The sequence below is a fragment of the Curcuma longa genome, chromosome 3 (genome assembly GCF_044706935.1).
Source record: "Curcuma longa cultivar G26 ecotype Majalengka, Jawa Barat chromosome 3, ITB_CL_G26_1.1, whole genome shotgun sequence".
NCBI classification, from domain to species: Eukaryota; Viridiplantae; Streptophyta; class Magnoliopsida; order Zingiberales; family Zingiberaceae; genus Curcuma; species Curcuma longa.
Genome location: NC_133863.1, coordinates 14,037,693 through 14,162,505, shown reverse-complemented (window position 1 = coordinate 14,162,505; position 124,813 = coordinate 14,037,693). Strand labels below are relative to the sequence as shown.

The 124,813-nt window shown below is 37.8% G+C and overlaps 16 protein-coding genes, 1 long non-coding RNA gene and 1 pseudogene across 20 annotated transcripts; 10 read left to right on the top strand and 8 right to left on the bottom strand.

Annotated features, from left to right (window-relative positions):
• Positions 1 to 10,504: 10,504 nt before the first annotated feature.
• Positions 10,505 to 12,343, bottom strand: LOC141822653 (protein XRI1-like). Its single transcript, XM_074709986.1, has 9 exons — positions 12,303 to 12,343; positions 11,988 to 12,049; positions 11,775 to 11,897; positions 11,577 to 11,698; positions 11,404 to 11,467; positions 11,239 to 11,320; positions 11,084 to 11,136; positions 10,897 to 10,977; positions 10,505 to 10,785 (listed from the first exon to the last, which is right to left on the bottom strand). Exons 1-9 carry the CDS (start codon positions 12,341 to 12,343, stop codon positions 10,505 to 10,507), a joined length of 909 nt encoding a protein of 302 aa, XP_074566087.1.
• Positions 12,344 to 16,700: 4,357 nt separating this feature from the next.
• Positions 16,701 to 29,756, top strand: LOC141824653 (ubiquitin carboxyl-terminal hydrolase 5). 2 transcript variants are annotated; one of them, XM_074711978.1, is made up of 13 exons: positions 16,701 to 16,926; positions 17,535 to 17,777; positions 18,756 to 18,900; positions 19,361 to 19,420; positions 19,488 to 19,583; positions 19,959 to 20,378; positions 23,024 to 23,164; positions 23,244 to 23,414; positions 25,683 to 25,940; positions 26,046 to 26,188; positions 26,569 to 27,117; positions 28,477 to 28,750; positions 29,466 to 29,756. In XM_074711978.1, the coding sequence occupies exons 1-13, from the start codon at positions 16,802 to 16,804 to the stop codon at positions 29,472 to 29,474; spliced, it is 2,634 nt and encodes an 877-aa protein (XP_074568079.1). In that variant the 5' UTR covers positions 16,701 to 16,801; the 3' UTR covers positions 29,475 to 29,756. The 2 variants fall into 2 exon arrangements, with proteins under 2 accessions (XP_074568079.1, XP_074568077.1); XM_074711976.1 differs by having other exon boundaries at positions 29,365 to 29,756.
• A 1,072-nt stretch (positions 29,757 to 30,828) lies between these two features.
• Positions 30,829 to 33,980, bottom strand: LOC141824986 (uncharacterized). Of its 2 annotated transcripts, none has more exons than XM_074712342.1 (6): positions 33,437 to 33,980; positions 32,477 to 32,669; positions 32,311 to 32,391; positions 31,755 to 31,862; positions 31,405 to 31,674; positions 30,829 to 31,181 (listed from the first exon to the last, which is right to left on the bottom strand). In XM_074712342.1, exons 1-6 carry the CDS (start codon positions 33,916 to 33,918, stop codon positions 31,062 to 31,064), a joined length of 1,254 nt encoding a protein of 417 aa, XP_074568443.1. In that variant the 5' UTR covers positions 33,919 to 33,980; the 3' UTR covers positions 30,829 to 31,061. The 2 variants fall into 2 exon arrangements, with proteins under 2 accessions (XP_074568443.1, XP_074568444.1); XM_074712343.1 differs by having other exon boundaries at positions 32,477 to 32,666.
• Positions 33,981 to 35,319: 1,339 nt separating this feature from the next.
• Positions 35,320 to 37,836, bottom strand: LOC141822912 (uncharacterized). Its single transcript, XM_074710214.1, has 6 exons — positions 37,358 to 37,836; positions 36,410 to 36,593; positions 36,244 to 36,324; positions 35,956 to 36,063; positions 35,602 to 35,871; positions 35,320 to 35,439 (listed from the first exon to the last, which is right to left on the bottom strand). Exons 1-6 carry the CDS (start codon positions 37,834 to 37,836, stop codon positions 35,320 to 35,322), a joined length of 1,242 nt encoding a protein of 413 aa, XP_074566315.1.
• A 1,320-nt stretch (positions 37,837 to 39,156) lies between these two features.
• On the top strand, positions 39,157 to 41,432 carry LOC141822712 (SWI/SNF complex component SNF12 homolog). The gene is made up of 3 exons (XM_074710047.1): positions 39,157 to 39,384; positions 39,500 to 41,023; positions 41,128 to 41,432. The coding sequence occupies exons 2-3, from the start codon at positions 39,540 to 39,542 to the stop codon at positions 41,198 to 41,200; spliced, it is 1,557 nt and encodes a 518-aa protein (XP_074566148.1). The 5' UTR covers positions 39,157 to 39,384; positions 39,500 to 39,539; the 3' UTR covers positions 41,201 to 41,432.
• A 2,035-nt stretch (positions 41,433 to 43,467) lies between these two features.
• On the top strand, positions 43,468 to 45,918 carry LOC141825015 (exocyst complex component EXO70B1-like). Its single transcript, XM_074712377.1, has one exon. The coding sequence runs from the start codon at positions 43,575 to 43,577 to the stop codon at positions 45,609 to 45,611; it is 2,037 nt and encodes a 678-aa protein (XP_074568478.1). The 5' UTR covers positions 43,468 to 43,574; the 3' UTR covers positions 45,612 to 45,918.
• Positions 45,919 to 50,543: 4,625 nt separating this feature from the next.
• Positions 50,544 to 51,865, top strand: LOC141825472 (senescence-specific cysteine protease SAG39-like). Its single transcript, XM_074712856.1, has 2 exons — positions 50,544 to 51,027; positions 51,100 to 51,865. The coding sequence occupies exons 1-2, from the start codon at positions 50,544 to 50,546 to the stop codon at positions 51,720 to 51,722; spliced, it is 1,107 nt and encodes a 368-aa protein (XP_074568957.1). The 3' UTR covers positions 51,723 to 51,865.
• LOC141823745 (gamma-secretase subunit APH1-like) lies at positions 51,768 to 55,949 on the bottom strand (annotated as a pseudogene).
• LOC141824546 (prefoldin subunit 2) lies at positions 54,463 to 57,240 on the top strand. The gene is made up of 2 exons (XM_074711857.1): positions 54,463 to 54,693; positions 56,572 to 57,240. Exon 2 carries the CDS (start codon positions 56,577 to 56,579, stop codon positions 57,015 to 57,017), a length of 441 nt encoding a protein of 146 aa, XP_074567958.1. The 5' UTR covers positions 54,463 to 54,693; positions 56,572 to 56,576; the 3' UTR covers positions 57,018 to 57,240.
• Positions 57,241 to 57,420: 180 nt separating this feature from the next.
• Positions 57,421 to 58,857, bottom strand: LOC141825698 (polygalacturonase-like). Its single transcript, XM_074713083.1, has 4 exons — positions 58,426 to 58,857; positions 58,061 to 58,350; positions 57,727 to 57,955; positions 57,421 to 57,642 (listed from the first exon to the last, which is right to left on the bottom strand). Exons 1-4 carry the CDS (start codon positions 58,855 to 58,857, stop codon positions 57,421 to 57,423), a joined length of 1,173 nt encoding a protein of 390 aa, XP_074569184.1.
• A 4,226-nt stretch (positions 58,858 to 63,083) lies between these two features.
• LOC141825420 (uncharacterized) lies at positions 63,084 to 65,256 on the top strand. Its single transcript, XR_012601508.1, has 5 exons — positions 63,084 to 63,387; positions 63,477 to 63,854; positions 63,970 to 64,011; positions 64,396 to 64,504; positions 64,954 to 65,256. It is a non-coding gene; the product is annotated as an uncharacterized LOC141825420 (long non-coding RNA).
• A 6,833-nt stretch (positions 65,257 to 72,089) lies between these two features.
• On the top strand, positions 72,090 to 79,580 carry LOC141823744 (protein SIEVE ELEMENT OCCLUSION B-like). The gene is made up of 8 exons (XM_074710993.1): positions 72,090 to 72,095; positions 76,814 to 76,927; positions 77,064 to 77,294; positions 77,372 to 77,476; positions 77,561 to 78,009; positions 78,096 to 78,205; positions 78,273 to 78,901; positions 78,963 to 79,580. Exons 1-8 carry the CDS (start codon positions 72,090 to 72,092, stop codon positions 79,578 to 79,580), a joined length of 2,262 nt encoding a protein of 753 aa, XP_074567094.1.
• A 171-nt stretch (positions 79,581 to 79,751) lies between these two features.
• Positions 79,752 to 83,368, bottom strand: LOC141823408 (cytochrome b5-like). Its single transcript, XM_074710688.1, has 3 exons — positions 83,222 to 83,368; positions 80,281 to 80,347; positions 79,752 to 80,191 (listed from the first exon to the last, which is right to left on the bottom strand). Exons 1-3 carry the CDS (start codon positions 83,306 to 83,308, stop codon positions 79,941 to 79,943), a joined length of 405 nt encoding a protein of 134 aa, XP_074566789.1. The 5' UTR covers positions 83,309 to 83,368; the 3' UTR covers positions 79,752 to 79,940.
• Positions 83,369 to 86,244: 2,876 nt separating this feature from the next.
• LOC141822675 (uncharacterized) lies at positions 86,245 to 87,617 on the top strand. Of its 2 annotated transcripts, none has more exons than XM_074710009.1 (2): positions 86,245 to 86,983; positions 87,289 to 87,617. In XM_074710009.1, the coding sequence occupies exons 1-2, from the start codon at positions 86,266 to 86,268 to the stop codon at positions 87,324 to 87,326; spliced, it is 756 nt and encodes a 251-aa protein (XP_074566110.1). In that variant the 5' UTR covers positions 86,245 to 86,265; the 3' UTR covers positions 87,327 to 87,617. The 2 variants fall into 2 exon arrangements, with proteins under 2 accessions (XP_074566110.1, XP_074566109.1); XM_074710008.1 differs by having other exon boundaries at positions 86,245 to 87,007.
• Positions 87,618 to 95,044: 7,427 nt separating this feature from the next.
• On the bottom strand, positions 95,045 to 96,277 carry LOC141822668 (senescence-specific cysteine protease SAG39-like). The gene is made up of 2 exons (XM_074710001.1): positions 95,848 to 96,277; positions 95,045 to 95,765 (listed from the first exon to the last, which is right to left on the bottom strand). The coding sequence occupies exons 1-2, from the start codon at positions 96,275 to 96,277 to the stop codon at positions 95,161 to 95,163; spliced, it is 1,035 nt and encodes a 344-aa protein (XP_074566102.1). The 3' UTR covers positions 95,045 to 95,160.
• An 8,353-nt stretch (positions 96,278 to 104,630) lies between these two features.
• On the bottom strand, positions 104,631 to 112,354 carry LOC141824275 (DNA-repair protein XRCC1). Its single transcript, XM_074711534.1, is given in 9 exon segments — positions 104,631 to 104,970; positions 105,099 to 105,405; positions 105,778 to 105,864; positions 106,181 to 106,285; positions 108,667 to 108,749; positions 110,449 to 110,560; positions 111,648 to 111,836; positions 111,928 to 112,167; positions 112,169 to 112,354. Coding segments are annotated over 9 exon segments (1,314 nt in total). The 3' UTR covers positions 104,631 to 104,965.
• Positions 112,355 to 118,367: 6,013 nt separating this feature from the next.
• On the top strand, positions 118,368 to 121,053 carry LOC141822920 (uncharacterized). The gene is made up of 3 exons (XM_074710220.1): positions 118,368 to 119,439; positions 119,767 to 119,855; positions 121,020 to 121,053. The coding sequence occupies exons 1-2, from the start codon at positions 118,472 to 118,474 to the stop codon at positions 119,789 to 119,791; spliced, it is 993 nt and encodes a 330-aa protein (XP_074566321.1). The 5' UTR covers positions 118,368 to 118,471; the 3' UTR covers positions 119,792 to 119,855; positions 121,020 to 121,053.
• Positions 121,054 to 121,163: 110 nt separating this feature from the next.
• On the top strand, positions 121,164 to 124,205 carry LOC141822918 (putative disease resistance protein At5g63020). The gene has a single exon (XM_074710217.1). The coding sequence runs from the start codon at positions 121,511 to 121,513 to the stop codon at positions 124,142 to 124,144; it is 2,634 nt and encodes an 877-aa protein (XP_074566318.1). The 5' UTR covers positions 121,164 to 121,510; the 3' UTR covers positions 124,145 to 124,205.
• The last annotated feature ends 608 nt before the right edge of the window (positions 124,206 to 124,813 follow it).

Genomic DNA, 124,813 nt, shown 5'->3' with positions numbered 1-124,813 from the left:
GGCAACCCTATCAGGAAATATTCAAACTTCCACAAGAAACATTCCGCCAATATAAGTTTATCGCCAATACAGGAGAACCTCGCCCAAAACATCGGCGCATATATCTTGACAAATTCATCAGGAAAACCACTCCTCAGCGGTTAGGGGAAGAGCGACGAGCCAGATCAGAAAACGGTCGAGACCCGATCCAACCAGTAGCTCAGGCCCAACGCCTATTCAACAAACGAGACCATATCCAGACAATTGTACCAAACCAGAAAGGCTAAGTAAAACTAAAACATCCACATCAAGCCATTCCCCCCAAAAACCAGTAGCACATAATACCCCAGTCCCATAACAATCCCGACAAAATAATCTTATAGGACAAATGCTAGAAGAAGCAGGCTAACGCCCGGGCTTGTCAGAATCAGGCAAGTCCTCCCAGACCTTATGAGGAGCAAGGAATTTCAAATCGGAGCCCTTAGGTATCACCCCGGACTGGAGGAACTGCTTGACGGCTCCGTTGAATCCATGCATTAGCATACCTCCTGCCTTAGTACCCAGCAGCGCAAGGAACTCCGGGGATTCCAAATAAACGGCCAACCTCTCCTGCCACTTGGATTCTTCGTCAGCCTTCAGCTGGGAGACCTCCTCACGCAGACCAGCAATCACTTGCTCTAGCTCCCGCACAGTCGATTGGAGGGTGTCCCTCTCCTGAACGCCATCCGAGAGCTCTTTGCGAAGCCCTTCTTGTTGAACCAGTTGAGCGGATAGACCCTCCTCCAATTTCTGCCTCCCCTCCTGCAGGTCCTGGACCTCTTGCCGTACCTGGGCTAGGTCCCCTTGACAGGTCCTCAAGGAAGTTTGCAGGGCTAACTTCTCCTGCTCTAGGTGATGGAAGCGGGAAGCGCGAAGCTCAGCCTCTTGATCAAATCTAGCTAGCTCCGAGGAAACCCGCAACAGGTCGGCCTGGGCTCGCTCAGCTTCCGCAGCAGCAGCCTCTGCCTGCGCCTTAGCACGGGCCAGCTCGGCCTCCAAGGGGGATTCCCGCAGCTGAGCTTGAAGGTCGGATACCTGGAGGTGAAGCTGATGGTTGGCTAACTCCAACCGAGGTACCCGACGATCCAGCTCTTGACAGCTCATTAGAGTCTGATAAAAATACAAAAGCTGGTCATCCTTATACCAAGAATGAAAGCAAACATATCAAACAAAACATACCCTAGCAGCAAAGTCTAGTATCTGCCGGCGCAGCACGTCATTGGACATACGTGCGAAGGTCAACCCATAGGGAGGATTCTCCCCTTCCGGGCAGAGAACTCCCTCCTCAGGACCCGAGGAAGTAGCAGGGGCGCCAGAGGGGCGAGAATCTCGGGACCTTTTTCTCCCCCTCAGAGCCTCTGAGGTCGGAGCAACCTCAGAGGAGAAAACTGGCGATTTCCCCCTGTCTTGGCGATGCTTGGTACGGAGCTCGGCAGTGGAGGGCTGCAGGGAAGAAACAGCCAAAGGCAACAACTGAGCGAGAGGTAACTGGTCTTCAGAAGAACCGGAGTCAGGAATGGGGACCAGTGAAACCTCCGGTTCTCCCACAGGGGCACACAGAGAAGCCTCTCCTCCATCACTCCCCGGAAGGAGAGCCACCACAACCTCTCTAAGGGGAGTGCCCGCGACCTCCGGCATTGCAGCAGAAGGCCCAGCCTCGACAGAAGAGTCCAAGACCACCGGCACAACTGCAGGTGCTCTCCCAACTGGCTCCACGAAGGTAGGAAAAGAAAGCAAAGCTCCCCCCACCTCAGTGCCGACAATGGGAGGAGCCGGTTGCTCCTCATAGCCGATAGCCAGTACCTCCTCTGACCCAACAGGGGCCGAACTGCCATCATTAGGAGTAGCCGTGGAGGACCCGGCAGCTTCATCCGGCACCCACCACTCATCCGTGGTGGTGAGATCCCATTTCAGCGCCTTCAACAGGGCGGCTTCCATCAAGATATCCCCTAAAAACCACAAGTAGGGAAAGGTTAGTGAGTATAGTAAAATCCCAGAAGCAAACGGCGAGAAACCTACTCAGAGGAGCCTCAAAGGAGATGTCGTTGGGGCTGAGGCCAGCTTTATATAACAGGGCCTCGTTGGATATAAGGGACTTCGCATTGAAACAGAGGCCGGTGAGGGTCTCTGAAGCCGACCGGTAAGCAGGGCTTTGCATATATTGGCCAAGGCTTGGTGAGGGAAGAGGAGCAGACCTCCAAAAGGTGGGCCAGGTGTAAGGAGTAGGCGGTTTAAGAAAAAAATACTTGTCCTTCCAATTCTTCCAAGAAGAAGGATACTTATCTAAAAGATGAAAGCCGGGTCGGGCAGCAAGATATATCTCTCCCCGATTCCCTTTCTTTACCCAGAAAAAGTAATGGAAAGTAGTGGGATCGACTGAAATCTGATAAATCTGAAAAATAATAGAAGCGCAGCAGGAGAGCATGAAGGAGTTGGGAGGAAGCTGAGAAAGGGAAAGTTGGAAGTACAAGGAGAGGGATTGCAGGAAGGGAGGAAGAGGAAAACGAAGACCCCCCTCCATTTGACCTCGGAAAAAAGTCACATAGCCAGGAGGAGGCTGATGAGGTCTCTGGACAGGGGTAGGAATTAGAATCTCATGGTCACTTGGGATACCGTATTGAGCTCTAATCAAAACCTCATCATCTGTAGTAAACCTAGTAGGTTTACACCGGGCAAACCAAGGAAGCAAGTCAGACATCAGAACAAACCCCCCAGAGGGAAAACACGAGACGAAACCTGGACCGAGGAGTAGAGTAGCAAGGGAAAAAGGAAGGAGAAAAGAAAAGACACAGAACTCGAGTTCGACGGAGGCCAGAGAAACGAGGGGGGCGAGAAGAAGTAGAAACCACCGCAGCAAGAAAGAGCACCCGCGCCCTAGAAATCGAGGAGAGCGAACAGAAGAAAAGAGCCACCAAAAACCAAGGAAGACCACCCGAAGAAGGGAACAGCAACTTACAAGGACGTGCAGAGGTAGTGGAAGGGGACGCAGCAAAGGGAACCACGAAGGCGAGAACGATGGAAGGAAACAGCGAAGACTGAGTAGTTAGGGTTCGGCGAAAGCGGGGGGAGGTTTAAGGCAAAACGGTCGGCAAATCGCGACCCTCGAAACGTCCACCAATCATAGAAGGCAGTTGAGTGATCACACCATCTAAGCATCGCTACCGTTAATCCTAGAAAGGTGAATCAGCGGGTCAGGGAAAGCCTGGCCCCACAAGAAAAGACGAGGGAAATAAAATAATAAACCCAAAAACAAAACCCCTCGCGGACACGTCAGTAAGGAAATGCAACCGGCGGGCAAGGTAAAATTCGAGCTCGCCGCAGGTCCCCCCGAAACACACGCAGGTCGGTACGCAGGTCGGATCTCACGAAACGAGACCTCGACCCAAGGAAAGACGCACAACAGATCCTACACCCGTAACATAGTGAGCCTAACACAAGCACATCTTACACACCAATCTGTGCCAACAATCAAAGACAATCAGAGGTTCAAAAGTAAAACGATCACCCAAAAGAACAAATAGCGCACCAAAGTTAACTTCCCATAAAGGAAGACCTCAAAACAGGTAGAGTATCTGTCATAACACCAAAAGAGAAACTGAGAAGTAAATTAAAGACTTGGCTTCGCAGAAGCAGGAAGCTCCCCCCAGACCTTCTCAGGATTCAGGAAGCCTAGATTAACATCCCTGGGTAACACACCCGACTGGATGAATTGTTTTACAGCACCCTGGAATCCGTGCAGAAGCATAGTACCAGTCTTCTTCCCCAGCATTGCCTGGAACTCAGGAGAGGTCAAAAAGGCTGCCTTCTGTTCTTCCCCTTGCTTTTGAAGATCGGACACTTGTTGCCGAAGAGCTTCCACCTCAGATAGGGCCTTATCCCTCTCATCAAGCGCCCGCTCCCTATGTCCTTTCTCTTCGTTCAGGTGGGACTCCAGCTCTTGTACCCGAGCGGTGGCCTGTTCCAGGTCCTGGTGGAGCGCCCCTTTTTGCTGATAAGCCAACGCAAGGTCGGCCTCCAGCCTTAATCTGGTCCTCCCCCAGAGGTCGAGGTCCTGCCGAGCTTTCCCTAACGCAAACTGGGCTTTGTGAGTGGCAGCTCTACTTTCTTCTAACTCCTGCTCCAACTCTTGAAGCCTGGAGGTCCTGAGCTCAGCGTCCAACTTTAAGCGATCAACCTCTTGTTGAAGCTCAGCTCCCGCACGAGATGCGGCCGACCCAGCCAACACCTCCAGCTGCTTTTGCAGCTCCGCCACCTGAGCCTCAAGACGTGACTTGTCCAAGCTAAGGAGAGGCACTCTACGATGGAGCTCCTCACACTGCCTTACCACCTGGACAAAAAAGGGAAAACTCAGATCAACCAGGCAGGAGAAAACAACAACCCTAAGTCAAAATTCCATACCTTGCCTAGATTACCATGCATATGGATAAAAATGGAGTCGTTGTCGAGAGTAGGCAACACCTCCCTAGCATACCTCTGGAAGTCCCCTTCAGAAGACTCCTCCACATGAATGGCCAAAGGAGAACGGGGAGGACGGATAACCTTAGACTTCTTATTCTTCTTCTGGGAAGCACCGGCCAGGGACGAGGATGCCTTTCTCTTCTCAGGACACGGCTGGGCAGAGGAAGAGGGGGACAAGAGTTTCGCAGGAACATCGGCCGTCGAAGGCTCCCCCTCAGGAAGGGAGACCTGCCCAGACACCTCAGGAATGTCAATCAGGATGGGCTCAGAAGCCCCAGGAGTGGCCAGACGCTTGCTCATTTCCTCCCGGATCCTCTTCCTAGCTCTGGTCTCCCGGACCACCACGGGAACCGACTCCTGGGGCACCGAAGCCTCGGACACCCGATCCGCCGGAGAAGGGGAAGCAAGCCCTTCCTCCTCGAGGCCAAAAGAGGCATAGAACTGTCCGGAACTCTCTGGAAAAGTGGAGGACGACGCCCCATCCCACCTAGCCACCATAACGGAACTCGTAGGCTCCCCAGCAACCACAGGACTCTGCGGCTCTACAAGCCCCGCTTCTAAGCCCACAGGCCCACCTGGCGCGAGGGGAACATCAGCACCAGGAGTAGCAGTCGAAGCCCCTTCCATCTCCGTAGAAACCCACCAGCCATCAGTATCGGATAGGTCCCACCGCAAAGCCTTCCGTACGGAAGCATCCACCAGAAGCTCGTCTGTAACCAAGAAACAAAGGAAGAGAATTAGTTAGCCTAAGAAAGAAGCTATAGCAAACACAGGCAACTTACATAAGGAGGAGGTCAAAGGAAGGCAAGTAGGGCTAAGGCCCGCGCGATATAGAAGGGCCTCATTAGATACCAGCTTGTTGGCATCAAGCAATAGGGGAGATAACGTCTCCCTAACCCGTGAAGTGGACGGATGAGAACCCAAAGGAGGAGGGGGAGGCAAAGCAGCTTCCCAGGCAGTAGACCAAATGTAAGGGGTTGGGGGCTTAACGTAGAAAAACTTATGACGCCACCCCTTCTGAGACTCAGAGCAACCAGACAAAAACTTAACTCCGGACCTGGCAGCGAAATACACCACACCGGGCTCACTCTTCTTGGGATGAATGAACTGGTACAGAAGGGGGGGAGTAACAGGTATCTTGTAGACGTGGAAGACAATAAGGGCACCGCACAGTAAGCGGTAGGAGTTGGGAGCAAGTTGGGACAAGGAAATGTTGAAGAAGCGGGCCAGGTCATGGAAAAAAGGAGGAATAGGGAAACGCAAGCCAGCCTCTAGCTGGCCCTGGAAGAAGGTCACATAGCCGGCAGGAGGCTCATGCGGGCGCTGAAGGGAAGTGGGTATCCTGATTAGATGATCGCGAGGAATGCCATGGCGATCCCGGAGCACCGCAGCGTCATCAGGGTGCAGCAAAGAAGTGACGGACTCACACCAAGGGATTGAGCTTCCCATTGAGAGTACAAGAAAGGCAGTAAACCAAACACAGAGAAACAAACAAAAAAAGGGAAGAACCGAAGGATTAACAAGGAAAGAAGGAAAGAAGAACGACGCCCCAGGACCCGGAACCAGAAAACAGCAAAGCAAAACCTAACTCAGAGGAGAGACTTACTAGGAGGAGCAGACATGACCGAAGGGGAAAAGAGCCGAGGAGCTAGAAGGACGCGAACAAGATCGGAGGAAAGGCAGGAACGCACGGGCGCTAGGGTTCGCGGAAGCCAGAGAGAAAGGTGACGGGGCGAGGGAAGTTAAGTCGAACGGTCGAACCATCTGGACCGTTAATAAATACAGGAAATCAAAACAATCCAAGCGGTCGAAAAAAAAAAAAAAAAAAAACCCAATAAATCAGACGACTGAAGGTCGCCGCAAACAAGACTTAAGTTCAGTCAGTCGCACTACGTCTCCTTCGACTAAACTAGGTCGGGAGGCTTGTGATCCGGATGGAACGACGTGGACAAAACAGGTAGGATAAGGGGGGCCCCCAGAAGACACGTGGCCCGAATCTCAGGCACACACTTATCCCAGAGAGCGGAATACGGACACCTTAGCCCCGCAGCCAGGAACAGCACCCCACACATGCCACACAACCAACCCCGCTAAAGTAACGAACATCTGCACCGAAGACATCTCACAGAACCAGGTAGGCATACTAGCCCCCAACCCACCTCCCAGTTAGGGCAAAGGCAGGACCAACACACCAGACCAATTCCTGCAGACCCACCTGATACCTCACAAGGAAGTAAAACCACAACCAAAGGACAACCTCCTAAGTAGGTCGCCGCAACATAAGCCGACCTCGTCACCAGGTCGCCGCACCATAAGCCGACCTCATCACCAGGTCGCCGCATCATAAGCCGACCTACACCGGAGGCCGACAGGTGCCAGGGGCCAGCGCCCAACTGTAGGCGCCCGGCCCTACCTAGAAGAGAGGTCTCCTATTGGTCTTCTCCACTACAACCCACATAAGAAGGCCAGAAGGGACCCGCCTACCTACACCGCTAGGAATACCAGCTAGGAGCGCCTCACAGCAGTACATTTCACCTCCGCAGGTTGGCCACACCCAACAAGGGGATAACACCAAAGCTGAGAGAACCAAGCTCCTTCGCAACATCTATCCACAAGAGGCACTCCAGCCAATCGCAACCCTTCAAAGAAGATAAGAGGTAGGGGAGGACCGCCGGATCTGAAGAACTTTTCACACAGCGGACCCTGTCAGTCCGCCATCTCCTCCAATCCCAAACAGCTAGATCCGAAGATATCGCCCCCTCCTCTTGCTCTATATAAACCGCACAGGTACGACATCAAACCCATCTTGAATCCGAGGGGTACATTTCTACTTTTCTGTTGATCTGACTTGAGCGTCGGAGTGGCCACGCCGGGATCCCCCGGCGCCCAGCTAATCCGTGTTTCCAGTGCCCCCCTGCAGGTCCTTTCTCCTCCGCGGTCTCGGGATTGGGCGACGCGGCCACCCCCTTGTCCGGTGATTCTGCTGTCGTCGGTAAAGAGCCGGAACAAAATATCTACACTTGCCCCTAACCAACATCGAGCACTTAAGTGGTATCTCAAGCTACTCCTAAAAGCAAAGATGATAATGCAATAGTGGTCCTTGAACAAAAATTTCCATGTCTTCCTACAATCTCCAAGGGAATGTCGAAAGAAAAAATAATAATAATAACATTAGCTCATCCTTCAAGGGGTTTTCTTGGAGTCGAACATTTACATATATTACATTTACTTTCTAAGTCATTTCACTATTTGTAAACTTTTATATTCTTGACTTTTTATGAACTTAGTCTCTTAGTTTTTCTTGCCAAAAACCAAGGTATTATTTTGATCTTCTTCATATCATCTAAAAAGTCAATTTGTAACACAGTTAGTTTCTATGTCTGAGGTGGATACTATTGAGTTCAGTAATACATTAGACTCAAACAGCCCGACCACCACCAAAGTAGCAAATAAAGTTTATTTTAGAAATTCTTGGATGGTTTTCAATATGATCTATATGGTGACAACAGAGATTACAAATTTCTTAGTGATGGAGTTTTCAGAAATTAGAAGGCCAAAAGATTTGCAGAGAAGGTAAAATTTTCTCTGTAGGGAGAGCTTTTTTTTAGGTTAAGAGAATGTTTGAAGTTAAATTTTCTATATCAATCTGAGGGGAATGAGATGTCCCTTCTACAACCATCTGGACGTTGAATTTTGAACATCATCTTCTAAAAGGACATGGAGGTATACTTTATATAAAACTATCATTTGTATCATTATTTCAGGTGCAGCATTGCTATGACTGATTGTTTGTATCATTATCTCTAAATTAATATATTTCACTCTCTTAGAGAGACTGACATAGGTACCCCTCCAATCTATACATGTTTTCTTAAATATAGAGATTAAGATTTCACTCTCTTAGCAAGCTTTTCATCTTAAAGTTTACTAATTTTATTCTATCTACCCACCAAAGTGTTATGGTATCCAAGTATAATTATACAAACACAGGCTAATTAACAAGAACAATAGGATTTAGTAACTTCATATGAGTTGAACCTCAAGTACATAAATCGTAGAAGCTTTGTTTCCAAGAAAAACAACCAAAACCTCATTCTAGCACTTGCAATTCATCTCAAGTTATAAAACTTATTCACAGTCGTAAAAAATGCATGGCATTTCATCGCATGATGTACTAACCTCACATGTAGTGCGTTTATACACCAGCTGCTTTTCTTTACTTTCTCCAATGTCCAAACATCATAAATCTGCAATGAAAGACACCTGGAAGGCGTGAACAGCTCTAGTGGATCATCTTCGTAGCCCCACTGCTATCCTGACAAATCCAAATGCAATAATATCAATTCAGCAGTCTTAGAAAGTTACATGTTCACTGCATTGAGCAATGGATATAGAATCATGAGATCAGAACACATTCAGAAATCAATGTCAAGCAATCAACTTCTTCCACTTATGCAATATCCAGAGAGCTTGTGCTTAAAAAATTTCAAATCACTATATCATCAACCTATGTTTATCCCAACTATTTGGGTTTGACATGAATTTTACCCTTACTGAACTCTATACAAAATTATAGTAATGGATATATTTAAATTAATTAAACTGTTGTTTATTGAGTAGTCTTTTGTTGTCTTTCTTTACACCTTATAGCTTCTTCTACTCTAATAGATTCAATTGTTTAACTATCAAATATAATAATCATCTTTAAACATGTCCATATCATCTCAAACTATTTTCTCTTCTTTTATCTTTGATCTAGAGATACAACTAATTTCTCTCAAATACTAATTATGTTTATTTCCTAACAACTCTACATATTCAACTTATCATTTTCATCCTTACCACATTAACATTTTATATACATGTCACTTCCTAAGCACAACATCTAACACTTTGATCCATTAAATATTAAAATATGGTTGATCATAGCATAGTTTCATAAATTTTGTCCTACAACCTAGGGGAACACAATAGCTACACAAGACTACAAATGCTTTTCACCATTTCGACTGCATGCTCTTTATTCTATTAATGGAATCTTCATCAATAGATCTAGTATATTCAATAAGTTTCATTGCTCCATGCAATTAATTTCAGAGATCAAGTTCGTAAGCAAATATCAACAATTTAATGTAGATAGGCCTACGGCATTGAATAATGAACAAGCTATATCGAATCTGCCAACATCAAACCTTAAGATGATGACATTACATTATATTTCATATTTTGGTTTGTGTATCCCTAATAGACTCAGTACTCTGAATGTGAAAAAACAGCCCAATCTAGTAAATAAAACTAACTACACTTGTGCACTTTACAAGTTTCATACTCCTGCATGAAAAATATGATTCATATCCTGCCAAACGTTTTGACAAATAGGGAAACAGAACTGCCTCTTTGAATCAAGAGATATTCTTCTTTACATGACAAGAAGATTAGATGAAGTTATGATGCAAAAGTACCAAGATTCAGAAACATAGTACCTGGAAACAGTATGTTTTCATTTATGATTATTGAAGGAATTCCAAATACTCCCCATTCAATGGGCATTTAGCCTAGCTTCAGTTCCTTGGGTGTGATGAACAAATAGCACACAGATAAGTTCTAAGTTAAAGCTCAAACATGAGCTTATCCAAGAAAATAACAAGCTCATCAAGAAACTGTAAGGGATAATGCTCCCAATCTAGCAATGAAAAGAGTATTACAAGCAAAGAAAATCAAGAGTAACAAAAAAAAGCCTATATCATTTGGCTAAACACACGCTCAAATTTCACAAGTGCATATTTTGATTGGAATGAAAAGGCAAGTTAGTGCCAATTAAACAGATCAGATTCAAAGAATGAACTCTATCTGAAGCTACAGAGTAGCCATATCAGTTAACCAGTAAATTAAAAGAAATAAAGAATCCAAAAGACTTCACAAGCACAAGATTTTTCAGTTTAAGTATGTACGACCAGCTTTTGATGTTTGATCATTTTTGGTGCCTCACTGAAATGAGCACCAATGTCAAGAAAGGGAAACTATCCTCTCAGCCTTTGGTTCTTAGAATAGTAATGCTTCCTTTGCCTCCTTCAGTGAGAATCTTGGTCTTCACAACAACAGGCTTCCCAGAAAAAGCTGAGGTTGGATAATTGACTACAGGATCATCAACCGTTTCATTTCTAGGTCTTGATGGTGGTGGAGCATGAATCCGCTGATTTAAATCCTTCAAAGTCAAGTGTCCTTGAACTTCAGATGGTTTGACGAGGGTAAAAGGATAAGCAACAGAGGTAGTTAACTTTGTCAGAGAATTGATATGAGATTTGCTGCCTGAAAAGGATAGTAAAGAAATGAGTATAGTCGTGAAGTGTTTTAAGCACTCAAAGACATTACTCTGTCTTAAATAAAAATAGGATCTTTAGCAGTACCACAAGATACTACCTTTGAATATTTTAAGAGTAGCAGATTTAGGGTGGTTGGGCAAGAGCTTAGTACTTTTATCAGGTTCTCCACCGAGGAAATCTATGAAAAACAAGGGAGAGGTTTGCTAAAATAATATTCTCAGCATTAAAATTCTAATATAAACAAGTCACTTTGTTTTAAACTTCTTTTTCACTTCTCTGCTAACCTGAAACATCAATTTGACTATTGAGTTTGACTTGATCATTCATACTGGAAGACCTACGGTGAAATTCAGCATCAGGTTATCAACAGAATATAGCAAATCAGTAAATTCCGACCATGAAGCTTGGAAGGGAAAGGATATCTTTAGAGTTGCAATACATCTCACTGTCATTGAAATAGTTGTCCAGCCACTCATCTGTGGACGGATCCAAGACTTCATTGCTGAAAAGAAACCTATCATCTACCATAAATTATTTGATTAGAACACCTAGAAATACACATCTACAACAGCAAAGTTTCTATCCAAGGTAAGAAAATAAAAACCTGAAGTGGGATTCGGCTGTAAATTTTCTGTCCAAACTTTTACTGACGCTGAGTTTTCCTGAACCTAAAGTAAAATCAAGGGAAGCAAATGGACGCTTTAACCGAATAATAATAGGTGCGGTGACGAGTCTACTTTATGCATTTGAAGAAATAGTCTAAGAACAAATTACTACTGCAGCGGTCAGATGCTCCTTGTTGGCTGTGGCACCATCGTCATCAGAAGTAAAATGTAGAACCCGGCGCCTTTTCAATCTTGGTGCTCCTTGCGCTTCGTCCACGCCCTTTTCACCTTCGTCTGCGACCATTTATCTCACTTAAAATTTAAGAGGACTTGAAACAATGTGAAGTGTAAGCAATGTTGAAAAACATACCTCCCAAATCCAATATGTCTAAGTCAAAATGACCAAAATCTCGAAGTGGAGTTTGATTTCCCATCGTATGCAACAGACTCTCGCTTTTTTCGTCGCTATCATCCCACAAACATTGAGGTAAGCCTGTGAATTCGAGAAATAAGCATTAAACGTTGACAAAGAAAATGAAAATGAAAAAGTTGCACAAAATTGAAGATGATTAAGAAAACAAACCAAGTTGGGAACCTCCGGACAGGCAATATTCTTCTTCTCGCTGCCAATGCCACATATCGCTGCTACAAATTCCACAGAACATTAGCATGAAATTCCAAATTTTACTTTTAAAATCGTCACACAACACGGTACTCTTCAATAAAAAACCGAAACGGAACTATACTCGCTTAACCAATATAGATGGTGAGAAAATCTGCAATAAAAACTTAGATTGAAAATCAAAGAAAGAAAAATAGGATTCCAAATCATTCGGATTCAGGAGAGATCATCTGAATCGGATCATTCATGGACCCAACAACCCGGAAAACATCTCACATGCCGTTGACATCGTCGCCATTGTTGCCATGGAAATCCATCTCACAGTGAAGGTACAAAGAAATCAAGCCAAGCGCGGAGATAGCCCAGTGAGAGATGCAGCGAAGTTTGACTCCTTTATCTGAAACCGTGACTGGCTTTCGATTTAGCGGCCGCCATTGATGCTGTCTGTCGTCTAAAGAGATGAAGAGCAAAAAGAACTGCGATCCCCACGGCACGTTTTCCTCTCTCTCTCTCTCTCTCTCTCTCTCCGTCCGAGGGGATCTGTGAAGGAAGTGAAAACTCGCGCCCGTACATCGATGAACCAACGGTCATGATTCAAGGAATAGCATAATTACGAGTAGTTGGAGCAATGGTATTTCATTAAAATTATACACCTGGCTAAAATGTCTTATAATTTGATAATTATTTTTATTTTGTTTCCTTCTTCGTCATTTTAAATTTATTTCGATTCGACTATTTTTCACATTTAAATGTCATTCTAAAAAATATATATAATGGCCATTTCAAAAGAATAAACAAGTATAATATATGAGAGAGCAGCAGTCCATTTTTAATTTTTTATTTAGATAATTTAGATTTTCAATTCTTCGTCTCCTTTTCTTCTGCAAAAAAAAAAAAATCAACCTCATTATCATTGTAAATCGTTCCAATATTAAAATGAGTACTATACTCGTAGAGATAAATTCGTCGACTTTTTCACCCATCAATATTTGGATTTCACAACCATCTAACTCTAGTTTTTCATCAAATTCAATGCTGACGTATGCCCCAGTAAAAGATTAAACTACGATCATCTTAAAACTCCATTATGCCTAACGGGTGAGCCATGTTCAAGGGCATAGTTGTCCCGTTTCAAGTTGAAGGACAGCATTGCTTTATTTCTAATTTAAGAAATATTTTTTTTAATGATATTTATGTAAGCTTGTTTTTTTTTCCAATTATGGAATAATTTTTTTCTATATTTATTTTATTGTCCATCATGGTTATCTTTATAGTACCAAAAAAATCATACAAGTGGTCTAAACTAAGTCAAAAGGGGCTGCAATACTAAACACAATAAATAATTGAGATACTATTGTCAATATAGTTGTCAATTTAAGTTGAACATGTTGAATTGATCCACCAATTAAATAATTTAGATGAATTAAATTAAAATTTTATTAATTTATTTTAAGATAGATTTAGATGAATTGATTAGCCTAGGCCACAATCCATGTGGATTGGTCCGCGACGGAGTTGAGTTGGTTCTTGGGTTAAGAAAGTTTATTAATTTATTTTAAAATTTAAAATTAAAATAAAAAATTTAATGAATTAGTGGACTTTATTAATCTAAATTACAATTCAAATTTAAAAATTTCAACTTAATCAATTTAAACTATACTCCAAATTTAAATTTTTAAAATATTTTTAATATTTTTTAACATGCTTATGGGTTGATCCGTCTAATCCGTAATCCGTCTTAGGTTGAGTTGGATTGAAAATTTTTTAATCCACTAAGTTAGTGGGTCGGTCCGTTCCGCCCCATATGATAGGTTTATAGTGGATTGACCTGCCTTGCTATAAATTGATCCGTTTTATAGCTCTAATTGTTAATATAATTTAGATGTGTTTTTAAAAGTAAGAAAGAAAAAAAAAGTTGATCTTGGTGTTTAAGTTAATATTTTTTTTAATAATCGATGCATTCTATTTCATCCCATTAATTCTAGAGATAGGCCATTGTCGTCCCCGGGGGCAATGGTGCAACGGTAGGACATCTGGATTGTGACCTAGGGACCCGCGGTTCGATCCTCAGCTATGACGTATTTACAAGAATTTTCTTCCAAATAGGGAACGCAATTAAAGGATACTGGGCATTCGGATTGGCCATCGTATGCGCTTCCCGATTTACCCTGGTGGTCGGTGGGAAACTTCCGTGGGATCGGGCTGATCACCCCAGTCCATGAGACTGACTGGGATTTATCATTTTTAGAGATAGGTCGTTGTCTTGACAAATATAAAATACAACTTCAAAAGTCAGACTTTTAAAGCCCTCGAATTCTAGTGTGATGGAAAATGATGAGATAGATTCTTATGCAATGAGAGCACTATTGTTGCTCGTGAGACATAGCTGAGTTGGTTACGACACAGTAGAGTTATAGAAGAGGGTAAGGATTCGAATCTTGGCGAAGCCAGACAATACCCTTCGCTAAGCATTACCCTCATGCGTCATGACCAACTACAGTTTCTCGATTTACCTCCTCACAAATGGTCGTGGAGCCGATCGTGTAGGGCCGCTAAGGTGGCGAATTCCACCTAATGTAGAAGAGAGCACTATTCTTGTCCCCCGAGGCATAGCTGAGTTGGTTACGACGCAGCAGACTTGCAGAAGAGGACAAGAGTTCGAAGTCAGGCAATACCCTCCTGCGTTGTGACCCTGTAATTTCTCGATTTACCTTCTCATAGATGGTCATAGGGTCGATCGTGTGGGGCCGGATTCCACCTTTAAGCGATCGGCAAAAATAAACTTCTAAAAAATATTCATTTTATTTAGAATTCAAATTTTATTTTTGTTATTATCGTTCTTTTAAATAATTTATCATTGAAAAAAATCTCATGGTATCTCTTGTACTTTCTTTGTGCTCGCCCCTCTCTTCCTTCCTTAAAACCCTACAAACTTAAGAAGATTCCCTTATATGCCAAACTCAAACACGGTTAAAGTTGGTTGATGCATTTTGTTTTTGATAATTTAGATATTTAAATTTCGTCTAATTAATCTGGAAAGTAATTCACGTTCGCTGTCCTCCTCGATTTTAAAGCTCAATTTAATTCAATTTGAAATTTGAAATTTTATTATTCACATCCGTGGGCCCTGCATCTCCTCCTCCTCGATTTTAAGGCTACGTTTGGTACGACGTAATGTAATCACGCTTGTAATGTAATCAAGTTTGTAATGTAATGTAATGTAATCAAGATTGCATTATTATGTTTGGTTGAAGGAATGCATGTAATCTTTGATTACAAGAATGATTACATTACAGTGTTTGGTGTACATTATTTTCGATAAGAAATCTAATTTTTATTATTATAAAATACCAATAATACCCTCCTAATTTTTAAAATAAAATAAAAATAAATGTAATAATAAAGATTATTTTTATTATCTTTAAAATAAATTATTTTATTAATAATTAATAATTAATAATTTTTATTATTAATAAAATTAATATTTTTTATTAATAAAATTAATAATTTTATTAATTATAAAAAATAAAAATTATTAAAATATTTATTAATTACTAATTAAAATTAATTAATAATTTTTAATAATTAATAATTTATTATTAACTATTAATTTTTAAAATTAATTATTAATAATTAATTAATTATTTTTATTTTTAAAATAATTAATTAGTTTAAATAATAATTAATTAAAATTATAAAATAAAAATTATTAAAATAATTAATAAATATTTTATTAATTAATAATAATAATAAATAATTTTTATTTAAATTATTAATAATTTTATTATTTTAATTATTTTATTAATTATAATTATTAATACTTATTTTAATAATTAATAATTATTATTTTATTATTAATAATTATTATTAATAATTTTATTATTTTATTAATTATAATTATTAATACTTATTTTAATAATTAATAATTATTATTTTATTAATACTTTTATTAATTATTTTAATTAATTTTATTAATAATTAATTATTAATTAAAATTATAAAATAAAAATTATTAAAATAATTAATAAATATTTTATTAATTAATAATAATAATTTTTATTTAAATTATTAATAATTATTATTAATAATTTTATTATTTTAATTATTTTATTAATTATAATTATTAATACTTATTTTAATAATTAATAATTATTATTTTATTAATACTTTTATTAATTAATTATAATTAATAAATTATTGATTTTATAAAATTATTAATTTTATTAATAAAGTGGAAGGGTATATTTGGTACGATAAAAATAGAATCTGTAATGTAATCGGATTACATACTATTTCCTTTGTAATCCAGATTACATATCTTGGCTCTCTTTTGTAATCCAATTACATTACATTACATCTCTAAAATGTTACCAAACAAAGTAAATCATCTTGTAATGTAATCCTGATTACATTACAAGCCTGATTACCCCTTACCAAACATGCCCTAAAGTTCAATTTAATTCAATTTGAAATTTGAAATTTTATTTTTTTCTAAAATATTTTATCAATAAATCACACCCGTGGGCCCTACATCTTCTTAGGATTGTGATTGGGTAGGGGGAGTTGCATTGAATGACTAGACCACCCTACCTGATCCGACCCAACCACTTGATCCCAAACCCAAATACCTGGCCCTGTCGGTGTCCCTTTCTCTCCCTCTCGCTGCCTGAACCAAATAGCAGCTCGTCGGGCCATGGAGGCGTAGATTTCAGTCCCGCCGGTGGTTGCCCGACGGAGGAGGGGGAAGGGAAGGGCTGGGCCTTGTAGTGGCGAAGATGGAGGCAGCGCGTTCGGCGACAGAGCTCAGTCCGGAGGAGGAGAGGGTCCTCATCAGGGATCTCACCATCGCGGCCGAAGCCCTCGCGAAGGAGGGCGACACGTTCTTCCTCATCACCCAGAGGTAAGAAAGATGCGATCTTGTTCTTCCTTTCTTCAGGTTCTCGTCCTCGAGATCTACTGATCTTGGGAACATCTTCTGTGAATCCTCGGGTGGAACAGCAGTTTCGGGTTTAGTCCGCGATTTTTCTTCTCCCTTGCTACCTTCCTGATTTTAGGAAACGAATGCCATTTTCCCGGTTATTTGGATTTCTATCTTTCACCGCGTAGTCGTGGCCAGATTTTGCACATTTCTGATCAATACGGCCTATTCACAGCAGCTTGGTGTCAACTACTAGGTTAATATATTTATCGGCCTTGTCGTTGCATTGTGTTCTTCCTAGGTTTCAGACTCATTACCTTAGCTCGTATGCCTGTGAAATTTGATTGGGCTCCTTCAATCCTAAAATATTAAGCCATTAGGAAAGAACCCTATTTACATAGTTAGGACTTAATAAAACAAAAGCACATTCTATCTTCTCGAGGTGCAGCTATCTCCAATGATCCTTGCTCGCTCGATGCTTACTTTTTTGCCCTTAATTTTACAGATGTTATTTTTACTGATAAATAGCTGTGACATTCTTTGAAATGTCAATTGTGTGATCTTTGAACCCATGGTTCTTTGGTTTGTAGGTGGTGGCAGTCTTGGCTTGATTATGTGAATCAAGATATGGCTAGCAACTCCGTCAATGGTTCTCATCATCTTGATTCAGGTTGTCTGAGCACAAAGAGACCTTTGGCTATTGACAATTCTGATCTAATATATGATGCTTCGTCAGAAGTGTCAAATGTGGAAACTGAACTCCATGATACTTTAGTAGAAGGACGAGATTACATATTGCTTCCTCAACAAGTTTGGGAAAAGTTGAATGGCTGGTAATTTTCGCTTAAAAATCAAACCGTACAATTGATTTCTTGTATCTTCCATGTTTTAATGTGAAATTATCTGGATTTTTGACCAGTATCCATTCCATCATACTATTCAACATAGCAATCTGTGTTCTTTTCTTCAGACAAATATATTCTTGAAAAAATGTCATTCTATCTTATTACAATAATTATCCTAGTGATATTGATCACTTTTTTTAAAATTTTTTTGAGAAATAAGTAGTTGAATGGTTATCCTTAACACTATACCACATAAATGGATCCTTATGCCAATGTGTGCCACCATCCCTTGCGAACTGTAGGTTAAGTAAAATACACAATGCTTATTGTTTCCCATGAAAAAATGATGTTATGGTACAATTTCTTTGTGTTTGTAAATGGAATTGAGGCTTGGAAGTGGCATTGGGGGAAAAAAATTCAAAAGATGAATGCAATCTTTATTCTAAGCTCACAGTGTTATTTAATTTGTTTATTAATTGGCCTAATTCAGTTAAATGTAAGTTGAATCTATTCATACTAATGCATAAACTTTAGAATACTACCAATATGTTGCCAAAATCTTTATAATCAGTTTTATACTACTCTTTTACTGTGGAAGGAATAGTGAACTTTGGCTTGGACCATTAGTCATGATTACTATTTACATGTCGTTTCAATTTAATGGAGAATTCATTTTGTTTATAAAATAAGCTATGCCTTAAAAGGTTTGACATGTGGAACACATATTAATTTTGCTATTTATAATTCCTGGAAAACAAGAAGCAAAATAATAATGAGACATTAGCCAGAAGTATTGTGAAAGACACAAGTTACGCAAAAAGAAATTTTCTAACTTCTAACAGAAAATTAAGGCTTATATTTACTTTCTTCAGACACTTGAATGCACAATATAATATCGCATAGGACAGTGCATAAACTATGAAGTCTCAGGATCATTTGTTTGTTAATTTGCTGGTTTCTTCTCAGGTATGGGGGTGGCCCAACATTGCCACGAAAAGCCATAAACACTGGTCTTTCTCAGAGTGATTTAGCCATAGAAGTCTATCCTCTGCGCCTTCAATTATATTTGGTGCCGAGGGGAGAAAGAGCAATTATTAGAATAAGCAAGAAGGTTTATACCACAAACTACTGTTACTATATTGTTATTATTTGCTTCAAAATCTTGACAAATTTTTGATATAGAATTCTGTAAAGCCTAAACTTTAAAATTTGTGCACTTGACCCCAGTTCATTCTGCATTTACATTCTTCTTGTTTCCGCTAAGTTTGTTCATTTAACAATTTATATTCCTAAATTTTTCAAAAAGTAAACAGAATTATCTTAAATTTTCTTACATCTACTGTATGCACTTCTTTTTTATTGCTCAGTTGGACACTTGTATCCGTTTTCACACTCATTGCTCATATGAATGCCGCTATGCATGGGTTTTGTGCTATGATGATGTCATGAAATGCAAATTTAAGTTATAAATTTTACATGAGGTGAAATGCTTATACCTGCTGGCTATAACTCAACGTAGATGTGTTTTTTTACACATCAATGGCTTTTGAGAGTTACCATAAATTTTGCAGGAGACAGTGGGAGAACTTCATAAAAAGGCTTCTGAGGTTTTTGATTTACCCCTAGACCAAGTAAGCAATTATTTGTCACATATTAATTCTAATTGTGTGGTTTAATATTCATTATCCACTGTTCCAGGTTTGTATCTGGGACTATTATGGTCAACAGAAGCACACGTTGATGGACAACATGGATAAGACTCTCGATGATGCAAACATACAGATGGACCAGGATGTAAGTATTTATTAAGTGTTTCAAATATTGCATATTTTACAAAATCTGAGTTGCCACCCAAACATTGAGATTGACTAGGATATGATTTTTTTTAAAAAAATTTATTTATTTCCAGTTTTATATGGCCTTGAAAATTTCTGTATATTGTATGGCATCTTAATTCATTTTGTCACAAGGGAAGTAAAATAAACTATGAACATTGATCTTTCTGTTCATGTTTTATAACATCATCTTTACCTCACACTAATACAAAATTTTTATCTGCTGTCTTTTTTGTGAATATTATCCTGCTTAACAGTTTCTTACAATTGAAGTAAAATCTATTTGAAATTTCATACATAGTATGATTCTTGCTACAATTTTATTTCTGCACAGATTCTGGTAGAGATTCTCACTGATGGCAATGGTACCATCGATGGTGGATGTGCAACTTCTCTACAGGAGAATGGGGGTATGGAGAAGGATTCAGTTTCTCTCATTTTGGATCCTTCTCATTCAAGCTTATCGGTTGCTGAAGGCTTGTCTACCAACAATTATGCTTCCAGAAGTTGCAGTTCTGAGTTCTCGCAAAGCCAGTACTTGGCTTCCCCTAGTAGTGACTTGGATAATTTGCATGGAACAAATACCATTACTACAAGATCAGCCCCTTTGGGTCTCATTGGACTGCTCAACCTTGGAAATACTTGCTTCATGAACAGTGCCATACAATGCCTTGTTCATACACCAGAGTTTGCAAGATATTTTCGTGAAGACTACAGGCAAGAAATAAATTGGCAGAACCCTTTAGGCATGGTTGTAAGTATCTGTATCAATATTTTAAGTGGTCTTTATTTTGTCAATGAACATATCCTTTTGAAACATTTTTAGCTTTTGTTGAAGCCAAACACACCATTAATGGAAAATTCTCAAATCTCCATAATTTGTCAATGTTATGCTTTTGGTTCTGATTATACCTACTTTTGAGAATTCCATTTTGAGTCATGAATTAAAATTCGTGTCATGTTGCTAGACTCTGCAAAAATGTATCGTCATAGGCAATGTATGACACACAATATAGGGTTAAACCATTGTGCCGCCTGTGCATGAGCAATACTGCCTGTGTCGTGTAGGACCAGGCAATATGGGTCGAGATGGACGAAAACCATAATCTGATTAGATTCAACCCATGTAACGAGGTGGAGGAACTTTGCCAGTTATAGGAAGAGGAGATTGAGACTATAAATAGTTCAAATTGAAGAGGAGTATGCAGACGAAGGTTAATCGAAGTGGCTTCAAGTGTCAACAAAAGCAAAATGCTGCTAAATTTGTTGTGGAATCTAGTGACTTCTGTGTTGATGGATTTAGGAAAGGTGTTGAGTGGGGTTAGAGGGGTCGTTAGCTCACTGACTTCTTGATTTGGCGACCACGAATCTTCCTATTTGTGAGTTATGGAGGGGTAACACTTACCCTTCCTATTTGTGAGTTTTTAAGAATCTGTCTACCATGAATTTGAAGGTCGTGACAATGATATTGCAGATGGCTCAGAATTTCTAGTTGCTCTTTGTGGATTCCAAGTTGAATATAGCCATGAGCAACAAATATGGCATGGTTTGTTACAATTGGTGCTAGGGAAGTGGTTCAACTGGTGTTAGTGGAAGTGGCTTAGTTGGTGCTAGTGGAAACGATTCAACTACTACACCAACATCAAGAAGAAGTGTGAGTGTTCATGTTCCCTTATTACAAGGTGACATTAGTTGTTTCTTACATTCCATAGGACGAAGGTGTGCGATATATATTGCTGGGATTGATTTGATGATCTTCCTAGACTAGGTTAGCAAGCATTCCAAAATTGATGATATAAAGGATAAAAAAAATTCGTTAGCCAAAGGTACTCATAAATGCACCACTAGAACCTTCTAGGATCATGGATAATTCCTTTAACATTATCCTTCCTATTCCTTCCTACTGTTGTCAGGAAAGGTACTTGAAAATACACTACCTTATAACCCTTTTCTCTATACATCTCTTATGTGTTCTTGATAGTATTTTGCTTTTCTTTCAACATTGGATTCTGATAGGCTATGATAGAGGACATGATGTCTCGCATTCTAATGCTGCTTTAGAACTTGCCTCTCTTCTTTCTGTAAAATATATTGTTGATTGTAAATGGATGTTTATTATCAAAACATTCTTGATGGCTCAAATGACAAACTTAAAGCTTGATTAGTGTGAAAGTATCACAGGAATATATAGAGTTGACTATATGGATATATGCCCTTTTGTAGTTAAGGCTGCTTCCTTTTGCTATATTCCAGTGGTTGCTACATTGATTGGATATAAAGAATGCTTTCCTCTATAGTAGTTTGGATGAGGATGGATGAGAGGGTATATATAAAACAACCTCCTGAGCTTGTTGCTCAAGGGAGTTTTTGCACAATTTAATAATTTCCATTTTGAAGTTGTTTATACTTATGCCTTTGATATCTTTGCATCTCTTATCTATTTGAGTCTTCTGAAACTTTTTTGATTGTATATTAGAGATATATTATCAAGTTTAAGAGGAAAATTGTCCTAAATTATGATAATTATAAACTACATGCTGATCTAAAGCAGTACGATATAACAGTTTATGACTTTATGTTGATGTTTCACTCTTATGTTGTCTCGGAAGACCTAATAATAGCTCAATCTACTCAACAGGCTTGGTTTCTTTGTTGGAGAGAATGATGCCCTCTAGATTACGTTACAATAAATTGATCCAATAAAATAAATCAATTTGAGTTCTAAATTCCATCTTTATTTTCTTTACATTTGGTTTAAAATATAATTTTATTTTAATTCTGGTTTAGTATTTTTAGAACATGGTCTATTTTTTCTGAGGTTTTTGAAAGCGTTCTATTGCTCCTATTCCTACAACCAACAATGCCTTTTTTGTCTCTAAAGATAGCTTTTTTTGCAAAAGATTTCTAAGCTGCACAACCCCATGAGATTATCCACTGAGGCACATAGACTATTATGCGCTGCATTACTAGCATTCATCACTTGCCTTAAGTTCATTTTCTTATTCCAAAAAAGGAAAAAAAATGATTGTTTCTGCATAAAGTTCCTTCTCAAATGTTTACTGTAAGCTGTCTCCTTATGAAGATCTTTTGGATTTTCAACAAGGGACTGCAACTTTTCCAAGTTTGGTATCATTTTGTTGGTCAAAGTTTGTTTTTAGCTTTTTTCTGTGTTCTTGATATTGTAAGTTTGCATAACTTGGTTACAACTAACTAGAACACATGATATGTCAATTTTTCTTTTGAGTCAGACTATCTGAACGGACATTATTATTTGATGCACAGTTCACAAAGGCCTAGTCTGCATGTACTTGTTTCTTCTAAAATTTTTGACTGTTTGGTTCTGAAATTACTTTGAATTTTTAATGTTGGATGTTCTAAATCTCAGTGGTAGTTCTGCAGGGTGAGCTTGCATTAGCTTTCGGGGAGTTATTGAGGAAACTCTGGGCTCCTGGGCGTACTCCTGTTTCTCCTAGACCATTTAAAACCAAACTTGCACGCTTTGCACCTCAATTTAGTGGAAATAATCAACATGACTCTCAGGTTTTACTGTTAGTTAAATTTCTTCAAATCAATTTGGTTCTTTGTATTACCATGATGCAAACTTCAATTGATCATTCAGGAGCTTTTAGCCTTCTTGTTGGATGGACTTCATGAGGACCTGAATCGTGTAAAGCATAAACCTTATATAAAATCAAAGGATACAGACGGACGACCTGATGAAGAAGTTGCTGATGAGTTTTGGGCAAACCACATTGCTCGAAATGATTCTATAATTGTTGATGTGTGCCAGGTACATAGGATTTTCAATGAAAGATTTATACACATTTTTATTATTGTTATGATTTATGTATATATATCTAACAAAGAAAGATTAATACAGTGTAAGGTGTAAGAGGTAAAGAGAGCTTGAAAAATATTAGTCAATGTCCTAAAAATTGATTTAATTAGTTTGAATTAATAGTGATATCGCCTTGCATACATTTGAATGGAGGGATAAACTTCACGGAGTTGTCGCTGACTCAAGTAGTTTGGATAAATAATTTGATAATGATAATAATGATCTTTATCATTGTCTGATGGCACCATGTAGCTTCTTAGTGTTCAAGATGACAATCTTTTCTCTTTATTTTCTTTCATACTTCCATGATTTTTAGTGTTAAACTTGCTATTTTAAACTATTGCTTCCTCAAGTTTGCAACTTACTATCACTGCCTCTGCATAAGCAGAATTCTAGTAGTCATAAAGTTTACAATCAGAATCTGAGAATTTGAAGCAAGTATTTAGGGGTAATAAATTAAAAGATAATAGCTTGAAGAGATGATAAAAAATGAGAATAAATAGTTTGAAATGGTTTGTATATGATCAAGGGCCGACCAATGGATAATATACTTAGATAAGTTGAAAATACTAGAGTTGAAAATCTATTTAGCTGAGGTAGCAAAGAAAACTAGTGATGTAGCCTCTGCTTCAAATAGTCAGAGCTTATATATGACTTGATGAATTCAATTGGGCATCAAATGGTTCAATTATTCAACTAGACATCAACAGGATGCCTGAATCATGTTCCTTCCTACTAACCTAGGTAAATAGGTTTAGCATCCAACATCAATCACTCTAACCTCTGGAATCCTGATTTTTCTCGTATTAGAAATTTAGTTTCTTTTAAATTTAGTATTGGTCATTAAGTTTGTTAAACTTTTCTTGAACATAATTTTACGACATAATGATAAATTTTTTTGTTCAGAATTAGTTGACTGTTCCCAATAGATAATATTCTTTGATCACCGGTGTTATGGGTGGTTATGAGTGTGGCCCGAGGGAGCGAGGGAGCGGCTTGACATCCGACCCGATTCCCGTGTCAGTCCATATCTATCGACTCCAAGGGTGGTCCGAATCAGTTCTCAACTCGTGGTCCCTTTCCTCGAGAGCCGAGTCTCTCCTCATCCAGACGTGGTTCGAATATGGAACACAGAGCCAACTCCTCGGTGTTCAAGGCACAGCCACGAGCCGAACCCCTATTTGAGTTGCCTCACAGGCCGATTCCTCCCATGAAGTCGATTCCTCGTGGAGCCAACTCCTCGGTGTCCAAGGCACAGCCCCGAGCCGAACCCCTATTCGAGTCGCCTCACAGGCTGACTCCTCCTACGAACTCGCAGCCTCCTAATCGGCTCGGCTACTTCACCCTCATTCGGATTCGGCTAAGGTTTACGCCGAATGGCCATCACGGTGCCCGACTCCGTCACTCCCATCATTTCTTCTGACAGTCCCATACTCCGTAATTATGATCGCCGCCCTAACACCCACGTGCAAAATGACCTTACGAGCGTATGTCAACGATGGGACTTTTATCCTGATCATGCCATATCTTTCTGACAAGATCATGTTCAGCGACAAGACGTTTCTTTAATTAAGATGGGATGTGATTAATTGAGATGTGATAGGACCTCTTCCTCTCCCTTATATAAGGATCACTCCCCGCTGTAAACAGGTACGCGTGCACACGCGAGCACACACCCACACTCTCGTCTCCCTCTGTTCTTTCTCCTTCTCCCTCTTCTTCTTCCTCTTCGCTCGCTGACTTAAGCATCGGAGTGGTCATGCCAGGGCACCCCTGGCCTTCCTGCTCACGGTTGCTCTGCTCGTAGGTCCCGGAGGTTTGGCGAGCCTGGCCCCTTCAATCCCGCTCCATTCTGGTGAAGAGATCGGGTCGGTGATACATCCCGGAGCTGTTTTCAACCGGAACAACCGGCATCAAATAATATGCCTTATTGAGCTTAAAAAACTTTTGCTCTTTTTTTAATTATACACATTGCAAGCAAATGGGCTTCAAGATGCATTTCACATGAGTTTGGCATAAAATTTGTCCGTACGATAGGGGAAATGTGAACTCGCTCAAGAGTGTTATTACAATAGTAGAAATTTTTTTGCCACAATGTATGAGAAAATTTTTTGGGACAAAAATATCATTTCACAATATTTTGAAATTCCTTTATGTTGTTAAGTCTCCATAGGTCCATTCAATCTTCATTGTATGCAGCTGATTACTATAACATGGCAGGGGCAATACAAATCTACTCTGGTATGTCCTGTTTGTGGGAAAATTTCAGTGACATTTGATCCATTTATGTATCTATCATTGCCTCTACAATCTGCTTCTGCTCGGACCATGACTGTTGTGGTTTTGACTGGTGATGGGAGTACACTTCCAACCACTTGTACTGTAAGTGTACCAAAGCAAGGTCGTTGCCGGGACTTGATTCAGGCTTTAAGCAATGCTTGCTCATTAAAAAATGAGGAGAAACTTTTACTTGCGGAGGTATGCGAATTTCATATTGGTAGAGATTCAGTGGACAGTGCCTCATTGCATTCATACTCAAAAGAATAGTTTATTTATTTATTTTTTGGTGAAAAATTTACACAGATACGCAGCCACAGTGTCCATCAACTTCTAGAAGATCCTTTAATGCTGCTATCAACCATTAAAGATGATGATCACCTTGTAGCTTATAAGATACCAAAATTGGGGAATACTGTATACCTTCAGTTTGTGCACCGTCGCCAAGTGTATGTACTCTCTGTATCAGTAACTATTATCTGCATAAATATTCCAACAGCTGTAGGGAAGATACACATTAGATGTCTGGCATATGTTCTTACTGATTTTACCACTTGAAATTGTTGTTCTACTCTCTTATTGACCATAACAAGTTAATTTATTTGTTTGCGGTTTCATGCTACAGGACACTCCTTGTCAATTCTTTCTACTTGTTTCCAGTATTGTTTTGGTTAAATTATTTTGGATCCAGTCCCTTTTAAAAAAGCTTTCTTTCTATTTCTAGTGCTACCAACATAAAGTATTCCCTTTTTTTGCTTTGGTTGTTCATTTTACTGTACATGGTTTTCCAATTTGCTTTACGGCTCATGTTAAATGTTAAATCTTGCAGAGGGTCTGGCAACATTAACAATTCAATGGTCTGGGAAACCTATGGCATACCTTTGCTTGCATCGGTTTCAAAAGATGAAATCACTGTGGGTCTTATACGAGAGACACTTCAGAGGATGCTCACCCCTATGCTAGGAAGCGATGGAACTTACTCTTCAAGGTCCTCAGATCCCTGTATAAGTGATGGTGATCAAGGTAAATCAAGTGAAGCATGTTTAGTATCTGGTGAGAATCAAAACAATCAACAACGCTGTAATACAGAATCAACCTGTAACATGCATCTTCAGTACATAGACGAAAATGATGCATGGGTTGATTTATCATTGGAAGACAAACTTTTCACACTGCCTAGGCCATCAACATCACTTATTCTTTTTATTAATTGGTCAAGAAATGATATGAAGAAATATGATACTTATCATTTTGAGAACCATCCAGAAGTGTTCAAGTATACTCCTGCACCAAAGAGGAGTCGTAATGAACCTCTCTCACTATATACATGTCTGGATGCCTTCTTGAGGGAAGAGCCACTAGTGCCTGAAGATATGTGGTTAGTATCATTTCTTCTTTCGTAGTTGACAATTACGTCGTGCAGTTAAGTTCCCTGTAATTGTTTCAGTTAAAATTTTGGAGGTATTGTTTCATTATCTGAGAAATTGCAATCTTTATAGGGAGGATGTATATGTTCTATGTTGTAGGCAAAATACAATACAATCAAAAGCCTCTTGAATTGTCCACTCGAGGCTGGGTTTGTTATTGGGATCTATACCAAAGGAAGCTAGATCAAGTTGGGGGAAGGGACTAACTACCATTGAGCTTGTTGTGAATTGGTCTTTGAGGTGATTTTGATGGTGTTAAGCTGCGACATGAATGATGAAGGATGTTTGTTTCCTCTTGGGTTGAGGCCCTCCTTTTTCTGCTCCATATAAAGGGGTATTCTGTATTTGTATGCTAATAGGGGGATGTGCAGGTGTAAGGTTTTACCACATCAATTATTTGGCTCGTGTTCCAACCTCTTAGTGACCTGCATTAGTGCTAGCAGTCTTTTGTGTGTTTGGCCTTCCATCTATCATAGTGGACCGCAATTGTTACTAGTGAGTCAGACCTTGCCTTTAGTTGGGATGGTCTTCGTGTTGTCAATCTTAGTTTGTTGATTCTGTACAAGTAATTGCTCCTCTAGATATCTTTTTCTTAAGGGCAATCGTATTTTCGTTGCGTTGCCTTAAGAAGGCTTTGTTGACATTTTTGCATTGGCAGAAATTTTACTTGCACGTGAAGTAGTTTATTTTAATTTTGTTGGTTAGTTTTCCCTACAATGTTAGATAAAAAACTCAATGATAGAACAAATGAAAACAATTTGTAGTTGCTACTAGGGGGGACCTTGACTTGTGTACAAGTATTTGACACTGGTGTGGATCCATGTGTTCACACATCTATTTGTAGTTGTTACATGTGATCAATAGAAATATTGAGTGTCCAAGTGTAGATACCCGATATCCGACACAAGTATAGAGTGGTGTGATGAGAAGTGAGTATCTGAGGTGGGGGATGACATTGAGGCCATGTGTTGCTCAAGCATAGATGGGTACGAGTGAAGTAATCAACACTCGTGTGACTTGTTTAGGAAAATGATCAGAGAGTTTGCCAAATATTTGGAGGGTATGAGCTGCAGCTGTCAGAAATTTCTTGATATTTTATTGCTGTTATATTTAGAAACGTGAATTCTGCTGATTGTATATCTAGCATCTTCCATGCTAAAGAGATGTTTGAATTATTTGTAATTCCCAGCCCTTGTTAATTTGTGATGCTTTCATGCAATGAAACAAACATTGCTTCATTTTCTTTAAAGATCTATTGGCTGCACTCATATTTAGTGCTTTCAACATCAATTCAAACTGTTACTGAATAGGTACTGCCCAAGTTGCAAGGAACAAAGACAAGCCAGCAAAAAGTTGGACCTGTGGAGGCTTCCTGAAGTTCTGGTTATTCACTTGAAAAGATTCTCCTTCAGTCGGTCAACAAAGCATAAACTGGAGACCTTTGTTAACTTTCCAATTCATGATCTTGATTTGACAAATTATGTGGCACACAAAAAAGGCTCCCAGCCCCAGATTTATGAGCTTTATGCCTTGAGTAATCACTACGGCAGTATGGCAAGCGGGCATTATACTGCTCATATCAAGGTAAATTTTCATCCACTAACATGAGATTCTGTTTTGTGAAAATTTTTCCATTTATTTCCATATGCAGCTCATCCTAGAAAGTTGTCATCATCAAGCTGTTTTAGTTCCCAACTTTTGGTAGTGGTCTACATCTATCTTATACTCCATCTAACAGAACTCTGATTATTTACCAACTTAGTTTTTCACAGAAATCCATCAAAAATTGATTTTCCATTTTGGTGTTGAGATTCGAGGTTTCCAGTAAATCATGGTCTCGGTCATGCAATATTTTGCTTTGTCATCTTGGAGAACACCAGAGTGCTGCATTCCAAAAGGCCAAGGGCTTCTGCTCTTTCTGCAAAACTTAGGAAGTTTGTGTCATCTGCATTTTAGGCATTGTCATTCCTCAGTTCGTACTGCTTTTGCATGAGAAATGCATAGATATAAACTTCTTTTTAGTTATCTGAATTCTGAACAAACAAAATTGACTGAAATGGGTAATTAATTGTAGAAGAGGGAATGGAACACAGAATGCGCATTGTTTACTGCTTCTGTAGCTTAGCTTTTATCTACTACTGGCTATTAAAAGATGAAAGATGATAAAAATATTCATTTATTTTTTCCCCCTTTTGTAGCTTTTAGATGAAAATAGATGGTACAATTTCGATGACAATCACATTTCACCTATCAACGAAGAGGATGTGAAATCTGCTGCGGCTTATGTGCTGTTTTACAGGCGAACTAGAGAAAATGCATCAGCAAGCATCGGTGTGGAGTCATCTGCAAATAAAAATCATACTTTTGGTAAAAGATGAGTTTTATCTAATCTTTTGTAGATTAGATACTAGGAAGCAAATATCATGTATGGTTATTTATTCTTGGAACTTTCCTTGAATATCTGGGAGTTTTTTAGGAGAATTATGCTTTATAATCTTCTGTATATGTTGTGTAATTCATAAAAATGAGGCAACATGTAACACTGTAACACAGAATTTTAATGGAAACAAATTTTAGAATCTTGCCATAAGTATATTGTTCTTTTTTTCATTTTAGTAGTTAAGTTTTGTAAACTTGGTTGCTGGTCTTTTTCTCTAAACAAATTTTATTTATGCTTCCACCATCGTATACCATCTCGTGGGCAAGCTGTAGCTGGGATTGGGATCAGGAGGGCAATTCGCTAATTTGTTGGGATTTTTTTTTGGATAATAAGCATATGGTGACATATCCTAGGAAGTTTGTGCTAACACTTATTTTTAATGGACTAAATAGTTTGGTGAGTCGATTCATGTTGTAATTCTTCTCTAATTTTTGCATTTGGTTGATTATTCCTTAACGAATTTTATTGAAGGAAAGCTCATTAACGTTTAATGCACGATGCTAGAAGTGAACTTTGTCAGTCCCTTGTACCACCAGCACATTTGCACCTGTTAATAGTTTTGGCTGATTCCTCGTCCAATCGTCTAATAAGGCTGCATGCCTCTTTCCATCAGTTAAGTTATTCCAATGGATTACAGAAGGAATGTGACAAGGGTGAACAAGGCATCCTGGCCCATATTGTTGAGTAAAAGCCTCAGTCGGAGAAAAGAAGGCTCAAATCAGAGAGAGATCATGAGTTGCAGAGGTTCAAAAAGAAAGCAAGCACCCTAAGGGGTGGCTGGAGATGGCTGAACCTCTCTCGGACATGGCTTGGAGATGGCTGTGCCTTGGGCATAGATTTGGCATGGTGGCGAGAATGCTGGAAACATTTCAGCAACGATTTTGCGGAGGGAGCATACTCAACAGAGCCCGTAACTTGGGTGTGTCATGTGTGATTTTACTTGATCTAGCAAATTCAAAATCGATGTCAATATGAAAGGGTAGTGCTAACCATCGAGAGGATATTTTTAAAAAGTACAAATGCATGTCTTTAGAAATTCAAGTACTCCCCATATAAGTTCATGATGTAAGTTCATGAAAGGCTTTCAATACCAAACGAAAGCCGGGAATTACCCTCCCACATGGGGATCAACTTCAACTTCCTGATTTATCTCTACAGACAGATTGTGGAACCAACTGTACAAGACACCTGGTGGAGTCAACGTATGACTTTTTACCACATGAAAGACTTTCAATACAATTTATCTTTATATATATAAATAAAAGAACAATTTACATCCGCTGAGAGAAACCAGTCAAGGAAGCAAAGAATTACAATAAACATAGAGATAAAGTTTTGCCCACACCTAGTACAAAAGCGAACAATTTACATCCACTAAGAGAAACCAGTCAAGGAAGCAAAGAATTACAATAAACATAGAGATAAAAGTTTTGCCCACACCTAGTACAAAAGCTCTTACTTTTCTTTGCACTTTTCTCCCTCAACACCAACGTTCTTGCCCAAAAAGTGGATCCAAATAAGTTTCACAGCGTCCTGGATGACGGCCAACACAGAACTAGGCTCGAAGTTCTCATCCTGCGGAACAAAAAACCAGAATTAGAAAAGGAATTCTTGAAAAAGTGAAGAAGCTATTCAACTAAATATGAAAAGGAAAAGCTACAAACAAATCTCTTATACAAAGTGCAATACAAATAAAGACTAGCAAAAGGAAACAGTACATAGAGAAAATTGGTTACTTGCACTTAAAGGTATTTAGTAAAGTGGAAGATAAGAGATTAGTAAAAGAATTAGGACTCACCCTCAACTGTTGAGACACTCCTGGAAACTTGAAAAACACTTCGTTAGAAACTTCTCCAAATGATGTTTTGTGATGAATCCGATCAGCATATCTAAAATTAATCCTCATGTTCTGGCTCTTAAAATTCTTGTACTTAACATGGCAAACCTCAATGATGCTGAAAGTGCCATCGACAGAGTCCTTCCCAAGCGACCATCGTAGTCCACCTTTCACATTTGGGTCTATAACCGCATTGGAAACCAACCTCTTTATGCCATCTTTTCCTACATCCTGAAAAAGTATCACACATATCAGCTGGAGAGTATCTAAAAGATAGTGTGGTATGAACTCGTAGAGAATGCAAGACTCACATCCAGAGTTTTTGAAACTTCAGTACTATACAGCATCAATCTCAGATCAAGATCCTTAGAGACGCATGATACGTCTACAACCAGATGACGTAGTCTGTTTTGTTCGATCTGCAGAGTGAATGACAGTAAATATTAGTTCCAATTCCAAAGATAGATGGCATTTTAAGTTTGTAGGAATGCCAAATACTTTCAAAGTACCAGCATAAATCAAATCATTTAGCTAATTATTAATTGTTAAGCTAGAAGCCTAGAACAGACATATGTAGTAGATGCATCATAACAAAATAATAATAATTAAAGCCCATTATAAGTAGTCTATATTTAGTATCTCATCAAAGAAAATGATAGGCAGCATAAAATCAATATGTAAAATAGGCAACAAAAAAAAGTTGTTAGTCTCTAAACGACTTGCTACTTGCCACCTTACTATGATATAAGTCACAAAATTTTTTCTGAGAATGATTTAATCGTGCCAGATGAAGAAATTTTGATGATCATAACAGGATGGGGGAAGAGTGATTAACGATCAACCATTAACTAATTGAAGAAATTTTACCTTATATATCTCAAGGCTGCCACCTTCAGCAACTTTGCATTTGCATGTAATCACTGAGCCAGCCAGAGTTTTGTTAAGCAACTAGATATGGTAAAGAATAGTTATGTTTATTTCCGAGGAATTTCATTTGTAGTACAGAATAGTTGGGAGCATGCATATAGTTTACCTTCACGATATAACGTTCTTTCTGGGAATCAAAATCAAAACCAAAACCAAGCTTTGCCATCTCCAACTGTTCAAATTCTTGAATGTGTTCATTTTGTAAACTAGTGTTGAAGAACTTGCTTACTTTCCCTCTAATATCGGATCCAGAATATGCAGCTCTCCTTACAGATTCAAGACAACTTGAAGGTTCTCTACTTCATCAAAAAAAGAATTATAGGCACAGTGGACTTCATTTGCCCAAATCTTCACATAGTGATGCATGATTTGATTGAATCATTAACAAGATTTATAAATAAGAATACATTACTCAATTATTATCAATAGTAAGATTGATGTTAGTTGAATTGGCTGTACCCCCAAAAATACAAGACCTAGAGACATATTCTCCATGAAACTGATCTCAAATGAGTTAAGATATTTTACCGACTAAATCAGCACAAGACTAATCAATTTTCTTTAAGAAGCATCAATCTAATAACGCTTTGGAGGAAATAAATTACATCAATAAATTCTAGAAACAAATGTCATTTTATTATCTACTTTTTCATCTTCCACTCATGATTTAGAATATAATACACTTGTAATTTGTAAAGCAAAAACAAATCATCCATCCTCTGTCATATTTGGCTATTTAGTTGTTTAATTTTACTACTCTTCAACCCTCTTCTTTTGAAACTATTTAAAGTCTCATCGCGATCACTTTTTAAACAAGCTCTAACCAAGAAGACTTCATTCCTCATATGTAGGTAGGTATATTTGAAAGAGTTCCTTTCCCTTATCATGTCTTGATAATCCAAGATGTTGGATAAACGAATGAAACCTCTAAACTATGGAGGCCAAACTGAAAAATTACATAAGATAGGGGGCACAATGAACTAATCTCTAAATTTTATACCGAAAAGTCGAATAAAATCAAAGAAAATAATAATAATAATAATAATAATAATAATAAGTTGCGTACCCGCGAAAGAAAACTTTGCCGATCCTGGCGACAAACGACATCTTGATCCGGGGCGCCAGTTCGCTCTTCGCGTTGATGAGGGAAGAAAGCAGATCGCGCTCGATCCCTTTGACAATCGCCGCCCACGGCGGCAGTTCCTCCTCCTCGGATTCCACCGAAGGCGGATCACCAGCGACAGAAAGCACCAGAGGCCTGTAGCCTTCCCGCAGCTCCACGGCGTCGCAAGGATAAGGCTCCAGCCGGAAATTATCGGGATGGGGACAGCCGCCGGCGATGCACCAGAGGGAGGTGGATTGAGCCGCGTAGGCGATGTCCATGATCCCGCAACGCTGGTGGGAGGGGGGCCTCCTTCCCCGAGGGTGGGAGGGACCATCGAGGGAGAGGGATTGGTTGAAGCGGCGGGAGAAGGAGGCCGGCGGCGAGGCGGGGGAGGGGCTGTTTCCGGTGGCGGAGTGGCGCTTGTGAGGAGGGATGTATGCCATGCCGATGATCTCACAAGAAGCCCTCAGTTCGCCGATCAAAAACGCAGTGGAATAGAAGGCGAAGGAGCGATCGATGTTTAAACCTAAGCTCACACTTTACTAAATTTATATACATAGTCATCGGTCAACCAACGAAAAAAAATACTCTGTTTGTGGGTTTGAAACATTAATATTTATTTAAGAAATATTTCAAAATATACATTTCTATTTTAATATACGCATTTCAATTGTTTTATATCTTTTAAAATATTTTTTTTATTTTTCAAAAAAAATTATCTTAAGATTTTTTCATCATAATGATGTACCAATTTTATGGATCCCGTCTTGAAGTGAATAACGAAAGATCTGAAATCGAGATGAGATCAGCCTAAGATCGAAGTTGGAATCCGAGATTGAGTTGAGGTCTGTGCATAAAGATTCAATAGACATCGAGATCGAGACTTGAGCTTAAGATAAGGTCGACACATGCGTCTAAATTGATGTCGAGAACGAGACCCGAGATTGAGATGAGATCGACATATGAATCGGAGCAGATGGAGAGGTTGGGACCGGAGACTAGGATAAGATCAGCAAATGAGTCCGAACAAATGCTAAAGTCGGGACCCGAGGTTGTAATGAGATCGATGTATGAAACCAAATAAACATCGAGGTCAGATCCCGATGCTGAAATGAGATTGACACATAAGACCGAATAGATATCAAAGTCGAAATTCGAGACTAAAATAAAATTGACCTATGAAACCAAGTAAAGGATGTGAGCGGAGATGTTATTAGATATTAAGAATTTAATTATAAAACTCTTTTTTTAGATATTAAAATTTTAATTATTAAGGAGCCATTTAATTATCCAAATTTTGTTTTTATTTTCACACTATATATGGAAGGCCATTTAATTAATTAAGCCTATATTACATATTTCCTCTTATATTTATCAAAAACTATATGCAAGAGATTAAAGAATAAAAAACATTTAAAAAACCAAACTTAAATAAATATTCAAATTTATTGCATTTAAGGTCAGTATTAGTTCGTACAAGAGTGCAATTTATGAATGTAGATACATAAACACTACTAATTAAGATCTTTGAATCTAAAGAAATGGGTTTACCGAAGATTAGATAACTTTCATGATTTAATTAGAAATTTAAAAATTGGATTAAGTTTGTAGGTGCAACTCACATAACTGAAAGGAGTGAACAAGGCATCGTTGCCCATATTGTTGAATAAAAGCCTCAGTCGGAGAAAAGAAGGCTCAAATCAGAGAGCGATCAACGAGGAGCACAAACACCCAAAGAAACAAAAGAACAATTTACTTCTGCTCAGAGAAACCAGTCATGGAGGCAAAACATTGCAACAAAACATAGAGATAAAAAGGTTTGCCCAGACCTTGTACAAAAGCTCTCACTTTTCCTTGCACTTCTCCCCCTCAACACCGACGTTCTTGTCCAAAAAGTGGTTCCAAATAAGTTTCACAGCGTCTCGGATGGCGGCCAACACAGAACTAGGCTCGAAGTCCTCATCCTACAGAATCAAAAACCAGAATTACAAAAGGAATTCTTGAAAAAGTGAAGAAGCTATTCAGCTAAATATGAAAAGGAAAAGCTACAAACAAATCTCTTATACAAAATGGTTACTTGCACTTAAAGTGCAAGATAAGAGATTAGTAAAAGAATTAGGACTCACCATCAACTGTTGAGATACTCCCGTCAACTTGAAATTCACTTCATTAGAAACTCTACCAAATGATGTTATGTGATGAATCCGATCAGCGTATCTAAAATTAATCCTCATGTTCTGGCTCTTAAAATTCTTGTACTTAACATGCCAAACTCCAACGATGCTGCAAGTGCCATTGACAGAGTCCTTCCCAAGCGACCATCGTAGTCCACCTTTCACATTTGGGTCTATAATTGCATCAGAAACTAACCTCTTTATGCTATCTTTTCCTATATCCTGAAAAAGTATCACACCTATCAGCTGGAGTGTATCTAATAGATAGTGATGGTGGTATGAACTCTTAGAGAATGAAAGACTCACATCCAGAGTTTTCGAAACTTCAACACTATACAGCATCAATCTCAGATCAAGATCCTTAGAGACGCATGATACATCTACAACCAGACGACGTAATCTGTTTTGTTCGATCTGAAGAGTGAATGACAGTAAATATTCATTCCACTCCAAAGATAGATGGCATTTTAACTTTGTCATTATGTCAATTACTTACAAAGTACCAGCCAAAATCAAATCATTTAACTAATTACTAATTGTTAAGTTAGTAGATGCATCATAACAAAAACCATTAACTAATTGAAGAAATTTTACCTTATATATCTCAAGGCCACCACCTTCAGCAACTTTACATTTGCATGTAATCACTGAGCCAGCCAGAGTCTTGTTAAACAACTAGATATGGTAAAAAATAGTTATGTTTATTTCTGAGGAATTTCATTAGTAGTACAGAATATTTGGAGGCATGGATATTGTTTACCTGGACGATATAACGTTCTTTCTGGGAATCAAAATCAAAACCAAGCTTTGCCATCTCCAACTGTTCAAATTCTTGAATGCGTTCATTTGGTAAACTAGTGTCGAAGAACTTGCTTACTTTCCCTCTAATATCGGATCCAGAGTATGCAGAACTCCTTACAGATTCGAGACATCTTGAAGGTTCTCTACTTCATCAAAAAAAAAATTATAGGTGCAGTGGAGTTCATTCACCCAAATTTTCACATAGTGATGCATGATTTGATTGAATCATTAACAAGATTGATAAATAAAAATACATTACTCAATAGTAAGATTGATGTTTGTTGAATTGGCTGTACATACCCTCAAAAATGCAAGACTTATAGACATATTCTCCATGAAACTGATTTCATATGAGTTAATATCTTTAACCAGGACTAAATCAGCACAAGATTAATCAAGTTTCTTTAACAAGCATTAATTTAACAATGCTTTGGAGGAAATAAATTACATCAACAAATTCTAAAAAAACAAGTCATTTTATTATCTACTTTTGCATCTTTCCACTCATAATTTAGAACATCATATACTGCAATTTGTAAAACAAAAACAAATCATCCCTCCTCTGTCACATTAGGCTATTTAATTGTTTAATTTTACTTCCTAAGTTTTTCTACTCTTCAATCTTCTCCTTTTGAAACAATTTAAAGTCTCATCGCGATCACTTTTTAAACAAGCTCGAACCAAGAAGACTTCATCTCTCATATGTAGGTAGGTATATTTGAAAGAGTTCCTTTCCCCATGTCTTGATAATGCAAGATGTTGGATAAAACGAATGAAATGTCTAAACTATGGGGGTCAAACTGAAAAAAGCATAAGATAGGTGGCAAAATGAACTATTCTATAAATTTTATATCGAAAAGTCGAATAAAATCAAAGAAAATAATAATAATAATAATAAGTTGCGTACCCGCGAAAGAAAACTTTGCCGATCCTGGCGACGAACGACATCTTGATCCGGGGCGCCAGTTCGCTCCTCGCGCTGATGAGGGAAGAAAGCAGATCACGCTCGATCCAGTTGACAATCGCCACCCACGGCGGAGGTTCCTCCTCTGATTCCACCGAAGGCGGATCACCAGCAATAGTAAGCACCAGAGGATGCATGTAGCCTTCCCGCTGCAGCTCCTCTGCGTCGCAAGTATACGGCTCCAGCCGGAAATCATCCGGATGGGGACAACCGCCGGCTATGCACCAGAGGGAAGTGGATTGATCCGCGTAGGCGATGTCGGTGATCTCGGAACGCTGGTGGGAGGGGGACTTCCTCCCCCGAGGGTGGGAGGGCCCGTCGAGGGCGAGGGATTGGTTGAAGCGGCGGGAGAAGGAGGCCGGCGGCGGGGCGGGGGTGCTTCTGGTGGCGGAGTGGCGCTTGTGAGGAGGGATGTATGCCATGCCGATGATCTCACAACAAGCCCTCAGTTCGCCGATCAAAAACGCAGTGGAATAGAAGTTGAAGGAGCGATCGACGTTTGCTTACTAAGCTCACACTTTACTAAATTTATATATAAAAGTCAATTTTATCGCGCTCAAACATCTGGATAAGCACAGATTCAATTTCCAGCTAAGAAGGCGGCGCTTCGGCTTAGGAGCAGAGCATGTTGGAACTCTAAATCGAATTGCTTTGGTTCCAGCAATACCGTCCCGGCGCTTCGACAGATTAAATTATCATGGTTGGTCTGCCGCCGCCTCCGAGGCCGTTTTCCGGAAGTTCCCCGACAGATTAAATTATCATGGTTGGCCAGCGCTCCGGTGCAGGGCGGTGGTGGTGCTCCGATGACAGGGGAGGTAGTGGACAGAGAGGACGAGAGCATGGATGGCGGTGGCGAGGCGGTGGAGGATGGGGGGAGGCGGAGGAGAATATGCAGATGCCGCCTCCGTGAAAATAGAGGATGATCGGGAGCTCGCCGCCGGCGGAGGCCGCAGGGGAAGATAGATGCGAGCGGAGACGTTATTAGATATTATGAATTTAATTATAAAACTCATTTTAGATATTAAGAATTTAATTATTAAGTCGCCATTTAATTATCCAAAAATCTGTTTCCACACTATATATACACGGCCTTTTAAGCAAGAGATTAAAGAATAAAAACAATTTAAAAAAAAGAAAACTTAAATAAATATTCAAATTTGTTGCATTTGAGGTCAGTATTAGTTCGTACATAAGTCCAATTTATGAATGTAGATACATAAACATTAATTAAATGTGTATAAGTGTTAATTCTAATAGATTTAATAGAATAATTGAATCGAAAGAAATGGGTTAACCAAAGATTAGATAACTTATATGATTTAATTAGAAATTTACATAATTGATTAAGTTTGTAGGTGCCACTCACATAATTGAGTAAGAGATGTCTTCAGAGCATAATTAAATTGATTAAGATAAAATAAAATTATAAAAGAGGATAAAGATTTTATTTTTAATGTTAATTCGAAACAGTACCCTCTTTTATCCCATCTATTATACTTAAACGACTATTACAATGATTGATACTTTTTTACTTAAACTACTTTTTTTAAGAGTATTTTCTTATAAAAGGAATAGGTACGAGAAATGGTATCTTTTGAGAATTTAGAAAGTATTGGGGGTGTGATTAGGAAATTTCACAAACATAGGGATATTGTTTAATTTTTTTATAAAAGGTGTTGTTTGAGAATATAAAAAGTAGGGGTGGTTTTATATCATTTGTTAAAGTTAGGCTTTTTTTTTTGTTAATCTTTCTGAAGGAGAAAATACGCCGAACGAAATGGTGAAAGGCATCGAACATAGCGAGGAGAGCAGCAGGCAGAGCATGCATCATCTCCGTCAACTAAACCCTAATTCTTGTTAGGGTTCTTCTTCCTCTTCAGCCAGTAAATCGACGGCCATCTTGTTCAAGGGGATCAGAAAGGGTCATCATCATTTCTTCTCAGATCTGCGTTCTGCCTCCTTCGAAACGGGTGAGATCTTTATCTGCAGTCGCGTGCAATCTCCCTTTCTCCATCCTTAAATCCGATGATTCCTTCGATCTTTTGTAGGAATGTTTTAATTTCGATTTTTTTTTGGAATGTACAGTTTAGGGTTTGGAGGTATCGAGCTGGTGATTTTTTGTTTGATGGCGTCCAACAGCAACAACCAACAGCGGACCATGGGTGGGCCGCCGTCCCTCGCCAACGCTGGAATGGGTTCGCCGGCGTCGGCTAACCAGCCTCCCCATCTCCGTCCCCCGCTTCCCCCGGGCTCGTCCCCCTTCCAGAGTCTTTTCCACTCGCAAACGCAGGCCCAAGTCCAGCCGCATGCCCACTCTCCCTTTCAGATCCAGATGGGTTCCCAGGCTCAGCTTGGTCATCTTGGCACCTCCTCCCCCTCCTTCTCCACCCCCGGTATGTCTGGAGGAGTCAAACGGCCATCCCTTCAGAAGCCCCCAGCCCCCATTCCTATGTCCGCTATCCCAGGCATCAAGGCCGCTGATATAACTGCTGCTGCCAGGAGGAAGAAGCAAAAGCTTCCGGAGAAGCATCTCCCTGATCGAGTTGCAGGTCTCTTGCCTGAGTCGGCCCTTTACACTCAATTGCTGGAATTTGAATCCCGAGTTGATGCAGCCCTTGCTAGGAAGAAGATCGACATCCAGGAAGCTCTAAAAAGCTCACCTTCCATGCAAAGGACCCTTAGGATTTACGTCTTTAATACCTTTGCAGACCAGACACGGTCCATCCCTGAGCCCAAGAATACAGAGCCTCCATCATGGTCACTGAAGATAGTTGGAAGGATCTTGGAAGATGGGGTTGACCCTGATCCAGTTGGTGGATTGCCTAAGCCCAACCCCATGCTTCCCAAATTCTCTTCATTCTTTAAGAGGGTAACAATTGCGCTTGACCCATCACTTTACCCAGAGAACCCAACAATTGTGTGGGAGCAGTCTCGCTCACCGGCAATGCTTGAGGGCTTCGAGATCAAGCGGAGGGGGGACAAGGAGTTCACTGCTAGTATTAGGCTTGAGATGAATTATAATCCTGAGAAGTTCAGATTGTCACCAATGCTTATGGAGGTGCTTGGAATTGAGGTTGATACACGAGCTAGAATTATAGCTGGGATATGGCAATATGTGAAAGCGAAGAAGTTGCAGAACCCTACTGATCCTTCCTATTTTGTTTGTGATCCACCTTTGAAGAAAGTGTTTGGAGAAGACAGGGTAAAATTTGCCACAGTTTCGCAGAAGATTTCACCACACTTGTCTCCCCCACAACCCATACACTTGGAACATAGGATCAGGCTTTCAGGAAATGGGGCAGTAGGCAATGCTTGCTATGATGTTCTTGTTGATGTTCCATTTCCATTGCAGAAGGAAATGTCATCCTTCCTTGCCAACACTGAGAAACACCGAGATATTGAGGCTTGTGACGAAGTGATATGTGCCTCAATTAAGAAGATTCACGAGCATCGAAGGAGAAGAGCTTTCTTTCTTGGATTCAGTCAGTCCCCTGTGGAGTTCATTAATGCTTTGATTGCTTCTCAAAGTAGGGATTTGAAACTAGTTGCTGGTGAATCAAGCCGCAACAGTGAGAGGGAACGACGTTCTGACTTCTATAACCAACCGTGGTATGCTTTTCTCTCAAGTTTTCATTTATGTCACTTTGCATCAGGTGGCTGTATTTTTCATGTTCCAACTATGGTTAACTATGTTTTTTTATATATGGTACCAGGGTGGAGGATGCTGTTATACGCTATTTAAACCATAAACCTGCACCTGGTAATGATAATCCAGGTAGCATATGAAAGAAGACTGACGATCAAAATATTCGCTGCAAATTCTAGATCTGAATTGGCCTGTAGTTTGTAGGATTTCTATATGTTGTTCTTTGGAAATACCAGATAAGCAAAAAATGCTTTTACTGTGATCATGCTAGTTTTTTAGTGTAGATCACTTGAATTATGCTTAGTTGATTGGCTATGTAGTTTAACATGTGTATGTTTGCTTGTGACATCAATATGGTTGCCATATCCCGCATAGCTTTTAGCTTTGATTGTATGTAGCTTTGTTTGATTTAGAATATCAGTAGCAATTATTATGATATATTTGGATGATAAACATGAAAGCTTTGGAGCCTTATGCTCTAATTTGATCTAGAACATTGTTAAGAGATCTATGCTTAGCTCTTTGTTGATTATGATTTAATTTAAATACTCCTATGCGATACTGGTATAGTTTTCCATTTTATTACTTAAAAGGAATATTAAAATTATTTTAGCTCATGAAATTTTATGATCTTTTTATCCTAGTCATCTAAATTTCATCTTGTACCAGGCGGAAAACAAATCTGTCTACATATATTTGCTCTCTTGAAACTGATTAGGTAGTCGAGTTTGGTGGTATTCGAGTTTTTTCCCTTCTTTGTTCATGTTCTATGTTTACTGTGGTTATCAATGAAAATCTATTTTAGCTAACAATTAATAGTTTATCAAAAGATATACTTATTCTTCAGCAAAATAAGGTTCTAGTTTGATTTACTTGTAGCTTGATGTTCTTCAGCAATGTGAGGCACCTTTTTAATATTGAAATTAGAACACCTTTTCCTGGAAACCCTACATTTTATTTAGCTTTGGATTCGTTATATATGATTTAGCTTGTAGTTTTTGTCTTGGACTGTTCTGATTTTATGGTGGAAGATCTTTGATCGACTACCGTTTTTGAGAGGCTCATTAATGTGTTCAATCTGGAAAATCAATACATACACTAGATGGGTTCAGGTGCCTTCACCGTCAGCTGGTTAGATCTTGTCCCAGATGACACAAGATTTGATAACATGACCTAAAACTAAAATTATCTAAGGTAATTTAAAAATGATATAATACGCATCTGAATAGTTAATAATAATTATAATTTAGTTTAAAAATATTAATAAATTTTATAACATATAATTCAATTCCTTATAGAATTTAATTAATTTTTTACATCTTATTATCTCTCTATTTTTAAATTGAAAAATTGGTCTACATAGAATGAGACATTGTTCTAGTTCCTTGTGAGATTCTTAAATCTTATGCGTATCTTTTCCTTATATTTGTTATTCTAAAGCCAAGATTATTTCTTCGTTTTAAGAGTTTTTGTATTTACAAGTTTAAAGAAATTTATTAATAAATATGATACATAAATTTGATAGGTAGACATACGATTTTGATATTATGTGCGACTCCCTCGTGCACGCCCATGAGCGCCACCTGATCCACCATTCATCATCATCACGTGGCAAATCTGATCATCCAAATGTGGGAATGTACAGTGTTCCGCCTTGACTCCACTGCTGTCGGCCGCCCTTGTCGTGCTGTCCGACCAACATCGATCGTCGGTCCAGTCACAATCGACGTGCCACTCGTCGGCACATCGATCGCGTCGAATTCCGATCGAAATCCGACGCAATTTGATCAGAAACGCGGCCGATCGCGATTTGGTCGGAAACGATGCGCGCCACTGCCGAACCGCATTTTCGGCCAAATCGCGGTCGGATTTCGGCTAAATTGCGGTCGGATTCCGACCACAATTCGGCCAGAATCCGATGCTGCCCAACGCGCTGGCGAGTGGCGCGTCGATCGTGTCCAGGCCAGCTGCTGGCAGTGGCCGGATGGCACGGCGATGGCGGCAGCAACGACGATGGATCGACTGTGTCGCTCACGGGATCGCGCAGCACAGGTCGCGCAGAATATCAAAACTCGGTAGGTATAAATATTATTCCTATTTTATAATCTGATCATTAATATAAATATTAATAAATTAGAATAAATATAATTTATTTAGGGTAGAAAATAGGGCTTGCGATATTTTTGAATCCTTTCATAGAATTCAAATATTCGACGAGTCAATTATTTGGACTTTTTTCCCAAATTATATTCAAAGTTGACAATTCAATTTATACAGCTGTACCATCATTGAGTTCACATGTTGAAGCCAACGTAACCCAATAGAAACCCTCGCTATCATTTAATATATTATTAAATATATATCCCATTCCCATCCACGTCGACGACTCTTTCCTTTCCCGGCTCCTCTTCGTCTCGAAACCCTATCCCTGACCCTGCTGCCCTCCTCGATCCTGACTCCGACCTACCCGAGTCCTCCACGCACCATCACCACCACCGGATATCCGGCCGAGTGATGGAGGCGGCCGCAGCGAGCGGCGACGGGCAGGAAAAGGTGATCGCAGTAGCGAAGCACATCGTCAGCAGCCTCGCCTCGTCCAAGAACGCCGCGGAGGATATGATCCGCATACTTTCCGGCTTCGACAACCGCCTCTCCGACCTCCTCGTCCCTTCTGCCGACGATGGCGGAAGTTGTCCCGACGGAGATGGCTTTGGTGCCTCGGAGGCTGAACTCCGGCTCGAGGCTGCCGAGAAGGTCATACTCCGCTGGGACGCCTCCGATTCCTTTGTGTGGGAGTCTTCGTCTCCTGAGGACGCAGAGGAGTACCTCGCTGCGGTTGGTGATCTTATCCGCTTAACAAGGTATAAAACCTCTCCGGGGGGCTGCAGTGGATCTGCTCACGACCTCGTTAATCGCGCGGAGATTGCACTCCAGATGGCAATGTCCCGGCTTGAGGAGGAATTTAGCAATTTGATGGTCCGCAACGCTGTCCCTCTGGACTCCAATGACTTGAGCTCCTCCATTCGTCGTCTCTCCCTCTCTTTTGCATCCGACATCGGAGAACCTATAGAATACTTCGAGAGCTCCGTTGAATATGAAAACCAACACCATCAGCAGCAGCAGTCGCCACCACAGCACCAAGAAGCGAGTCCTGAAGATAGATCTGGAAGAAGTCTGGTGGACGAGCGGAGCTTAGATCTGATTCATCCTGAAGTTGTCCCTGATCTCACCGCAATCGCAGAACTTATGATATGGGCCAACTATGACCGTGAGCTCCATCAGGTGTACTGCACTGTACGACGGGATATTCTCGAGGAGTGCCTCTCCATTCTTGGCATTGATAGGATGAGCATAGAGGAGGTACAGAGAATTGAATGGAAGATGCTTGATGACAAGATGAAGAAGTGGATTCAGGCCCTGAAGATCGTTGTTCGAGTTCTGCTCTGGGGAGAGAAAAGGCTCTGTGACCAGATTCTGGCTTCTTCAGAGGTGCTTAAGGAAGAGTGTTTCACAGAGACTGTTAAGGGATCAGTCATGCAGCTACTCAACTTTGGTGATGCCATTACTATATGCCAGCGGTCTGCTGAAAAACTCTTTCGTATCCTGGATATGTATGAGGTGCTTGCTGACGTTTTGCCAGATCTTCAGACCTTGTTTGTTGGAGACCCAGAGGACCTTGTATGTGTAGAGGCTGAAGGGGTTTTGCATAGATTAGGTGATGCAGCAAAAGGAACTCTCATGGAATTTGGGAGTGCGATCCAGAGGGAGTCATCTCGGAAGCCAACACAGTGGTGTGAGATCCATCCCATGACACGCTATGTCATGAACTATGTAAGATTACTTGCGGACTACATGAATACCATAAATTTGCTTTTAGATGATGGAACGACTAGTAGTGATCAGCGCAATTCTGAAGATCATGATAATAGGAACACTGATGGAGAGACTTTTGAGAGCACGACTCCATTAGGTCGCCATTTGGTTCTGACAATTTCATATTTGGAATCTAATTTGGATGAAAAATCCAAAACTTATGAAGATGGAGCAATGCAGTATATATTTCTTATGAACAATATACTCTATATTGTCAATAAAGTGAAGGATTCAGATCTTGGGAAGCTTTTGGGAGACCACTGGATAAGAAAGCGCCGCAGCCAAATTCGGCAGTATGCCACAACCTACCTTAGAACTTCCTGGACCAAAGTGTTGTCTTGTTTGAAGGATGAAGGAATGGGGAGTGGTAGCTCCAGCAGTGTCTCCAAGGTCACTCTTAAGGAGAAGTTTAAAAATTTCAACTTGGCATTTGAAGAAATTTATAGGGTTCAGACCACTTGGAAGGTTCCAGATCCTCAGCTCCGAGAAGAACTGCGAATTTCAATATCAGAGAGGGTCATCCCAGCATATCGTGCATTTATGGGAAGGTATGGCAGTCAATTAGATGGTGGAAAATATGCGACAAAATATATAAAGTATACACCAGAGGATTTGGAGAGCGAGCTTTCAGATCTGTTCGAAGGTTTATCTGGTCCCACTCCGAGAAAAAAGACTTAGTTTATGCAGTTACAGGTATGATCTAAGTCTCATCTTGTGCAAAGTTCAGATATTTCACTGCATGTAAATTTGACGATGATCCTTTCTAGCCCTGGTATTGCTTATGCACAGACAGTCTTTCATATATAGTTTTTTTGTTCATAATGACAATGCATTGTGATAAAAAAAAATGCATATGTAAATAATCTAGTGAGTTCTTGGAATGTTTTTAAGTTGAACTTTTGACAGAATTGTTACAGCTCATAAGCCATCAAACCAGCCATTCAGGAATGGTTTCAGACCAAGAGCTTATATATTTACTTTGTTATCTGCATGTCATCTCTAGTTTTGGTTGGATTTCTTTGTGCGCTTGGTTGCTCATATATTTATTTCTTCCATTTTGTTGATTTATCAATTATTAGTGTTTAGACGTTTTTCCATTAGGGTGTTTTTTTTCCCATCATGCAATAATTATCGTTAACAGAAAAAAATTCAATAACCAAACATAATTAGAACAAACACGATTTAATGACAATGATGATTGTAAGTCCATGGTTCATAGTCTTATGTCACATATGATGTCTACAGATTAATAGTTCTTTTAGATGATTTTAAATAGGATTTCAAAATCTCAGCTATATTGTAAACTATGTTGTACTCCTCGATAAAAGAAAACTCAACTCTAGACAAATTATTAGCACTTAATTTAGTCATTGTTTTTGTGCATAAGTGGTGATGGTCTTTCGAAGTCTTTGCTTATTGTTGTGTTTTTGGGTGACCTTTCCAATGAATGAGAAATTGGTGGATCATCTTTACTTTTGTTTCTTAGGAATTAATCTTTTGTTTTCAACTTCTTCAATAGAACTTTCTAATCAATTTTTAGTTTAATGATAAATATGTATATTTATTTAAATATAGATGATGATATAATAGAAGATAAAGTTTAATGGTGTAGAAGTATCTATATAGCCGACTTCATTTAGTGAAATAAGATTTGATTGTTGTTGCTAACTAACTTTAAACTCATAAGTTATTATAAATACTTGTAGATGTCTTACTAAAACTATTATAAATAATTTCATCAATTTGTATATTGTTTTTTGTTTGTTCTTTTAATTTAGTTAGTTCTTTTGAGTCCTTAAAACCATGTGACAATCGTAGGCTTGGATCATAGTCAATCACATGTGAACTACTACTTAAATGCAGTGAGTTGTGAGAGGGCTTTTGAGAAATATTCAAATAAAAGATGATTAGAGGCGCTTAGGCAAGGAATTCAATAGAAGATTCATGTGAAGGATCATCAAACAACTCTTTAGAAGGTTTATACAAAGGATCATCAGGACTCTTTAAAAAGCTCAAGTAAAGAATTGTTAGAGAGCTCTTGAGAAAGCTTGAGCAAAGGATCATCATCAGAACTTTAGGAGAGTAAAGGATTAGTAGTGGGCTCTTCAGAAGATTCGAGTAAAAAAGTGGTTCTTAAGGCAGTATAATTAAAGGATCATCAGTGTTTGGATAAGGGTTAACTAAATATAAAAATTCTAGTAGTTGTATGATTGAAGGTGCTCTTTACAATGTAAAATGTATTAGAGAGCTATTTTAGTGTTAAATATTAGAGATGTTTGATCACTCATCCATATAAAAGTTTTTGATATTGTGTTGATGATTTCTCAGTGTTTAGTTAAGGACCTCTCATTTTCAAAGAGGAAAAATTAACAAGATGTTCTTTTTCTACTGTCAGAGCATCAAAGCATCACCGGAATCCTTTAAAGTCAAATTACTAGAAATCTTTTAGGTTTAAGTTAATAAATATGTTTTTTCCTTCTAAAATTAAGTTGTCATAGGAGCCTTTAAATTTGGTTTTATCTTTGGTTTAAGCAATGATTTACTTTATATAGATTTCCTTTAAGTGCTTAAGGGAGTATTAGTCTGTCAAAGCATTATAAGTATATGAAAAATATATTACCTTTTCTTTTCATTTCTATCCTAAATCCTTGATGATGTGTCCATTAAGGCTTTAACTTATCAAAAATTCACGTGGCTGAGGCTGAAGCGGCTTCTTTCGAAGTAACAGAAAGAAAAGCAACGACCGGAGTAGGAGAGTCAAGTCAAAAAGAGGATTTCTCACTTCTTTCTTTCATTCAAAATCGTGTATGAGAGTTTCATCTTGCAAGGAGAACTACCTTCAATCTATGTAAAAGATTGAATCTATTAGAATTTCATATATAAATATCAAATTGATATTGTTATTCTTCCACGCTCAAGGATAATTGTTTAGATTTGTAAATTTATTATGGAATGCTATCTCTTAGGGATAAATGTCTTGGATTTGCAAATTAATCGATAAAATACAATGAAATGTATTTTTCTCTTTTCAGTCTTTTTTTGTCTCATTTTGGGCTAATTTTTAATAAATTCTCATCGATGTTGGTCCTCATCTTCATGGCCATATTTTAAATATGTTTTTACTCATTTAATAGAGACAACATTATCATAGTCAAAATAGTCTTCTAATTTGGACCTAGACATATCTTTCTTTAACTTTGCAACTTATTGTGAGTCAATTTTTAATAGATTTTTATTAATTCGAATATTTCTTAGCAAATTCAATACTTTAATTTAACAAATCATACTTATTCGATAAACCTTATCTAACCATAATCTATCGTTTTATTTTCCAAAAGTGTTCAATTTTTAATCCATAAAGTATGACAAATGACATCACAATCTAAAGATTTTCTTTTAACCAAATGAACACAAAACATTTTGGTCATTGGTTCTAATATCTACTAACAAATCTAATATGCCCATTTTATGACTATTTTGTTTTTTTTTCCTTTTCTTAATAATAAAACTAGGTTTATATATTTAATTTTTGTTTATATAGATTTTCTCCATATTTTAAACTTTGAATTTATTTAATTTGACTGTTATCGGTGAATATAAATAACATTTGCAAACAACATTTTCACTAAACAACTTGCAAGTAAAATAAAGGGCGATTGACTAGAGAAGGAAGGCGTTGACTCAAAGAAGAGGCATGTGCTCGACAAAAAATAAAAAAGCCTATCCGAAGAAGAGGCATTAACTCATAGAGGAAGGAAGAAGTGGAGAATCATACAATGTAAAATTACTCCAATTTAATTAGCTATTTATTTGGCCTTTCAACGATATTTTTTTTTTAAAAAACATTAAAAGGCTCTCTGAATTATATAAATCGTGAAAAGAATATTTTTTTAAAAAAATAATTAAAAGAGTACTCCATCAAATATTTTGTATTAAAAATACTTTTTATTACAATGTATGTAACAACTATAATATGACTATTTTATTTTAATCAAAATTATTATAATAATATTATATTAAAATATTTTTTAATCAATTTAATTATAATTATTTAAACTCTATTAAAATCATTTTAAATCGGTCAAAATCATTTTAAAATAATTATAAGTAACTACTACATAAGTTAAGTGTCCTAAAATAATTCTAAATCTCAAACGATGAATATAATTATATAAAAATATTTTTTTATTAATTTAGTTAAAATTATTTAAATTTCATAAAAATTATTTTAAATGGATCAAAATCATTTTAAAATAATTGTATAGCTATCTAAATAACTGTTACATAATTATAACAACCATGGGATCATGATTCAGATCGTAAGATCATACAATCAGAAAGTACCAAAATGATCCAAGAGCATTTGGAATTGTATTTTGTAGTGGAGTTGAAACAGGATCGATAGAATTGGTCAGGATCGATAGGATCGATACGATTCTATATTACAACGATTTTATACATTAAAGATCATAACTTTTAACTTAAATTGAATCACGAGATCCATAATATATCAATCTCGAAAGCTCATTCAGAAATCTATATTTATTATCGAGTGTAATCTTAGATTCAAAAAATATCATTTAAAGTGGTATTGAGTGGTTCCAAAGAATTTAAGTCTTAGGTTATTTTCATCTTTTGGATGGTTGGAGTTTTAAGAGGATTTTGAGATTATTTAAATAATTATTTAATTATTTTTAAGATATTTGAGTTAATATTATTCGGTTAAACTAAAAGAAGAATTCTCTATTTTTATGATTTTATGTATTTTTTTTAAAAAATTCTCGATTAACTAATTTATAAAATAATCATTATTTTATCAAGTATTAGATAATAATATCATCTGTGATATTGAATGTATGGTATTGAATATTGGCGGTATATATATGTATATATAAAATTATTAATCTATTTATATATAAATAATTTTTTATTATATTTTTTAAAATTTTTTAATTATTAATCATGTATCATAAAATTTTAAAGATTTTTGATAGGATTGTACGATTTTACGATTCCATCCTGACTGATTCGATCTTCCATAGGATCGTAATCCTACCAACTATGATAACAACTATTTTATATTAGCTATTATATTATATGCTGTATTAGTTTTTTAAATTAATTGTTACTGTTGTATTAGTTATAGAGTGACTGTTATATATTATAGTAGTTAATTTAATATACGATGAGACGTTAATTTAATAATTTTTATAAAAGAGATGCATTTGATCATTCGGTTAAATAAAGACATCCCTTTTGTTCTTTTTTCCCATCTTTCCAGCTTCTTTCTTCATCTGAGTGGAAGAGTCTAAGTCATCCTGAAGTCTGGGCCAAATCCTTGATTTGACTCCTGGGCAATTGGGAGACTCCAGTCAACCATTTTCACTAGTGTTGTTTCCACTCAATACCAGACCATAAACCTCCTCCGAAGCTCTCATGTAGCTTGCACCTTCAATGGCTCTCCTGTAGCCACAAAGTCTCTCTCTGTCTTTGCCACCATCGATTAGGCGTCTCACGCACGGTACGGCGTTGCGAATGTAGAACGACAAATATCGCTATAAATATGCCCACGCACTGGCCTTTGGCTGACTCACTCAGCCTAGCTAGAGCATGGCTTTTCACTGCACTCTCCACCAATTTCTTGGCGCAGCGCTCCTTGTTTCGCTCGTCGCTCGGCCCTCTAACTCCGCCGGGCGCAGCGAGGCGAACGAGGTGGCTACGAGTGCAGCGGATTGGCACCGGGAGTTCAACCCCAGGCACGAGACGTGGATGAGGAGATACAACCGCAGCTACCGCAACAAAACAGTGAAAGAAGCGCGCCTCAAGATCTTCGCGGAGAACGTCAAATTCATCGACAACTTCAACAAAGGAAAGCACAACTTCTCACTGAAAGCTAACAAGTTCGCCGATCTGACCGACAAGGAATTCCTGAAGCTGTACACCAACCCGGGGCTCTCGCGCCACGTTATTCCTTATCCGTGGTACCGGCGCCGTAGACCACCTCAACATAAGAACGCTACTACGCATCGGGTACCCATGCTTGACTGGAGGGACAAGGGCGCAGTCACCGGCGTCAAGAATCAAGGAAATTGCGGTGAGCACTCAGCCAATCATGTGTGTTTCCCTCCCATCTTCATGCGTTGCTCATTGTTTGCAAATGAACTAGGCTCTTGCTGGGCGTTCTCTGCCGTAGCAGCAATGGAGGGCATCATTCAGATTAAAACAGGCAAGTTAACATCCTTGTCAGAGCAGGAGCTCGTAGACTGTGTGCCATCGTACAAGGGGAGCTCGCCGTGCCTCAATGGCTACGTCAAGAGAGCTTTTGACTTTGTTATCCAGAACGGCAGTCTGACAACCGAAGACAACTACCCGTACAAGGGAGTTCCTGGAGCCTGCAATTTCACTCTGAATTCTGCTACTTTTCAGACTCGAGCCGGCGGCGTTACGATAAGCAGATACGAGTGGGCTGCCAATGAGACAGAACTCTTGGAAGCTGTGGCCAGGCAACCGGTCTCGGTCTCTGTCTCGATACCCGTTGACAATGCCAAATTCTTCCAATTCCATGGCGCTGGTGTCTTCACCGGCATTGGCTGTGGACCTGATGATGACATCAACCATAGCATGACGGCGGTGGGCTACGGCACTGATCAGAATGGCACCGACTATTGGATCTTGAAGAACTCTTATGGGTCGAAATGGGGAGACAACGGGTATATTAAAATGGCTCGAGGTGTGAATAGAGGAATTTGTGGGATCACCAAGCAAGCTATCTACCCTGTTATCGACTGACTGTGCAAAGAGATGGCTCCATGTACATCGATTAGAACAACTGTATCAAGAGACATGGATTTCAGAAGCATTCCTGTCTCTGGTTATATCTTGCTCAGTCAGTTTCCTCCAGACAATCTGCTAGCAATGGCATAGAGTTATAGCTACGATCCCCCAAAGAAGAGGTACGCCGATAATGCAACCGCCGGGTGCAAGGTTTATGAGTGTCTGCAGTAGCAATAGCAAGGAAATGTTGATAATAATGTCTTAGTCTATCCACAAAATATAGGAGAATATGTAAGTAATGTTCTATGGATTGCCATAATAGCAGATTGATACCAAAGCTTCTCAAATCTCAATGGTTGTAGAACCCATCTCTTAAATCCATGTTCCAAGAATTTCCTCATTTTCAATGGTAAAACTTTTTAGGATTATATTTCCACTAATTTTGGACTATAAATGAAAAATTGTTGGATATATAACTGTAAGACCAGACATGCTGTTATTGAAGAGACAATATGTTGCAAAAACTCAAATTTGTCAACACTTTGAAGGAAAAAACTGACGCCTAACACATGAGCAGTGATGAACTTCCGTGGTTTTGTGCTATGACGTTGTGATTAATTGAATACATGTAGCTCTTGAGAATCTTGCCATGTTCTTACAGAAAGATACAAAATCACATTGATAGATGCTATAGTTCATAGAGCTTTGAGATGACCAGGTCTCAAGGATATAATGTATCCTGTCTGCAAATAATAACTATCACCTACTTTTATTGCAATTCTAGTATAGGAGAGATGAGAAAAAGATGGATCACAAAACAATTATCAGTAGTCCCACTGTTCAGGGTTTCTTAATGGATTCTACAAGAATCAGTATCTGAGTCAGACAAGTTTTTAAATACTTACCAAGTCAGTAAAAGGAAACGTATCACTAACACAGGCACAAATAATGTATATGGATACTATACACGCCATCAAAGAAAAATGAATGAATAACCTGAAACAAGGAAAAATGGAATCCTTGAACACCTATCGGCAAAATAGGTTGCCGGTCAAAATGAAGGAGTCAAAAGACTTAACACAGAAGAAGACAGCATGAATCACACCATGCCCTAAACAACCAGCTGCATGAGAGATGCAATAACCTCAGTGAATATCCCTACCTACAGGTTCCTATAATCATTCACTTGAATTCATTTGGAATTTCTTAGAAGCTTACCCAAAGCAATCTGCATCTTATCATTCCAAGAAAGGCGAGTTCTGAATTTTTCTTCAGCAAAAGCATCCAAGATAATTTCCAACCTCCTGGCTAAGTTTGAATAAGTACATTCTAGAAATGTATGATCAAAAATTCAAAAATTGTCTTTGAACATTTAGTATGATTAGTGGAGAGTAGAGACAACTATGAAGTGCAAGTAGGATAGGATATTATACATGCATGCATAATTTCACATACTTGTAAAGCTTCCAAAACATAAGCCTTGCAGATTCTTGAAAGCCAACAGATGTGAAGATTAAAATGGCATATGACCACCAAGCTGCAGAATTCAGAGGAAGAATGACTCTCCATGCACCTGATAGGACTATCAAACTTACGAGCCAAAACAGCAAGTAGCAATAAAAAACAACCTTTTGAAAATCAGCATATTTTATAGGATACTTGAAACATGGAGTTGAATACAAATATTCTTTATACAGTCTCTGTGTATTTCATAATAATTTATAAAAATTTCCTTGAAGATTCTACTGCACCATAACCAATTTCACAATATAGAAAGCTAAGCATGAAAAGAGAACATATACATGTATGAAAATTGATCAAGTAGCTCTACTCTAAATCATGACACCTTCTACATTAATTAAAAACAATCATCAAGGAAAAAAAAGGCTCATGTGATTGAATCACTTCAAGAATTGACAAGAATTAAAAACAGGAAAACAAGCATGAAAACTGATTCTTGCAATAATTTGTAATTGAGATGCAGCTTATATCATTTTGTTTGCATACCAGATCCATTTCAAGAAACCTGATGTGATTCTATTTGTTGATTAGAATATAGAAGTGAAATTATTCTATTAACACCCAGAGGACCTACAGGTTACCAAAAGGATTGAGTCGGCACCAAATGAATATGAGATATGTTCCATATAGTTAGGTATGAGTGAATATTACAATTTGATAATAACTAATACAAGAGAGCTTGGTTAAAGACATCAAACATTGATCTTCATATTTATGAGGGCAAATATTACACATCTGCACTGGTCATTGCAGCCCTAAATATTTATTAAAAAGCATCGTCTACTTACTTCCACGTCTTTGTTTATGGTTAAAACCATCAAACAAGTATTGATTAATTAATTAATTATATGTAAATAATTAATGTGTATAATATATATTATTATACAGTAGCTGCTATAAAAAAAATATATAAATAGATAATCGTAGGCATCAAACTTGTAGCGCAAAGTATTATTTAGGTTCTACCAATCAATTATAATCAAGAGAAGTTATAACTTTTCTATAGACAATCATACTATAACTTTTTAATTATTTTTTTATAATAATCATAGAACTGATCGTGTGAAATTATTAAGATGGTATATTTCATTTTTTATTAAAAAATATTATTATATTTGTAATTGAGCTAAAAGATTAATTTTAATAAATAAAAATATTGATTTATTCAATATTCTGTTAATTTTGTCCGCGTATCGGGTTATTATTATTTTTTCGAAATAGGGTTAAAACGCCGTGCCCTGTCGTAACCCACACCACGCCCATGCGCACGACGAGGCCGCCGACTTCGCAGCGACGCTAGGGTTTTGCAGTTCGTTGATTCTTCTGATTGCCGGCCCCGGCTCGTTGCTCGCTTCCGCGGCGTCGGATCCTGCTGGATTTTCAGATCGGATAAGTTGATCGACTGCAGCTGCGCCGTATTATATCAGGAGATCGACGAGCGACGACTCCGATCTATATCCTCCAGGTACGCTCCCCTCCGACAACCTCTGTTTCCTTCTCGGGGTTTCTACTTGTCAGATCTAGATTCCCTCCTTTTTCCCTTTTAATTTGGGGTAGAATATGTTGGATCAACTGTTTCCTTCATCCTTTTGTCTGATCTCGACTGTGTCGACGTGGTGTGGCGGTAAGGAATGGTATCCCTAAAAACTGATGTCTCTTAAGGTAGACATCGATAAGTCGAATTTTGTAAATTGCGAACTTATCGTATCAAAGCACCTTCAACTACGTAGGTCAGACTTAATTAGTTTGTCAATTATGTAGCGCATGGAGATTTCCTTTTAATTCAATAAATGACCGAAGAAGGTTCCCTTGTTAAAATATGTCTCCTCCACATTAGGCGCTGAAAGTTTAATCGGTTGCTTATTTTGTCAGCCAAGAAAGGAAATCGAGTGATTATGCATCAGAACGTTCCTGTCCTTCATGTGTTGATCATAGTTTAAAATTTTGATTCATATTGGTTGGCACGAAGCGCTTCACCTGTGTACCGGAACTGAAATTAGTCAGCACACTAAAAATTACTTGTTTTGATTCATGCCTGACCGTTCAGCTGTAACCATATAATCTTTGTGCTTGCTGATTTCAATTCTGATATGCTAGTCCAAATTTCAGTTGTCTACCGAGATTTATTGATACCTTTGTAGATTAGTTATTCAAATATCAAATGTGATGAGTGCAAATATTTAATTTAGGCGATGGAAAATTATTGTGTCGATCTCACTAGGATGAGCAAGAACTGTTCTTTCATCTAATTGTGATGGTTTTACCAGAGATTCTCCTAATGGAACATTAGTAGAGATACTCTTACTAGTAAAATATGCTAGGAGATGTTGGTTATACATTTTGAGTTGTTTCTATGTAAGTTTTGATTCAATTTAGTATTTAGGTGTACTTGCTCTATCTCTCATCTACCAGTAGAGAGAAACTGCCAACGAGAGTACTTAAACATGTCTTTCTTTTGACCACTCTTAGTTGCATAATGAGTATAGTTGCTACTCTCTAGAGTTATAACATATATCTATTTCTACTGATGTTAACCTTTATTGATTTGAGTGAATTCCATTCCTTTTGAAATCCTCATCTACTTGTAAGTTTGTAACATCTAGTTCCTACACATTTGTCCATTACGTTCTCCTGCAAGACTATCAACAACAATGCTTCCACTTATACCTGTATCCATATCATTACATTCTCCTGCGAGACTATCAGCAACAGAATCTCCATCATTATGGACCTACAATAGACAACCATATGACTCCATTGCTTGACTAACACCACTCTCTATTCCTGCTTCAACCTCTTATTTTAATCTTCCTGTTACTCTCCAAATGGTACTTGCAGTCCTACTTCTCATCTCATTTCTCATTTCCTATCTGGTGTTACATTTTCACCTAGTTATTCATCCTTTATTTCTTCTTTGACTTCACATTATATTATTGAGATTATTTTAAATTATTAGAAGAATATGGTAAATAGTTTCAATGTGCTTCATATTCTGGTATAAATGTGAAACAAATCCCCACACTGACTGCAACCTGCCGAAGTCCATTGGTCTTAATTACTTAATTCATGACTTCAGGTTTTGCCCAATGCAGCCACTGTTGTGCATGCATAAACGAGTTCATGAACCATAGCTTAGCATGCCAACAAAAAGAAATAGGTAAGAGTCCTTCAAGGCTTTCCCTAAGCTTAGGACCAAAGCTGAGATGATATCCCTCATTTTCCAACAAATCCTTTGTCTATTTCTGCATGTCTACTCTTCCCTCTTCATCTTAGTTTCTTGTGAATATTGGCATGCCTAGCTTTATGTATTTGTCTCTCATATCGCCTGCAATGCATTACACAGGAGGAATGGCGAGCAGAACTAGCAGTGACAGTCGGGAGCAGCAGATGAATGAACAACTAATTTTAAACACATATGCCAACATGCGCACAGAGGTTAACCAAATTTACTCAAAGATCACTGAGCTAGAGATGGAAGTGAGTGAACACTCCCTTGTAATTGGAGCAATTCAACCACTTGATCCAACAAGACGCTGCTATCGAATGGTTGGCGGCGTGCTGGTCGAGAGAACAATCAAGGAAGTCCTCCCTGCTGTTCAGCGTAATAAGGAAGGTCTCGAAGAGGTCATCGCTCGCCTCAACGAGGCATTAGAGAAGAAGAAAAAGGAGATTTCAGAGTTCGAGTTGAAGTATAAGATTAAGATAAGAAAGGCCGATAGTGAGACCAAGGAGGATACTAGCCAGAAGGAAGGCTCCGCACAGGGGGTTCTTGTAGGTCCTGCAAGCTAGTAGAAGGAAGAGCTGGGAAATAAGTCAACGATCAGGTTATGCAGGTGCTGTGATAGTGGTGTTTAGTATTGCCATGCAGGTCCTAATGTTAATTTTGCTTCAAGAGTGGTTGTATGATTTCTCTGTTTTAGTTGTCTGATCAGTAAAGAACTAGAAACAAATGAGATTCTCAAGGCTATTATTCGATCTGATATATCCAAGTCAGAAGCATGTTTTATCTTTACTCTTTTCATTTTGTCAATTCTCAAAAATGCACCAACGTATTATGTTTTTTACCCAAAGTTACTAGTTTCGTTTGGTCGAAATAATTCAAACATATTTTAGAATCACTTTCTTACATTTCTACAGATGAAGCAGAGGCTCCAAAACAATCATTTAAGTGTACATAATTCACGAGGGTTCATCAAATGCAACTGGGAGGAGTCATCGTGCCGGCGGAGCTTCCCTGCGCATTCTTGCAGTAGGCCTCCGCCTGTTTGTTTCCCAAATAAGTCAGCTTTATATCGCGCAAATCCAGTCCCTTGCATGGGTTCGTCGGACTGCAGTCGAACTTCACCGCCACAGGCGTCGCCGACGACCCTTGGATGTCTACGTACGAGACCTGGCCGATCCTGATTCCAGAACTCTGCAATGCCAAACCAAAATTGTGTTTGATCCCTGGCTAGCTATCAAGCAGTACTGGAGATGAGATTTGAATGTCTATGCGGACCTGGCCGGGGCAGTCGACGTTGCCGGGGCAGTAGTTTTGGTCGATCACGATCGGGTTCTTCACGTTCTTCATGACGGCGTGGGAGAAGGTGACGTCCTCCACGAAGCCGGCGTTCGGCTTCCCCCATGTCTTGATCCTCACCCCATTCTGCGTCCCCGAAAAGGTCACCCCCGTCACCGTGATGTTCTGCACTCCGGTCTCCGACGGCATCGCCCCCAGGCTCCCAATGCTGCACCGTCAACGATTCAACGACCACTATATATGTTATTATCATCACACGTAAAAACAAATCAAACCATGCATGCATTGGATCATTGAAAGCTGAATCAATGACCTGATGCCGTGTCCCGGGCCGCAACGAATCTTCTCGATCCAGACGTTGCTGGTTCCTTCGCCCATGGAAATGCAATCGTCGCCGGTCTTTATAACCGTGCTGACGACGCTGACCTCTGTCGATTTCTGGATGTGGATGCCGTCGGTGTTTGGGCTGTCTCCCGGCGCGATGATCTTGGCGCGCTGCACTTTCACGCCGCTACTGGCGAAGATTGAGAGGTGGAACACCTCGCTGTTGTGGGAAGCCAATCCTCTGATGACCACGTTCGTCGACGCCGCTATCGCCAGCGACTGCACGCACCCAATCGATGCTTTAATTTCAAATTTCAATTGGAAAAAATGCACTCGAATTAATTGATTAGCTACCGTGGCGCCTTGTGGACAGCTCCGGCCGGCCTCCTTGCACGCCCAAAAGGCCTGGCCGCGGCCATCGATGGTGCCGCCGAGGACGGACACCCCGTTGACGTTCTTGAACAGCAACCAGTTGGCGGCGGCGGTGTATCCGGAGGGAGCGACGAGGGTGCCGGCGATGAAGAGCCTGATGGCGCTGTTGTTGCAGGGACCTTGGAAAGTGGCTTGGCTGACCAGGAACCGGCCGCCCGGCACGTAAATGCTGGCCGGCTTGTTGGCGCCGCAGGCTGCCGACCATGCGGCGAGGAAGGCCTCGGCTGAGTCGGTTTTGCCGTCGGCCGCCGCGCCGTAGTCCACTACGTTGTAGCTTGCTGCTGCATGAAGGGAAAGACGGAGAGCGATGAGGAGAAAGCACACTGCTCGTGCCATCATGGAAGAAGAATACATTTACAGAGAGATTCAAACTTAGCAAATTAACGTTTAATTTGAAAATTCGATCTGCTGTGCTGCCTCTGGGAACGAGGGGATCGATTTATAGAGACGATATCCGAGTGCTGGAGTAGAAGTGAAGGATCGAGCTCGGAATAAATAAACTGAAGGTCAAAGGTTGGTGGTGGAGTGCAAGCGTTGCCGTTGCCTCAGGACTGAAAGGCGTTTCAGCCGCCATTTTCTGCTTTCTGCTTGCACCATTAATGGCGACTTCGTGCATGGCTGAGCAAAAATTCGATTAAATGGATAATTCGATCAAATCCAGCTGAATTAAAAATTTAATTTAGTTATTTTAGAATTTTGATTATTTTTTTAAAAAAATTGATTAATTCGATTAATTTGGTTCGGTTTTGATTTTAAAATTCTTTATTCGGTTAAACCGAATTAATCAAATTAAAAAAATAATTTATAAATTTTAAGTAAATAAATTTATAAATCTCTAATTCATTAGTAAAATTTTCATAATATTTTAAAAAAAATTTAGTTAATTCGGTTAAAAATCGAATTAACCGATAAAATATCGATTCAGTTTGTTCGATTTTTATTGAAAAATTCGATTAGTTCGGTTGGTAAACAAAAAATCGATTTATTCGATTTTCGATTAATACAGTTCAATTTTAACCGAACACTCACCCCCAGTTCATCATATTATCATCTAATTAAGATGTCACTAATCAAATTAGGAATATGTAGTTTTAAATTCATAGTGTTCACCAAATAATTATTTCTAGTGTTCAAAGCTGATTGCTTGTAATTGGAGCCTAGCTCCAGTCCATGGTTTAGGATTCAATGGATATAATTATATTGCCAGTGAAGCATGCAAATACTAATTGAATGCATGCCAAGTGTGGTTTCTTCTCATTCAAGGTCAAGATAGCGTTAGCTTGACATGTCATATATATATATATGTAAATGGTTTAAATATTCTTCTCATTCATGCACCAAAGGAATTTTCCTTTCAACTTAATAATTAATTGTACAGAAAAGGTGGCTAATGATTGAGTACGTTACTTTTAATCTTGCTTAGAACATCACCGTGAGTTGTATACGCGCCTGAAGGTAAGGTGTACGACATTTTAAAGTACGATCAGATGTTCCTTGTTGTCTAATAATTAGATATGGATTATAAAACAAACCAACTTGGCATTTTCAAGTTAGACATCCTTTCAAGGTGACATTTATATACCTCTTTGTTTCATATAGGATTTGTATGAAAACTAAAAGTCATAAGGTCGCTTGAGTTTTTCATATAAAAAAGAAAATTGATTTATTTGATATATTGTATCATTTTCAAAAGTAAATTAAAAATTATTTTGGTCTTAAACTACTTTCTTTCCAGTCTGATTGAGAAAGTGAGTATCAAGGATTGAATCTCTTACCCCCACATCCCTGAGTAAAATGACTCTACGAAAAGAAAATGTACGTCGATATATAGTGGAAATTATTTTAGCTCTTCTTCATCATTCATCAATCCCTCGTAAATATTGAGATAACACTATTAGTGTTGTTGTTTACCTCATATATAAATTGATTTCCTACTCCATTGTTCCATCTAAAATTTCTTTTCGAAAAACTTTATAATCGGACTCCTACCTCCACTTTTCTTTAAATTTTTGATTACACATGTTATCCTTGGTTATGACCTTATTCTAAACAGAAACTAATTCTCAATCACAATAATGTATTTTCATCGATTATAGTAATTTGCATCATGGAAATCATTGTTTGAATATTCTGACCGTGCCCCCGGGGCACCCGGGGCATAGCTAAGTTGGTTACGACGTAGCAGAGTTGCAGAAGAGGGCAAGAGTTTGAATCCTGGCGAAGCCAGCCAAATACCCTCCTACGTCGTGACCAACTGCAGTTTCTCGATTTACCTCCTCACAGATGGTCGTGGGGCCAACCGTGTAGGGCCGCTAAGGTGGCAGATATTCCACCTTTTGCAGAAGATTATACTGACCGCGCCCCCGGGGCATAGCTGAGTTGGCTATGACGCAACAAAGTTGCAGAAGAGGGCAAGGGGACGTCGAATCCTGACGAAGCCAGGCAATACCCTCCTGAATCATGACCAACTGCAGTTTATCGATTTACCTCCTTACAAATGGTCGTGAGGCCAATCGTGTGGGGCCACTAAGATGGTGAATTTCACTTTTTTTTGCAAAAGAATTTTCTGACCGAATGGATATATATATATATATCACATGTTATTTTCGATGAGTTTCTATATATATATTTTTTTTGCAACAGCTATCTCAGCTCTCTCTCTTCATAGAATGGTGGCACTTTTCTGACACCACACAATATAATATCAGAATCTTCACAAATTGTTTCCCTTACAAAATGCACTAGAAGATTTAATAGGGGATGACATTTTAGGTCTCACTCCGATGACTTTTGAAACCTCACCTATGACATCGGAATCCCTTCAAGTATTTGCCCTAGCAAGAGCAAGACATATTGATACTATAAGAGGGGATGATATTCTAAAATATATTCCATGTCTAATAATCTCAGAAACCTCACCAACTAAAAATAATATGCTCCCAAGTTTTGGGTCCTCAAATAATGCAAGTCCATCATCCCCATCACCTTGTCAGCCTACTCACTTATCAACATTAATGAATGATTCAGATGGTGACACTCCTTGTCGTATGCTTACTTTCAATGACATCTATGTGCGATGCCCACCAATGGTCACTTGATACTCTCTTCCATGAGCTCTAGTAGACTCCTCAAAATTTGTTAACCAATTTGCTTTTCACAAGTGAATAAGGATTCAAATTGATATGTTGCAATTGCTACAAAATTTGATACTCTTCTTCACAATGGAACACAAGGTATAATTCCTTGCACTTTTCCCATGAATGTTGTGGGCTTCTAATAGATCTGTTGACTTAAATATCGAGCAAATGACTCTCTTGCTACAAAACTTGACTTGTAGCTAAAGGTTTCAATTAATGATCAAGTATTGATTTCAATGACACATTTAACCCAATTGTCAAAATTACATCGATATCTATCTGATTATTATCACTACAAGAAAATCGGTCTTTAACAACACTCAAAAGACATCGGTTTTATGACAAAACCGATGTCTTTTACTTTTTTACAACGATTTTAAGAAAAACCGATGTCTTTGAGAGGTTGATGGGAGACTACGACAACGATTTTTGGAGGATACAACAACGGTTTCAAAACTGTTGTCTATGTCCGCCTACAACAACGGTTTTTGAAGACTACAACAACAGTTTGAAAACCGTTGTCTATTTACGGTTTCAACAACGGTTTTGGAAGCTATAACAACAATTTAAAACCGATGTCTATTTGCGCTTTCAACAACGGTTTTGAAAGCTATAATAACAATTTAAAACCGTTGATTGGAGACTACGACAACGGTTTTTGGAGGAAACAACAACGGTTTTAAAACCGTTGTTTATGTCCGCTATTTTGGGACTATAACAACGATTTTTGAAGACTACGACAACGATTTGAAAACCGTTGTCTATGTGGGACGACAACAACGATTTTAGAAGCTACAACAACGGTTTTAAAACTGTTGTATATTTGTGTAAAAAAAAAAACCCACACACAGTACATAAAAATTTAGACAAATATAAATTAGTATTTATAAATTAATAAAAATTTAAAATCGTGGTTACTTACGTTTATAAAATCATTTTAATTATATGTATAAATTAATAAATGATTAAAAAATCTCTTTAGACAAATATAAATTAATATTTATAAATTAATAAAAATCTAAAATCATTATTACTTATGTTTACATAAACATTTTTATTATCTTTATAAATTAATAAATAAATAAAAATTCTCTTTATATAAATATAAATAAATATTTATAAATTAATAAAAATTCCATTTATGTTTATAAAAATTGTAAGATATCAAAAAATTTCAAAATAAATACGAAAAGATTCGTCTCGCGAAGACGAACCAAACGAAACTTGTTTGGACCAAATCGGAGGTCGTTTGACCCCTGAACCAAGTGAACCAAGTCAAATCCGGTTCGGATTGGCTGGTTTGGGCTGATTGTCCGGTTCAGTTGAGATAGGTTAAAAGGCTAACGGGTTATTGGATCATACTCGTTAACTAAAACCACCCTTTAAGAAACCTAGTCTCCCTTCTCCCGATCGCGGCCTCTCCCTTCTCCCGATCGCGTGCGACGCCGCCACTGGGATTTCACCGCTGCTCGAGAGCTCGCCGCTTTAGCCCGTAGCTGGAAGCCAAGGAGGGACTGCCGGACGACCTCGCCGCCTCCGATTTCCAGTCGCACCAGTGCCAGCGACCCTCCTTCGCCGAAGGCCGCCGCAAGAGGACGACGCCGCCACTTCGATTTGTTTTCGTACTGCTGATCTCGTGTCGGCGACACTGTTTCCACCTATTGGAGCTCGATCAGTGCTCGACGCTGCCTATTCCTCGCTGCCTCCTTCGCGTGAGCAAACGAATCAGAGGAGAGGAAGCCAAGAGGTAAGGGGAACCCTAGTTTTCGGTTTCTTGAGTTGGAAATTGGTTAGATGGTTTTGAAATCTCCTTAGATTTGGGTTTTTCCTCCACAGCTCGTTGAAGGGGTTGGATCCGATTGGAGATTCGTGAGTCTCGGCTGCAAGAGGAAGAAATCGGCTTGAATTTGGATTCGGCAGAGAAAAGGGGAGCTAATCTAGAGCACGGCTTAACCTTAAGCGTGTTGTTGTAAGAGAAACTAGTTTTGGATTCCGCTATTGGAGAGAAGGAAGCTTGGAATCAGTAGTGGCTTGATCAGGGGCTAAGCTTGGAGTCTAGGGCATGGGAACAGTTCCAAATAGGGTCTTTTCTTAATGATTCATGAATGACTGATAGTTCATTGATTGGTATAATGAAGAAGTGCAGATTTTTGCACTAAAGCAGGAGCACTAGCAGGAACAAGAGCAACACTAGCACTTGAAATGGTTGGCTAGGCAAGGCATTGATTTCAGTGATTTCCACACTAAAACTTTTCCAATGCTAAAATAAAGGTTGGCTAGGCAAGGCATGCTGAAATTGTATTGTTCATGATTCTCTTTAATGGTGCAGAACCAAGTCTTGCTTGATTCAATCTCTGAGCTCCAGAGGAAGGTAAAAGAATTTTTTTTTTGTTGCAATGTCCATCGATAGAGAGACCATTCACGTAGGAATTGCCAATGCTTCAACTTTTTGCATGACCATCTCTTTGTTATGTACAGGAAAAGTCACTACAAGAGCAAAACAAAAGTTTGGAGAAGCATGATTTGTTTGTTATATACTATGCAAGCCTATGCCACTAGAAATATTAATCTCTTAACTAGAGTATCTTTTATCTCTCACACTTCCAATTCTATCCAATTTAAGCATGATTTGCTAGTTTTATTTCATTTCTATTACTTTGACTACTCAGTGACATTCGACTATCTTTGGAGTAGATTTTTGTATATATAATATCCTCTTCTGTAACCTCTATTAACAATGCTTGAAATTTTCTAGGGCATGTTCCATCATCAAGGGAAGGATATGCAACAAGTGGAAAAGGATATGCAAAAGCTCCGGTCAAAACAGGCAGATTTGAATAACTCAAAATCCAAGTTACCATCAGGTCATTAATGCACTATGAAATGCCTTTCATTAAAACCTTGAAATAACATGTATGGTTTATTTTTCAGACACAGTAAGCTGTAGGTACTTGTAATTATTAGCTCATATTTTATATTGCAGTAGGTTAGTCATTATTCTCATTAATGTTTCTCTGTTCGTTATGTGGATTTACTGGCAAGATTTGTTGCTGGTCAAGAGGAAGTCTTAATATCAGTAGTTATTTTGTTTAGGTATTGATACATCATCATCAGAGTATGTTTTTCTCTATGAATGCAGGTTGCACCTCATTTCTTCTGTACTGCTGTAGTCATACTTGTCTGTGGTTGTATGAATACATGGATAGATCTGTGATAAAACTCAGCAAGCATAGTCCAAGTGAACATTTTAAGTATTTTTATTGATATTTTACATAATTTACTGACTTTCCTGTTCATTATTTCTTGGTTGTAGGCACACTTCAATGATATGGTACCAGTGAATAATCTTAGTTTCGTTTCTTTGAAGCTACTTCGAAAGAGCAAGAATGAAGTTGTGCCAGAGAACAAGGATGATGGTGATTCAGATGAGGACAAAGAGGATGATGATGAACAAGATGGCGAAGACCAGGAAGAGGACGATGGGGCTGAAGGTGATCCTTCTGGGGATGAAAACGCTGAGGGAATGTGTAATATATTGTAAGAAGAATATTTGTGTTAGTTACTTTTGGTTATTTGTAAATATTGAGGTGATTAAATATATCGGTGCTTTGCTATTTGTGATTTGTTGGGTGAATTTATAATATTATGATAATTTTGTACTCTTGCTCGATTATAATTTACAAACAACATAAAAAAAAGTGTTATTACAACAGTTTTAGATTCAATGACATCGGTTTGGAAGCGTTGTCATTAAGTGATATTACATCGGTGGAAAACCGTTGTTAAAATTGATGTTAAACATATATTACATCGGTTTTACACCGTTGCAAAATCGATGTCGTTGTGATATTACATCGGTCGAAAACCGTTGTTAAAATTGATGTTAAACATATATTACATCGGTTTTACACCGTTGCAAAACCGATGTCGTTGAGTGATATTACATCGGTTTTACATCGGTTACAAACCGATGTCGTTGAGTTGTATTACATCGGTTACAAACCGATGTCTAAAATGTCAGACCTTTTACAACGCCTTCATAGACATCAGTCGATTTTCTCATAGACATCGGTTTTCCACCGATGTCTATGACTGTTTTTGTTGTAGTGTCTAACAAATTACAATCAAATTCAACATCTAAAACCTAAGACCTCCTGTTAAAGTTGTCTAAGGGGTAATAAAGAATTATCAATACAATAATAATGTTCTTTAAGAGCATACATAAATGTTCTTATAGTATATTTTTGATGATACTTAAGTTTTAGGGACATCATCAAAAAAATATATGCCAGCGGTCCCACATGGTCGGCCCCACGATCATCTGTGAGAACGTAAATCGAGCAACTGCAGTTGATCACGACGGAGGAGGGTATTATCTCAACTTCGTCGAGATTTGAACCCTTGCGATCTTCTGTAACTTTGCTTTATCATAACCAACTCAGCTATGCCCCGAGGGCAACCATTCTCTCATTCCTGACATTTGATGATATTGTTATACAATATCAACACTAATTTGATAAGTGCCACAATATAGGAATATAACGTCAGTATACAGTGTCAAGAAAAATCATATTTGGGAGATGCAACAGGTTCTTGGGTAGCATTACAAGAATGGGCGACAGAAAACTAAGGTGTGTTACCTCGGCATCTCTAGCTTGATATACTATATATGGGAGGCACGAAATTGAAGACATTATCAAGGCATTATCCTAGATTTTGATTGAATTTTTTGTAAGGTGCAGGTCCATGTGTATCAGTTTGTAGATCTCAAGCCACGATAGCATCTAAGTTGTCGGTGACTCTATTCCTGAGATGAGATTGGTTTTGTGGTTTGTGATGCTTCTATGACCCATAGATGAGCATGCAAGTGTTGTGATGTATGGATATGTGGGGCTATGGTGTCTTGGTGTTGGTGGTGTCATGAGTTTGATGTAATTTCTTGTGTGATGGGTCACATGTAGGTGCTCAACGGCTAGTGATGTCTGAGCTGTGATGTTAGTCTTTTGATTGTACATTTGAGGGTCTAACCTAGGAGTGCAAACGAGTCGAATCAAATCGAATAATATAAAAATATTGATATTCGAATTCGAGCTCGAAACATGTATATGATATTTGATGTGTTAGGTCTGGGTTTTATGCAATTTTTAATCTATTCATTTTAAATTTTTACATGAAAATAAATTATGAAATGAATCGATTTGATCTTAATTGTCCTATATTGCATAATCTGAAGCTTGATTATAATTTTCATGATTTAATGGTAATTTTTGCATCAATTGGGTTTTAATTGATTTTAGAGCTCAAATTAGATCAAACTCGAGCTCAATCGCGATCAAATCAAGTCAAATCAAGCCAATTTTCTCAAATTGATCAAGCCAACATGGAGGACATGACCTAACTCAAGTCTGATCAAAATCCCTAAATTTTTCCAAATCCTAGATTGCTCTAAAACCTCAGATCAAGACTGTACCGTTGGATCAGAAATCAAGGACCCAGATTTGTTGATTAATCAGAGTATAAAAGTCGAAACTTAGGGAATGAACAGTGCTGGCTGTGGCACTGTTCATCGTCTTCTCGCGCGCGCATGCCCTGTTGAGGAGCGTAACTCCACAGTCAGCCGCTTCCTCCCAAACCAATTCCGTTGCAATCATTATTCCTTGAAGCGTCCAAAATCGGTCGATTGGGTGAAATTTAGCAGCTGGATGAGGCGCGGCGGTGAGAGTTTCTCCGGCGGCTTCCTCCCCTATTTTCTCGCGTTCCGGCCATCCACGGTTTAATCCGACGCCACGAGCTTTTGAGGGGTTCTCTGAGGTTCGTGGCTAGCTCCTATACCATCAGCAAATTGATCGGAGTCAAGAGAAGATAGGAAATCCGGTTTTGCAGCTTAGAATCCTCCGAGCAGACCACTGTTAGCGTCGTAGAGGGTTTCTTCGGCATTTTCACGGTTCAGGCAGCGAGGAAACCACACCAGGGATCATGTTGAAGACTCCAGAGGGATCATTGAAGCCACATTGTGGATTCATCAATTTGATTGACACCAAATTGAGGAGAAGAAATGGAAAAGGGAAGGGTCGAAGGAATTTGTCTGATTTTTTTGATTTCTGATTTGCTGTTTACTTCTGAATTTTGATTTCAAGCTTTGTTAATTAGTCCCACTTCTTCCTTCTGTTTCAAGCTGTTAAACTGAACGTGCCATTTCAGTACACTGTTCCGTGCCAAGTTCTTCCCAGAGTATCAGTAGGTTAGGGTTTTGTAGTTTAAGCTTTTATCCTTGATGTTGGTTAATTGAGTTTGAGTGGTTAGTTGTTTTAGAAGTGTTTGAGTTTTGGCTGCTTGAATTTGAAGTTACTGTTCCGTGCCATTAGTTCTTGATTAGGATAAACTAGTTCAAGCATTTTCATTGTATTCTAGGATTTAGATGGTTGGTTCAATAACTTGGAATCATTTTGTTGTATTGTTTTGCATTGCCAATTTTTGAATGATTCACTATTGCCATCAAATTGTTGGGCTCATTTAGCTTGCATTAGAGTTAGCTTGCTTAGGGTTTCATTCTTGATTAGTTAGTTACATTTTCTTATCTACTTGTTAATTTTGAATTGCATTTCATTTCAAAACACCAAAACCCCCCATTTTTATAGAAAACCCCAAAAGAACGACTCGAAAGCTCAAATTAAACAATTGTCTACTAGTCCTTGGAAAAATACAACTCGAGGCCCGTATACTTCATTTATTTGTATTTATCATGAGTTTTTGATAAATTTATAAATTCTAATTTGCAACCCTACTCGTGACACATATCAATTTAGGGTTGTCAATATTTGAATTCAATTCGAAGCTCAAAAATATCAATAATTTGAGCTCGAGTTTGATTCAAAATATGATTCGAGCTCGAGTTCGATTCGAATTATTCGTACCTTAATTCGAGCAGAATCAAACTTTAGTTCGAAATGTCTTAAATTATTCAAGTTCGATTCGAATTATTCGAACCTTAATTAGAACAGAATCAAACTTTAGTTCAAAATGTCTTAGTGGCTCGCGAATAATATTATAGATTCGAATTCGGCTCGAAAAATTATCGAACATGTTCGAGTTTGACTCGAATTCGATAATTTCGAATACGAATCAAATATTATTCGAACTAGCTCGAAAAGCTCGCGAACCGGTTCGATTTGTTTGCACCCTTAGTCTAACCTCTCTTATTTTATCTATATATGAACCAATTTTTTTTTAAAAAAAAAGAAAAATCATATTTTAAAGATATTTTAAAATGTGATCTAAATTAATTTATTTTAATATTTATAAATATCTGATTTTTTTATAAAAACATTAAAAAGTTAAGTAAAGATAACTTAAAAATTATTTTATAAATGACATTACAATAATTTATAAAAAATATTAAAAATTATAATTAATATTTGTTTAAAATATATAAAATTCAATATTTACCGATGATCACAATTCATCTACTATTTAAAATAGAAAAAATTATAAAATATAATTTAAAATACTAATAGATATTTTTATTCATCCAATAATAATTTGAGTTAAATTTACAAATGCAATACTAATGATAAATCATTTACATTCACAACAACCTATACACTACACTCAAAATATTAAATTTTAAAACAAACAAAGTCTTATAAAATAAAAATTCAACTGATGACATCTTCAAACATCATATTGATTCACAAAAATTCAAATCTCTGTTACCTACAAATACAATACATATATTTGTATAAGTGAAGTAAAACAAAATTAATAAAAATAATTCAAAAGATTGGATATTACATCAAACGAGAAAATTACAAATATCATTCTATATGCACCTATTAGTAGTCTTCACTTACTCTTAATTGCAAATACATTTTGTTTAAAATTATAATAACATGAAAATTTTAAAAAATTAATAATATTTCAATGAAAGATTAAAATCATACCAGATGAAAAGGTCAAACTATCATTCCTCCAAAGATTCCTAGTGGCTAAAACTAATGTACTAGAAATTACATTCACAGCAATCAAAAAGCATATTACAACTATAATAAAAATGAAAACAAGATCAATGTGTTTCAAGAGGCAGAATGACATCAATTATAGGGAAATATTATTGGTGAAAAAGGAAAATCATTTAGAATAAGGCATTCATGAATAAACTAACGAAGATTCCTCCAATAATACTACCAGAATCATCAGAAAATAATCCGAAAAATAGCCTCATAGTTAGATGAAAGACCTTCAAGGATAGTACAAAGAAAAACATGCGTGCGAGGGAAAGTAGACAAAATCTATATATATATAAAAACAGAGTTGTCTGTCCAAAAATTTCCCGCCTAAACATTAATTATAGACATATTTAACTATATAGAAACAAACTTACATCCATCGAGGACTGCAAAAATCTTTCATACAATTAATATTTATCTATACGGAAACAATTTAAGGAACCTAATTTTTGGGGACCTAATATAGCTACACTCAACTCTTTAGTTTCAATCAAATCTTTTATTATGAAAATAATAAATTATATATGCAGTGAACCTAATTTAAGAAAGATATCATGAATCTGTGTATTTTGCATACAATTAATATTTATCTATATGAAAATAATTAATCATATATGCAGTGAACCTAATTTAAGGAAGATGTCTTGAATCTCTGTATTTTGCATATTAATGATTTTTTACAACTCGAACGGACATACATTTTATTTTTAATTAAGTTATGAAAATATAGCCTTAATTAATGTATTTAAATAATTATGTATTACATATCAATTATTATTATTTTTTACCTGATATAGAAATATTTATCTTATGAATTATCATTATAATTGTTTTACACAAATAGTATGATTTTTTAATTCAATAAAGTATTTATTTTTAATTTTTGTCTGATTTAAATGATTTGAGTTATATCTAAAACTTATATATGGTAAAGATTACCATATTTGATTGTAAAATATCATTTAATGTTGCAAAGCTAATAAAATGTTATTAATAATTGAAATGACCTTAATTAAAGATTACCATATCTATATCTATATATATATAAAAACAGAGTTGTCTGTCCAAAAATTTCCCGCCTAAACATTAATTATAGACATATTTAACTATATAGAAACAAACTTACATCTATCGAGGACTGCAAAAATCTTTCATACAATTAATATTTATCTATACGGAAACAATTTAAGGAACCTAATTTTTGGGGACCTAATATAGCTACACTCAACTCTTTAGTTTCAATCAAATATTTTATTATGAAAATAATAAATTATATATGCAGTGAACCTAATTTAAGAAAGATATCATGAATCTGTGTATTTTGCATACAATTAATATTTATCTATATGAAAATAATTAATCATATATGCAGTGAACCTAATTTAAGGAAGATGTCTTGAATCTCTGTATTTTGCATATTAATGATTTTTTACAACTCGAACGGACATACATTTTATTTTTAATTAAGTTATGAAAATGTAGCCTTAGTTAATGTATTTAAATAATTATGTATTACATATCAATTATTATTATTTTTTACCTGATATAGAAATATTTATCTTATGAATTATCATTATAATTGTTTTACACAAATAGTATGATTTTTTAATTCAATAAAGTATTTATTTTTCATTTTTGTCTGATTTAAATGATTTGAGTTATATCTAAAACTTATATATGGTAAAGATGGGAGTTGATATACTGCGGGATTAATTTTACGTGATTGCTACGCGACGCTGAAATGGCACTGCTGACGTGGCTGATTTCTCACATCGCCTCTCCCCGTCACCTCTCCCTCTCGTCGCCCCCATTCGCAGACTCTCCCGCTTGTCGCCCCCGTTCACCGCCTCTCCCTCTTGTCGTCGCCTAGCGCTGTCGCCTCTTCTCGTCCCGCGCGAGAGAGCTCGTCGCCACTTCAGCCTCCCCATCCCGATCGCCTCAGCGTCGCCGCACCTCCAGTCGAGAGGCTCCGTCCAGCACGAGAAGAGACGGTGAGCCTCAACTGCAAGGTAGCAGGCGAGAGGCTCCGTTCAACTCAAAAAGGAGACGACTTTAATGGCAGAACTCCGCAACTCAAAAACGAGAAGGGACGAGCGGCAGATAAACGAAGGTCGCATTCAAAGCTCTATCCACCTTTGATTTGCTTCCAGCACCACTACCGCCGATTCTTTCTTCCTCCTGTACAGGCTTCTCTGCTCTCTTGCGGAAGTAATGACAACTCAATCTCAGCGTCTCTGCGATTTCTGGCTCATTGATAGGTGATTCCTTTGCGAGCAAGCTGCGATCTTGATTAGCATTTGGGGGATTTCCTGTGTTAAAGGTGGGATTTTGATGAGTTTTGGCCATTTGGGTTGGAGTTCGGTGGATGGACCGGTGGCATGAGAGAGGGAATTGCAGCCATCGGCGCCTGGTTTCTTTCACCCTTCGGTGGTGTTGATACCCAATGGAGGTGAGGAAGAGTTATTCCTTCTGGTTTTTGATTTGTGATTCTGTTCTTTGTATTGCGTCTACAATTTGAGATGGGTTACGTTCGAAAGCTGCGCCTAGAGGAGAGGGTGAAGTGATTTGAGCCTCTCTACGGGAGGCATGGCGACACTGAGGCGATCGGGACGGGGAGGATGAAGTGGCGACAAGCTCTCTCACGCAGGACGAGAAGAGGCGACGGCGCTAGGCGACATGAGAAGGAGAGGCAACGGGGGTGACGAGCGGGAGAGACAGCGAACGGGGGCGACGAGCGACGAGCGACGAGAGAGAGAGGCGATGTGAGAAATCAGCCACGTCAGCGGTGCCATTTCAGCGTCGCGTAGTAATCGCGTAAAATTAATCCCGCAGTATATCAACTCTATGGTAAAGATTACCATATTTGATTGTAAAATATCATTTAATGTTGCAAAGCTAATAAAATGTTATTAATAATTGAAATGACCTTAATTAAAGATTACCATATAAATTAAAAAATGAAGATTCATCGATATTATTCAATTTTGATATTTATGACATTGAAGAGATTTTGAAAATCGTGAAAAGATTAGTGTTCTCTTTGATTGTTGATACTTTCCATCTTTTACAATATTAATTAAAAATTCATCTTAGAATTTAAATGATATTGATATCGTTATACTTAATTTGTGCAACACTCCATGATTTAAGTTACACAAATTAAATATTACCACCTTTGAAATACCACATATTCCAAAGTTTCAAGGTCCTGCCTTAAATTATATTTAATGTCATCAATAAAATTACCATCTTTTTCGATTTAAACTTTTCAAATTCCTCTTCAATACACTCTATAAATTAAGACTGTAATATCTTTACTCACTCACTTTAGATTGAAATAAAAAAATGGCTCCTCTGTTTAATCTTATCCGAGAGGTTAACCGTTCGAAAATGCAGTGGGCGTTGAAACTCCGATTAGTTCGTTGTTACGATCTACCTGCATATGGAAACAATGGAGATTTTAGTTTGGAGTGTGTCTTTCGTGATAAAGAGGTTGTATATATATTTTTTACGTATATATTTGATTATTGTTCAAAAATATAAATATTTACTCTTTCTAAATATTTATAGGGTGAACGCATACATGGAACAATAAAACGTCTGATCATGGAGAAAGTGAAACTCATTCTATTAGAAGGTCATGTATTTGCCATAAAAAATATCATTGTTGCAGATAATCGAATGAAGTATAAGACAACAACAAACAAATACAAGATCAATTTTATTGCAAAAACTCATGTATGCGAAATTTTTGATAATACATTTCCATCGATGATGTATGAATTCAAGTCTTTTAGTGAACTGAAGGAGACAGATTCTGTTAATGAGAACATACTTTTTGGTAAGTTAATTTATTTTTTTATTTCATGATTAATTGATCGAACATTTTATCTTATAGCTTAAATTTTTTTTTTAGATGTCATTGACAAAATGGTTGCACGAGAATCGCCTCAAAGTAAAGAATTTGGTGGCCACCTTACAAAACTTCTTGATTTTATCTTAGAAGATTCGGAGTAAGTATTGTTTTATTATTCTTTTAATTTATGGAAAGACTTTGTCAATGACATTATGACATATTACATCTAATATTTTAATATTTTTTAATAATCAATTATTTTACTATTTTCAGGAACAATAAGATATCATATACTTTGTGAGGAGACTTTGTCAATGACATCATAACATACTTAGAAAAAATAGGCGAAGAACCGTTGTTATCGTTCTACAAATGTGTCGAGCAAAAAAAAAATTAATTAGTTGTTATCATTGTTATTTATATTTTAATTATTTATTCAAATGCTCATACTTACTAATTTTAATTATTAATTATATAAAAAAATATCCCGTGCATTGCACGGGTGAAATACTAGTTAAGTTCAAAGAATTAAACGTCGATGCTTTTAACTATATTAATTTAGTATATTTAATAATTTTTAAATAAATGAATGTATTTTTTATTTTTATTATAATAGAGTATGTCTTGTTTATTTAATAATAGCACCGGTCTTTTTTTAATAAAAAAATAGAATATGGAAGTCAATTGTAACAAATGCTTTATTTAGTTATAAAAAGTATTTTAATTTAGTTATAGTAAGTGATTTCACTTAGTTATATGAAGGTAGATGATAAAAAAAAATTAACCTGTATTTATTTTTTACTTAAAGTACACACATATATAGGTGTTTTCATTTAGTTATGTTAGATGTGATTGTTTTATTTATTTTTTTTAACAAATATTACTTTATAATTTATAAAATATTTATTTTAAATCTAATGTACAAATGATGCATACAATTATAATCATTTTTAAAATTAATTCAATATTATTTTTTTATTTTTATTTAAATCTATAAAATAATATATTTATGAATATTATTTTTGTTTTTTGTTTAAATTTAAAAATTAATAATTTTTTCCTTATTCAACCATACTGTGGCTCTAATTTTTATTTTTATTTTTATAATTCAAATATCTAAACATTGGACTCAATTAATCCTGAAAACAACGGACTATCTTTCTTTTAATTTATCTATTGGATAAATTCGGAAGTACAAGTAACTCTTCAGATAATAGTCAATGTATTAGATTTTTCATTCTATTGAAGAAAAATAACATCAAGTGTACCATAATTGAGATTGTGATTCTAATGGCTATGTGAAACATAGTAAAATAGCTATCGTAATTTAGATTCATGTAGTAATTTTCATTAAAATTATTATATGAACTTAGATTAGTTAAAATTGAAGAACATATACACAAAATAATTCAATGAAAGGCCTATGCTTGAAATTGAGTCAATTTAAATTTATGTATCAGTTTTAAAAGGTTATTACATGTCCTTATGACTCAAACAACAAAGCTATGGCTTTAGATGGTTTTTAAAACTTAGTTACTTCAGGCTCATATATCAATTTTGAATTAAATACAATGTAAAAAAATTCAAAAAAGAAAATAGAGTATTAATGAGAGTTAAGAGAGTCCAAAATTAAAGGAGAGCCAACAAACAAAAATATATAAAAATAAATTAGGAGGTGGATCAGGAATTTAGCATTTTAAATGAATTCAAAGGTGCAAATAAATTATGAATATATATATATATATATATATACAGAACGCTATGACAGGGCATCTTTTTAATAATAATTTTTTTTTAAAAAAAATATGTATAAATTATATTTCAATTTATACGATAAATAAATTAGAAAAAATAATCTGCCTCTCCAATATTAATAAAATTTAAACATCTAAATTTATGAAAAAATAAATTTATGAAAGAGTGTGCAGGTAACATTTCACTATATCTATATATATATATATAGACAAAAATCAAAAGGAGGTTCATCGCCAAAACATCATATGGGCGACCCTTTTTCAAAAAATGTCACATGGGTGCCCCATTTAAAATGAAATGTCCAAAATACCTTTAATGTAGATATTTAAAATTTATATGTTTCCTACAACTTATAGGAGCTGATTGTTAACTTATACAACGCTATCATTATCTTACGTTATTTTACTTATGAGAAAGTGGTAATTTGATTAAAATAATATTTCAATGAATAAAATAAATGAAGGGATTTCATGATACCCATTACATTTCAAATGAATATTATCTAGTATGTATTTACTATAATGTGTAGCAATTAGTTGTTAGCTTCTAGAAAGTGTCATTATATTATTTTATTTTGCTTATTGGAGAGCGATTGTTAGAACCGATGGAATCAAAATATCTCCACAATGGCATGATATTGTCCACTTTGGGCCTAAATCCTCATGGTTTTGTTCTTGGGCTCTCCCCAAAAGGTCTTATACTAATGGAGATACTTTCCATCCTTTTAACATCATGATCTTTTCCATGTGCTTTAGATGTGAGACTATGTTTGCACCCTTGCAACCCAACAGCAATAACATGATTAAAATAATATTTCAATCAGCAAAATAAAAGAAAAGAACTCCATAATATCCGCTATATTTTTAATGAGCATTATCTAATCATAATCGATCATGTAAAAGCTAGTAGGTAGCTACTATAACATGTAGTAATTGGTTGTCAGCTTCTATATATAATAGTGATATATTTTATATTGATTTTGTTTATTGAAAAGTGATAACATGGTTAAAATAATATTTCAATGAGTAAAACAAACAAAGAGAACTCCATGACACACATTATATTTCAAATGAATATCTTCTTATCACGATCGACCGTGTAGAAGCCAGTAAATAGTTGTTATAACATGTAGCATTGGTTGCTAACTTCTATAAAGTAAGGTAGCTGGATGTGGTCCTACATTAAGGATATTTTAGATGATTCATTTTAGTATTCATATGACATTTTGACAAATGATAGATGCCCTTTGATTTTTTTTTCATATATATATATATATATATATGAAAAAAGAATCTTGTAAAGGACTTTTTCACAGATGATGAGACCGTATAGGACTGTTGGGGTGGCGGATTCCACCTTTTATCCAAAAAGAATCTTGTAAAGTTTGGCTCGTACTTTGTCCTCTGCACAAGCAAGGAACTTATCTTCTACACTCATATTGTAAGTGTGAGGCATCTAAAATCTGAGGGACGGGGTGAAACGTGTAGTTCTTAGAATTGGCTTGGCCTTTTCGTTGATCGACAATTATTCTTCAATTCTGATGGCGGTCACTTTAGAGGAGTAAAGAGTTTGCTCGATGGCCCGCTTCGGCCTCTAATCTATTGGTACATGGCCCTTTTAGGAGCCTGAGCCTACTCATGGAGATTGAGAAGCCTCCACTGAGAAGCAAGGTAGTCGGTTCGCTTGAGCTTTATTCTTCCTGCTCCTTGCTTTGTTCAGTTCCATTCCTTCTTCTTTGATGCCGTTTCTGTGTGTATATATATCTCTTGAGAGCCTTTGGATAATTCGCACACTGGAAGCGGATAGGTTTTTGCTCTCTTGACTGCCACAGAAATGGCGACGACGACTGCGGCAGCGGCAGCGACGAAGTTGCAGTTGATAAAGAGTGACCGCCACCTCTTTTCGGCCTCGGACGACAGCGCCGTGATCAAGCAGATAGTCGCCACCCACTCCCCTGACGGCCGTGACGTCGACACGAGGCCGCTGATGCACATCATCGAGGACATTCTGCGAAGGGCCACTCCCACTGTTGTCGTGGTATGTATAGGAGGTTGTTTATGAGATCGAACCATTTTGTTGCTTGATTTAATGTCACTGAGCTTGAAACTCTGCAGACTCCGCAGGCTCAGCTGGAGCTTGTGGAAGAGAAACTGAATCGCGCTGAAGTGATCGGAATGCTCGAAGCATTGGCTTACACCATTCATAGAATTTCTTGCGAAGTATATATATATACATATATGATAAACTTTTGATGATTACTAGATTCTTCTATTCCTCTGTACGATGGATGTCGATTTCTGTAGATCACCTGCAAGTGCTCCGGCGGAGTCGACTCGCACACGACGACGTTTGCAGTGTTCAATTCGCTATCGCACTACACTTGGGACGCGAAGGTGGTGCTGGCGCTGGCGGCCTTCGCGGTGAGCTACGGCGAGTTCTGGCTCACCACGCAGTTGCACACCGTGAACCCTTTGGCCAAGTCGGTGGCGCTGCTCAAGCAGTCGCCGGACATCCTGGAGCATGCCGAGGCGCTCAAGCCACGCTTCGACGCCCTCAACAACCTCACCAAGGCGATGCTGGACGTCGCCAAGTGCATCATCCAATTCAAGGAGCTCCCCTCCGAGTACATTTCGCCGGACACCCCCGACATGGCGTCGGCCATGGCGCACATCCCCACGGCCGTCTACTGGACCATCCGAAGCGTCGTGGCTTGCTCTTCCCAGATCGTGGGTCTCATCGGCCTCGGCCATGAGTAAACACTGTCGTCTATCTCCATGTCTCATTCGTAGAACATTATTATTACTTAAAGCTCAACTCTTTTAACCCCCACGTTGCCAGGAACATCAGCTCGGCCACCGAAGTGTGGGAGCTCGCGAGTTTAGCACACAAAGTTGGCAACATTTATGGGCATCTTACCAAACAACTAGAATTGTGCTATCGACACATTGGTACATTCTCTTCTTCTTCTTCTGCAAGAAGCAAAGTATAGTAGTTGAACATTATTGTTTGTTTCAGGTGAGAAGAAGCACATCGAAACTTATCTGATGCTAGTGAAGCTGTTTGAGAGCGTGCATTTCGACAATTTGAAGATTCTCAGGGCATTGATCCATTCCAAGGACGACCTGCCGCTCGTCGAGGGATCCACGAAGAGAAGAGTCAGCGTGGACGTGCTGCGGAGGAAGATCGTGGTGCTGCTTATCTCCGACCTCGACATCATCCGCGAGGAGCTCCTCACCCTGATACAGATATACAAGGACACCAACAGGATGAAGGAGGAGGAGCGGCAGTACGAGATCGTGTGGCTGCCGATGACTGACAGGCACGTCCCCTGGTCGGCGGCCAAGGAGGAGATCTTCAACCGGCTGGCCTCCACCATGCCGTGGTACTCGCTTTACCACCCGTCGTTGATGGAGCCGGCGGTGGTCAAGTACATCCGCGAGGTGTGGCGGTTCGACAAGAAGCCGATTCTGGTGGTGTTGGACGGGCAGGGGAAGGTTGTCTGCCCCAACGCCCTCCACATGATGTGGATCTGGGGCAGACTCGCCTTCCCCTTCACCAGCAACAGGGAGGAGGCTCTCTGGAGGGATGAAACTTGGCGACTCGAGCTCCTCGTCGACGAAATCGATCCCGCCGTGCTTACATGGGTAATTTTACGACTTGTTTTCCTTTATCTAGAACATAATTTAATGGCCGCCGTGCTTACAGGCGAGTGAAGGGCGGCATGTGTGCTTGTATGGAGGCGAGAACATTGGGTGGATACGGCGGTTCACGGCGGCGATGAGGCGGGTTTCGCAGGAGGCGCGGGTGCCGGTGGAGATGGTGTACGTGGGGAAGAGCAACCCGCGGGACAGAGTGAAGAAGGCGACGGCGGTGATCGCGGAGGAGAAGCTGAGCGGGTACTGGAAGGACCCGGTGATGGTGTGGTTCTTCTGGGTGCGGCTGGAGAGCATGTGGCACTCCAAGATGCAGCTCGGGCGGACGATCGACAACGACCCCATCATGAAGGAGGTGGTGACGATGCTGAGCTTCGACGGGAACGACGAGGGGTGGGCGCTGCTCAGCCGAGGGTCACTGGAGATGGTGGAGGCGGACGGGGGGAAGATGGCGGACTGCCTGGGTCAGTTCGATAAGTGGAAGAGCGACGTGGAGGTGGAGGGGCTGGTGCCGGCGCTGAGAAGAGCTCTGGAACCGCTCCGCACGGTGGAGCACTGCACGCGCCTCATCCTGCCCAGCGACTCCGTCGAGATCAAGGAGCAGGTGGTGTGCGCCGAGTGCGGCCGCCCCATGGACAAGTTCGTGCTCTACCGCTGCTGCAACGACTGAGGGGAGAAGCTGCTGCCGCTCACTCTGCTCCCAGCACTGCTACTTTGTCTTGTGTCCTGCATTGTCAGTTTGTCAATTTTAGTGGGTTATTATGCATCTAGCTTGGTTATTGTAAACTGTATTGAACTCCTAATATTATCTAGTCTTTCTTTATACGTACCATGGAAGGTGTTGACCAAGAAAATAGAGTGTCTATCAGACATTTAGTTCAGTGTATAGTAATCAGAAGCAAACAGATATGAGTTCGCAAACACAAACATTCGACAGCCACGACATAGTATCTGAATTTGTAACAGCATTGGAGATGAGCCAGAAAACTTATTTCTACTCGACTAAATCTGTCACGTTGGTGAGAAGATTTTAAGCTGATTTTGTGTAGAATCTGATGCCCACAGCAAAACCCAAGATTAGGAGAGGAACCAAAAACTGGAGGATCTTGACAACGAACTCAGATGTCTTGTCCTGGTTATAGTGCGGCTGTTTGGGAGGAGTGTATGCTACTTTCTTTGGGATTGTGGTGGCATCAATTTCTCCAATATAATACTCATCCATCATCGCCCTTGCAGTGGTGCTATGGCCAATATCTTCAAAATCATCAGTTGCATCTTTCCCTGACAAAGTGAAAAGAAAAAAAAAAAGTACCTGATGGATTAACTATTCAAAAAGTATGGTAATCGGAAATCATTCGACATAGGTATACCGGTGGATGAGAGCAAAACGTCATCTCCTCCAGGGTGATCTTCTAAGAACTTAGTAACATCATAAACCTGGAAAATAGTGCATTAGGAAAAAACGGAAACCAACACTATGATCAACTTCTGGAATATATACAAATTGAGTAGGCCCGATCAAAATTAACTCATTTGTATTCCTTTTCTTTTCTGTAGTGTCTCACTATCTAATTCAGTTTTCGTATAAGCAAAAAATGAGTTTTCTTATGCAATTGATAGCATAGCATAATCAGATTTATTAAGTATGAGTGAAAACTGAAACAATTAAATACTTGGCGTTACTAGACCACAATTAATGTCCAAATATTCCCACACAGAAAGGTAAATTTCAACGAAGGTTGATCAATAACCAGTGCATATACTTGTGAAAAACTAGATAACCATAGTCAAAATTAGGGTTTGTGGTACATCACAAACCTTTAGCTGAAGGATTGAATTTTATCAAGTGAAATAGCGATAATTACACAAACACAGTTGTTAAATTGGATGGCAACCTGTACAGAATTTGGGCCATTAAAAAACTGTAAATTTATAGATTCAACATTCAGTTCACAATACAGTATGACTAAGTTTGGACTTTGTTGGGTGATTGACCACTTATCCTAATGGTTGGTTGTCAGGAAATAATAAGATTTATGTTTTTATGGGCTAGCAGCAACTTAAACTAGTTGTTGATGTCTGGAAAAAAAAAATACTATGCAGCAAAGAAAGAGCAAATAAGTTTTGTGAAACTTTATGAATCTATGACAGCATAGGTAAGCATCAAAGTTTTATAGAAAAGACTTATTGATAAGCCAAACAAACATGAGCTATAGAGGACAACTTTCCAAATAATAACACAATAAGCCAAAATAGAATCAATATCGTCTTGAAGTAGACTAATATATTTTATAACTAGAAAAGTTGAATTGATTAGAGTAGAAGCTGAAAGGGATAGAGGGAAACCAAAGAAGGCTAGTTAATATGTTAAAACAATGTTTAAATTTGTGGCATAGCCTTGCATATAGCTGAATGGAGGAATAAGGTCTATGCAGCCACCAATAGTAGGGAAAAATAGAGCTTGATGATGATGATGATGACAGACATTTTAAAGGAAAAAAAAAGTTGTTAAACCATAAAAAGGGTATTGCAAAGACTTCAATCATATAGTATGTTTTATGTTTTGATACATGCATAATATCCTTGAAAGAGGTAAAGGTGTGTGCATCCAAGTTAAATTAGATTATTGTGAATCGAGTGTAAATGTACAAGTTTATTAACCATATACAAATGACAATGGGTTTTTATTATAACATCTTATTAGAAAAGAAAGTTTGATTTCTATAATTTCAACATTTTAATAATTATGTTTGCCAATGTGCAATCATCATACTTCTTTTATCATCTTCTATATTCCAAATCTTAATCTTCACTGTTGCTGGGCATGCGAAAACAATTTAAGAATAACAGATCATGATCAAATTACTTGAATGACCTCAAGTGTTGCTTGGCGATCTGCTTGATTATCATTAAGAATTTCTCTTACGAATCACAGGGAAGAATCTTATTCCATCAAACTTAACAAACCAATATAAAAAAGTTAGCACAGTTTAACATGACAGGAACAAAAAGTGAAAAGACTTTTATCACCTAATTGTTTGGGTAGAAAACATAATAAAATCACAGATCATGCTTTCACTAGATGCTTCCCTTGATTTAGACTACACTCAATACCAATAGATGATAAAATGAAACATGTTTGGATGACATAGACATTTCAAAGTCAACCGATAAATTCTATAGTTGGATGAGTTTAATCAATTACATGGAAGATGAAAGGGTAGAGGGAGATCAAAATACACAATAGAAAATGTAACATAAAATAAATTAAATGATTTGAAAAAATTCTAGTGATAGAACCTTGCAAATTGCTAAACGGAGGGTAAGATTTATATAGCCGACCCTAAATAGTTGAGACAAATAACAATAACTATGCTCACCACTGTTCAAGTTGGTCTTCCTCGGTATTAGATTCCTTGAAAAAAAAATTACCATATGATAAGCACCATAATATCTAGATTTTTGAGCATGAGCTGTTGTCCACCAAAAACTATGCTTATTTCGTCACTATTTATTAGGGTCTTTCCAATTAAAGATGCCGGTAAGTTTTCTATCAACTGTATAATGTCCATTTATCCTTTCTTGAAATGTTCAAAGAGAAAGAACCTTGACAAAATGAATAGCCATAGACTAACCAGAGGAGACATCTTCAGTTTAGAAACATGGCAACATTCAATCAAGCTAACAAGGAAATAAAAAGTTCAGATGCTTCACCAAACGTAGACTTGTTCAGATGGCAGAAATTTAGGTGTAAAATTATGGCATGCATAGAAATTATTGCATCAGCTATAATTTTTTTTTTTGTCTCCCTATACCTATAGTACCTTCAACCTGAATCAATTGGACTCATCTAATTATATATCTTCATAAAATCTTAGGAAGACGTAGTCAATAGTTTGATTAATGTTAGAAACCTAGATTAAAACTGTTTTTTCCGCCATCTCATCTTACGAGGTCAAACAATCTACTTTGCCTTGAATTATTCAACCATCTAATTTCTCCGAGCAAAGCATGCGTATCGTAGTAATAAAATACGGTGCAGTTTAATAACCCAGAATATGCAGTCTAAAACGGCAACAAAAGTATCATGCTTGCAAGCCTCGAAAATAAATCCAACAAAACTTACACGGAAAGTTCACCGATTGACAAGATCCAAAATGTCGAAATCGTGGATGGTTTTGGCAAAATAGATCGGATCATGGACCGTAGAATCCGAGATAGAAAGGGCGTAGAAAAGTTAAAAGATCCCCGAAAAATAAAAGATGACCATACGGATCAGAGAAAACTAACAAAGGCGAAGCGAACACAGACCTTGCCGCCAATGATGAGCCAGCAGTCCTTGGAGGTGTTGTGCGTCGATACCTCGGCAAGGGTGTGGACCTTCGCGTCGCCGGCCATCTCCTCCGACCGCTCCCAAATCGATAGATCCAAAGCAAGCGAAGGGGAAGAGGGGGAAAGTGGTGGGTGAAAGAGTTGCCATCAGAGGGTAACCAATTTATAATGATAAATTTCCAGATCGAGAATAACTGGCAAAAAAATCAAAAGAGTACTAAAATAAACTTCCAATTTATTTTTCTTTTTTTTATAATAACTATCCAAAACAAGACAAAACTACGACCAACCGAAGATGTCTGCATAAACAGTACTTAAATCTAAAACCCACAGAAAATACCCACACGCTCTCCTGTCTCCACGTTGATTTGGGTCCCTGTTAATAACGTGACCCAGCTACACACCCAGTCCTGCAACGCTCTGTAACTATAAGGCACTATAAATATATGACTTTTTTAAAAATCATCAATAATTTTTTCATCGAAATTCATTACTAAATCTAAAAATAATAAAAATATAATATATATATATATATATATAAAGACAATTGCAAAACTCTTGTTAATATGGAATTTCGAATCAGGATGGAATCATATTAAATTTATTATATACAATTTTTTTCTATTTTCTGACTCAAATTCGCAGTTGTAAATTCAACAATAATTTTAAAGTTGCATCAAAACCCCTTCTAAAATTTTAATATATAAAAATAAATTTATCAATGATAAAAAAATAAAACAGTAGAAATTTGGTATAAATTTAAAACTTTTTGATTTGAAGCTGAATGAGCTGAAATGAAAAAAAAATGCATCTTTTAATAAAATACAAAATATGATGTGTAATTTAAAATTTTCAAAAATCTAAATTGCCGAAACGACTTTCAAATAATTGTCGATTAAAATGGGTTTTTACAAAAAAAAAAAAAGTCAAGTTGAATAGAAAGGCATTTTAGGAAATCATCAAAACTCGTGCATCTTTGATAAATTAAAAAATAAGAAAATATTTAAAAAACAGATTTTTTAAATATCTTTGTTTATTAACATTTTCAAATGAACGACAACAAAATAATTCATGAATTAGTAAAATGAACACACAACAATTTTCTGAACAAATTTGATATTTGGGTAGATAGAAATTACTAATGTCTTTTTTATTTAAAATTTTAAATTGATTTAAGTTTTTATTTTACTAAAGTATTTAATTTCTTTCCAAACTCATTTTACTTTTTAAAACATTTTAAATTATATACCTATCTTGCCTGTAATAAATCTTAAGAATCAAATCTTAACGAAATCGAAATAATACTCTTCTTTATCGTAATCAACTGCAAGACTACTACAATGACGGAGTCCAATTTTTACTGAAATATTAGTAATTCGAATATTACCAATCATATTAAATTTATTTATTTGATCAATTAGATTTATACCTACTTCTAATCTTGTTTGTTTTTCTATCATTAACAAAATTATTAGCGTTATATGCTATAATTAAAATTTATTTATGTAGGTTCAATATTATGAATATAAAATAAAAAGTTTAAAGAGTAAGTAAAGAGTAGCAAATTTAATAACTTTTTTAAAGCTCAATTTTCAAATATATTATTCTAAACTCAATTATAAATTTTTTACTTTTTATTCAAATACACAATACATACATATATACTTACATATTAATCATCTCTAGATCTATTAATTTTTTATATTTTAAAAATTCCATATATTTTATAATATGCAAAAAAAATATTTATTAAGTAATATTTTAATTAGATTGTAAGAATAATAATACTTCTAACTGAGCCCAATAAAAGCTCCATAAATTTTTAAATACAATGGCCTAAAGAATTCCTCAATGCAAAGTTCTCTCCTTTGCAAAGGGTGCAATTTTTTCACTGCTCAACATACAAAACCATACAAAGTGTTAGACTAAAGCAACAATGGAAATCTTTCTATTGTTTAAGTTCAAGTGAGGAGAAGAATATGATAAATGAACTTGTAGCTTGTGAGATAGATAGGGGTATTTTTGTCATTCGTCATGTTGTCTTTTAGTATATATATTTCCCTATGCTATGTATTATATTTGACGATTTACATCTTTAATAAAAACCCTAGCCGTTTCTTTTCTTTATCTATGATTTTCTGTTTATGTTAACATGGTATCAGAGCGCCAGGTTAGATTTTGGTGATTTCTCTAGCCACCGTGGAAGGTTCTTCTCAATTTGTTCCGTCTATCACCTATTTTGATCCGTCTTTTGTTGCCGACGTAGAGGTCTCATCTTCTTCCCTTTCCTCTGCCGCTGCCCGTTGCCAGCATAGCACCGCCCTAAATTCACATCTGTCGAAGATCGCCGCCTGTGTCGCCCGCAGTACACTTGGAAGAAGCTGACGCTGCAGAAGAGCGACTTCTTGATCCTCTTCCTCTGGATCCCGATTCTGTCTTGCCGCCCATACCGCCTAGCCACTGCCCCGTCGCCGGCTCTACCCTGCACGCCGCGCTCCGCCATCCTGCTTTGGGGAGAAGAACACCGCCGCCTGAGCTGTGCTCTGCTCGGTCGAATCGCTGTCTTGGCCGCTGCGCTGTCCCCAGCTTTTCCTTCGCAAAACAATCCCGCTGTGCTCCGCCTGGTCAACCGCGCCGCTTGCGAAAGAAGACTCGGCACAAGCAAACTTAGAAGCCTCCGAAGCACAGATTTCCCCGGTTCCTGGTTGATTTTTTCTTCCTTCTTGGTTGTTATATCCCTCTTTTAGCATAATCTGGTTGCTATATTCTATTATTGTTATTGCTTATCAAATATGGCTGGCGAAAAGGATGATTCACTTCAATCAATTAGTGCACAACTGAATGGACAGAATTATTCTTATTGGAGTTACGTTATGAAAAATTTTTTAAAAGGCAAAAGAATGTGGGGTTATATTGATGGAACTTCTGTTAAGCCCCAAGATGCGAAAGAGTTGGAAAATTGGGAAGTAAACAACTCAAAGATCATTACTTGGATCAACAATTCTGTTTCACAATCAATAGGAATGCAACTTGCAAAATATGAGAAGGCTAAGGATGTGTGGGATCATTTAAAAAGGTTGTATGTTCAATCTAATTTTGCAAAGCAGTATCAGTTAGAGAATGATATTCGGGCTCTTAAACAAAATCACATGAGCATTCAGGAATTCTATTCAGCTATGTCTAATTTGTGGGATCAACTAGCTCTTAATGAACCTGTAGATTTGCAGGCGCTCCAAACGTTTACTGACTATAGAGAGCAACAACGTTTGGTTCAGTTTTTAATGGCCCTACGAGATGATTTTGAAGGACTTCGTGGGACGATCTTACATCGTCATCCTCTTCCAAGTGTTGATGATGTGGTCAATGAGTTATTGGCAGAAGAGATTCGACTTAAGTCCACCTCTGGTTCTGATAAAGGAATTCTCCCTGCTCATCAATCAGTGTTTGCTGCTCCTTTTAACAAAAATAAGTCTCAAGGAAGGGTTGGTCATGATGAATGCAGTTATTGCAAGGAGAAAGGTCATTGGAAAGCACAATGTCCAAAATTATTGAAGTCACAGAAACATTTTAACCAGTTCAACCAAAAGAATTTTAAAGCTCCATCATCAAATATTGTTGCTGCTCCTGGTACTGGACACCCATCTACTCCTGAGACTACCTCCCAAGTAGTTGATCTTGCAGAACAGTTCCAAAAATTTCTTGCTACTCAGTCACATGCCATGTCTGCTTCCTCCCTTAAAGGTTTGCATTCCTCTAGCTCGTCAGGTATATCTTCTCCCATATGGATTCTTGATTCTGGAGCATCCCATCATATGTCATATGATTCAAAGTGTTTTGTGTCTCTGAATCCTGCCTCTTCTATATCTGTCATGACTGCTGATGGCACTCCAATGCCATTAGTAGGCACTGGATCTGTCTCCACATCAAATTTATCGTTTTCAGATGTTTACTATATTCCTAAGCTCACTTTGAATCTTGCCTCTGTTGGTCAGTTATGTGATTCTGGTTACTCAGTTTTGTTCTCTTCAACTACTTGTTCTGTGCAGGATCCACAATCCGGGAGGCTGATTGGGACAGGCCGTAGATTGGGGGGACTTTACATGTTGGATGAGCTGAAAGTTCCAGATGTTGTTGCTTCCACTGTTGACTTGTCATCTTTTCCTTTAAACTTAGCATCATCTCGTTTCTATTTATGGCATTCTCGTCTTGGACATGTTTCTTCTTCTAGATTAAGATATTTAGCTTCTAGTGGAGTTTTGGGAAAGTTGCAAGCCAGTGATATTTCTCATTGTTGTGGTTGCAAACTTGCTAAATTTTCTGCTTTACCTTTTAGTAAAAGTGTTTCGAGTTCTAGTGCCCCTTTTGATTTGGTTCATTCTGATGTGTGGGGTCCATCACCCGTTCCTACTAAAGGCGGTTCTCGATATTATGTATCTTTTATTGATGATCATACTCGTTATTGTTGGGTTTATCTTATGAAACATCGATCTGAATTTTTTGATATTTATCAGATGTTTCGTGCTTTAGTTAAAACTCAACATAATGCAGTTATTAAATGCTTTCGATGTGATTTGGGTGGGGAATACACTTCTAATAAATTTTCTCTGTTACTTGCTTCTGATGGTACTCTTCATCAGACTTCTTGTACTGACACTCCTCAACAAAATGGAATTGCTGAAAGAAAGCACCGTCATATTGTTGAAACTGCTCGTTCCCTTCTATTGTCTGCTTCAGTTCCACGTGAGTTCTGGGGTGAAGCTGTTCTTACTGCTGTCCATGCCATTAACAGAATTCCATCCTCTGTTATCTCAGGTCTTTGTCCCTTTCAAAAGTTGTATGGTTGTGTTCCTGATTATTCCTTCTTGAAGGTATTTGGTTCTACTTGCTTTGTTCTCCGTCCACAAGTAGAACGTAGTAAATTGTCTCCTCGTTCTGCAATATGTGTTTTTCTTGGTTATGGGGATGGTCAGAAAGGTTATCGTTGTTATGATCCTTCAAGTCAAAAACTTTATGTTTCTCGTCATGTTGTTTTTCTTGAACACATACCATTTTACTCACTCTCTTCTGATTCTCATCGTCCTACAAAGTCTGATCTTCTTTGTATTGATCCTTTTTCCATGGATGATGACAATTCCAATAACTCCGATGTTGAGAATTGCAGGGTTGACATTGAAGCTCCTACGGCCTCCCAAGAACCTCCTGTGGTTGTTGATCCTCCCCCTCCTCGTTACCCTGCACGTGTTCGTAAGTCCACTCAATTGCCAGATTTTGTTTACTCCACTTACTCCACTTCATTTGTTTCTTTTCTCACTTCCATACATAATTTGTCTGAGCCATCTTCCTATAAAGAGGCTATTCTTGATCCTCTTTGGCAGCAGGCCATGGCTGAGGAACTTTCTGCCTTGCACAAAACAGATACTTGGGACCTGGTACCTCTTCCACCAGGAAAACATGCTATTGGATCTCGGTGGGTATACAAAATTAAAACCAAGTCTGATGGGTCAGTTGAGCGTTATAAAGCTCGTCTTGTTGCTAAAGGATTCTCACAACAATATGGTATGGATTATGAAGAAACATTTGCTCCAGTTGCCAAGATGACTACCATTCGTACTCTTATTGCAGTTGCATCTGTTCGTCAGTGGGATATTTTTCAGATGGATGTCAAAAATGCGTTCTTAAATGGTGATCTTCATGAGGAGGTTTACATGGTACCTCCATCAGGTGTTTCTCATAATCCAGGGGAGGTGTGTAAGTTAAAGAGGTCTCTTTATGGTCTCAAACAAGCTCCACGGGCTTGGTTTGAGAAATTTTCCAATGTGATTACATCTCTTGGCTTCCATTCTAGTAATCACGACTCTGCTTTATTTCTAAAGGTTACTTCTCATGGTCGTATCATACTCTCTTTATATGTTGATGACATGATTATCACAGGAGATGATGTTGATGGGATTGCAGAGTTAAAATTACGGTTAGCACAACAGTTTGAGATGAAGGATTTAGGTCCTCTCCGCTATTTCTTGGGGATTGAAGTTGCTTATTCTCCTAGAGGTTATCTTCTTTCTCAATCTAAGTATATTGCCAACATTCTTGAGCAAGCTCGTCTCTCTGATACTCGAGCAGTTGACACCCCTCTTGAGGTTAATGCAAAATATGTCTCCTCCGATGGTGTTCCTTTATCTGATCCCACTCTATATCGTACGTTGGTTGGCAACTTGGTGTATCTCACCATTACTAGACCTGATATTGCTTATGCTGTACATATTGTCAGTCAATTTGTTGTCTCTCCTACTACAGTGCATTGGGCAGCTGTTCTTCGCATTCTTCGATATCTTCGAGGCACTCAATTTCAGGGTCTTCTCTTTCCCTCATCCTCTTCCTTGGAGCTGCATGCTTACTCTGATGCTGATTGGGCTGGTGACCCTACTGATCGTAAGTCTACCACAGGGTTTTGCATTTTCCTAGGAGACTCTCTTATCTCTTGGAAGAGCAAGAAGCAAGACATTGTCTCCCGTTCCTCTACAGAAGCTGAGTATCGTGCCATGGCTTCTTCCACTGCAGAGATAGTTTGGTTACGTTGGCTACTTTCTGATATGGGTGTTTCTCTCTCTGGACCCACTCCTATGTACTGTGATAACAAGAGTGCCATTCAAATTGCCCATAACTCAGTTTTCCATGAGCGCACAAAGCACATTGAGATTGATTGTCATCTCACACGCCATCATCTTCAACATGGCACCATTACTTTGCCCTTTGTTTCCTCCTCTATGCAGATTGCAGATTTGTTCACAAAATCACATTCAGTTAAACGCTTCCGTTTTCTAACTAACAAACTCTCGATGCTTCCTATTAATGCATCATGAGTTTGAGGGGGAATGTTGGATAATATTAGATAGATAGGGGTAGTTTTGTCATTCGTCATGTTGTCTTTCAGTATATATATTTCCCTATGCTATGTATTATATTTGATTGATTTACATCTTTAATAAAAACCCTAGACGTTTCTTTTATCGTTTCTTTTCTATTATCTATGATTTTCTGTTTATGTTAACAGCCATTCGGTAAATGTAAAAGAGAACTATTCAATAAAATTTAATTATTAGATTATATATTTTTTATAACATGTTACTTGATAGTTTCTTTAATTAATTTATCAATTGATCGAGCACTCTACTATTTCTATAAATTATATCCATCATGGACAAATCAAAAATTAAGAAATTTTATTTATTTGCATCTTTTCTTTTTTCTAATTCAGTTACCTTTCTTTCTAACATGGTATCAGAGTTATTCTTTATCTAGTTTTGTTTATCATCATTCTATAGTGTTTTTTCTTCTATCATCGTCGTTGTAAGTGTGTATATTATTTCTTCTCTTCCTTTATCGTCATCCCCCTTTATTATCTCTTTTCCTTTTTTTTCTTTTGCTTCAATTTTCAATGTCGAATACTTGACGTAGATGTCAAATTTGTCTCAGAGTTTGACATATTAATACTCAATGTCCTTAGACGATTTGACACAAATTTTGTTGATAGTCCTATAACTTTGAGACAATCGATCATTTCACATATTTATCCTAAAATGTTCTCGTCCGTGCTTACTTTTGGTAAACCACCTGAATTTTCGTCTACTGAATGGTATATTGACACCGAAGCAACTCATCATGTCATATCAAATTATAATATCCGTACAAAAGTAACACTATACTATGGCTCGGATACGGTGTAAGTAGATGATGACTCAGGTTTGCAAATTACTAATATTGGAAACACATATATTCATTTATCTAATCGTATTTTTCACATATGTAATATTTTTCACGTCCCATCTATTACTAAAAATTTGCTCTCCGTATGTTAATTTTGTCTTGATAATGATGTCATTTTTTAATTTCATCATAATTATTATTTTATAAAGGATAGAGGAACAAATATTATTTTATTTTATGGGGGAATTAAACATGACCTCTATTATCTTTAAAATTATTCAATCAAAGTTTTTATTGGTAAATATACAAATAAACTAGCTTAGCATGCCTGACCTGGTCATCATTCTCTTCATATTGTTCAACCGATCATCAATAGGTATGATTTACCTACCTTCTTTACCTTTTTTCCTCTCATTCATGGGTTTGCATGGAATCTAAAAGTCATAAGTTACCTTTCTCTTCATCTGATTTTATTTCTAATCTTCCACTTAAATTAATTTATTTGGATGTTTGGGGCCCTGTACCTATCTTGTCTAACTGAGATTTTCAATTATCGATCATTTTAGTAAATATACTTGGCTTTATCTTATGAGGAAAAAATCTGATTTATTGGACATATTCTGTTATTTTGAAAAATAAGTTGAACGATATTTTAATCACAAAATACTCTTTGTTCATTTTGATTGGGGAGGTGAATATCAAGCTCTCTATCGTCATCTTATCCCTTGTGGAATTGTTTATCGAATCTCTTGCCCTCATACTCCAAAGTAAAATGGCTCTACTAAAAGAAAATACATACATATTATTGAAACCACCTTAGCTCTTCTCCATTATGCATCAGTTTCGCATAAATTTTGGGATAAAGTTGTTTTACTGCAACAAATCTCATAAATCGACTTCCAACCCCATTACTCAATCATAAGTGTCCTTTGGAAAAACTTTATAATCAAACGTCTGACTATACTTTTCTTTGAATATTTGATTGCGCATGTTATTCATGTTTATGCCCCAACTCTAAATACAAACTTGATTTTCATTTACTACAATGTGTTTTCCTTGTTTATAGTAATTTACATTATGGGTATCGTTACTTGCATATATCAATAGGACGAATATATATGTCATGGCATGTTACTTTTGACGAGTCTTTATTCCCCTTTTCGACAGGTTCTTCAATCTCTCCTCCAGATACAAGTGACACCTTCTTGATGCCACTTAAGATTATAGGATGTGATAGCATCCTAGGTCCTACTCCGGGGCTCTATAATAACTCTCCTATATCATCGAAATCACCTCAAATTGCTGCTCTGATAAGAGCAAGACGTGCTAACAATATCAGAAGGGATAATATGTCAGACCCTGCTCTGTGTCTAATCTCATAAGCCTCACCAACCATAGATAATATGCTTTCTGGCTTTGAATCCTCAAATAATACAGGTCCATCATCAAAATCACCATGTCAGCCCACTTCCTCATCGTCATCAACAAGTAATTCAAATGATAGTGCTCCTCGTCATATGCTTCCCTAGCTTAAGTGACATCTATGCATGATGTCCACCAATGGTCAATCCAATATATCCCTTCCATGAGCTCTAGTAGACTCTTCAAAATTTATTGAACCAATCAATTTTTCACAAGTGAATAAGGATTCGAATTGATATGTGCAATTGTTACATAATTTGATACACTTCTTCACAATGGAATACTAGGTCTAATTCCTTGCACTTAGCTTCTTCCATGAATATTATGGGCTTGAAATGGATCTGTTGGCCTAAGTATCGAGCTGATGACTCTCTTGCGGTACAAAATTCAACTTGTAGCCAAAGGATTTAGTCAACAACCAAGTATTGACTTTCATGATACCTTTAACCCCGTTGTCAAAATTATTCTATCAGATTATTATTATTAAAGCTAGCTGAGTTCTAATTGGTTTGATATGACAATTATAATTTTTAATGCATTTTTCTTCATGGTCATCTTGAGGAAATCATATTTATGAAGCAACCACATAGGTTTATCCATCCACAATTTCTAACGCATGTTTACCAACTCAAAAAATCTATATATAGTCTTCGACAAGCTCCTCATGCATGATTTCATCATTATATAATTAATTATAAGCTTAAGGATCCTTTAATTTGGCTCAAAGACAAACTCTTCTATATTCTATAAATACAATGATGAATTTATGATATTTTTATTTATTTATGTGAATGATATTTTAATAATTGACAATGATAAAAAACACATAACTTTCCGCTAAGCCTTATCAATCAAGAATTTCATATTCGAGATTTAAATAATGCTCATTTTTTTCTTGGTGTTGAACTTCTCCCGCATGATTGAAGGTTATCTCCTCTCTCAAAGTAAATGCATTATTAGGCTTCTCCAATAAATTAAAATGAAAGGTGCACATTCTATCTCTATATTAATTGTTGTAAACAACTTTTCTGCAACTTCATCCTCTCTTGCTACGTCTGATCCTCAGATCTATCGAAGTATTATTGGAGCTTTAAAATATGTCACTATCACACGATCAGATATCATCTTTACTTTAAATCGTGCTTGTTAATTTATGCATGCCACTAAACAAAATTAGGAAAGTGTGAAAAGAATACTTCACATTTACTTTATATCGTGTTTGTCAGTTTATGCATGCTCCTACTAAACAAAATTAAAAAGATGTGAAAAGAATGTTTCATTATCTCAAAGGTGATATTTTATATGATCTTCTTCTATTTCATTAATCATCTCGAGAATTACATGTCTACGTAGATTGGAAAAAACTCTCTTAAAAAAATGCTCTACTAGCGGAAATGTAATTTTTTGACCAAATCATATTTCATGAAATTCGAAAATACAACCTATAATATCTTGCTAAGCATTGAAATTGAATATAAAAATATAATTAATGCAATGTTTAAAATTATTTGACTTTCATCTCTTCTTGTTAAACTATATCTAAACAATGCATCTAAAATTTGATATGATAATATTAAAGTAACATTTCTTAAATTTAATTTTTCATATTCATACAAAATATGTAAAAAAATGACTTTCACCTTATCTGAAAACATGCAATCAATAATTATAAATCTCTTGTATCAGCATTGATTAGTAAACCAACGATGATGGGCCTCCCTCTTGGCTATACCTAACTTCTAAATATACAAACAATCCTTACCATGATTTTAGGGCAACTAAAACATAAATATAGAATAAAAAGTTTTATGAGTGATGCAAACTTGACACGAAATAAAGCAAAAAAAAAAACTTTCGTTGAATCAAATAATTGAACAGAACACATCGATTGATTGAATGTAGACGAACGGATCAAAGAACGTGCGGATATCAGACGGGTTGTAGTATAGTGGTGAGTATTCCCGCCTGTCACGCGGGTGATCGAGTTCGTTCTCTAGCAATGGCTTTTTCATTTTTTTTTGCTTCCGGGACATAATTGAGTTGGTTACGACGCAGCAGAGTTGCAAAAGAGGGCAAGGGTTCAAATCCTGATGAAGCCTAGTAATATCCTCCTGCGTCGTGACCAACTGTAATTTTTTCGATTTACCTTCTCACGGATGGTCGTGGGACCATAATTTTTCGATTTACTTCTCATAAATAATCGTGGGACCGATCGTGTGCGACTGCTAAAGCGGCGGATTGTATCTTTTTACAGAAGTGTGGATATCAGACAGATTGAAGAAGACATTGCTGGACAGAACATCCAATCGAACGGTATCAATTTCAAACCTTTCGAACATAGCTGGACAGTGCGAGAGTTTCAGAAGGAGGTACCGATGTCGCCGCGTCGCGACATGCCGATGCTCGGCGATCGAGTCAGCGACGGAGCGGCTGAGAAGAGGGCGGAGGCACCTTGAAGCTACCCGGGCTATAGCCCGGGGGCCGACAACATCAAAGAAGAAATTTTTTTTGGATTTATGGGCTGCCTGGCGAAAGGAAAAATTGGCCGCTCGTCGCCTTGCGAAACGAAGAAGAAAATTTTTCTCCAGTTCATCTATCAAACATTATTATATGTATTATATATATTTCATGTGACTATCGAACCAAGCTAACTATGTAAGATAGTAACGACGTGTACAAGAAGAAGCAGAGGAAGAAGAAAAACAATTAAACTAGCTAGTACAATTCTGTTATTTCCTCTATTATTGAGTAACCGTCGATCATACATCGAGCGAGCAAATCTCTTTGCGCAGTCAGTCGATAACAGGGTAGTAAGCTTGCTTGGTGATTCCACAAATTCCTCCATTCACACCTCTAGCCATCTTTATATACCCATGTTCCCCCCAACCTGACCCATACGAGTTCTTCAAGAGCCAGTAGTCGGTGCCACTCTGATCAGTGCCGTAGCCCACCACCGTCATGCTATGATTGACTTCACCATCAGGTTCGCAACCAATGTCAGTGACGACACCAGCGTCAAGCAACTGGAAGAATTTGGATTTGCCATTGACGGGTATCGAAACAGAGACAGAGACCGGTTGCCTGGCCACAGCTTCCAAAAGTTCCTTCTCATCTTTAGCCCTCCCATATCCGCTTATTGTAACACCACTAGCTCGAGTCTGAAATTTGCAGGCTCCAAGAACTCCCTTGTACGGGTAGTTGTGTCGGGTTGTCAGACTAGCATTACGACTCACAAAGTCAAAAGCGCTTGCTACGAGGCCGCCGTCGCATGGCTTATACCCGTCGGGCGGTGGCACACAGTCTATCAGCTCTTGCTCTGACAACGATGTTAGCTTACCTGTTTTGATCTGAATTATGCCTTCTATTGCTGCTACGGCAGAGAACGCCCAACAAGCACCTGTTTATTTGCAAACAATGAGCATTGCGCATGAAGATTGAAGGATATATATATTTATATACATAGTTACGTTAATGCTCACCGCATCTTAGTCCTTGATCCTTGACGCCGGTGACTGCACCCTCATCCCTCCAGTCAACGCTACGTGGAGGTGGCTTACTGTGGTTTGCAGGCAAGGGCGGGTCCGTCCCATCATGAAAGTAGTGCGAGAGCCTCGTGTTGGCGTAAATCTCCGTGAATTCCTTGTGCGTTAAATCGGCGAACTTGTTAGCTTTCAGTGAGAACTTGTGTTTCCCGTTGTTGTTGGAGTTGATGAACTTGACGTTGTCTGCGAAGATCTTGAGACGCTCTTCTTTCTCTGTTTCACTACGATACGTACGGTTATATGTCCTCATCCACACCTCGTGCGTCCGGCGTAACGCCTGGTAAGAAATTCCAGCAGGATTAGCTGAGGTCCGAACGAGGAGCAAAACAAGGAGCCATACTCCCAAGAATTGGTAGTGGAAAGCCATCTCTCTCTCTTTCTCACTGGTTGAGGCTGAGTGAGTGCCAAAGACCAGCGAGTAGGCATAATTATAGTGAGATTTGCCGTCCTACTTTCTCGCCACCATGCCGTGCACTACACTCCTAGTAACTGGCGGTGGCAAAGACAAAACTCTTTCTGGTTCCAGAAGATGTGGAGATCATGAACCATTGAAGGTGCACCATGCAAGACAGTTAGGTAGGAGGTCTACGCCTCTACGGCGTTTAGTATGGGGTAGAAAGTGGAAACAACGCCAGTGAAGATGGTTGACTGAAGTCTTCCGATAGTCCAAAGACTTGAGGATGACTTGACCTGGTCCACTTAGAAAGGAAAAAAAAGAAGGGAGTAAATACTACTGCGGACCAAAAGAGGCTCCAGAGAGGATTAATTAATTGGGTTAGAACTTTAATTATATTTCCAGAGGGACAAATATTACGTGTGTCAAATCAATAGTTAGGGTATTTGAAGGTTTATGATAGTCCAAATCTCTAATTTTGAAGGCACAAGTTAAGTTTAAAATAGGGAACAAGTAGTTAATGAATCTACTTGAGATCAAATTATTCATAAAAATCAAATTTAATTTGTAGGCATAGAAAATTAAAACTTAATATCTTCTACTTAAAGCATAAATTATTTAAAATTTGATCATTGTTAAAATTTAGACATCTTAATTAGAACTTACTGAGCCCTCGTGTCTTTTAAAATGCTTATTTTGATTTTTAAAAAAAGAGACAAATTGCAAAATGATTTATAATAATTTTTAATGTGTGATATGATTTTGTTAAGGTTTTGTACCTTTAAAATCTAAAATTTTGACCGATCGGGCTTTTAATCATTATAAGTCTAACATTAATACTTTATTTTTTGTTAAAAAAGTTCATTCGGATCAAAAATTCAATCATAAGATATATGTTGATTTACAAATCAATTACGCTCCCAAATTAAAGATTTTGACTGAGCTTCTTCAAATGTTCCAAATAAAACATTTAATAATAACAAAAATGTTGCAAGATGTTTTATAAATCAGTTTGCGCCTAGGTTTTCTCAAGTACAATCTGTTTTGAGAATCAGCTTGTATCTTCAAAATAAAATCAGTTTGCGCCTAGGTCAGATCTCGTGGGCGATCACGTGATCAACGGCGGATTCGGCGTCGCGCACGGGCACGGATGGGGGTGTCGCGCAGCATAGCAAAATCATATATATATATATATATATATATATATATATATATATAGAAAATTGATCTGCCGCGCGACTAATTCCTGCGCACCCGTGCGCGAATCAATCCTGACCGTCCATTTTCGTGATGCACAGTATTTCTCCTCGGACGTTTGCCGCTGTTCACCGCCGTCCGGCCATCTCCGGCCACCGAACCGGCGGCGATGGATGCGCAACTCGCCGGCGCCGGGTCCGGTGGTCGTATTCCGGCCGTGATTCGGCCGGAATCCGACCGATTTCCGCTGAAATCGGACAAGGGTCGTTCTGTTGCGTTTCCGGCCGGATTCTGGCCACAATCCGGCCGGAATCCGGCCCCGGCCGGAGCGCCGGCAAGCTGGCTTTCCAATGCGTCCGGTCCGGCGGCCGTCGGTGATCGGACAGCGGCGCGACGGCGGTGGAAGCGGCGGTGGGTCGGAGCTGTCGCGTAGGTGTCGCGCGGGATGCGTCGTCCGCCAGTGTCTGGCGGCGATTTCGGCCGGAATCCGACCGGATTCCGGTCGAATCGGGGCCGGACTCCGGCCACCTCCGGACCGCCGTCGAGTTGCGGTTCCAACGGGCCCGGTCCGGCGGCCGGAGGTGGCCGGACGGCGGTGAACAGTGGCGGAGAAGCGGCGAAGGTCCGAGGAGAAACACTGTGCAATCGTGATTTTTGGACGGCTACTGTTGATCGCGATCGGGCGTGGACGGCATGGATCGATTGCGCACGGGGTCGCGTTTTTTTCGCCGCGCAGTATATCAAATCTATATATATATATATATATATATACATGGCTTCAATGTTCTCATTATACTCATGCACCAAAAGCATTTTTCCTTTCAACTTAAGTATTCAGAAAAGACTGCTAATGATTGAATCCATTAGTTTTTTTCTTGCTTAGAACATCAACGTAAGTAAGTTGTGTACAATCTCAGGTACGCTCTACTAAAAAAATAAGGGATTGTAACTTGAAGAAGATCATCGTCTGTTTCCTTGCTACGTTTCTGCTAGATATCAATTAATTAACTAGACAGAGAACTTAATTGGATTCGGTAAATCTAGCAAATGTGGGAGGGCCATTAAAGAGTTGTTTAAAGACCTTGATGGGCCTCCGAAAGTTAGATAAGGTGATGTAAAGGTATAGATGAGCTGAAAGCCCTGATATCATAATTACAGTACTATACTATTGTATGCAATTGACCAAAATGTTTTAGGTGTTTGATCCGATGAAATTCATATATATTTTTATAATGGTATAATATTATCCACTTTAAATCTAAGTTCTTATGATTTTATTTTTGGATTGTACTCAAAAGATCTTATACTAATAGAGATATCTTTCATATTATAACACTAGGATCTTTTTCATATATTTTCAATATGGGACGACTTTAATTGTATTCCAACAATTTACCCCTCAAATAAAGAACCATTGGGAGCTAGCTCCTCCCTGATGGTCTCAACGGATCCCTTACTGGTTCGGTCCCAACGAACCTCCTCTTAACGGTTCCAATAGATTTCTTACTAGAAGCCGCCTAATCATTCCTTTATTTTTTTCTAAGGATCCCCATATAATATCACATAAACTTGCTCTGACACCACTATTATGGTATGATAGAATCCACATATATCTCCATAATGGTATGATATCCACTTTGGGCATAAACTCTCATGATTTTATTTTAGATTTAATCCAAAAGGTCTTGTACCAATGAAGATATCTTTCATCTTATAATTTTAAAATTTTTCCCATATAATTTTAATATAGAACTTTAATTGTATTCCAATATTATCAAAGTGTTAAACATCTTAACTACTCTCTACATGAACGGATCCAGAAATTAGAATTTGGGTGAGCTTGAACTTAATATGATATATTATATATTATTATCAAAAAACATAATAAATTAAAATATATAATAAAAAAATTACATTAGATTATACTATTCAACAGAATAACTATAAGAATGAAATGAAAAAAAATAGAAGTCTTTCCTTCTTTTTCGACGGCCCACGATAAGAAAAAGATAAAACAAAAATGGCTCTGGTTGAAGAGGAAAGAAAAATAACTAAGTTACGATTAGAAAGAAAAAAATAAAGAGAAGGAAAGAGAAAGTCAATGCGTTGAGACTCGGGCGTGAGGCAGTGTAAGCCAAGAGCTATGTAGTGGAAGAGAATAAAAAGAAAAGGGGAGAGAAAATAATTTTTTTAAAATTCTTTAAATTATTTTAAATTGATTCATTTAATTCAATTAAACTTGGTTCAATCATAATTTGACCAAAATAGACCAAATCAATTCGGTTTGAATCAACATATTCCTTATATTTGCACCTACTCGATGAATTTTGTTTGATCTCAATCTGATTTTAAATTAACACATTCACTTTGTATTTGATGATTTGGTTTATTTATTTATTTATTTTATAAAAAAAATTAATACTTAATAAAATTTATATAGGTAATGATAATTTAGAAAATTGGGGTGGGCTATAGTCCAGGATTGACCTAATGTGGCTCCGTCCTTGACTCTCTATTATAGAATATTGGATGAGATAGTTAAGGACACATGACTTCCTGAGAGCCTTGGGTCACAATTGTGGGCCTTCTCTCAAAATATAACATGTGGGGTGTTATCAAGGTATTTTTGAAAAAAAAAAACACCTTAATAATCGTATAGTTGTTGGATAATGTTTTGAGGACATCGATTGGTTCCTGAGTCCTTAGATCCCAAATTTTGCATGAGAAACAACTTGGGGGCTCTTTATATGTTAGATGGGTGAACAAGGACACAACTAGGGTTTTGAAGAGGGGTGAACATGATTAGATTTATTATTTTAGTGGGAAAATCAAATTAGACTAAACTAAATCAAAATATGTTTCTCATTTTTGTTTGATCTATTTATGAATGAGGTCGATTCAAGTGATCTTGAGATTTCCAATGATTTTCAAAAATAATTCCAAAATTGATATCAAATAATGTGAGTTGTTAATTTGAAGTTAATTACTCTAATTCCTAAAATTAATATTAAAAATATCTCAAATATTCGCACATAACTTTATAGTTAATTTTTTTTATTTATATAATACATAAAAAAAATAAAATACATTTGGTTTTATATATAAAACACACTTGTAAGATATACAAATACAAGTTCAACTTTTGCCTTTAAAGCTCCAACATAATGAATTAAGAACTACCAAATTTAGATTATTATAACCAAAAAGTTATTAGGTTGCTCGTTTAGTGAACTGCATGATGAAAATTAATATATAAAAAAAATCCAAACTTGGTATATATATTTTAAGGTACATTCATGAATTTTTGCATGGCAAAATAACATGTGATTTCTTCATTTAATGCAAGACCATTATATCACAATTGCCATCAATGACATATTTATTTCATCAAAAACGTCAAGCATTTGACAGAAATTATATAGATAAATATATATATTTGTTAATCGAACACTCTTCTGCATAAGAGTTAATCGAACACTCAGATCTTAGAGAATCGGATGAGGCCAACGTGGATCTATTTCCAACAAAAGAAAAATTCTGACAGAAATTAAGATAAAATATATCCAATATTTCTGATTCATTCGTAAAATCTATATGCTCAAATCTTATCTACAAGTAAGACGATGCCATGCTCCGCACGTCCGTCGGCATGAAAGCTAAGACCAACAGCAATGCCAGCAGTCCCAAGGGAAGAAACAGCAGCATGGAGGGAGGCGGCGGCAACGGAGGCAGCACAAGTGGAAGCACCAGCAAGGACGCCGCGAGCAACAGCAGCAGCAGCACGAGCGATCTCGTGCTGAAATAGTGATCGGTCGAAGAAGCTCCGAGCTCAGCACGGCGCTGCCTTAATCCGCCTTCCATCTGCTAGCTTCCTTCAATGGAGGAGATCAGATATTCAATGCGAAGCTCTAACAGATCATGAAAATCATAAACAGGGAAGCAAAGCAGGGAGCAGCAGAGCAATATAGCTAGTCGCCATGCTTCGCCGAGGAAGCGAGGAGCGTGGGATTCTGCACCGTAGCTCGATGAATATCTGTGCAGATACACTGCACTGCGTGACTTGAACGTGGAGCTAATTCCATGCAAGTTGGAGTACTATTAAATGTTTTCTTGGGCATGGGCATGGTTTGACGATGAAGGTTCCTCTCCCCTGGCCATCCCATCTGCCCTTTCTCCCCCCTCCATCCTCTCGTGCATGTCTCTTTCCAGATCCCACCGCCACCGCTAGTCAAGGGGCAGCACTGCAGTGCAGCCTTCGCCTTGTCCTCGCGCTGTCATGGGCTGCATCCTCTACGTCCCCCACCCTTGCTGACACTTGGGGATGGGAGTTGCTGGCGTGATATGCTCGAATACTCTGACTCATTTTGCTTCGCTGTAGGTAGAAGAGTACGAAGATGGAAATCGAGGGAGGTGGAGGACGAAATGAGGTTTCCAGCTGTAAAGTGAAGGTTTAGATTCCTTCGCCTGTGGGATATGTCAGCGCACAGGACGTCCTTTGGAATTAAAAATGGGGATGGATAGCAGACATCAACTTCTCATCGGCTGTCAAGTTGAGTCGATTCTCGAGACAAGATTAAACTTGGACAAAATCAATCATAAAAAGGTAGTTTCGTTTGAAGATTATGAATTTGTGGGGAAGTGGTTTCTGGGACTGGAGTGGGACAACCAAGGGAAGACTGGGAAGACTGCTTGTCCCTTGATCTTTATTCCATGCATTGAACTTGAGGAAGGTCTTTCAAGGCACAGTGCTCGGTGGCTCAGTTTTCCCTGTCGAGTTGTACTACTTGATGGTTTTTAAAGCACTGCCAGTACTTGCTCTGGAAGCACGATCGAGATTTGTAAAGGACCAATTCATGTGACGAAACTCCATTAAGTCTCTCATAATCAAAAATAAATAAATAATAATAAATCATTTTAATAAAAAATAAAATTGGTCGTCTAACGGTCTCACGTGATCGGTACCATAATTATTTATAAAAAAATAAATCTAGAAACGGTAATATTGGATATTAGGTCTTAAGACTTAATACGATTTTGTGAAAAAATCGGGATGTCATCAATCGATGAAAGTCGAAATTGACTTCAAGATCGAAATCTACATTTTGCGTAGATAGATATAGACTATTAATTTGCTCAAAATCGATTAAAAATGAATAAAAAATTAATTATTCAGAGTCAGTCCAGAATAACATTAATTGTTATATAATGAAGTGCATGGAAAATAGTCCCACGTTGGAAAATTTTAATGAACTTCCCTTCCTTATTAATGTTGCTGTGTTAATAGAGTTAACATAAAAAATTAAACTCATGTGCTCTCTTCTCACGGGCGAACAGGTGCTCGCACCTACAAGCCCGCGGCGCTTTGTTGGTACACTTTGCACTTTATGTTTCAGAGGACATGACAGTGCTTGTGTGGCACTCGGGTGATGTGTCAAGCTTACATGTGATATGACAGTGTCTATGTAACATCTACGTGGACAGGAAGAGATGACTGGACTGCTAACTAGGCAACAGGGGTTTTCTTATTCGACGAATTTTGTCCCCGGAGCCGAAGAAGTATAAACGCCTATCGATAGTTTTTTTTTCTCAAAATATGATCCTTAGGTGTGGCTCAAACCGATACAAATAGGAATGAAGTAAGTCTTACTTAGTAATATGATTGACTCTCACTATTAAAAAAAATAGTGAGAGTCAATTCTGGGATTCATAACGATAAAAATCAGAGGTCAAAAGTATCCAGGGCGAATGGATGACAACCATTGATGCGATCACATATGATGCGATTTAGAGCGTTGGATCACGAAGAGTCACGATCTGACCGTTGGTGATGATGCTTGACCTGAAGCGTCAGATCGAATGGATTTTTGGATCCAGATTTGATGGTTGATGACAAAAGGGATATGAAGGATCACAACTCTCCAGATCTGATGGATAAGATTAAAGGTCGATCTGAAAGGTTACAATCCTCCAAATCGAACGACCCAGATTAATTCTACCCAAGAGTCATAACCACTCACCAAAAGGTATTCTACCTCTTCACTTTATATAAATAGATCCCTCCAGATGTTGAAAATTTCATCGAATCATCGATTCAACTTATTCTTTGAAGCATTCATCTCATCATGTGCATTCGGAGTCCAAAAAGCCTACGAAAAAATTCTCTAATCTCAGAATTTGAAGTGCTACTATTCCGAGATGTCGTTGTTGTATCTTGAAAAATGAATTGCTGCTATCCGTAAACACCTGTAGTGGAGCAATATCATTTTACAGAGATAATATTGAACATTAATCTCGACGATCTGATATTAGTTTGCATCCTCTCCGGCCGCCACCGACCAACATGTAATTGACCACAACGGAGGAAAATATTATCTCGACTTTATCAAAATTCGATCCTTGTCCACTTCAATAAGTTTGTACTGTCTTAACCACTCAATTATGCTCCCGAAGTAATAATAATAAATCATGAACTTTCAAACAAGTGCTTGAATGCTCACCGCCAGAATATTCCTGTGTGGATCAGCACTTTATATGTAACATTATTAGCATTCAATTATACCAATACAAGTGAAAATCAAGGGAAAATATCTACTATAGTCTTGGTGCTGATATATGAGCATCATTGTCCCCGAGACAATGGTGCAACGGTAGGACATCCGGATTGTAACTTAGGAACTTACGATTCGATCCCCAGCTACGACGTATTTGCAAGAATTTTCCTCCAAATGGAGAACGCAATCAAAGGATGCTGGGCATCTGGATTGACCGTCGTATGCGCTTCCCGATTTACCCTGCTAGTCGGTGGGAAACTTCCGTGGGACCGGACCGACCACCTCCAGAGATGTGGCTACTTGGATTATCATTTTTTTTTGATATATTAGCATCATTACAAATCGTTAATCACATTTCGAGCATTTGTGTACGACTTTAGATATTGATTACTTTTGAGCATGTTAAAATGGGACAGATGTAGGATAATATTTTGAAAGAATTAAAATATAATTCTACATTGTTTCAGTATCGAAAATTATATTAAAAAATCTCAATGGTAGCATCGACCAAATGTGCAAATGCTTACGTACAAAAATAAAATAATGAATACCTCTATAACATAGAAGTACATCACTGCTCTAGAAGAGGGGAGTTTTTAATTATTTTTTGGCAATGATAATACTATGTAACATAAACGAAGAACAGGCAAGTATTTCATGAAAATTGCTAATGCGTAGTGACTCACTCGTATAGGTATTTTTTACACACAGGTCATCGTTCTCCCAGAATCGTAGGACACAGTTTGTTGTTCAGTCATTTAGCAATCCAGAGACTCATCGCATTGTTGGCCCACACTATCCTCTAGCTTTGTCAGTGGATCTTCCAAAATCTCAAGGCTATGTTTCATACGACTCAATCCACGAGAAACTAATCTTAAATGCTAACTCCTCAAACTTGAATTCAGGTTTCAGTTCAATCTGCATTTCAGTCAAAATGTGAAGTCAGAGCATTTGAAGTTACGATGTAAATCTTGTACTACAGAAAAAAGAGTAGCCATTCAGTGTAGAAATGTGGAGAATAAGCTCATCGTTTCCTTACCACTCACATCTCTCAGAAAATTGTCTGCATGCAAGTTCAATTTCTTCTTCTGTCATTTCAATTGTCTCATCACTGTCCAACCCAGGATCATCCGCAGGTTCTTCCTCCACATCATGAAAAATCTTCTGTTGTTTTATTTTAGTGTTATCTACATGCAAAAGCACGCCTTCATAAATCTCCTTGCACTTTAAAGCTAACTCATGCAGCACTTTCTTTGAAGTAGGTGGTTTTTTACTGCTTTTCTCCTCAAGTTTCACCAGCTCTTTAACAACATGAGGAACGAACTTCCATTGCTCACTAGCATGCCGAACATCCTAAACAGTATAGATCAACATTTGCATGCCTAGCTTAAAAGTTACGATAAGGAATTGAAGGATTTGATACTTGAGAACTCAAAAGTGAAAAAAACAATGAAAAGAATTGACTCTAAAGGCCGACTTTTTCCAATGCATTCAGATTTGATCCATTTCCTAAGCCATAACACCGCAGAAGTATGGACTGGAGGTTAATTATAGAGTTTGACTTAACACCAGAGTTCCTAAACTATAAGTTCTGTAGTTATAACAAAGCCTAAGGTAATTCAACAAGAGATGACAACAACATGTATGTTCAACTATCTTTTGGTTGACTACTGCCACAAATTTTTCTCGGTATGAACATGAAGAGCATACAAGAAAAAAACTTACATGACCTTGACTGAGAGAATCAATTGCATCTTGCAGACAAGTAATAATTCCTTCTGCAGCTATACTTTTGATTTCACTCTCATCTGGCTGTCAAGATAGAAATCCAAGCAAGTTAAATTAGATAGTAGCTGTGACATTACCACAATCACAAACCAATAGAAAAATTTAGAGAAAAGTATTCTTTTTTTAATGCTCAAAAAAAGGTTCTTCAAAGTGAACCATATAGCCTCATAGAAACCTTAAAGATACAGAAATTGATAAATTAGTTTAAAAAATTGGATTCATGAGGATTAAAATAAATAAAACACTACCATCAGACAAAACATTATCTTGCCTTCAACTACAAAGACAAACTGTATCAACTCAATGAGTGATGTCTGTGATAGTATATAAGTGAACTCACTTTTTCATCTTGACTCTCCAACCATGACATTGTTTTAAGAAAATCATCTATAGCCCATTTTTTTATCTTGGAAGGAGGAAACTGACCATCAACATCAGTAGTTTCCTGCATTAAAGCCAACACTTAAACATAAGTTACAAAATTTTGAAAAGATTACACTTGCAGGATGCAGTCAAGATTACACTTAATCCACTACGGTAGACTTTCTACCCTAATAGTGGACATGGCTAACAACTTTGCAAATACAACACGATAGAATAATGTGATCAATTTGTCCATATTTAAATGCTTGATGCCCTCCTTGTGCAGGTTCAATATGCATCTGAGCTGAAAGATTTCCCAGCTCAATGTATGAAAGTACTCTCATCCGTGTCTGTCAGCTCATCATCACTTAAACCAATTGCACAATCAGGTCTTTGAGATCTGCTAGCATATTTAGATGTGTAAACCATAGATATATAGCTGGTTCTTTCCTAGTGGCTTAAGAGTTTGAGACGAGCTGTCACCCAGTTTAACAAAGTATGACACAGCACCAGTGATGAGTTTGAGTATCAGCTTGCCTGCTATACTCAAGAACAAAAAAAGACAGTATTTGTCCTTTCAATCTAATTGAAAAGAATGCACTTATATCCTTTGAAGAAAACAAATATCATATCTGCCAAATCTTTACAAATTATTATGGATAAAAGGAAGGCATGCCTACAAACTTCCAGTTTTAACCAAATATTTTCAGTGGGTGTTTTTTACTTACACTCAAATATGCATTATTGTTCAATTATTCTAAGAAAACTAGTGTGTAGGGATCTATATGCGTCATCAAAACAATTTTAATCACATATACGCAGCGGAAAACAGGATCCCTCCAGAAGATCCATGCGAAAAACATACTCGTTTGACGATTCTACCTACTAGAATCGAGGTTACCTTTGATGCGAGCCCTTCGCAATCCCGACAGCAACTCACTTTGCCTTCAAAGGTTCACGGATCTCAGCACGATCAGTGTGTTCGCGCCTCCACGGTATCCACACGAACACTGAGATGGAGAAGAACCAAACTGTGGTGCTAGCCACAAGATAGAGTTCGGCCAAGGTGGTAGAAGAGAAGAAGAAGAGGGAGAGCAAGAGCATCCAACAACCTCTTCATCAAGAGCCTCTCACCCCTTTTTATATCCCACCATGGGATATGAAAGATGAAGGGTTTTTTGGCTTTTAGTGATCTAAGGAATTAATATTTTATTAACTCCCATGCATCTTATGCATGAAGATCTTTCTCTTCTTTTAATGAAGATCATACATCTCATGCATGATAATCTTTCTCTTCTTTTAAGGAAGATCATGCATCTCATGCATGATAATCTTTTATATCAAATTAACACAAATGTTCCTCACGGGTGTTTAACTATTTAACCATGACTATCCATGCCATACCCTTTAAGAAAAGCAATTCGCTTCAAGGATGTCTATGTATGGATATGTATATATCCAAAGAAATTCCATTTAACAAAAACAAATAGGAGTGGCCTAATATATAATGTTCCCACAAAAGGGGTTGAACATGAGGCCATCCAAAAGGGGAGTGTTCGATGATTTTAACTTTATTGAATGTTGACTCATGCCCACGCTGGCCAACCATACAATTCATATTACCCCATAGCCAATTAAGCCTATGAACTTTAGATCTACAAATATCATCTATGGAAGAAACATGACCCAAAGAACTATTAGTTATAACCAAATTAGCTCTAATCAAGATTTAAAGTCTCGTTTCATGGTAGGATTCAGTGCCTGGCAGGCACAAGATGCTACAAGTGTCATGTTGGCAAGCTGACACATGGTGATGGCGGCACAAATTAGGAGAAACTGAGGAGAAGACACCGATTGCAACAGCATGGAGGGATGAACTGAGAACATGTCTCTCCATTCTCCATGTCGTCTAGTGTCTCAAGAAGATGAAGAAGAAAATCCAGTGCCAAAGCTGGAACCTTAATAGTGATCAAAGCTAGCGATGCAAGAAGAATAATGCTGCCATGTCTCCACATACAAGGAGGGAGCCTTAATATTGGTCAGAGATGGAATTGTTCCATATCTCATTCTGCGTGTTGGTCAACTGATGGAATTAAATGTTTCATACTGCTACAGACAGCATTACTATACAAGAACCAAAAATGTTTTCATTCACGTTAGGGAAAACTAAGATACACAAAATTGACAATTCCATATAGTTCTCCAACATTCACTTTTCTTCCCCCTTACATCTTATTTTAGAGCTTTAATTGATTACATTTTCCAAATAAACAAAGACACGGCAAAACTAATGTGCCTAGCAAGATGATAATGGTAACAAGATATTAAAGAAAAAACAAAAATCTCATTGTATTCACAAATTTTATGATATTAGCCAATTGATTCACTAATCAAGGAAATAAATTAAAAAAAAATGATTCATCGATAATCACATCTGAAACCAATAAAAAAATGAATACAAACCACACGTCTTTTGGATCCGCTAAACTTCATATCTGATTTCCGAGACTGTGGTAGAGATTCTTCATGTTGGGCCATGTTCTGATCTGCAAGTTAAGGTATGAAATATCAAGAGCATATTTGTACAATTAGCAGCGTATCCCGGTCAATGATAGTTCCCTTTTAAATGTTTGAGGTTTTGCACAACCTGATAGCAGGAGCCTTAGATTCTAGCATGCTATCAAGGAAAAGAATGTTTGTGGTTGATGCCTGAAACTGAGCAAAGATAAAGAGGCATATTTGTACAATTAGCAGCATATCCAGGTCAATGAGAGTTCCCTTATAAATGTTTGAGGTTTTGCACAGCCTGATAGCAGGAGCCTTAGATTCTAGCATGCTATCAAGGGAAAGAATGTTTGTGGTCAATGCCTAAAACTAAGTGAAAGCTAAGGTGTCTTATATGTACATAAAGAAAGAAGCATGTTGTGCTGTGGTAACCACCATCAACCTATCAAGGCAAGCATTTATCAGAATCAGTGTCTTCACTAATCTTGGGTATAGAAATGAAATTGGCACAAGTGCGAGCACACAATTTTCTCTTTTCTTAATGAAGTAACGCTGACATCAGGCATTGATATTTTGACATAAACAAATCCTTTTATCTTCCTCTACTTTTCTCTGTCTGATTGGATGAGCCCTAAAGGATCCTTACCTCAATTGAAGAGCAGAGCAGAAAATAAATTTTCAACAGTAAATCTTTGGTATCTATACTGAAATACAAGTAATTGTCTGATATCAGGTCAAAGCAAAGCTGATAAAATTTTGCCTAGTTATCTAACAAATTGGACCAAACACCTGGCTTAGTCAAAATACTGAATGTATGTGTTCAGGAGCCAAGACATCCAACAAACAACTGATGTATAAGCACGAAGTTGTACAGTTTGGTGCAGTCTAGGTTTAAATCATTGAGTGACTAACTCGGGATCAATTCACTTACTCTTTACTATGAACTATTACCATCATTATACCTGAAGAAATGCAGCATGCTACTGATAGCATTCGCCATATAGCAGAAAAAAGAGACGCTACATGGAAGTTTTCAACGTATAAGAAGAGAAGCAGTAAGACAAAAAAAGAAACGAGAAGAGATTCATAGCTTGGACTTTATTTACTGAAACAAACGAACAAAAAAGTAAAAATCAAACATAATGGTTCACTTCTACAAATAACCACTCAAGTAGAATGTTTTCAAACATCATAACTAAAAACATAATTCACCTTGTGAAATAGAAGGATTACTTCATTTGTATCAAAAGTACCAGAGAAAGAAGTCTAATGCTAATAATCTAAAAGAAACACACTCAAATCAGTTCAGTGTGGAGCTTGGACAATCAACTGATCAAGGCCACCTACCCACACATAAGGAGAGTGTTAGAACTTAATAAAAATTTAGATTATTCTTTCTCCAAATAGCTTAAGTTTTGAGAAAAAATTGCCACCAAAGAGAATTTAGCATCGTATCAATCCAGGTCAAATCCTACAAGTCTTAGAAATTTTAAAAACATGCCTAGGAAATTAGTCCACATGCTAGGCTTGTGCCAAACTAGTCTTATTTAGCCAGCCAAGCAAGGGAGGAATATTACAAATATATAACTGTTGCTTGGGTGATTTCCAAGTTGCCTAAACTTTTGGAATAAATAATCATGTAATCAAACGTAAAAGTTGCAAATTTCAATCAATGAAATGCAAGGAAAATAATACTTTGGCTATCATTAAAATTATCAACTATGCAAGCCAACTAAATACCTTCATTGGTATCAAACTGCTTGCTATTGTTTCGCCACGGTTTCCCAACATGCATAAAGTAAGGTTGAATGTCAACAAGCCTTTGCTGGTTGTAGGACTCAAATATCCATTCCTACACAAGTTAAAGTGAAGATTTTGTGATGATTCATCATGTGCACCTTACAAAAAAAGCCAAACAAGTATGAAGCAGCAAAAATAAATTCCTCTAGCCATTTCAAAACTTGCTGTATTGGTCATAGAAAACAAAATATGGAGTACCAAAGTACAGATTTAGGATTATTCTCCTATCATACTTTCATCATGACAATGATGTGAAACCAATTGAAGCAAGAGAATATATAACAGAATGTCAGATGTAGTAATGTATTCTGCATTGGTTGATCTCGAGCAATTATCATAAGTAGTAAAAAACCAAAAGATAATTCCTCCTAAACTTTTTTAACCAACTCTATGGTGACGAGTTCTCGTTAATAGACAAGGATTGATAGAATATGTCATGAGTCATTTTTTAAGATTTAGAAAGCACTGCTGTCATTTTGATTATTGAACTATCTATAAGAACTTCAGTTATACAACATTTCAAAGACGAATAGCAATTACATGTCGGTAAATGGTGATAGAAATCTAATAAATATTCATTGGTTGCCCTGAATAAAATATAGAAAGGTCTCCAAGAATAGCAAACCATTTTACTGGAAATGCACAAGATGACAAGAACAAGTTGATTTTTTCTCATATATCATATGAAAAAATAATTCTCTCAGAAGAAATAAATGTGAATGGTTGTTCCTTGCATGTTCAGAAACATTCATCAAGTTTTCATGAGTTAAAATAACAATGCGACAAAGAAAAATAAAACATGTCCAACTATCTGGCGTTGACTACGAGTCTTATCCCACCATGGAAATTCACCTAAGGTCACATCATCGTTAATATTTAAATTGTACCAAATCAGTAATAGAATGTTAATGCAAAGCATTCAAAGCAAAGAACTTAATGTCATGCTAGTTATGTGGAAAATTTTTACAAGAAACAAGCAAAAAGGAAGAATGTAAACACATGAAGTAGCACAGGGTGGCAAGTTGTTTTTCATGAATAAATAATTCTAATATAAAGTAATCCTATGATTATTCAATAGAAGAAGACAAATGAACTCAAGGACAAATGAATTTTATAAGGATTAAGCAAAAGAATATGACCTTTGACACAATTGTAGCACCATCAGATTTGACTTGTCTAAATTTAGGTGTATTCGAAAATGCACACACTAGAATTGTACAATCTGAGGTCCAATCTGGTCGGTATTCTGCCCCCATCTCTAGTGCCTGAGATCGTATTGCAGCCCTTTCAGGGTTAACAAACCCAGACAGTGTGAATACTACACCTTCCTGTCAAAGTCAAGATATATGAAAGTCATCAGTAATTATGCAATAAGCAGCTCAAGACAATGACAGGCAAACTTTCAGTGTTGTTCATTACCAGCAATTTTGAAAAATCCTTCCTATTTTGAGACGTTTCAGGTGGGTAAGAATTGATGCTTCTTTTTACATTATTTAATTCCCCTATAGAAGCATCAACCAAAGCTTTTCCATATGACTTGTCTTTTGTGTCTCTATAACTGACCGAAGAAGGAAGGACTCTCTTTTCTTTCACATCATGATCATCATTGCAGTCTGAGCGTGGATCGGACATGATGCAAAAATCTTTGCAGATTGCAGACCCAAGCAAAAATTGTTTGTTCTACTTCGAGAACAACTAACCTAGTGGTCCTTAAATAACAATGATTAAATGCAATCAATTCAGAACTTCTCAAGAAGACACACAGCGAACACTCACTTAATAGTATCTCAGTGTATTGCCGAATCTCTGTAATTAAAGAAGAAAAAGGATATGATAAGATTAGCATAGAAGATTTAACAAAGCATATAAATATAACATTTGTAATATAACTATGATATTCAAATTAATCTCGTAGTCATACTTCATAATTATATGATGGATAGATTAACTGAATGCATACAGAAGCATAAATTATCAGTTTAGGACTTTAAGATTGAAGAGAAAATTCAAACTTAACATATAGCTTTATGGAATTTCAGTCGATGCAAGGAAGTTAAAGTAATTCTGCAGTTTCCATCTTCTGTCAAAGCCAATGATTAAGGGTGAAGGTACAAGTAACAGAATAGCCTATTTTGAGTAGTTAAATACACTGTCAAACTAATCCCGTGATCATCTTGATAGATATTGGCATTTGTCATCATTTAAATATGAAATTTTGGATTTCAGTTAGGTTGGTTGATTTGGAAGCAAGTCTTTGTGCTTCATATCAATCTTTTCCGGTTCCTAAGGTATGGAAGTTAATAGCTAATGATGCCTATCAGGTATATCCATTTTGGTGAAGACATATTAATGCAATGGATAAGATTTAGGGTAATAAATATTTTAGGTTTTAATTTTTTCAGTATAATTTGTTAAATTTTACTAGTTATTAGGAACCAAGTAAAATAGACTGCCCTTAGGAGTAGTCTTTATTTGTTCCATAAAAGGAGATCTACGTCCTTCATGTAAGTTGCCTTAGTAAAGTTTTCCATTTTCATGAGATTTCCCACTGTGCAACTGAGTGAGATTTGTTCCAGGTGCTGCATTTTACCTTCTCACACTAAGAAGGTTTGAAACCAAGTAATATTCGTTGATAAGCTGGGACAACACTTCGAGTTGTGACCTGCTGGAAGTGTATCAAAAGAATGGAGTTGAAAGAGTTGTGAACCTAACATAATATGTAACTAGATGCGTCTTTCTGAACCCACTCTCATCTATCCACGTTCGAAAAAGTGATCTATGGAAACTCTGTAAGATAGTAGCGTTCAATCTCATTCAAGCGTGCACTGCAATTTGGATAATCCACATCCCATTTTTTTAAAAATAAATAAAAAAGTTGAGTTCTTTCTGCCTAATTGAATTAATAGTTTGCAATGCAATAACAGCCACAAAGACGCTTCATTTCTCATAGACTATCCCTCGAAGATAGTCTACATCACAAATTGATAAGATTGGCAGATATAAAAAGCAAGAAATAAACAGACCTTCCAAACCTAAAATGAGAAGATATTATTCAACAAATAGAAGAGCAACCGTGTCAGTGGCGATCGATGGCTGATTCCAAGGGGTCAAGCCTGTAGGCGATTCGGATTGGAAGGGGGTTTTAGATGCCGAAGATGGAGATCATCGAAGGCATCATCGTGTGGCGTGCCGTCGATCGGCTAAAACGAAGCGGAAATCAGTGCAACGGAGTTGGATGTGGTATTGCTAATCGGAATGAGGGCTAAATATTCCGTAAAGAATCCAATCTAATTAATCGAAATTAAATAAATTAAATTTTTTCCTGAACTAATTAAATTGATATTTTAAAATAAAAATTGAATAAATTAAATTTATAAAATATTTATTAATTTAATCAAAAATTAAATTAATTAAAATTTTTAAATATTATAAAAATTTTCCATTTAGAAATTTATAGATTCACTTATTTAAAAAAATTTCAATTATTTTCAATTAATTTAATTTAATCTAATAAAAAATTTTAAAATGGAAATCGAACTAATTAATTAATATAATTAATTTTTAAAAATAAAAAAATTAAATTAAATTTTTAAATTTGATCGATTTAATTAATTTATTTTTTTAATCAAAATTTTATTGAAATGATCCAAAAGAAAAAGACTCTTTTACTTTCGAATTGCTTAATTATGATTTTTTTATTTATTTAAAAAGCAATCTTATTTATTTGATGTTTTTAAAAGTTTTTAAGTGGTGCGAAGATTAAAAATGTCGACTTAGTTAAATTACCTTCCTAAATCCTTAATTTGGTTAACACAAAACATACGTGGTCTTTTTAGACTCAGGATTAAATCCAGATGAAATCGGATTAGCTTTAGATGAACTCGAATGAATCTAGATGAAATCAGAATGATTGTAGGGGACTCGAATATCTTTAGGGTCAGTTGACCTACTTCAAAGGTAGAGAGATACGGGAGTTTATTTTAGTAAGAGGAATCAGAAAAATAATTTGTTGGACAAAACCTTCAAATAAAATGCACATTAGATATGAATGGTAAGGGAAGGAAATGACGATTTCAAGAGCAGGAAGGGTCAACGATTATAAATATGGAAGTTAGTTGCTTATTCAAATGTATGTTAGAATATGCAAAAGACGTGTTTGTTCTTTGCATCCACGGAGTCACACCTGTCAAAGTTAATTATACATTGCCATCGAAGTCAACTGTACATTTGAAAAGTGAGACAGCATGCAAGTTGTATGGATTTTGTTGATTGACGGCGAAGGTTGAAAATAATCTTCTAAAATTTATTAATTTAAAATAATACTAAAAGATATGAAAATAAATGACACTGTCAAAAATATTATTAAATTAAAAAATTTCTTTTCTAATATTAATTAGATAATAATTTATATAAATCCAAAACTCTAATTCTTCTATTTGAGATCGCCTTCAAATAAGTCGACAAACGCCTATATAACTTGTGCGTTAACAAACTGAAGTAGTATCCATGACCAACTGAGAGGAGGAGGGCACCAGACCCTGACATATCGCCAAATACCAAAATTGCAAGGAGAAAGAAGAGAGTGAGAACGGAGACCAAGGGTGCCCTGGCCTAGCCGTTCTGACGTTCAAGTCAGGCAGTCGCCCGGAGATGTTGAAGAAAGACGAGGAAAAGAGAAGGAAGTATGTTTGCGTATTTTAGCGTACCTACATCGGTGAAAGGAGGGGCTACTATATAGAGTTATCAGGGAAGAAGATGTCCCATCTTCGATAAAGGGAATGCCCCATTAGTGGAGATGTCCTATCAGAGATAAGGAGAATATCCTATCGCTGCCTAATGAAAGATTTTATCTCCCATGCCTAGTATGACATCAGACCTTGTCGTCATAAATCATACTGCATCGATGGAGTAAGCGAACTACGTCAAATATTATATCATTGTTTGTGTTCTTCTAGCGCCACTCTTACAAGCTAGAGTGACGGGAGCAGAGTCAATCGAGCATTGAGGAAGGCATTAGGTGGGTATAGCTCAGGTGGCAAAGAGAATCCAAGCCGAGCCTACTTGAGACTTAGAGTTGAGACGTGGTCCGAGATGAAACTCGGGGCCGAGTGGAGACTCGGTCGGGAGGCTCAAATTCGGAGTCTGGTATTGAACCCAAGTGGAGCTTAACAAGAAGTCAGGTGTTGCATTTTGAGTCAAGCTGATTGTCGAGTCGAGCGAGGAGCTGAATCAGAGCTCGACCACCTTACTAGGGTAGGAAGCTCGAGTGTGGAATTCAAAAAAAAATGATAATCCCAGTAGCCACATCTCTGGGGGTGGTCGGCCCGGTCCCACGGAAGGTTCCCACCGACCACCAGGGTAAATCGGGAAGCGCATACGGTGGCCAATCCAGATGCCCAGCATCCTTTGATTGCGTTCCCCATTTGGAGGAAAATTCCTGCAAATACGCCGTAGCTGGGGATCGAACCGCGGGTCCCTGAGTTACAACCCGGATGTCCTACCGTTGCACCATTGTCCCGGGGACTCGAGTGTGGAATTCAAGCACAGAGTTAAGATGTGAGACCAAGCTAATCAACCCTAGAGTCAAGCCTTATGTCCAACGTGTTGTCTCCACTTAGATCAAATTTTGATTTCTTAACCAAGGTATATTAACCCATAACATCTAACTTATAAAAGATTTTTTTTAACAAATGGAAAAAAATCTTAACAGATTTAAAATCCTAAACCAATGTAAAATCTTAAAATATATAAAATAAAATTTTTTAAAACTACTCTAAATACTAAAAAAATATTTAAAAAATATATATTATTAAAAATAATAATAATAATCTTCATATCTTCAAAAGTCTTCATCGCCAAAGTTAACCAATATCTAAAGAGTCACAACCTTTAAAATTAAAAAGCATCATCAATGAAGAATATCCGAAGAGTCACAACCTTCAAAGTTAAAAAGCATAATCAATGAAGAATAAGCCTTTTCCTTCTCTATAAAAAATTATTTGATCTAATAATCGAAGGTATGCACAATTTGTTGGATTTAATCTCTTAAGATGGGCTTAATTGTAATTTATATATGTGAATATAAACTCAACCTATTTGAGTGATCTAATTAAGGTTTATCGAGTTTCAGATTATCGAATATGGTTTAAACATGTAGAACCTGTTAACCCGATCTATCATTATTTATGGGCTGATAACGAATCAAATTTCTATATATAGGGTTTGGTCTTTGAGGATTACCTGACATCTTACTTTCGTTTCCCATTAACAAAGGTTTTACGGCACCATCATCCTAATTCTCTTGAAAGACTAACCTCTTGCTTCCGTTTCATTTTTTTCCACAAGGATCGAGCAGTTGATATTGCATGACAAAGACAATAACTCTCCAATTAGATTTCTTGTCGTTATTTATGCATTTTAATATGTTGTGCCATGTTAATATATATTTCTAATTATTCAAGTTTTTATTCGGTTTATAAAACTTAATGCATTAGGATTTATAAGTACTTTCATAATCAACTACATTGCTATTACTATTTCTCAGCTCATTTCTCTATTTCTGCTTCACTCATTTTCACCATCTCTAACGTGAACATCGAAAAAGTTATTTTAAGATGCACCTTAGCCTCTTTAATCTCATGTTAATCTTTTTCAGAAAGAAGAGACTCCTTGAAGTTCAATCCCGCCTACTGAATAAGTCGAGTCATCATCCATTACAAGACTAATATTCAAATTGTCAATAGCCGACTTATTCTCCTCAATATCCAACCCGCCAAATCTCAATTCCTCAACACCCGATTTGTCAGAGATTGACTCATCACAAGTCAATCTAATTTAGAAGATAAAAGCTAACTTAGAAAAGAAGACAATCAGAAACAAATTGTCTAGGAGTTGACCCATTCCACATCCTCTTCTCATATCAGAATATTAAAGAAGGGCAGTCTAAGGTCAAGTCAAGGTAAATATTATCTTGTGTGAAGAAAATTTAAAAATAATAAACACTTTGAGATCATGCTCATACAATCAAGTATCTTTAAATTCAAACAACTAAATCCAAAATCTTAAATCCGAATCTAAAATCCCGAAAGTTATTATTTTTTAGAAGAAGAAGAAAGACCCGTGTCCACCTATCCTTATTTCTAAGTAAGCTAAGTTGAGTCCTTACTCACCTTAGACAAAACCGAGTAAGATCATAAGTTTATAATAAAGTTTGAGCATTAAATATATAAATTATAACAAATTATATAAATTTCTTCCATTTCTATTTCTCATTTTCTTAAAATTTTGTGAAATATTTACACGACTTCGATTTAAAGAAGCTTAATTTTTGTTAAATAAAAACACTTTTAAAAAATATATTTATAGTGACAATAATTTAATATTGTGATATATGTATATTTAATCCATTCATAGCTATGCTAACATTTTTAATAGAATTTTTTATTGACATTAAATAATTTTATCTCTAAATCCAATTTGATATTCTTATTTATCTGAAATTCTAACATTTCATTTTTTTTAAAAATGAAAAATAATTCGTCAATACTTTTGGCCAAATTCGATCTCCCCTCAAAAGGGTGTTTTTTTTTTTACTAAAAAGGCATCTGATTTTCCAAAATTATGGCATGCTATTTCCATGAACGAGACACAGTTCACCACTAACATTCCACTTTGCCCTTCCTTTCTTTTTTTGACTAAATTTCTATTACTCAAACAGTAGTGTGTTTTTTGATCTTTCTTAAAATAGACAACCAATCGTCTCAGTTGATGGCCAAGGAAGTGAGTAACTATGACGATGATGGGCTTTGATATGATTTGCCAGCAGCTGCAGCTGCTCCACTCGCTCCTCTCTAATTAAATCTGGACTGCACCACCACCGGTCCCGTTTCTTCCCCTTCTCTCTCTTCTCTCATCCAACCATCTCTCTCTCTCTCTACTTCGGCTGCCAATCTGTCGTCCTGCCATGCGGATCCGCCGGCGAGCTTCTTCCTCGATGCCTCTTTCTCCAGATCCATCACGCGCGTCGCGAAATGGGAGTCTTGGAGGCGAAGACAGGGAAGCTGGAGAGAGGGAAAAGTTGCACGCGGTTGGGGATCGGTATCGTTATGATTTAGGGGGGAGTCGTTGCAATGGACTGCCTGCGACTTGTTCGAGTCCATGCTCGGATTCGGGGAGCCACCGACGCAGTGATAGCAGCGGAAGCAGTAGTAGTAGTGTGCATCGGGGAAGAGGGAAAGATGGGATCGATAGCGGCGAGATGATGAGTGGCAGCGCAGTCGCAGTAGATCATGGAAATGGGCCAAGGGGAGGAAAGGCCAAGGGGAAGGCGAGGGCGAGAGCCGGCGCTGGCCCGGCTTCTGCTAGCAGTAGTTGCACTATGGTTGTTCATGAGGAAACGGATAAAGGGCTGAATTTGAACGGGAAGAAGCGGCAGCGGAGGAGCCCGGCGGTGCTGATGGAGGGTTCACGGTGCAGCCGCGTGAATGGAAGGGGGTGGCGGTGCTGCCAGCAGACGCTCGTCGGCTACTCTCTCTGCGAGCACCATCTCGGCAAAGGACGGCTCAGGAGCATGAGCACTTCAGCGAAAGGTCAATTGGGGACGAGTAAGCCTAGATGGGGCAGCGTCGATGCAAGTAACGGTACCACTTTATCCCGCCGTCAAAAGGAGGAGGTGGAATTAGAGGAAGTAAAGCAAAGGCTGCAGCAGTCGGATGATGATCCCTGCAATATTGTTGTCACTGATAGTAATGGAGCTGATAAGATAGCAGAAGAAGAGGAGGGTGAGGCGGAGATGACGAGTAGCAAGAGGAAGAAGATTGGAGTGGTGAAGGCTCGGACAATCAGTAGTTTGCTCGACTATTCTGACCACTCGATGCTATCACACGCGCAGGAAGTTGCCTTGTTGCCTTCAACTAATGGCATTGGCGACGAGTGAGTTGATAAAACTAGTTGATTAGCATTGTCTTCAATTTCTGTTTTTGTTGTTCATGAACTTGTTCTGCTGGATTGTGAACATTATATTTGTTTTGTTTTGGGGATGGCTAGTCAGTGCAAGCCTTATATGATTCATTCATTAACTTGTCGACTGGACCATCCGCTAAACAAATTCACCCTAGAAATCCTAATTTTTCGTGGTCCTTTTCTTGGGTTGCGCTGCACCATGCCATAGATGTTTCTAAGAAGTTTACATACGCTGATGTAATGCTACTTTCTGTTTCAATGTTATGAAATTTCTCCACTAAACGCTATTCTTTGAAGTGAACATTCAAGACCTGTCCACTAAACACCAGTCTTTGAAGTGAATGAGGTGTGGAGCCTTCAATCTGATGGTGTGAAGCTGTCACTAGGTACATCAAGCTTTTGCTTCTACCAAGGTTTTAGAATTTTATTTCTGCCCTTTACTTTTCGATGCAAATGTGCAGGGAACTTGTGTTTATTTGCTTGGTCTTGTCATTTACTATTATTAGTGCTAGTTTAAGATTCTAGATTCACTTGTTGGGTTGATGCTTAGACTAATTATTATGCTGTCTTTATATAATCTAAAAACTGAGAATACTGTGTTCACATACATGAAGTATGATAATCTGTAGCATGCCCTTGAGTGTAGAAAGACCTGGCTTTCTGATGAAAAGCTACAGGACTTTGTTGCATTAATTATTTATTTTGCTTCGGCCCTGTTTATGGAATTTCTTTACGGAGAAAAAGAAAACTGGTTCATCATCTGTTGACTATTACTTTTCCGTTTATCAAAATTGTCTTTTACTTTTATATGTTTAGATGCACTAAGAGTTCTAGATGCATAAACTAAAGTGATGTAGACCCAAGGTATGACTACAGTATGCCTAGGGCATCTGTCTGCCAAAAATTAATTAACTTGAAGGTTAACAAATTATATCGTTGATTTAGCATATTTCATTTTCCAATAAAAAGTAATGGTTGCGCATGAGAGCTTACCTACAGCAAATTAATGGTTTATTCATCTTTTACACCTGTTTCTTTAGTAGAAGATTATGATTTATATTTTTTTTCTGTTTGCTGGAGAAATCTGGAAGAGATTCTATGACTACCAAGTAAAATAATGGGCTATCCATATAATTGTAATAGGTTTGGAAAAAATAACCATACTTCATCATCATCTTTACCAATAGACGAATATTTAATCTTTTTAATAAAGCATCATTAAAGTAGAATATATACCCACCATTTTGAATCTCATGCTCATAAATATTCTTCTTCTAAAGATAATCCATCTCTTTCTTTCACAGGAAGTGGCTCAAAAGTAGCATCCAACCACTTTCTTCTATTGAAAGTAAGAGAGAGATTAATATTATTAAAAACAAGAAAAAAAGATAATTAAGTTAGCTTTCACAATTGAAAAACAAAAAGGCATACACCAGCTTTTTTTATCAGGTCACTTTTGCTAAGCCATTTTGTCAATTGATGTTCTTATTACGACTTTGAAATTGTCAGGGACTCCCTAACTCTTCTTATTACGACTTTGAAATTGTCAGGGACTCCCTAACTCAGATAATGTGGACATCAATAGGTTTCTTGTGCAAGTTTTGGTGTTCGTGGACGCCACTGATATTGTTTTCTGCTGCTCCATGGGAGTCGGACTGTTCAATCCTTCGCCAGTAGGTTCTGTTGCAATAAGTTTCTTCTCACTCCAATCTCATTCAGCTTTTCCATTTTTGGCTTATCGTTTCTATTGATCAAAGGATATTGTTGGATTGTCTTTGTGTTTCATTTATGGTTGACCTCTTCAATTTTTATAGCTTCTTCCTCATCCATCAGGTTTGGCCAACACTTCTCAGTTGTTCCACTTTTTTTTTCCTTGATACAGCTTCCTTTTTGTCGAGTAGCCATGTTTTTTTGTCTTGAGTGAAAAAAAAAAAATTCTCCCGTTGCCTAGCTGCTATATACAATCTTTACCACAAGAGTTTTTAGCTTGCCATAGCAAACATCAGCCTGTGGAAATTATGCCAATTAATGCTGTGTTACTATGACCTCTGTCTTTCGCTTAATCTTGAATTTTTTCCTTCAAGCATTTAGCTATATCTTTTTCTGCAAAGGATTTCTTGACTCTCTAGCTGTGGAGATACATGAACTGAAGAGCAAGAGAGATGATATTGAGAGAGATGTGTCCAGAGCAAGGAGAGTGGGGAAGGAGCCAAGGAGCCAAGTTTTGTGGTGGTTAGACAGGGTGGAATTACTTGAAACCAAGTTTGCCAAGACAAGAAGAGAGTTCGAGAGGAGGTTCATGCTTCCAGGAGGGTTTGCAGTGAACATATTGTCAAGCTATAGACTCAGTGTGAGAGCTAAGGAGATGATCGCAGAGGCATGTTACTTGAAGAGCAAAGGATCCTTCAATCAGGTGGCCAACAGGGCAGCTCCGAACCATTTTGAGGAGGTGCCTAGTGCACCAACTGTGGGCATGGATGCTGTGCTTGCTCAGCTAAAGCAGGCTGTAGAGGATGATGCTGTGGGCCTCATTGGAATTTATGGAATGGGTGGCGTCGGCAAGACCGCTCTGTTGAGCAGATTCCACAATGAGTTCCTTGCAGACGCTACTGATCTTGACATGGTTATTTTCATCGACTCGTGTAGAGACCTTGATGTCGAAAGCATCCAAAATAAGATTCAGCATCGGCTGGGCTTGTCATGGAAGAAGAGCAAATCACAAAAGGAGAAGGCAGCCATGCTGTACAAGGTTCTCTTAAAGATGAAGTTTGTATTGATCTTGGATGATCTTTGGGAGCCTTTGAGCCTTCAGATGGTGGGAATTCCCATCCCCAAGCAGGGATCAAGTTGTAAGATCATGTTAGCAACTCGGATAGAAGAGCTCTGTGACCAGATGGATGTGAAGAAAAAGATCAAGGTGGATCTCTTGCCTTGGGATACAGCTTGGAGGTTGTTCACAGACAAGGTAGGCGAGGAGACGATTAACTCCAACCCAGGAATCCGGCACCAAGCTGAGATCTCGGTTAAAAAATGCGGTGGTTTGCCGCTTGCTTTGATCACAGTTGCACGCGCTCTGGCTAGCAAAAGAAGTGTGGATGAATGGAAGCATGCTGTGACGATCATGGACAACTGCCTAGTCCAGCTCCCAGGAATGGCAGAGCAGGTGTTCTCCTCTCTCAAGCTTAGCTATGATCATTTGCCCAGTGACACACTGAGATCATGCGCCATGCACTTTGCTCTCTACTGGGAAGGCTGCCGCCTTCATAAGAACTTGATTCAAGAATACTGGATCGGCGAAGGCATTCTTGATGACTTCAAGGACATGGAGCAGGCTAACAATAAAGCGTGCTACTTCCTTGGAATCTTAAGCTCTGCATCACTGATAGAAAGAGTAGATGCTGATGGCTACACGAGGATGCACCCCATGGTCCGCGCCATGGCCTTATGGATTGCATGCGAGTTCGGGAAGAAGGAGAACCAGTGGTTCGTGAGAGAAAGAGAAGGTTTAATGGAGGCGCCAGAGGCAGAGACATGGCGAGGCGCCACAAGAATGGCGTTGGGGTACAACAGCATCACCACGCTACCAGAAGCCCCCGAGAGCCCGAATCTTCTGTCCTTGAAGCTGAAGAACAACTTCGGCTTGGAGAGGATTCCTGACGGCTTCTTCAGGTTCATGCCATGTCTTGTGGCCTTGGACCTCCATTCCACCTCCATCAAGGAGATCCCATCAGGAATCAGCAACCTCCAACGTCTGCAGTTCCTTGAGCTCGGCGGGACAAAGCTCAAGTCTCTGCCCAAAGAATTGGCTTCTCTCAAAAACCTGAAATACTTGGGACTCAACTGGACCGCTGAGCTCGACGGCATTCCAGAAAGACTCATCCAATCGCTCTCCGAGCTGCGAGTTCTGCGCATGATGGTGAGCTATAGCTCATGGAAGACCAACCCGGCGGGGGGCGGCAATGGCGTCAGCCTCAAGGAGCTCGAAGCCCTCAAGCGGCTGAGGGTGCTAGATATCACGGTGGGGAACGCTGCAGCGTTCAATATGCTCACGCAGTCGCAGCGGCTGGCGCCGACAACCGCGGCGCTATTGCTCAAGGGATGTCCAGGCCTGACGGCCATCGAGCTCCCGTCGGGGCTCGGGCGGAGCATGAAGAGCTTGAAGTGGCTTCGGCTGTCGCACTCGACCGAACTGGAGGAGGTGGCGATCGCCGGCGATGGCGGAGAGAACGATGACGCTGCGCTTCCGGAGCTTGAGAAGCTTGTGCTAGAGTTTCTGCTCAAGGCTAAGATTGTTTGGAGGAGCAGCTGCATCCAACACCTTCGCGGACTGTACATTTACGGCTGCAGCGGAATGGAGCAGCTGATTTGGTACAAGGACGACGACGAGTCCGACGCAGAAAACAGAGGCCGGAGGGGCGTGAGTCCGTTTCCGAACCTGAAGCAAATTGTTTTCCGGGGGTTGCCGAAGTTGACGAGGCTGAGTGATAGGAGGGAGTTGGTGTTCCCCGCGTTAGAGAGCATTGAGGTGGTGGAGTGCCCACAGTTGAGGCGGTTGAACATGGTAGCTGAGAAGCTGAGAGAGATCAAATGTCACAGGTCATGGTGGGATCAGCTGGAGTGGGAAGATGACGCAGCCAGGTCCAATTCCCTGATGATCCTTAAGCCACTCAGTTGATGATTATTGTTTTTCTGGTTGTTTTATTTTTGTTTGTGTTCTTGGTTTTTGGTTTTCTGTTTCTGATTTTTTTTTTTTTTTTTTTTGGTTTCCTCTGGGCACCAATGTTTCTGGTCCTAGAGAATGATCCCTTTTTGCTTTCTTTTTTTCAAAAAAAAAAAATAATAAAAGAAAAGAAACAACAAAACTGATTTAGAGTGTAGAGATTTCTTTTACTGGTGTATACTAAAATAAATTATTTAAGCATTTAAATTTACTTAAAATTGTTTTATATGTATATATAGTAGACATTAAAGTTTAAAGAATTCAGCAATATTACTAACTGGACTCACTCTAATTTGATTTCAATCAAATTTGCGTCGAGCAAATCTTATAAATTCCAATTTTCAAATATAAAAGAAAATTTATATACATATCTTATTAGAGAAATTTTAACATTGATTTTATGATTGAGTTTGTTATAAAATTAACTGAATTAAAATATGAAATCATGTCATGGGTCTTTGACTCTTTGCACCAGATCATGACTGACTTGAGCGTGACAGATATGACCGGACTTCTACAATGATTTAATTTTAATTTTATAATTTAGGTGTCCTGGCCATATAAATTTAAATTTTAATTTTTAAAATATTTATTTCATAAAATTTAATTTTAATTTTTAAATTC

Excerpts from the sequence above, each read along its gene's own strand:
- LOC141822668 (XM_074710001.1), bottom strand. The coding sequence starts at position 96,277 with ATGGCTTTCCACTACCAATTCTTGGGAGTATGGCTCCTTGTTTTGCTC. Across the intron at positions 95,766-95,847 it reads GGATCAAGGACTAAGATGCG|GTGCTTGTTGGGCGTTCTCT; the intron begins GTGAGCATTAAC and ends GCAAATAAACAG.
- LOC141824546 (XM_074711857.1), top strand. The coding sequence starts at position 56,577 with ATGGCGAGCAGAACTAGCAGTGACAGTCGGGAGCAGCAGATGAATGAA.
- LOC141822675 (XM_074710008.1), top strand. The coding sequence starts at position 86,266 with ATGCAACTTGCAAAATATGAGAAGGCTAAGGATGTGTGGGATCATTTA. Across the intron at positions 87,008-87,288 it reads GCATTCCTCTAGCTCGTCAG|GATCCACAATCCGGGAGGCT; the intron begins GTATATCTTCTC and ends TGTTCTGTGCAG.
- LOC141823408 (XM_074710688.1), bottom strand. The coding sequence starts at position 83,308 with ATGGCCGGCGACGCGAAGGTCCACACCCTTGCCGAGGTATCGACGCAC. Across the intron at positions 80,348-83,221 it reads GGCTCATCATTGGCGGCAAG|GTTTATGATGTTACTAAGTT; the intron begins GTCTGTGTTCGC and ends ACTATTTTCCAG. Across the intron at positions 80,192-80,280 it reads CGTTTTGCTCTCATCCACCG|GGAAAGATGCAACTGATGAT; the intron begins GTATACCTATGT and ends TCACTTTGTCAG.
- LOC141822912 (XM_074710214.1), bottom strand. The coding sequence starts at position 37,836 with ATGGCATACATCCCTCCTCACAAGCGCCACTCCGCCACCAGAAGCACC. Across the intron at positions 36,064-36,243 it reads GTGGCCTTGAGATATATAAG|ATCGAACAAAACAGATTACG; the intron begins GTAAAATTTCTT and ends TTCACTCTTCAG. Across the intron at positions 35,872-35,955 it reads AAGTTTCGAAAACTCTGGAT|GATATAGGAAAAGATAGCAT; the intron begins GTGAGTCTTTCA and ends ATACTTTTTCAG.
- LOC141822918 (XM_074710217.1), top strand. The coding sequence starts at position 121,511 with ATGACCTCTGTCTTTCGCTTAATCTTGAATTTTTTCCTTCAAGCATTT.
- LOC141822653 (XM_074709986.1), bottom strand. The coding sequence starts at position 12,343 with ATGGATTTCCATGGCAACAATGGCGACGATGTCAACGGCAT. Across the intron at positions 11,699-11,774 it reads AGACATATTGGATTTGGGAG|ACGAAGGTGAAAAGGGCGTG; the intron begins GTATGTTTTTCA and ends AAATGGTCGCAG. Across the intron at positions 11,321-11,403 it reads ACAGCCGAATCCCACTTCAG|ATGATAGGTTTCTTTTCAGC; the intron begins GTTTTTATTTTC and ends AATTTATGGTAG.
- LOC141823744 (XM_074710993.1), top strand. Across the intron at positions 76,928-77,063 it reads AGCCTCCACTGAGAAGCAAG|GTTTTTGCTCTCTTGACTGC; the intron begins GTAGTCGGTTCG and ends GGAAGCGGATAG. Across the intron at positions 77,477-77,560 it reads TTCATAGAATTTCTTGCGAA|ATCACCTGCAAGTGCTCCGG; the intron begins GTATATATATAT and ends CGATTTCTGTAG.
- LOC141824653 (XM_074711976.1), top strand. The coding sequence starts at position 16,802 with ATGGAGGCAGCGCGTTCGGCGACAGAGCTCAGTCCGGAGGAGGAGAGG. Across the intron at positions 23,165-23,243 it reads ATAATCAACATGACTCTCAG|GAGCTTTTAGCCTTCTTGTT; the intron begins GTTTTACTGTTA and ends TTGATCATTCAG. Across the intron at positions 25,941-26,045 it reads AGAAACTTTTACTTGCGGAG|ATACGCAGCCACAGTGTCCA; the intron begins GTATGCGAATTT and ends AAATTTACACAG.
- LOC141825015 (XM_074712377.1), top strand. The coding sequence starts at position 43,575 with ATGGAGGCGGCCGCAGCGAGCGGCGACGGGCAGGAAAAGGTGATCGCA.
- LOC141825698 (XM_074713083.1), bottom strand. The coding sequence starts at position 58,857 with ATGTATTCTTCTTCCATGATGGCACGAGCAGTGTGCTTTCTCCTCATC. Across the intron at positions 58,351-58,425 it reads GCTGTCCACAAGGCGCCACG|TCGCTGGCGATAGCGGCGTC; the intron begins GTAGCTAATCAA and ends GGGTGCGTGCAG. Across the intron at positions 57,643-57,726 it reads ACGTCGACTGCCCCGGCCAG|AGTTCTGGAATCAGGATCGG; the intron begins GTCCGCATAGAC and ends TTGGCATTGCAG.
- LOC141822712 (XM_074710047.1), top strand. The coding sequence starts at position 39,540 with ATGGCGTCCAACAGCAACAACCAACAGCGGACCATGGGTGGGCCGCCG. Across the intron at positions 41,024-41,127 it reads GACTTCTATAACCAACCGTG|GGTGGAGGATGCTGTTATAC; the intron begins GTATGCTTTTCT and ends ATATGGTACCAG.
- LOC141825472 (XM_074712856.1), top strand. The coding sequence starts at position 50,544 with ATGGCTTTTCACTGCACTCTCCACCAATTTCTTGGCGCAGCGCTCCTT. Across the intron at positions 51,028-51,099 it reads CAAGAATCAAGGAAATTGCG|GCTCTTGCTGGGCGTTCTCT; the intron begins GTGAGCACTCAG and ends CAAATGAACTAG.
- LOC141822920 (XM_074710220.1), top strand. The coding sequence starts at position 118,472 with ATGCGGATCCGCCGGCGAGCTTCTTCCTCGATGCCTCTTTCTCCAGAT. Across the intron at positions 119,440-119,766 it reads ACTAATGGCATTGGCGACGA|TGAACATTCAAGACCTGTCC; the intron begins GTGAGTTGATAA and ends TATTCTTTGAAG.
- LOC141824986 (XM_074712342.1), bottom strand. The coding sequence starts at position 33,918 with ATGGCATACATCCCTCCTCACAAGCGCCACTCCGCCACCGGAAACAGC. Across the intron at positions 32,392-32,476 it reads AAGAACGTTATATCGTGAAG|TTGCTTAACAAAACTCTGGC; the intron begins GTAAACTATATG and ends TACCATATCTAG. Across the intron at positions 31,675-31,754 it reads AAGTTTCAAAAACTCTGGAT|GATGTAGGAAAAGATGGCAT; the intron begins GTGAGTCTTGCA and ends ATACTTTTTCAG.